We start from the raw sequence: 127,780 nt of genomic DNA, 5'->3' as shown, positions 1-127,780 counted from the left end.
AAATAAATAAATAAATAAATAAATAAATAAATAAATAAATAAATAAATAAATAAATAAATGGGGGGAAAAAAGATGGAGTTGTGGGGCACCTGGGTGGCTCAGTTGGTGAAGCTTCTGACTAGATTTCAGCTCGGGTCATGATCTCAGTGTTTGTGACATCAAGCCCTGCATTGGGCTCTGAGCTGAGCATGGAGCCAGCTTGAGATTCTCTCTCTCCACCTCCCTCTGCCCCTCCCCTAAACTTGATGATTTAGAATATTCCCAGTCCATCAGTGTTACAAAAATCGAGAAACATTTTTTGAGATAACACTAAGAGTATGGCTAAACACTCATTTGATAAAGAGATTACAAGTGTTTGTATCCCTCAAAATTCAAATGTTGAAACCTATTCCCCAATATGATGGTATTTAGAGGTAGGGCCTTTGAAGGTGATTAGGTCATGAGGATGGAGCCCTCATATGGGATTAGTGCCCTTCTAAAAATGAAACCCAAGAGTGCTACCTTTCTCCTTCCTCCATGTGAGGATACTGAAAGAAAACAAAACCAAACCATTAACCAGGAAGAGGGCCCTCACCAGACACCAAAACTGCTGGCACTTTGATTTGGGCGTAGTCTCTAGAACTGTGAGAAATAATGTGTTATTTATAAACCACCATATTTATAGTATTGTTACAGCAGCCCGAATGGACTAAGACAGGATGTTACTCATAGATCAATCAGCTGTCTCAGCAGTAGCTAGGAATAGAGAGATGGGGTTATACCAGCAGAACATTGCTAGCTTGGATTGAAGGGGACAGAGATGGGAAAATAGAAAGGCAGGCTATCAGACTTCCGGGATACTACAGAATTGGATCTCAGAACTATCCATCTGTGAACATGTTTTAGACTTCAAGAAAAGGGAAGAATGACCCTGAAGGTATTCCGAGATCAGTAAGACTGCCACTGCTACTCTGGGATCATAAGGCACAGGTCCACGGGTCAAGGCTTTGTTTCCTCTTGAAGCCTTTGTTAACTTTGATTCCAGAGGGCAGAACCATCTCACGGTTTTCAGTAGGCCAGATTGCTGCTCAGGGCTGTAAAGGAAAGACTGCCACCCAGGGCCTCAGGGGCCATACACTACCACCCTAGCAGGCTAAGAAGGTGGATTACTCCCCAGTGGCCTGGAAGACACAGCACTGAGCTAAAGAGGATTATTCTCCAGTCTTAAAATCTAGTGAAAGTTGCCTCCTAGGTTTTGAACTCATATGGGACCATGACTTCTCTCTTCATTCTGATTTCGCCGTTTTGAAATGGAAATGTTTAACCTATGTCTCTTCCATCATTGTATTTTGGAAGCAGATAACTTATATGGCTTTCATAGTTTCACAACTGGAGAATTTTGCCTAAGGATGAATCATACTTCAAGTCTTGCCCACATATGATTTAGATGATACTTAGATGAGATTTGGGAATTAGAGTTGATGAAATTGACCAAGACTTTTGGGGTGTTTTGATCGTCTTAATCCCTAGTTCCTCAGAATAAAACATTTTTGGGAGACAGGGCTTTAAAGAGGTAATTGAATTACAACAGAGCCATTAGGTTGGCCCCTAATCTAATCTGATTGGTGTCCTCACAAGAAAAGGAAATTTGGACACATTAAGAGAGAGACACATGTGCACGCACATGAGGACATGTATGAAGACACAGCAAGAAGGCAATTATATGGAAGCCAAGCAGGTGCCTCAAAGGAAACCAAACCTGCTGACATTTTGATCATGGACTACTAGCCTCCAGAACTGTAAAAAAAAATAAATTTCTATTGTTTAAGCCACTATTGGGTATGACATCTGCTTCTGGCACTTACTTCCATTATTCCATGTTGTGCATTCTTTCATGTGCATTTTGTCCATTCATGTATCTTCTCTTGTGAAGTATCTGTTCAAGTCCTTTGCACATCTGAAAAAATCTGGATGGTTCATTTTATTTTTTATTTGTTCATGTTCTTTATACATTCTGCAAACAAGTTCTTTGTAAAATGTACATACTATGAACATGTTCACCCAGTCTATGGTTTGCCTATTTAGATTCTTAGGTATCTCTTGATGAACAGAAATCTTAAATTTTGAAAAAGTCTCCTTGTATCATTTTATGTTTCTAGGAAAATTTTGCCTTCCTCAATGTCACAAATATATCCTCATAGGTTTTCATCTAGAAGCTTTACGGTTTGGGCTCTTTCCTCTAAGTCCATGAAACACCTCAAAATGTCTATTTAGGACTAGGTAAAGGTTGAGGTCACTGTTTTCCATTTGGATGGTCTGGTTTGTAAAAATATGAGTTGTTGAAGACTTTCCGTTTCTTGAATTTTCTTGACTCTGGTTGAAAATCAATTGACTATGTAATGTGTGGTCTATATTAGGACTCTTTAATGTTTCAAGGTGTATTTGTCTATCCATATGTCAACACTACACTGCTCTGTTTATTTTAATTAGAATACATCTTGAAGTTTGATAGTGTAAGTCCTCCAATTTTTTCAAGATTGGTTTTGCTATTCTAGATGTTGTAAATTTCCAAATTGTACAATCAGCTTGTCAATTTCCTCATAATATCCTGCTGGGGTTTTCTTAGGAGTTACAGTGAGTCCATAGATCAAGTAGAGATTGGCATCTTAACAATATTGAGTCTTCCAACATAGGAATGCGACATACCTTTCTATTTATTTAGGCATTTTTAAATTATTCACAGCAACTTTTGTACCTTTCAGTATAAAGTTCTCATACATATGTAATTAGATTTGTTCCTAGGTATATGACTATTTTATGCTATAGATCATATTATTTCAGTTTTCAAGTGTTCATTGTTAATATAGAATTGCAGTGTATCATTATTGAACTTCTATCCTGTAACTTTTCTAAATTCACTTATTCATCCAAAATTAGTAGTTTTGAAAATTTCATATAATTTTTGTAAATACACAATTACTTTCCCTTTTTTTTATTAATCTTTGTTTTTTATTTCTTTTTCTTACCTATTGTACTGGCCAGGGCTTCTATTGTGATGTTGAACAGAAGGAGCAAGCATAGATATTTTTGCCTCCTTTCCAATTCCAGGGGAAAAGGATTTAATATTAAACCATTAAACATTACATTAGCTGTTAGATTTCCATTGATGTCCTTATGGAATGGTAAAAATTCTCTTCTATTTTTGGTTTACTGGGAGTTTTTCATCTTGAGTGTTTAATTTTTTCAAATTGTTTTCATTACTGTCATTTCCCCTTTATGTTAATTTGGTGAATTATATTGCTGGAATAAACCCAACTTGGTCATGCTATATCATTTTTTTCATTGTTTTGTTTCCTACTATTTTAAGTATTTTTGCAGCTGGATTCATGAGGGATATTAATCTTTTTCTTTTCTCATATTTGTCAAGTTTTGTTACTAGAGTTATGCAGGCCTCATAAAACAAGGTGAAAAGTCCTCTTTATTTCTTGAAAGAGTTTATGTAGAAGTTTGGAAGTTTTCTTATTGGAAAGATATGTAATTACAAATTCAATACTTTAATAAATATGGAAATATTTTTAGATTTTTTTCTTCTTGTATTTTTGACAAGCTATGGGTTAAAAGACAATTTGTCCATTTCATCTGAGTAGTTGAACTTATTGGTATAAAGTTATCCATAACATGCTCTTATTATCTTTAATGTCCAACAAGCTATGTAGTGGTATCTTCCTTTTCATTCTTGATATTAGTAATTTGTGTTTTCTCTTTTTCACTTGATCAGGTTTTTTACTAGGCTGTCATAACAAATTACCATAAACTGAGTGGCTTGAAACTACAGAGATGTATTCTCTCACATTTCTGGAGGGCAGAAATCGAAAATCAAGGCTCCTTTTAAAGGCTGTAGGAGAGAGGCGCCTGGGTGGCTCAGTTGGTTAAGCGACTGCCTTCGGCTCAGGTCATGATCCTGGAGTCCCGGGATTGAGTCCCGCATCAGGCTCCCTGCTCGGCAGGGAGTCTGCTTCTCCCTCAGACCCTCCCCCCTCTCATGTGCTCTCTTTCTCATTCTCTCTCTCTCAAATAAATAAATAAAATCTTTTTAAAAAAATAATAAAGGCTGTAGGAGAGGATTACTCCTCACCTCTTAATAGTTTCTGGTTGCTGGCAACCTTTGACTTGAGGATGAATTACTCCAATCTCTGCCTTTGTCTTCACTAGGCCTTCTGTTTCTATGTCTGTCTATGGTCTTCTTATAAGGACACCAAGTCATTGGATTTAATATGATCTCATAACTAATTACATCTGCAAATACCCTATTTCCAAATAAGGTCAAATTCTAAAGTTCTGGATGGACATGACTATTATTCAAGCCTGTATATTATTCTTGATAAGTGTTTATCAATTTTTATCATTTTCAAAATCTCACTTTTGATTTTGATTTTGTGTTAATTTCTAACAATTGTGGATAAGTTCTCAGTCAACATGATCTCTTCAAACATTTCTTCTGTACCATTCTCTTTATCTTCGCCTTCAGAAACTCAATTACGAGATGCAAGGCCATTTGATTTTGCCTACAAAACTCAAATACTCTATACTTTTTATTTTCACTCCCTTTTTCTCTTTTTTTACTTTTGATTGTCCTGTCTTCCAAGTCTATCATTTCTTCTATGTGTAATCCTATCATATTCAATTCTAGAATTTTCTTTATTTCACATAATTTACATGTCTCTGCTGAAATTCCCCATCTCTTCATGCACGTTTTCCACCCTTTTTACTACTTCCTTCAGCATTTTAATCATAGTTAATCTACCTCTGATAACTGTAACATCTGGGCAATCTCTGAGTTTGCGTCTATTGACTCTTTGCTCTCTGGATCAAATTTTTTGCTCCTTTGCAGGTCTTATAATTTCTTGCTGTATGCTGGGTATTTTCCATAAAAGAACAGTAGAAAATAAAATGAAAATAAATAATTACCTCCACAAAAGGGCATGCCTGTTCCTTTGTCAGGCTCTTAGAGTGGGAAGGTGAGTTAATCTAATCTGTAGTTGAGGTGGAGATGAGCTTTGCTGCTGATTTAGTTTAACTTTTCTACTTGCTTCAAATATTTTAAATTAAAAGGGTTTCCTTTCAGCAGGGATTGGGATCTGAGCATTGGTGAGATCCTAGTGGAATCTTTGTGCTTTTCAGCTAAACTGCCTGGTTTCCAAACATGGGGCCTTCCTCTCTGCACTACATTCCAACAGCATATTTTAGAATTCCTGAAGTATTCTCTTTGTATTCTACTCAGGCTTCCTGAGTAGGTGAACTCTCTCTCAAATTACCACGCCTTTTGGAGGGTACAGTTGCTTATACTCACAATGCCTCAGATTTTTTTTTTTTATTTTAGTTCTGTTCTAGGTTATCTTCCTATAAATGAGTGATTTACTAAAATTAGCAATCTGGCTGGTTGAAAAGAAGACATACGTTGTGGATTTACAAAGATACTAATAAGCCAATGTTTACTGAACTTCATTTCACAGTGAGCCTATACAGGACATTGAAGAGATAAAGAAAAGTTCTCTTTCTTTTTCACAAATCCACTGAACACTTACGATATATGGCACTATTCTGGCAACATACAATATAATCTAAGTAACTGGGATGGATAAAAATGGAGTTCCTAAATTATAAAAGATCTCATTTGATTTTCTAAAATCTAAAAGTAGAAGTGGACTAGTTCAGGTTCATTTTATCATGTGATTCTGTCATCTCCTAAAATTTTGTCATCAATATCCATTTAGTGTAAGGAGAAAAAATTGGGTAAGAGCATTCCCATTTTTCAGGATCTTAATGAGAAAATAATGAACACCCATTTCATTTACATTTCACTGGCTAAAATTCAGTCTCATGCTCATACTTAATTGAAAGGGAAGCTGGAAAGGGAAGCTGGGAAATATAGTCTTGCTGGGTTTCCAGGACAAAAAAGAAATAGATACACTCAGTTCATAGAACCTGCTAATTTTGTCAGCTTAAGACCTTTTATTTTTAAAGATAAATATTCAATACAAAAATGCTGATTGAACTGAAAAGGAATGCCTTATCTGCTTATCCAAGCTACTGTACTGACAGTGGAGGCAAGGCATACTTTGAGGGAGGAGGTGGTTACCTTCCATTACTTTAGCCATAAGTGAAGAATAAACACATATTCAAAAATCTATTTATAATCCCCTTTAAACAATATTTTCAGCCTCTGTTATGCCTAAGAGTAAAGGTTAAATGATGGGATTAAAATACTATCAAAGTAACATTTTGTTTTAAAATAATTTCTTTAATGTGTTAGTGCACATTTCTAAGCCTAATATTCTAGTATGGACCTATAAATCCAAGTCTTTCCCTATGCCATCCTCCCCACATACAATTTATAAACTTCGATTCTATCAATTCCTCTCTCACCACACTGTGGTCCTTCACAACTTGAATTTCATCTTCCCTGATGTACAGGAGTCAGGACTGAATGCTGTTTCTCAGGTGTGGCTGCACCATAATTTTCAGAGGCATGACAAATTTTTTATGGTTTGTAACCATTTTTTTTCTAGTGATGCCAGATTTCAATGAATCAGTGTTTACTGAAATATCTTCCATGTTCACTGCTGCATGATAAACAGTATTTTATTCCACTTTGTCTTATTAGCCCAGAAGTCTTCAGAAATATTATTTACATAGTCCTATATCTAGCAACTTATTCCTAATTGAGATCTGTTTCCACCATATATCCATTTTCCTTTAAAAGTGCTCCTTCTTTGTACTTTAACCTTGTTCTCACCATTTTTTATTTTGGCTACAGAACCATTTCTTCTAAAATGATAAACCTTGTTAATCTTCTTCAAAGATTCTTCTGAGAACCAGTCACTGAGCACCTTCTGGATGAGTAATTTGAATTTGAATTTTATCTGGGATCTGTAAACCATCCTTTATCTGCACAGATAGGGATCCAAGTAGAAGCTATCTGATCATTTGCATGACAGAGAGAAAGAAAACCATTTTGGTGGATACCTATATCACAATTATTTTGTACCTTGTATTTTTTTTTGGACTGATTTTGTCCTTTAGAATTTGGGTTCTACAAAGTTCACACCCTGTTTAAAAGGCTTAATATCTGCCCATTCAAGACTACTTCTATAAATAATTATAATTTGCTATAAATGAAAATCTAAGCTCTTGACTGCAGTTTGTGGTAACTTACATTAATCATATCTGCTGTTATTCACAAACTTCTCAGCCTTATGTATGAACACAAACCCTTGTTTTATGTAAAACACAACTGAAGTAAATCTGCCTATAGCTACTTCTCTCATGCATTAGTGATTAAAATCTCATTTTAGAGACTAAGCTTCATGAAACTATTGCAAGTGTATGTGACAGACCACTTGGCATAGTATTTGGCTTTGTGGCAGGAATCAAGTCCATACCTAGAGAATCACCTGTGCAAAGCTTAAGCAATGAAAGCACTTACATGAATTCAGGTCTGCTCCCCTTAATAAGTGGATTCCAGAAGAAAAACATCTTATAAAGACTGTAAGAAATGTACTGATATGGTAAAACTATTATTTCAAAATCCAATTCTAAAGGAGCTGTTGAGCAATGCTGATTATCTGGGGTCCTGGAAAATATCTCTCATAAAAGTGCTCCAAACAAAACATGGTTTACAATGATTTAGAAAATATGAAAGGCTGGATTTTGTAGACTGCTTGGTGCACTTTTGTTGTTCCTCTTAAATAAAGTAGAAAAAAATCTACAGTGTTGTAGTCCTTTGGTTTTATTTTCTGGGATTAAAAAAAGTATAGGCATAAATGTTTTTACATGGTCTTCTTGAAGATATCCTTTAAAATAACTTGTGAAATGGCTTTATTTATGTCTCTTGATTATCAGTACTCATCAACATCACTGTCAGCCTTGATTAACTGGTTAAAAATTTCAGAGCAGAATAAGGAACTTTCATGAACATTTCCCCCAATCCCTGAGAATCATAATCATCACAGATATATTTTATCCCTTCATCATAAATCTCTGGAAAGTAGTCGTGTTCGTTCATTGTTCACAGGGCAAGGGGCAGTGTCATAGAGAGTTAATCCATGTAAATTGGCTTCCACTCGTAAAGAAATTTTCTGTAACAGAAAAGAAAATTATATATAGGCGTTTGTTCCTTAAAGACATCTTCAATGTCTTCAACATCACATCTTCAATACGTTCTGAAGAATATTTGTGGGACTGGAGATGTAAATCAATTCTAAGGAGTAACAAGATTGAGACAGATGTTGTACTGCCAAAGGTATCATCTGTAGTACCAACAGTTAGGTAAACCAAGCTTTCCTACTCAGAAGTTCTTCATTTTTCTTCGGTTACTAAAAGGAATCAGTGAAACTAAATGTTGAGGATGGCCTATGTAAACATAGGCAGAGTTGATGAAAATTCTGTGAAAAGTTTTCTGCTTACTTGTTTTACAATCCTATTTTCAAGGTTGAACCCCTTACTAACAACACACTACTTCCCCAAACACAGAAATGATTTACCTGAGAAGCTCTTCTGGCATCGCTGCTTATGAAGTTAATTTTCAGAAAGGTTGGAGACTTGACTATAGCAACTTCTTTTATTCCACCTGAGGGAAGTTTGCATAAATCTAATGCTGTGTTTTCTTACCTGAAAATCACGGATGTAAGTCAGGAAAAAACCAAAGAAGGAGAAAGACATAGACCATTCTGCTGCAGTGGTGACCATGTGAAGCACATAACCCTTGAGTGACAACGGAAAAAAAAAGTAATTCTGTGAAATTTCATCTGAATGATCCAGAATTTCTCTCAAATAAAAGACCCATAAAACCTGCAAACCAATCTGCCTTCTGAAATTCAAAGGACATCAGGTAAACATTAAGGACATATTAATACACTATGGCCTTTTGTTAAAAATGTATCCATGAGTTTATTAATTGTAACAAACATGCCATATTAATTAAAGATGTTACTAAAAGAGGCAGGTACAGAATATATTGATAACATAGAACCCTGTGCACTATTTTCACAATTTTCTGTAGATATAAAACTGCCTAAAATAAGGTTTGTTTAAAAACTTAATTCTATTTATCTTTTATAAATAATTCTATATCTGAACTCTCTGGAAAACAAAATGAAACAACCCTTAATTTATTGAACATATCTCAAGAATTAAAGAAAGACATTAGGAATGTCCTCCTAAATGATCTAGCTATCATAACCTCCTCTAGAGCAAATAAAATTTCCATTTGAAGAACTAAGACCAAGAGAACCTCTACTCTATAATTGGGAAGTTACTGCCTTTCCCACAGCCATAAGATTCATTAAATGCCACTAAAAATGTCAGTAAAAAATGCTCATGATAAACGTGTTATTTTTAGAGCATTAAATAATACATGGATTATAACTGAAGGAAACTAGTAAATTATTTCATCCTTTCATTCTCACAAACATATCCCATCCGGGGCTAATTCTTTAAAAACAATTCAAAATGAAATGCCACTGCAAGGTTTGTGAAAACAGATGAACTTATTTTATCATCTAGCTAGTATATATCCCTCCTCTTTTTTCCCTCCGGGTCAAAGATGTTATCTCCATTCAGATATCCACTATATTGAAACCCAAATGCAGAGTCCATAATAATAAATCTCTAGATGGTAATTCAGAAAACAAGTATTCTAATAATAAAAGATCTCAGTTGGGTATGTTGTACATTATATATGTATTTAGAGGAGTCAATTTCTGAGAAAACTCTTTGCCATCACAATTCTCTTTGTGTCTTGAAAATGTTCACTGTTGAAACGTGACAGAAGAATATAGGTGGTGCTACATAAACTCAATCATACATAGAAAATAATCCTAATTTAACAAAATGATTATTCTACTGAAAAAGTATGATTTTTTTAGTGATGACATGAAAAATACATCAAAATCAACCATAATAGTTATCCTTAATACAATTAAACTAAGTTTTATAGATTCCAAGTTCTTACTCTGTCCTCGGGGTTCCAATGGAGTTTCTGTACGATATCTGTGCCGAAATTCCCACTGTACAAAAGGGATGAGCAAGTCAGCACTATAAAAAAAGTAAGTCAAGGAGAATCTCAGAGAAAACCTGTAAGCTTAGATTCAAAATAAAAATCACTTTAAAGGTCCACAAGGATTACTCATACATTTGTTTCCAAGGTTCAAACCCATTTTCTTAAAGACTAGATGTTATACAGCAGTAGTGAAAATTAAAATGTACCCAGAGGATTACTATGAAATGGTTTGCATAGTCAATCCCTCTTTGCTCAGTAAATCAGCAGCACTAGCCTAAGATTCTGCTACATAATTGTTCTCGGGAGGGAATTAACTCATCCTTCCTATCTCTGAAATGAGTATGATCAGGCTAAATCTTATCTTTGTTCTCAACTCAATTACTGAGATCCTATGTAAAATTTGAATTTCATGTTTCAAGTCCTTTAATTTAGGGTTACTAACCCAAGAATCTCACTCACAAGATGCCTGCTCATAATATGCCAACAGTGTTCACTTAAATTCTGTTATTCAATTCCCTTCCAAGTATAGCCACATTTTACAGCAAAGGATACTGCTAAATGCACTTACTCCACACCAGATAACCACCAGTAGTCTGATCCAGAAGACTTGTTTGCCATGAATTTTGGGCTGCATTTGGTAGGAAAGGATGGTCTGAACGAACATGTATAACGAGCCCATACCAAAGGTGAGCACAGCTCCACATACATGCACAACAAAAAAGGCTGTTTTCTGAGAGGCAGAAAGAAGAAATAAGTAAATAAGGGAAACTCAAAACATTGCCAACACAATATTTGAAAGCACAAGCTAGTGATCTCAAAAGAACAGTCGCTGAATGGAAAAGCACTGTGAATTCTAGAGATTACTTCCTGAAGCAATTCTGTCAGAGTACTCCATAAAAGCCAGATTACAGTAAACCAAATTGTTCACATGTCACTACTGAAAATATGACAGTAATTATTCATTTACTCATTGAATAATAGGTTTATTTGGGTACCTTTTCTGTGTCAAGCACTGTTGTAAGTACTCAGATATATTAGTGAACAAAACAGACAAAAATCTGGCCCTCAGAGTTTACATTCAAGTGAAGAAGCACAAACAATAAGTAATAAACTTTAGAAATAAGTAAAGTCCATCGTACGCTAGATGGTAATAAGGGTTATAGAAAAAGAGTAGTGCATGGCAAAGGAGGATCAGGATGGTTGGGAAACTGGAGGGAGGGAGTTTCAACTTAAATCTAATTTAAATCTAAGTACAATTGAATGGTCAAAAAATTAAAGCATTCCCTCTTGGCTCTCACTGATTGGTTTTGATAAATTCCAATTCTTTTCTCCTTTATCTCACTCATCAGTATCCATTTACATTTTACTTATTATCACATGTACCCTCTGCTTAAAAGTGACAAAGTAGCTCTCCAAAAATTCTACAAACGTTTTTGGTTGAACCACTCTAGTTTCTGAAGGTGATGCGGTCTGTATTTCACTTGGTTGAGAAGGCACCGTAGAGCACCTGGCAGAGAGTGTATGATGGGGTAACAAGAGGGGAGAGGTTAAGGCTTGGGTTCCTTCTTTCACAATCGACTGTGCTAATTCACAAACACAGAGCCCAATTTTCTTGTTGAAGCTATAAGAAGTAAAAGATAGTAATGTTTTGCCAAAGCCATTGGTTTTCTTTTGGAGAGGAAGGGCTATTTTGATTCGGTTTGTGGTGTTATAACTGGCAATGTTATGAGTACTGGGAAGGGAAAAAAAATGCATTGCTATTACCACTTTGGGTAACAAAGAAAAAAAACTTCAGCACCCATAAAACATAATACAAAATGGTATTATCTTCTTATGGGAATTTATCTATACATATGAATAAAGGCTAGAAAAATATAGGCAAAAATGAAATTAACTATTTTAGGACTACGAGCAGGTGAATTTTTCCTTAAAAAAATTCTCATATGTATTGATGAAGATAAATACAGATATAGCCTGACTGATGCCCACCTGTGATCACTATACAGTCCCAACAACAAAATCCTGTGAATTAAAAAGTAAGAGTAAAGAATGGAGAGGGGCGCCTGGGTGGCTCAGTCGGTTAAGCGACTGCCTTCGGCTCAGGTCATGATCCTGGAGTCCCGGGATCGAGTCCCGCATCGGGCTCCCTGCTCGGCGGGGAGTCTGCTTCTCCCTCTGACCCTCCTCCCTCTCGTGCTCTCTGTCTCTCATTCTCTCTCTCGCAAATAAATAAAATCTTTAAAAAAAAAAAAAAAGAATGGAGAGTGATTACTGTTTTTTATGATTAAAAATAAAGGCATTTAAAACTGGTTTTAACTGGCAGTACTTCTGCTTGTACATTCAATTTTGTCATTTTAGAGACCAGGGAAACAGCAAAAGATCTTGAAATAGGCCAGAGAGTATTTTTCCAGTGGAATGTTAGAGCCTCTGGGGCTGGTTCTACACAAATGTGAGTTTTACTTGGCTCTGATTAGGCTATTTTTCACAGAAAACTTCCGTCATCTTAGAAGTTATGTGTAGAGACAGAAGTTAACTTACAGAAAACTGATAGCAAGGCAAATAATCCATATCTATACAAATGCAAGTTGTGTCTTTTTGAATGTTATTAATTGTCACTCTGTGAATATGACCAGTTTTACATCATAAATTTATTTTAGCATTCCCTATCTGACTACAAACGTGTGGTACCTTGACTTTTCTTTTGAGCTGATTTGTAATACCTAAAGTTCCCTCCTTAATTAATAAGTTAAATAAAATCTTTGGCACATGTGCAAAAGTCATTATTTTATCCTCTTTAAAAATATATCCTTTCACAAAACAAAGACAAAAACTTATCCTTTGACAAAGACAAGAAAAATTACAGAGATACGTGTGGTCAGGAGCAAATGTCTGATAAAGAACTTATAAATTATATATTCAATGGTCTGTAATCTTTACCTACAAGCAGTTAATGAAACTTAGGAACTAATCTCCTGCTTACTTATCCTTATCCTCTCTCCAAAGTCTCCTTGAGGATAAATTTTATAGGAAGAAAGAATGGCATGTGACAACAGAGGCACATATCATAGAATTACGTTGCCATGAGCCATGCAATACCAAGGATTACTGGTAACCACTGGAAACTAGAAAAGAGGCATGTGTCCCCAAAAGGAAACTATCCCTACTAACATCTTGGTTTTAGACTTCTGGCCTCCTGAACTTTGAGAGAATAAATTTCCATTATTATAAGCCACTCAATTTATGGCATTTTGTTATGGCAGCCCTATGAAATTAATATAGATTTCTGCTTACTTATCCCTTCCAAGTTTCCTTGAGGATAAATGTCCTAGGAAGGGAAAAATTCCTCTAAATAGGCACTGAGGACTCTTAGCATATGTTTGTTTTGCTGAATATTATTATACACAGTTGTTTTCAAAGAAATTAAATTTGTGTTTTTTCAGTCAGATTTTTTCAAATCCCATCGGGTCTCTTTAAGCATAGACAACCACAGTAATAGCAAAAGAATTTTTATCCATCATGCATAGTCCCTTTGGCCTCTTTAATAAGTCACTAAACAATGAGAACATCTTTGTTTGAAGTGCTATGTTAGGTGCTGAATATACAATGGTGAATAAAACCATTGTGCTTAGAATTAATGGAGAAAAATATCAACTAAAATTTTTAAAAACCATAGATATAAAATTAGACTATAGTAAGTGCTGTGAAGAATTTGTTTCCAGAGGCTTAGAGAGCACAAAGAATACAAATAAAGAAAACTAGAACTATATAGGAACCACAGAGAAGATCTCCCTGAGGAAGTAGTTTGCACAGAGATGTTGAAGACACCTAGATCTATTTAGGTTTGGGGTTGTGAAATGTCCAACAAAAGAAACATGTGAAATGGAGTGAAATAAACCTGTCTTATTTAAGGAACAAAGAAAGTCCAGTGTTATACACAAGGGAGGATATTAAAAAGGGGAATGATGTAGAACGAGGCTGGAGAAGTAGATCATGCAGCCAGATCATGCAAGACCTTTGAATTAATTAAGCAGCTTGGCAGTTCATCAAATTCCTTTTTCTCTCTAGATTACATCTCTTTTCATGGAACTTTGGCGCTGTTCAGCTTTAAGCAGGGGTACAAGGAAACAGAGTGGGATATATATATAATTCCAAAAGATTACACTGGCTGCAATATTAAATGAAAGGGATGTTAAGAGTGAAGGCAGAGGAAGTATTTAGGAGGCTATGGTAGCAGGCCAGGCTATGAGAGATAATGAAATCTGATCTGGTTGAGGAGATGGTAGGGAGAGCAAGTGGAGATGGAAATGGAGAGAAGCAGATGTTTTCAAGAAATGTTTAAGGGATAAAACCAACAAGCCCCTACTTTAAAACACAGTGCTAGAGTCTCTTCCAAGTCAAACTCTATAACTTGAGTTTGTTTCTGCAAGACAGAGTGGGAAGAGGCAGGGGCAATGCACTCACCACTTAAAATAAGCAGTAAAAGTTTACATGAGAAAGGAAGGAAGGATATCGGGGTACTGTTATAGAGTCTGCTTATAAATAGGGCCCAGCAATGAAGCCATCAGTGAAGGATGCAGAGGTCCAAAGTTGCATGAAAAGAGATGTGATCAAGAGAGAAAAAAAGGAAATTTGATTCAAAATTCAAAGGCCCAGGGACCCCTGTGGTGAAGATTAACTAGAATGAAAGCTAAAAGGAACACAGCAAAAAAAGTATATAAACCGTTTTTGTAGGCAAATGAGGAAAAGGTAGAAAGGCAGAGTGCACAGGTTACAATCAGGAACGGCATGCCATTGGAATTTACTGGATCACATAAACAAATATGGTTACTAACAGAGTTAGCATCTTAAGTGTGGAGGTCACTTTGGGATTCATTTTTACCATACAGAGATGAGAGATACTGTTAAATTGCTAAAGGGACAACTGGAAAAAAGAATCACTATCCATATACTAAAAATTCCCCAAAACATATTTTTAACACTGAGCTTTAGAAACTGATTAGTGAAGGCAGGATCCTCTTTGTGGCAAAGACAGCTAGCTAGCTATCCATCAAAAATTCTGTGTCCCTTCCATAGTATGGAGTTGTCCCAGGAACTGATGCTCAGAAAGACTTCATTTCCCAGCCCCTTTTGTGTCTAGCAAATAAATGTTAGTAGAATGATGTGAGTCACTGCCAGGTCAAGGTTGTTAAGAAGCAGGTGTGATTTCTCTATATTCTCTTTGACTGTTTCAATCGGCTGGATGCAGAGGGCAATAAGGACTTAGAGAATGGGAGAGCTCAAGGATGGATAGTGTCTGCGCCTTAAATCATTGTGGGAGGAAAGCCGTCTATCAGCCAAAAATACCCGGAGTGGATGCATGAATATGCCTCTATATGTGTATCTGTATGAGTGTGTACTAATAGCTATTAGATGTCTAAATAGGTTATCAGATGTCTAAACTGAAACTCTGAAGACTGCAGAGAGATTAATCAAAAAAAAAAAAAACACCTATACGCCCAGGATACAGCTGGTATTACCGAAGACTCATCTGAAAGAATGTCAATAGAAAGGAATGTGAAGAGTTTGCAAATATTTGTGAAGGTTAACCTGCTACTTTAAGAATTTCCTGAGAAGGGGCACCTGGGTGGCATAGTAGGTTAAGCGTCTGCCTTCGGCTCAGGTCACGATCCCAGGGTCCTGGGATCGAGTCCCACATTGGGCTCCCTGCTTCTCCCTCTTCCTCTGCCCTACCCCCTGCTCATGCTCTATCTCTCTCATTCTCGGTATCTCAAATAAATAAATAAAATCTTAAAAAAAAAAAAAAAAAAGAATTCCCTGAGAAAAAGCTGGAAAAAGCTCCATACCCTCCCTTTACTTCCTCATATGAGGGGCTGAGCACCTAGAAATAGAGGTGATCAATGGGAACATCTAAACAAGAATATAAAATAGGTAAATGAGTGTAACTTGTTAGGCATTTTTTTTTTTCAAAGATCTTTATTTTTAAGTAATCTCTACACCCAACACGGGGCTTGAACTCACAACCCCGAGATCAAGAGTTCTATGCTCTATCAAATGAGCCAGCCAGGTGCTCCTCTCATATATATATATATATTTTTTTAAATTTAAATCTATAATTGTGTCACTTATAATTTATATCAATTCTCTCTGGTCTTAGAGTAATCTCCAACTAAGTAGTAATGAAGAATCTAATAGAGTCCTGTGAATTCTTAAAAGGTCAGAATAATTTATAGGTGTTCAGGAGCTTACTGAGAATGAATTTTTCTAATTGTGTATGTAGTGATCCTGAAGAAGGTCAAATAATTTAAAGGCAGGGGATTCTACTCTGTTAAGGCAAAGAAACAATAACAGTGTGTAACTGAATGTTTCAGGTTTCCTTTTTAACATGTATTAATTTATGTACCTCAGGAAAATACCTATGCTGAGCTAAAACACAAACCTGGAAGTTTGCCACAACAGAAAGTCCAAAACAACTCAGTAACCCAAGTACAAGGCCAGCCTTGTTTAATTTGATGATACGACTCTCTTCAGGATTCAGGGCATGAACTTGCTTGTAACGAACATAAATGGTAGCAATGCCTGGGAAGAGATAATCCGAAAGACAACAAAGTAATAAGTAAGCAGGGAATAAAGTTGCCAACAAAGAGTTAACAAAGGTCACCTAACATGTATCTTCCTTTCAAATTTAATGAGAGAAGAGAAAAAACAAAAAGCAGAAACAGCTGTTGATTTTAAAGAACATTTAAGGCTGCATTATGAAACTAGTAATATCTCTGTGTGACTGAAAGGCACTGGCCTCCATGGGCCTCACATTTACAAATATTTAGCATAAAATTTAAGAGATAAGTCTGATGTTTTCTGACAATTTCTAATGATGTTTTATATAAAACAAAATATCCTATATGATAAGCATTAAAGTTTAAAGTAATTATTGCTAAAATATGGGTAAAATGGGTACTGGCAAAAAAAAAAAAAAAAAAAAAAAAAACACCAAAAGGTGATTTGCCTCACTCCCATTGCATTTTATTTCAAATTATTACAACTTGGTTCAATCAGATATAGCAGTCAATTACACAGAAAACAAAAACACCCACTTTACCATACTTGTTAGTCAAGAAAGGGTCAAATCAAATAAAATTTTCCATTGCAAAAATATTGTCAAAGAACTCAGAAGTGTAGAAAATGAAACAAAGATATGCTTTTGTAGAAATGTTTTTGAAAATTTTAGTCATAAGGTGAACTCCTATGCACTGAATCATTCATTTCCTTGACGTCAATTTCTGATCCAAGCAGGTAATAAATATCATATGGAAGAGTTCAAATATTTAAATCAATCACAATTGATGGAAAAAATATTTTAATCATTAATAAAAGCTTGATTCAAAAAATAAATAATGAACAGGAATGTAAAATACAGTAGAATTCCATTCCTTTGATGTTAGAACATTGTTCAAAAATCAAAACACGGTTCCACTGCTATACTCTTAAACTTCTAAATTGTTTTTCCTAAATGAATTTAGTTGGTGTTAGTTGTGGTCGGTGTGTTTATAGCTTTTTGTCCTCTACTGGTCACTTAAGAAATCCACTTAAGGTCTCAAGAAATATTTGGTTATACTTTACAACTTCTATTTGGATGAGTAGTCAAATAGCCTTATAGATATTTTTTAAGGATTTATTTCTATAATTTAGCATTTTTAGAAATTGCTTTTCTTTTAAAAGGAACATATCTGGGACCAATAATTTAGTGATAACATTCCCTCAGGTATAACCAGAAACTAAAACAAGTAACACAAGTGTTTAAAGAAGGAAAGGGCAATTTCACTATTAATTTTGATTTTTAAAACAATTCCCATTACTTACACAAAACTGCGGCAATATTTAACATTGCCCCAAACAAGCATTTTTCTGGAGCTACTGTACCAGTGTCACTGAAAGAAAAAAAAGAAGGTATGTAGATTTCTCACACTAAATATACATGTGTATTTTTTCTAAAGAATAAGAAATAATGGGCTACTTCAAATCCTGTATCTTTTTATACATTTGTAAGTTTAACTCATATAATTTTATGAGAACATGACAGTTTGAGCTCACAGTACTTATCTAGTTCACTTTTTTTTTTTTAAAGATTTTATTTGAGAGAGAGAGAGGGAGAACACAGAGAGAGTGAGAGGGGGAAGCAGACTCCCCGCTGAGCAGGGAGCCCGATGCGGGACTCGATCCCAGGACCGTGGGATCATGAGCTGAGCCAAGGCAGATGCTTAACCGACTGAGCTACCCAGGCACCCTAGTTCATTTTTTTCTCATATCACTTGAGATTATTTCTTTTTCAGATAACAGAAATCAATAGAAATTGATTTAAAAAAAAACCCAAACCTGGGCACCTGGTGGCTCAGTCAGTTAAGTGTCTGCCTTTGGCTCAGGTCATGATCCCGAGGTCCTGGGATCGAGTCTTACATCAGGGTCCCTGCTCAGTGGGGAGCCGGCTTCTCCCTCTCCCTCTCCTCCCCGCTTGTTTTTTCTCTCTCTCTCAAATAAATAAAAATCTTAAAAATATATACAAATAAAAAAATTTTAAAAACCAAAACTAGGGGCGCCTGGGTGGCTCAGTCGTTAAGCGTCTGCCTTCGGCTCAGGTCATGATCCCAGGGTCCTGGGATTGAGCCCCACATCGGGCTCTCTGCTCAGCAGCAAGCCTGCTTCTCCCTCTCCCACTCTCCCTGCTTGTGTTCCCTCTCTCGCTGTGTCTCTCTCTGTCAAATAAATAAATAAAATCTTTAAAAAAAACAAAACAAAACAAAACAAAAAAACCAAAACTATCCTGGGTATGTTAGGGCTGTGTTACTAACTTCTATCAATTGGGCAGGTATGTTCCTCTGTCCCACCTGAATGTTCCCTAAACACTATAGGTCCTTTCACAACTCTGCTTTTGTCAACTGTTTGTTGACCCTGTCTACAAATCAATTAATACCTAATCATTTCCTGTTAATTAAAAAAACATTTATCAAGCACCTACTATGTGCCTGACAGTATTTTAGGGACAGAAGTATAGTGGTTAGTAAAAGACACAAAGCCCTTCCCCTCTTGGAGCTTCCATTTTAGGAGACCAATTTTTCCCTACCCTCCAAAGCCTTGGCCAACTCCTCTAGCAGAATGAGGACTCGCAGAGCATTCTGTCCAGACTTCTGTTAAAATCACTGATCACAATGTATTGCGATGCATCGGCTTACATGCTTGTGTTTCAGGGCAGCAGGGAAAACACAGGTCCAGATAACAGCCCACCTACCATTTACTGTAGAACTTTGGGTATGCTCTTGTATCTCTCTATGACTGTTCCTTATCGGCAAAGTGGGGCCATTAATTCCCTCCCAGTCTCATCAGCTCAACATGAGGAAATGAAACTGACAATACATGTGAAGATTTAGCACAGCAGCAGACACGGGAGACACCCATTAAAATAGTTCCTTTCCCTTCCCTCAAAATACAGTAAAGATGAAAAAGACAAAGTCTTTGGCCACGAATTGAAGTACTAGAGGAAAGAGATAATAAGGATCTCAGCTAACACAATGTAATGGGAATAAAAAAGAGATGGAAAATCACGTCTGGTAAGGAATCAATAAGGTTTGGTGAACATTTGGGTTAGGTTTATGAAAAGTAAAGTAACACATATAAATTCTAAGGATTGCTCCTTCCGACTCTAAGATGTATCTTCAGAAACAAAAGATTTTGTTACTCTGATCATCTTCAGGGAGTGAGGATTATGGTTTTTTGTTTGTTTCTTCTACTTTTCAAATTTTCAATATATATATATATATATTTTCTTATAATCAGAAAAAAAATTTTCTGATTCCCTAAAATTTTAATAGTTGTATTTCAAGAGATGCTGCAGTTTCGAAATATCCTAGAAAGAAACAAAAGCATGCATTTCCAAAATGGCTGGCTGCCTCGGCTCTGGAACAGTTTGATACAAACTGGCCTACAAGTGAAAACAGCCCAGTCCATCACCTCATCAGCACAGCACTCCAACCCAGTGGTCATCAAACTATTTTGATCACATGTCATCAAAAAAAAAAAAAAAGGTGTGATTATATAACTTCAAAATATATGTATTTATTATATAAGCTCAAATATCAAGATTAAAAAGTATACATAGAAATTCTAATAATTTGTTCTCGTGCCCCAGTACTCTTCTCCTGTGTTCTACCTGGGCATCCACTACTTGAACCAACTAAGAGAACACCTGAAACATACTTGCAGTGGAATTGTCTTTGGAGTGAAATTTACATTTGGTTATTTCTTTTGGGACTATTGACAATTAAACCTTTTAGATGGGGGTCTATGAACTGAAAGGAACTTTGCAGAGCATCTAGTCTAACTTAAGCATTCTTCGAATGAAGGAAATGAGCCTGGGAAGTAAAATTAAGTAGTACTGAGTTTAAATGTATTAGAACATTGGAGAAAGATCCCAGGGTAATAATACTACATAATACAATAATAATACAGAAAAATAAAAGGGCAGAACAGGAATGGAAAAGGAAGTGTCTAGGGTACTATCAGAAAATCACATGCAGTACCATCGAGAACTGAAACTCTGAAAAAGAACCCAAAGGCCTCTTAAATGATTAAAAGCTCTTTAAAGTGAAAGCAGACAAGTTCCCGAAGGGGAAATAAAAATGCTGAAAGGCACTCAGGAATTACTGATGTATGTTCTCTAAAAAGTTACTAAAGAATGAACTGGCTCCTTAAGCTACATGTTCGTCTAGCAGAGTGGTGATCAGTGGTGATTAGTCATCAAATTATTCCTAGAGTTGGAACCTTAAATTCTAAAATATCTTTGGTTTTTGCACATCTTCCCAAAGTGTAGCCAATTTGTTGCTATCCTTTGCTCCATACCGTACCATTGTGGGAACAAATGTAGATAGTAACATTCTGATCTCTTCTTGATATTTTAAAAAGATAAATTTAGCTTCTGGTTTGTCATCCTTTAAAAATTCACTATTTACGGGGCGCCTGGGTGGCTCAGTTGGTTAAGCGACTGCCTTTGGCTCAGGTCATGATCCTGGAGTCCCGGGACTGAGTCCCGCATCAGGCTCCCTGCTCGGCAGGGAGTCTGCTTCTCCCTCTGACCCTCCTCCCTCTCATGCTCTCTGTCTCTCATTCTCTCTCTCTCAAATAAATAAATAAAATCTTTAAAAAAAAAAAAAAATTCACTATTTTCTATGTTAGAGAGGTTATTTTTCAGAATGTAAACAAATAAATAAATGAAAAACTATAACAACAAACTATGGAAGAAAATCAATCAAACCATTAATTAACCCTGGATAGGCAGGAGCTGGAGAGGGGTTGAAATAGACTTTCATTTTTTGCTTTTATAATCAGTCTACTATTATTTAAAATTTGTTAGGATAAGTATATATTGCCTTTATAACTGGAAAAAAAGAGTTATGAACATAGCACAAGCAACTGAGTGCCCATACTTATATCATTATTAGTTTTGAAATTTAAAAAATATTACTGGTAAGTTTTGATATTTAACGTGTCAGAAAGATCTAGACAGTATGTCATAAAGGTTAAAAGCAGGGTCTCTAGAGTCAGATTGCCCAAACTGCATTTTGGTTCCACCCCTTACTGAGTCATGTGGCCTTGAACAAATAACTTATTTCCTTCTCTCTTACATGGGGGTAAAAATTCTTCAAAGGGTAGTTGTAAGGATTCAGTTATCATCTGAAGAATGCTTAGAACATTACCTTGCACACAGTAAGTAGATGGATAAATAGTTGTCATTACCATTATCTTTTAATACTATTACTGTTGTTTGCAGCATTTTTGAATTTTAAGGGGAGATAATTCACTTCTATCTTCTGAGACAACCTCAAATATTTATTTGGAAGACAAGGCACTTAAAGTGTCCTAATTCACTAACTAATTCACTAAGTGAATCATACCCCTCTGTCTCCACCTTTCTCTATCACACGGAAAGAACCAAATACAACTTCCTTTTTATATTCTTTTTGTTGTTGTAATGTCGAATATAAAATCTGAATTTTAAAATGTTAATATGGAATGTTAGCTTCACTGTTAGAATGTGAATGATGCAGGGCGCCTGGGTGGCTCAGTTGGTTAGGCGACTGCCTTCGGCTCAGGTCATGATCCTGGAGTCCCGGGATCGAGTCCCGCATCGGGCTCCCTGCTCAGCGGGGAGTCTGCTTCTCCCTCTGACCCTCCCCCCCTCTCATGTGCTCTCTCTCTCTCTCTCAAATAAATAAATAAAATCTTAAAAAAAAAAAAAAAAGAATGTGAATGATGCATAAACAGTCTCCTATAAAAAAATATATTTCACTGACCTGATATAAGGCAGAGCAGGGTCAACATGGTGAAGTGTTATGGCCGTAATGTATGAAAATATGAAAGCAGCAGCTGTCCAAATTACTAGGGCAGAAGGGAGGAAACTGAGACCTTGCTGAAACCACCACATCTCAAACAGGTCTTCTGAAGTAGAAAAAAAAATTAGAGAAGATTATTCACAAGTATTTCATCTCTTCTACTTTAGCCACCCACTCCCACTATCTTGTACTTATCCCATGAGCTGTTCCACTTCTGAAATCATCCCCCACACCATCTACTACACCTGCTTGCTTTCAATTTCTCTGTAAATGGAACCAAGCTTCACCCACTTGCCATATCCAGAAACGTTCTTTCTACCCCAGCTTTCCACACATAATCAAGTAGTAAGCAGTTTATTCAACCTCCTAAATTTCCTTCAAATCTACCCTTTCTCTCCATCTTCACTGCCACTACTCTACCTAAAGCACCATCATTTCTTGGCCAGATTATTATTATAATCTCCCAAATGTTCCTTCTGTAGTGTGGACCATGACCAATCTAGACTCCACCCTAAAACCAGAGTGATCATTCTAATTCTGAAATACCAATCTGACTACCTATTCACCTACGAACAATATTTCAGGTTCCTCCCTGTGCCTTTATAAATTGTCTTTCCTCCTTAACTCAGTCTACAGGGTCTTTGCATTGTCTGATCTCTACTTACCTTTCGGTAATTCATCTCTGGCTACTTCTCTGTTCCCAATTCCTTGCTCTAGCTTTCATTGTCTTCATCATTGTTACAAATGCAAACAAGTGTCTACTCTGTGTCAGCATGTTACTAATCACCTTAAACACATGATCTCATTTACTTCTCACAACAGAATTACAGAGGTTAAGAGCACTGTCCAAGGTCACAGGGCTGGGACTCAGTAGAGACAGAATTCAAACTCAGGCAATTCTGTTCCAACATCAATTACTTACTATGCTATACGGCTACAGCAAACCTCTTTCAGATGTTCAAATGTGTCATGCTCTCTTGTACACTTGCAGACCTTCACATACACTGTTCTATCTGGGTAACAGACTACCATGCTATCACCCTCCAGCCTCACTACCACCTGTTAACTCCTATGTATTATCAAGTACCAACTCTTCCAGCTTGAGCTGAGTGTCCCTACTTTGTTTCCAAGAGCACCTTTTACTTCCCCGACCAGGGCATTCATCTCACTTAACTGTTGCTTGTTTGCTTGGTTTTATCTTCCTCACTAAACCTTAGGTTCTGACAGGGCAGCAACCAACCGTTTTGTTCACCATTCTATTTCCAGCTCCTACATGAGAGAGAAAAGAAAAAGAGCACCTAAATACACACATATCACACATCACCACTTTCTCTCTTAAATTCCAGACTGAGGATGTTGTTTCCGAATTCACTTATGATTACTTGACATTAATGTATCTGAATGCATTTAATTTTTAAAAATAAATACAGAAATACTTTCAAATTATAAGAAATTACTCCTATGCATGTAAAAATAATGTCATGTTTGGAGGAGTATCTTCTCATAGTTTGATGGACAGAAATTGAATATTTCCCATGAACTTTGTAACAACTCTTATCTGCATAATCCTCCAATGTGCTCAGCTTCTTCCAAATAATGAAATCTCAGCCATTTTTGACTTGTACTTGTCATTTACTCTGATCATCTGACTTGTTGCTAAATATGTACATTTAAATCTTGCTAAATAAGTTTCTTTTCCTTTATCCCTAAAGTCACCATTATAGACTTGATTTGAATAATTTCCTGCTTGAATTATCATAATCTCCTCCTTTTTGTTCTTTTTTTTCCTTTTTAGTCTTTAACATTCTATCAATTTTCTTCATCAATTTAGTTAAACATGACAATTCCTTGCCACATTCCTATAGTGCTTTTCCCCAGCATAAGTTTCTGAGACAATAATTCTCAATTTCTATAAATTATGAATTACTTCTTAAATCTTTCTTTCCTTTCTTCTCTTTGAAAAACATTTTATTTTGGATAATTCTAACAACATCCTTAGAGGCATCTAGTTTCATATTTGTTGGTTCCACCAACCCTTGCACCTGTTTTGTAGTTTTTGACTATGACCTTTAGTATTTGGATTTTAATTGGGAGTATTCTAAAAGGCTTAGGTTAAGGGTGAATCATTCCAGGGAGGGTCTATATCTGTTTTTGCCAAGCAGTCTGGCACATTACCAAGGGGCCAACTTTAATTTCCTGACTTTCAGGTTTTTTAGACCATGTAGATATGTAAATTTGAACCTTGAATCTGAGTGATGGCAGACCCTGCAGTTTCAAGTTCACAAGAGGTAGCTTTACTCACCCACCTGGACCTGGGTGAAAATGAACAGATTTCTTTGTGATCCCCCTTGGCCAGGAAGGAGGTATTTTCCTTAGCCCACCTTTCATGAAGTGTAGTTTTTGAGGATCCAGGCTGAATTTGGGGGAAGGTGGTTCTCCAAGGCCATGGGTTGTACAATTTCAAGTAGAAATATTTACATTTTAACTTTTATGAACAAAATCATCCCCTGAAACATGTTTATACAAACTACCATGTGGATGGTGCCTCTTGGAGTTGTATACCTGAGAGGTCAAAGGGCTATGAATTCTCTCTCTCTACCTTGGGTGGGGAGCAAGAGGAGCCTATTACCTGTCCCTAATTGTGCTTTATTTCTACTATCAGCCAAACCAAAAGACACACTGCTAGTTTACTACTCTGGTTTGTTTTCTCTTTGACCTTTTAGCACTGGGGATTTCCCTTTCTGTTCTACAGGCCTTCAGTGCATTTAAAAGGCTAATCCAGCATTTAGGAATTTTGGCAAAAGGAATTTCCAAAACATTGTGTCCATCTCATTGCTAGAAGCATAACCTCCTCTTCCTTTAATCATTTTTGTTGCTCACATCCTTCCTATTCTTTAAAATCGAGCTCAAATACGATCTTCCACACTCGACCTTTCCTAATCTCTTTGCATCCGGAAATAAGCACTCCTTCTTCTGCGAACACTTGATTTGCACATCTCTTAAGGCTATCGTCTTCTACAGTATGACAAACAAGGAAAGGCTCTTAAGTGGATAAAATCCTTGGTGAGAGACTCCACTAAGCATAGCAGAGGGCCTTGCCTATAGTAATCACTAAATATTTTCTGATTGAACAAACAGCCAAAAACAAATCTTCTTAAACCCCAAAAAGATTCATGATTTTTCTATTTCAGTAAACAGCATTGCCATTTTTCCAGGTTATCCAGATTCTAAGACCTGAGAGTAACGCTAGGTTCCAAAACAGCATCCTCTAGCCACATGTGGCTATTTAAATTAAAATTTCAATTGACTAAAATAAAACTTAAAAATTTACTCTTTCAGTCACACTAGCCACATGTCAAGTGCTCAAAAGCCCCATGTGTCTAGAGGCTACCATAAAGGATGGTGAACATAGAGAACATGGGAAAGTTCTACTGGATGCTGCTGAGTAGCTATTATAGGGATTGTACTGACATAGCACAAGTAAAGAAACACGTTACTGATACATAATAAGTGGTAGCTTTTAGTACTGTCAAATAGTCTAAAATAATACCCACTTCACAGAGGTTTATGCAAGAACTAAATGAGTTTATATATGTAAAATACTGTCACAGATGATCAATAAATGGCTGTTGTTCCTCTTTTAGACTGTAAAAGATGAATTACCTGTTTTACAAGCTCATAAGGTATTGGTCTTCAAATCTGCATACAAAGTATAAATCTTCAAATCTATATACAAAGAAAATAAGAAAATGTTTCAAACCACATTCTTTTAAACATACAATTTCAAGTCAATGCACCAGTATTTGTTCATGGGTAGGACACTATGTTATAGAATTATTAATAAGTTATTTTTCTTTGAAGAGTCAATACTTGTGTTTATTTTTTTATTTTAAAGTTAGTTTGGTGAACATACAGGGTTATATTAGTTTCAGGTGTATAATACAGTGATTCAACACTTCCATACAATACCTGGTGCTCAGCAGGTTAAGTGTACTAGTTTGTTTTACAATGATGTTGTACCATCTGAAATTAATATTTTAAATTTAGGATATCAATTTTCCTATCCTTTCTCACATTAGACACCTTTCACTGATGTCAAAAAAGATAAAATAAAAGGAAAAACACTGAATTTCCTCCTATGGAAGGAAAGACAAAAATGAGCAAAGAACAATAGTTTATTATTAAGCAAAATAAAACATTAACTAGTTTGTGTGATGCAACGGGAAGAACATAGTTGTGAGATCAGCTTTACCCAAGTGCAAATCCTAGCTTTATCAAGTCCCAGCTGTATGATTTTAGGAAAATTACTAAGTTTCTCTGAGTTACAGTATTCTGATTTGTAAAGTAGCTATCTCAAAGGGTTGTTCCTTAGAGTAGAACAGAGAAAGCATACAATATAACAATGATAGCTGATTTATCAATTCGGTACAACTGTAACTAGCCACAAGGATGGGGAACAACAACACTTAATTCTTTGCATGTGTGAATCATCTTGGATTCCTATCTCCTCAGCCTTTGAGGTTTCTGTTTAAACTGACAGTTTAGAAGACAAGCAGGGCTTGAAATGATTTACCAGTCTGCTAATGACAACTGAAAAATTTAAGGGCCCTGACTTGGTGAGGAAGACTACTTTTGCCCATGTATTTTCACAGTGGAAAGCTAGAAGTGTGGCTGGCTAATTGCCAAGTAAACAAAATTAAAATTTTAATAGTTAATGATTTAAGAAATCTTTGAAAATAGGCAAGAACAACCTCCATCTAGCAGTCAGAGTGCTTAATGAAATATTCTTGCATCTCTCACCTACCTTCTCTGCTTTCTTTGAAGATCCATGAATCAGAACAGCAGTTACAATTCTTAAATTTCACAAATGTTTGAATGCCACTGGTAATAAGATTAATTCCTTATACTGTCTCCTCTAAGTGGTGACTGCTAAGAAACAATAAGAAAGTAAATTCTGGATATTCCAAGTGAAGAGAGAAAGCCTTAAGCTCTTTTTAAAAGTCCACAGAACCACCAGGCCCAAAGCAAAGCATAAGAGAAAACGGTTATTTTTCTAAACTCTAACCTGGCCTTCTGACAAATGTGATATTGTTGTAATTGTTAAATCCTAAAGAGTCTAGAAGATAAGTAACTTTTTATATATGTTGGATCAAATGTTACAAGGGGAGAAATCGGGGGAGAATCTGATAATGCCACAAGAATTAGGGAACTGGGGTTTGGGTACTGATTTATAAATTAAAATTTGGGAGAACTGGAAAAATTATTTCCCCGGTGTGTTTACTGGTTTTCAAATGTATCCTAATGTAAAAAACGAACAGTGTGGGGATACAAAGGACCAGCCATTTACCTTTCTGCCCCTCAGGTCCGCCCCGCGACAGAACTGCGCGTGGCAGACGATCTTCGGATAAACACAAGGTCAGCACAGATCTCAATTTCAAACCTGCCCCCAACCCCCCTACCTTGGAATCTGAGCCCGGGAGTGAAAATTGGAACGCGTACCCAACCGCAGTTTTGGGGGCACTAGGGCGAAGGTTCTCGGTAGCCGCTTAAAACAAAACCCAAGGCATTATTTACACCGCTGCCTCCTTACAGAGGCGCATAGCCCTGGAACGCAGATCTCATCTGGGCTTTGCCTGCAGCCCGGAAACGATGCGGGAAGCGGACCCTGGCTCCGCCTGCTCGGGGTTAGCAAGGGAGAGGAGCTGGGAGAGACCAAGGATGGGGAGGCAGAGGTGAAGCGCCGAGGCCTGAGCCCAGCCCGCCCCCGCCCCCGCCCCCCAGGTCCCCAGGAGCCCGCCTGCGCTCCGGCCACCAGCGGGTCCCTCTCCCGCGCTTCGCACAGTGCAGTCCCGGGAGGCAGGGCCATCCGGCACGCGACTCGCGCGCGGGCCATGGGGGTAGGGGCTCCGGGCGACTCCACTTCCCAGACCCGCCTAATCCCCTTCTCTGACGCACACCCCTACAGGGGGCTGGGGCCCACCCTCAGGCCCTTTCGGCCTACCTTGTTTGCTTGGATGACCCCGCCGGGCTGGCCGCCGCGTCCGAAGCCGGCCCGCGGGACCGAGACAGGGCGGGACGCTAGGGCGCGCTCCCGAGCAGCCAGGACCGTCCTGGGGCGCGCTTACCTCCCCGAGGCGCGCGCCCGCGCCGCCGCTAGTTCCGACCCTGTATCCCTTTACGGCAACGCGAAAGTGTCGCGAACGGGCTGCCGCCGTTCAGAGTCACTCAGTCGTCTGGAGGCGGAGGTCTTATTTCTAACGGTGTGCTCTCGGGGGTCGGGGTAAGGCTGCGGGGCTCGGCCTTGGGAAGATGGCCGGGTGTGACGGACGTGTTGGGGGGCACGACTCTCGAGAGGCGTGGAGAGAGAGCTGTATGCTCTGGGGTGGGGCATTGGAATATAGGTGTGTATGGACTCAGCGAGGCGAACGCAGTGCTTCCTCGCGCCGGCTGGCCTCGCACGCGGGGTTGTGGGGAGGACGAGGGGCGCCTGCCTCTCTGGCCCCGGGTGGAGAGATTGAGGTGGCGAAGTGCTGGCACGGGAGGCCGGGGGCTGCTGAGTGGGGGAGCCGGGAGGTGTGGAGCGGAGAACCGCGGCCGGCCGGGGCTGGGCGGGCTCAGGGCTGGGGGCGCTGCCCGCGTGGAACCGACCTTGCCATGTCAGGTCCACACCCTCCTGCTCAGGTGCTGCCAGGTCCCCAAGCCGTGTTGCAGCCGGTGCCGGGGTGGCCGGCCTTTTGGAATGCGGTGCTGGTGTTTCGTGGCTGGGCCACGCTTCTTGATCAATAACTTTTCTAGAAATTTCAGCATATATTTCTAGTATATAAATAGCTAGGGCTTATTTCAGCAGTATTCTTGGAAGGAGAAAGGACAGGAGGGTTGCCAGTGTTTGCAAGTGTTCCCAGGGACATTGGATGAATAGGATCTTTGCAATTAGCTGTGTTTAACGTGTTTTCTCCAATTCGGTGCTTGGCGTTGTGTCATTTTGCTGTTTTGCATCATTGGTATCGAATATATAATTTTGCTTGAGGTTTCTTAGTTCATTAATGAATCCATATTATAATAGGCAAATTCATAGTTATCTTTCAGCAAATATTAGTGTCTTGTCTTGTATGTGGGCAGAGAATAAAGATTCAGTTTCTACGCTCGAACTAGTAGGATAGGAAGGTGTTCAATGTGTGTATTTAATTGACTTACGACAAGTTAGACTGTCGTAAGGATACTTAGCATTACTACTTTAGAACATTGGCGTTCGCATAAAGTTCCAGCGATTGAAGTTCTGAAAGCATTTATTTTGCGACATAGTTGTTTTGTGCTGAGAAAAACTAGTCAGAGCCCCTTGTACAACTTGTCTGTACAGTGCTTCCATTTGAGAAATAAGTTCGATAAATCTGCCTCTTGTATTAACCTGTTCCGCCAGAGGCATCTTTATTTTTTTGTCCAATTACTAGATTGTTCTGAATATTTACAACTATGGTTTCATAAATTTATTCTCCTTCCTTTCCCACACCCAGTCTCTCTTCAAATTTACATTATAAACACTTAAAATGTTTGAATACTATAACTCTAAACTTCGCTATAAGTCAACTTACATTTTATTGCATAGTCAATTTGTTTTCTAGGCAGCAGTAGAGTTATTCTTTAAACTGGCTAAAAGTGCTGGTGATGTTCTTTTGAGGGTCATGCTGTGTTGTCTTTTTTTAAGGGAATACGGAAATAATCTGTAAAATGCCAGGCTTTTGCTTTTCTTCTTTTTTTCTAGAGGAAGTTGTTTCCTTTTTTTTTTTAAGGAATGTAAGATTTCACTCCAGCAAAACATAGATCTGAATTGTATTACACAGTACTGTTTTTGCTTCCAAGTCTGCTGAAAAGGCTTTTGTTTTTGCTAACTTGTTCTATGTATCACTTGTTAAATAATGCTGAATGTAATCCTGTGATCCTATTAGTTCCCCCCCCTTTTTTTTTTACTTTTTATAATTTGCTCTACCTTCCAAATAGTGTTGGCCATTAGTATTTTTCTTTAGTAGTGCCATAAAGGTTGGAAAGAGCTGTGTAGTCACTAATTCCTGTGAAAGGACTGTAAAGATACTGCTGAATCAGTGGTGCAGCTCAAAACTTGGCACCCTTAGGCATGGGGGATGGGAATTCTGGAATTTCACACTACAGGTTCGATATTGTATAAGTTTACCTTATGCTCTGCTGAGCAGTTGGAGATGCCTTTTTTTAGTGGGATACTTTTCGGATGTTCCCCAAAGCTGAACACAGGAATAATGTAGGCAGCATGCCATTTTCCTCAGCTGCTATAAGCACAGATGTTCTATGTCATAGATTTAGCTTCACAATTTGTGTGTAATTTTAGTAAAGGTATTCATTAAATATCTCTGATTACATTTTTGTACCTTTGTTGGGCTTTTCATATAAATATTCATGCCTGCACAAAGAAAATTTTTTGTTAGACCATATGTGCCCCCCCTCCTCTGGACTACCACAACGGTTTGTTCACAGCACATTATAACTTAGTTGTTTATAAGACTCTCGTCCCCACCCCCCTTGAGTTTCTTGGAATCATGGATGGCATACTTCAGTCTGTCTGTTTCTTCAGGGTCTAGAACAACTAGGTGCTCATTAAATACTAGATGAACCATTTTTGTTCCTTGTTCCACAAATAAGTCCTAATTACCTACTTAATGTTGGGTATGATAGGAGAGTCTGAGAAAAGAATGTTAAGACAGGCATGGTCTCTGCATTCATGGAGCTAATAGACCAGTGTAGGGAAAAGACCAAAAACAATACAACAAACAGAAAAGTTCAAAATGTGATTAAGTGCTATGAAATGAGTATTGCACTAGAGCCAGGTTATAACAGAGAAGGGGAATTTGCTGATTACAAGTGGAAAGTTTACAATAGCTATAGGCCTGTGATCAGTATTATACCAAAATGAATTCCAGGTGATGGGAAGTTTTTCACCTGAAAATACTCACTTTTACTATTATGATTTATGAAAATATATCCTCAGTTAATAAATAGGTTGTGCTACAAAATTACAAAATTTTTTATAAGCTCATTGATGACTTTTCAAAACATCAATATAAAATCTCAGTTCTTTACCATGGTCTATAAACCTCTGCATTGTCTGGCTTTTCAGACTTTATTTTATGTCACTCTTCCATCTGATTTATTGCTATCCAGCCATAGTGATCTCAAAGGCACCTGAACAAGACAAGCTCTTTCTTGCCTCAGGGCCTGTTCCCTTTACTTGGACTGTTCTTCCTTCTGTTTTTGGAATGGCTAGCTCCTTTTCTTCCTCTGATTTTGATATAAATGCTACCTCTTCATAGATTTCAACCACCTTATCTAAAATGTGCACCCCTTACTATTTTCTAGCTCCACACTTTGTTTTCCTCATAGCACCCATCACAATGTGTAATGCTGTTTGCTTGTTTACCTGTTTTTAGTTATTTTCCAACTGGACATGGGAACCAGGACAATGTCTGTCTTGTTTACTGCACTCAATATTGGCTGAATCCATTTGGAACTTGGAATTCATTTTCTCATAAAAACTTATGACTGATGGTTTCTAGGCTAGCCAGTAATAAATTTTAACTCCTTACATTAATTGTTTTAGTTCCTTGTAGTGTGGTAGGAAAAGGACATTTTCTCTTCACCCTTTTGGGCATAGGCCTGTCTAGGTAAAAAATCTCAAGTGGCTAGAATAATATTTGTACTATTTGCTTCTCCATTCCATATTCCTATCCCACATCCTATTTCCCTTTTTCTCCATAAAGTTCGATCTTCCTATAATAGTCACCTACCCTGTTGCACTCCCTTGAGATATGTTTGTTTTTCCTTTGCTGAAGTTCAAAAGCACCTGTTTTCTCCTGAGATGGTTTGAATTGCAGTAGCCTCTGGGTCTCGATGTGATCAGATGAACGAAGAGTGGAGATGCACCTGTGGCAGTGACAACAACCTCTGTGTCTATGTCTATAGGCATGTATTGAAAGGCAAAGTAGATATCTGTAGGTTGGGCTACATGTATCTGAATTTATATTTGCAATCTTGTTGCTAATAGCTTCATAGAGACAATGTTGCCAAATTGAAATAGTTAAAAACTCATTGGCTTTTTTTTTTTTTAAGGATTTTATTTATTTATTTGACAGAGCGAGGCACAGCAAGAGAGGGAACACAAAAGGGGGGAGTGGGAGAGGGCGGAGCAGGGAACCAGATGCAGAGCTCAATCCCAGGACCCTGGGACCATGACCCGAGCCGAAGGCCGACGCTTAACCGACTGAGCCACCCAGGCGCCCCTCATTGGCTTTTTTTCATGTATGAATTATGTGATGGCTAGATCTAGGAAGGTTTTTCAAAATGTAGACTTTTCTAAAAGAGAGATAAAAGGTAAAAAAAAAAAAAAAAAAATCTAGGTTAGAGGGGGAAAGCACTCAGAAGGAAGGTATCAGTTTATCATATAATCCTGCCAAATGCTCAAACTTAAAACCATTAGGATCAGTTGCTTGTAGTTGTTTAGTGCCAAAAGCAGGACAGCACCCTCAATATGTCACTTGATTCTTACAGTAGGAAAATGGAATACTACAATAATAAAATATAAATTGAGGTGAATAAACTTTTTATTCCCATTTTAAGTTGAATTTTTAAAGCTGATTTATTATAGCTCATCAGATGTGAAGATGCATCATTTAATTTAACTATAGAAAAATTTGACTACTATAAAATTAAGTTTTGTGTGGTTATCAGTCTGTCACTTTCTCTAAAATGATCTTGTAACCAGTTGACATTAATCAATTATTTTGTGATACAATTGGGTGTGTGGAAGAATTCTTTGAAATAATAAGATATTAGCTTTGATTTGCCTTGGTTTGAAAATTATTTCAATATTTTTTATCTCAGAGCACTTTAGTTAAATTTCGGCACTGGTGATTTTTTTAAGATTTTTGAAAATTTAAGGCAGTTGATAATTACAAAACTACTTTCTGAACCAATTGAGACACATGATTGAAATTTTGGTTGTCACTCTAGATCCTTGGTGATATTGAAACTTTGGAACTCGATATGTATGGGAATAGAAAGGAGTAGTCTTGGGCATGTTTGATACTGGGTCCATTGTTGAAATGTCCTGCTTCCTGTATCACATTCTGTATTCCTCTAGTGGAACATTTCTGGGAATTTCATATTGCATTCTGGATAGCTTTCTACCAGAAGATCGAAGTACACCTCTCTTGGTTTGATGCCACTACCCTTTTAGTTCTATCGAGATTATCCCTCCCCCCGCCCTTTAATCTTTTTATGGCTTTCCTTTCTTCTGCTCTGTAACCCTGAGTTTCCTCCAAGTTCTTTATCATTTTCCTTTTTTCCTCATACTTAATCCCGTTGAGAACTTTTCTACTTTCAAAACAAAACAAAACAAAAAACTAGATTTTAGCATCCAGAGTTGATAACTTGAAATTTTCAAGTCTCAAACTCCAGGTATTTGATCTTGTCTAAAACATATCTACTTAAAAAGTTACTTTTATGTCTTTCTAACCTGTATCCCCAGATCCCCTTCCATCACCCTCCAACCCAAAGTAACTGGTTTTCTTTCCTAACTCCCCTTTTTTGTCTCTGTTGATTTGTGTTTTCTTCTGCTCCTTCACCTTTCATATCTAATTCCTAAGTGCTTTCCCTTGATTCTTCCTTCTAAATAGAAATTATAGATTTGACTGTCTTTCACATTTCCATTTTTACCACCCTCTTCTAGGTGCTCACCACTTCAAACGTTTGAAGTCACCATACTAATTTTTGAGTGTTCTCACTACATTCTGCAGTCTGATGAATATATATAACTACTCTTTAATCTTGAAAATATTCTTGTCATTTTCTCATGTTGCTTAGTAATTTATAATAATTATGTTATCTTTAATCTTTTCTAAGTCAAGTGCAAGTACTTCAGGGATTAAACTCAAGGTCCTTTATGAATAGTCGTCACTTAATACACTTACACTTTTTTCTTACTACTTTAGTTTTATTAGGTATTATTAGGTCACTCTGCTAATATGTATATTCTGTCTTCCTAGGGTAAGGTTTTGGTTTTTTTTTTTTTTTTTTTTTTGCTCTTCACCCCTGCCTGAAATGCTGAAATGTCATCAGTATCCCTTTCCACTAAGTTTTATCTTTCAATTTAGCTTAGACAGAAACCCTATGTTTGTGTGAACCTCACTTACCAGCTGTATGAGCTTGGACAAGTTAGCCCCTGTGCCTTAGTTTCATTTTCTGTAATGGGATAATTAATAATCTTTACCTTCTAGAGTTGTTGTGAGGATTAAATGAGTTAAAATGTGAAACATGCTTGAAGTGTTAGTGTTAGTAAGTGCCCAATGTTAGCTATTAACATTAAATTAAAATCTGATTTAAGACCCATACTATTCAAGTCATTCCTCTGATATTAATACTAATTTGCTGTCGTCTTTGGGTATGCCTTTGGACCTCAGTGTCCATGTATGTGAAATGATTAGGTCATTTGTAAGATTTGTTCCATTGTATTACTGAAATCAGTGTGAGATAGGAAAAAAGGGCAAGAGCTTTGAAGTCACACAAGCTGTAAGGTATCAAGAAGCATATTACTATTAAAATCCCTTAATATTTTTCACCTGAGGGTGAGGTTATATGACTTCTTTTGGCTCACACCATCAGTAAGAACAAGAACTAAAAACAGATCCCTGGTGTTCTGATCTGTTTGATATGCATTACTGTTACTAGTTTGTTTTTAAAATTTACTGACATTGATATAAATAGTGGCTGACAGATGTGTCTTTTTCTCTCTTTTTCAGGTAAAGACCAGCCACAAAAAGCCGTGAAACAAGATAAATTATTCTCTTCAAATAAAAGACAGCCAAGATCCATGAGTGGGCATCGGTCAACGAGGAAACGATGTGGAGATTCTCACCCGGAGTCCCCTGTGGGCTTTGGGCATATGAGTACTCCAGGGTGTGTATTAAATAAATTGTTTCAGTTACCTACACCACCATTGTCAAGACATCAACTAAAGCGGCTAGAAGAACACAGATATCAGAGTGCTGGACGGTCCTTGCTTGAGCCCTTAATGCAGGGGTATTGGGAATGGCTAGTTGGAAGAGTTCCCTCCTGGATTGCCCCAAATCTCATCACCATCATTGGATTGTCAATAAATATCTGTACAACTGTTTTATTAGTCTTCTACTGTCCCACAGCTACAGAGCAGGTAAGATGAATTTCTTAACAGATTTTGAGCATTTGTTATGTACCCAAAACTGTAATTGGGATTTTTAGGTCACTTTAGCTAAAGATAAGATGATTTGACAGCTGTTTATCAGCTGTTTTAAAATACCATATCACACATACTATTAATAAAGATTATAACTGCAATCTATTTTATACCCTCTGTTTATGAAACCCAGAAGCAAAAGGTGGAATCTGATTCTAGTAGGTAAATTAATGTTATCGGGGATTAACACGTAAAGATACTCCTTTTAAAATCAGTAAATCTCAATATAAAAAAAGTTTTTAAAAATGAGTGAATTTTTTTTAATTTTTTAATAGCTGAATGAAATCTTAGCAAAGTTTAAAATGATCAGAGAGAAAAAGTCTCTAGTAATGAGATGGCACAGCTGTAAATCAGTTTTATCAAAAGTGGTTTCCTCTCCATTCCTGTGAGAATTGTTTGAATATCCCTTTTCTCTTCCTGTAAATATATGTGACTGATAGGCCTCAGGTATATCTCTCTTATACTAACAAAGCAAAAGACATGTAAGAAAAAGTCAATATAATGCATTTCCTGTTCTGTATTCTGCAATGGCTGCTGTTAAGAAGGGGAGCAGTTATTGTTGACGAAGACTTTCTTCCTGGGCTTTCTTAAGCACAAGTCTCTATTGCTGGTCCCTCTTTTACCCTCTGTACCCATTACTTAAAACCAAAACTGAAACTAGAGCTCTTCATCAGAATAAGTAAATCGATATTTATCTCTTTGGTTTTAAAATTTCCTTGATAAAAAGGGAACTAAAATAGGTAAATGGAAGAGAATCAGAAACATTTATTGTGCCTATGTTAATCCAAGGGATCAGTCGCGGGTAATCAAGAAAATAGAAGGTGATCCTCAACTGAAGGTGTCAGAGGTGACTCTGAACCATATGAAATCATCATGGTCACAATAGTCCTTACCTTGTTTTAAACTTGAAGTAATCATTTAAGTAGTCTTTTCAGATGATTTGTTCTTTGCAGTAAAATCACCATACAACCCTCCGTCTGTCCTTTTTGGTTATCATCAATTTATTTGTTTCCACATATAGCTCTTAAAGTAAATGGCTGTTGAACTTCACAGTTACCTATAAAACACGTTTACTTGTTTTTTTTGTGTTCTTCCAGATGTTCATTTTTTCCTCACCCTTGAATACTTTTATTTTAATTCCTCTTTTACTATACAAATCCCGTCCATACAGATTGTATATTCATACAGATTGTATGAATATATTTCTGGTTTTTATCACTTTCTTAACTATCTTCCTTTATATCAATCAGGAAACTTAAAAAACAAAAACCAGTATGACTGTTTAAATGTGTTCTGGGATTCTTTATCACATGTCCTTTGAACTATTTTACCTGTGGCTTATTTGAGGACCTCATAGCCACTTCCAGAGGAACTTGGTCCAGGTCTCACATATCCTTAGAGATACAGCAGAACAACAGGGAGGTGTGTTGATTCTAAAGGAAGCTCTCCAACAATCCTAAGCTAGTTCCATGATGGGGATCAGGGACTGAGCGAAGTTCAAAGGTAGCTCAACCACTAATAGTCATTTATTGAATACATTTATTGAGGAAACTTCCAGAATGGGAACTATTCTAATCACAGAGAACTTTTCAGAATTGCTGCTAGGAGGAATCAAGGTAGAACATGACTGGAGCTACTGTTTGGTGCTCTGCTAGGGAAGATAGTGTCCACAAAGGCTATGCCTGGATGCATTTATAGCTGCACAGTAGAAATCCTAGTTAGGCTTTAGATCACAGTGCATTAAAATAGGTCATGGCTGTCTTCCATGTCTTCTTATATCTCTGTGATCTTCAGTAAATTATGTAAATTCTCTAAGTCACAGTTTATCCTTTGAAATTTTATTTTGTGGTATTAAGAGAAATAAAAATTATCCATTTAGAGTGCCTAACATATAATGCTCAATAACTGGTTATTATTTCATTGGTCAAAAACATTAAGTATGTAACATTTTCTTTCCCACAACCTTCCTCTTATTCTGATTTCCCCTAATAGTACATATATATGGTATCACAAATTATTTAAGTCCTTAATTGAATTTATTTATTTATTTTTTAATCACTGTTTTGGAGTCAAAGTGTTCCATAAATTTATTACCCAGGGACATTCTCATTCATTTTAGCCCTAATTCCTTTAGGCCTTGTCCCAGTGGGTGAACATTAAATTTCATGTCACCAGGTGTTGTGAACTTTCCATATATTTTTTATGTTACTGATTTTCTTTTAATACATTAGAGTTTCAGATAATCTTTCTAGTAGAAAAGAATGTCACTATTGTGATGGTTTTGGTGGAGTTTGCCATTCTTGTTAAAAAATAACTTTCCAGTAGATAAGAAAGGAAAATCAGCCCTTATTTTTCACGGTTCTAAGGTAGAAATGTAGACTTAGCCCTTTTTATATGGATACCATAATATCCTCATGATCTATTTCTGAGCCTAAGTATTTAAATCTTATCAGCTAGTAGCTTTGGTTTTAGTTTCCTAAGTTAATTTGGAATTTATCTTGCAGCTTGATAGATGTTACACATGCTTGAGTTACCTTTGCTGCATAAGATAGATAAATTGGTATTAGCTATTTTATACACAGGAAAACCAGAATTGAGCTATGTGCTGTTATCAGTGAGAGCTCCCATCAGGTTTAAATATAACTTTTTGGAATATGATCATAAGAGTTTTTTGTTTTAACGTTCATTTGTTTTTGTTTTATATTGCCAAATTTAATGTTTTTGATCTGATTAGCTAAGAAATTTCTTAGATTTTTTTTTTTAATATAGAAGATTGGAAAGAAAATTAAAGTGGCACATTGCCCATAATCTTACTGCCCAGACTCCTACTGACATTGAAAAGGAAAGGGGAAACTACATAGTTGGAAAAATTCAAACAGAAAGGAATAAAACAAAAGTAAAATCTTTTTTACCTGACTTCCCTTTCCATTCTTACCTCTAATTCCTCTTCTTGTACATAATATAAATAAGTTTTTGATATATTCTCCCAGAAAAAGAAAAAAATAAACACTATTGCATCAGCCTATGTACATATTTGTATGTATGTAAACCCCACAGTTCTGTTTCAAAAGCTCCATAAAACCATGTTTCTTAGAATTTTTTCACATGAGTTGACTTGTATAAGAACATCTCTGCAAGATTTTGCAAGTCAGTTCATTGCCTGATTGTGATAAGATTATTTTCCTATGCAGATTCTTCTCCACCCACCTATCAGGGTGTGATGCTTTCCTGAGTGATAAATGTGTTCCTTTATTGATTCAGTGTATCTCTCAGGCTCTTAAACCAGCTGAGACCAGGCTTATTCCTGAATGAGAAAGTTTTCCTCCTTTTATTTTTTTTTTAAAGGTTTTATTAATTTGAGAGAGAGAGAGTACAAGTAGGCAGAGGGGGATGCAGAGGGAGAGGGAGAAGCAGGCTCCCCGCTGAGCAGAGAACCCAGTGGGGGTTCAATCCCAGGACCCTGGGATCATGACCTGAGCTGAAGGCAGACGCTTAACCAACTGAGCCACCCAGGCGCCCCGAGAAAGCTTTCTTCCTAAAACACTTATGACTTGTGAAAGAATGGGAACAAGGAAGAAATACGTAAATATTAGTTTAGTATTCTACAGATTCACAGGAAGAAAGAACGATCCGAAGACTACAGGACTTTGCTTTCTCTTATATATATATGTAATTACTATTTTGCCATTTTCTAGGACTTTGTGTATACTGATAGTTGAAGCTGTCTCTGTTTCAGACTAACACTTTGCCCCCATTTAAATCCAAAGTTTGGACCCCAAGAAGTCCCCAGCTTTCTAGTCCTGTAAAGCAGTACTGTCCAATAGAAATTTCTGTGGTGATAGTTATGTTCTGTGTCTGTGTGGTCCAGTATGGTAGCCATAGCCACATCTGACTATTGAGCACTTGAAATGTGCCTAGTGTAGCTGAGGAACTGAGTTTTTAGTTTTATTATTTTAGTGAATCTAAACTAAAATAGCTAATCCAAATAATCTAATAATCTAAACTGAAACTAAAGTAATCTAAAATATATCTAATAATCTAAACTAAAATGGCTAATGTAGGACAGAGCAGCTCTAGAGAGTTACTAGATTCCTTTAGGAGCAAGGAGCAGTAGACTCAAAGTCTGGAAGGTGGGGTTCTTAGTCACTCAGGACTAATCAGTCCAGTGAGCTTGCACATAAAGTATGATTACACAATTACAGTGATTGCTTTCAGGGTTTGTAACTCTGGTTTATGCTATGGTCCTTTTGACAGCTTCAGTGTTCTAAAATATGAGACTCTAAGAAAATGTTTAAGAGAAGATCCTTACCTTTAATACTGAGAACTAAATAGCACTTTGAGAGAAACCTCTTTGCAGTGCAGAATATAAATATTATTTGCAGCTCTGAGTAGTTTTAATTTGCTGCTGTGAGCATTTAACACTTGGTTTAACTTGATAACCAATATCTGAGAAAATACCTTGTGATTAAAGAAATTTTTTCATGGTTTGGGCATGGGAAAATAGTGAAAAGTCATAAAAAACACTCTTCTACATTCTTAAAGAGAACATGTCAAATAGAAGCTTCCCTTTTTTAACACAACGTTTAAATCCTGTATTAGTGGTTCAGTTTCTGTCTGGGAAAAGAAATTGTTCCTTGAAAATGTGGCCATAAATATTTGAAAAATAATGTTCTAAGCACTCTGTACTAGATCATCATTTCCCTAGTGTAATTCCATGGAACGTTGAAGAAGTGTGTTGAAAAATAGGTTACATGCTCAAATAAATTTGGAAAATGGCAGCATATTGTGTCCCCCTTCTTGAATATTCACAGTGTGTATTAGCAAGATTAATGGCTGGCAGAAGTCCTGCAGTAGAGAAGTCTGTTTAACATTGTTTAATCCAGTATTTCCCACGTGAGTTTAGCGTGGAATTCATTTTCTTCACATAAGACCTGTAAACATCTTGAAAGATACAATTTGGGAAGAACTGTACTAGATTATTTTTTAATTGACTCTTAGAGTCTAAATGTTAGGAGGAATGTTATGGAAGTTACCTAGTCTGATCTCTTATATAACCTTATGAAGTAGTTATCCTGCATCTGCTTAAGCACCCCTACAAAGCAAAGAATTTTGATTCTTTTACAATTCCAGTTGTCTCAAAAAGTTTTTCATCACATTGTTCTTGGATTCTCTCCCATAGCTTCCAACCAGTAGTACTTCTCTGGAGAATAAAGATAAAATATCTGTGAGTAAAAATATATCAGCAAAACATAGTAATGAATGTCTTTATAACACTTATGTTTCTTATTTGTTTCACAGGCTCCTCTGTGGGCATATATTGCTTGTGCATGTGGCCTTTTCATTTACCAATCTTTGGATGCTATAGATGGGAAACAGGCAAGAAGAACCAATAGCAGTTCTCCTTTGGGAGAACTTTTTGATCATGGTTGTGATTCACTATCAACAGGTATTGTTGATTTTTTAATGTTAATGATTAATAGTGAAAAAATTAATGTGAGAAAAGTGTTGGAATAAATAAGAGGTTTATGGTGTTATGATAGTTATCCAAATAAGTGATTTATATCAAGTTTTAATGTTTTCAAAAGACTATAAATACAGTTAATGTTTGTTCACTATTGCCTGTATGGGGAAATTTAGAAATTAATTTAGAAATTATTTCTACTGAAGTTATTTTTAAACCTAAATATTATTCTTTTGGCACCTACCGTTTTTAAAATCTTTTTAAAAGATTTTATTGTCATCATCAAAAATCTCAGAAATTATAGATGGTACAATAGTGGGAGACTAGGAAATTCATGGTCTTTATATTTAAATGGATATTCTGTGGATGTTTAAGATTATGTTGTAGACTTGGAGTATAACTGGTAATGGGCTTGGATAAAAAGACTAGAAAGGGGGCGTCTGGGTGGCTTAGTTGTTTAAGCATCCACCTTCGGCTCAGGTCATGATCCCAGGATCCTGGGATCTAGGCCAACATCAGACTCCCTGCTGGGGGAGGGAGCCTCTCCCTCTCCTTTCTGTTCATGCTCTCTCTCACTATCTCTGTCGCTATCTCTGTTTCTCTCAAATAAATGAATAAAATCTTTAAAAAAAAGAAAGACTAGAAAGAAATATACTAAAGTGCTAGCAGTAGATGAGTTACTATATATTAGATTATAGTTGATATATCTTTATTTGTACTGTTTTAAAAAGAATATTTTAGTACTTTAAGAATATTTTAGTACTTTTTGAAAGGGAAAAAAGAGACTTAGAAACTAAATGACAGTTTCTGTCTAGCCTTCCTGATAGGAATGTCCCCACCCCCTTACACACACACACACACACACACACATTTTTACTTAGTTTTTCTGTTGATTTCTTGTCATTTGGCATAGCATTTTAAATATTTTTAAAATAAACAAAAACCCATGATAATTTTAGCTCCTGAACTCAGATTTGCAGATGTAGGTCCATGTGAAAATCATTGTTTTGGTGTATCCTAACAATAGCCTGCTTAGTAGAGGAGAGTGAATAGCTAAGCACTTATAACTTATAGGACTCAAGAAAAACTTAAGACTTTCACTGAATATAAAGGCTTGTTGGGCGTCTTGAAAGGATATTATAATTAGGTGACTATGGAATGATAGGTATCCTATTTTTTATTTTAAGTGATAGTCATTTTTGTGCTGTAGTTTGAGTTCCAAACTTTTATAGGAAGTATTTTTCTATATAAGTCACCCGTAATTATATCTGCTACCTAAGAAAAGATAGCTATGAATCTAAAAAGTGAGTCCTTTTTTGAATTATGTAGGCCTTTAGTTTTTCTTTTTTTTTTCAACAATCACATAGTGTTTAATATGTTCGAGGCACTGTTTGAAATCCTTTACAATACTGATATATTTTATCTGGTTTTTTGTTTTGTTTTAAGATTTTATTTATTTGACAGAGGGAGACACAGCGAGAGAGGGAACACAAGCAGAGGAGCGGGAGAGGGAGAAGCAGGCCTCCCGCGGAGCAGGGAGCCCGATGTGGGGCTCGATCCCAGGACCCTGGGATCATGACCTGAGCCGAAGGCAGACGCTTAACGACTGAGCCACCCAGGCGCCCTATTTTATCTGGTTTTGATCGTCATGTTACAAATGAGGAAGCGGAGGCACAGGGGGTGTTTTTTTGTTTTGTTTTGTTTTTAACTCTGGTCTATAATTTTTTACTGTTCATTAGTATCACTGAGTTGGGAGTATACTCCAAAAAATGCTCAGTATTTTAGTTGCTTTTGAGACCTTTGGTTCCACTATGTGGTGTATTGAAAGAAGAAATTGAAAGTATGGGGTAAAAGATTACATCCTGCTTTTCTGGTACCTTGGATAACAGAGAGAAGATTGTACATTCATAGCATGTCTTCTTTTTGCCTCGTCTAAAATCATTCCCAGCTCAGTTAATGTTGATTTTTCAGATTATTCAGTTTTAATTGTGATCTTTCTCTTGCAGTTTTCGTGGTTCTTGGAACTTGTATCGCAGTGCAGCTGGGGACAAACCCTGACTGGATGTTTTTTTGTTGTTTTGCTGGGACATTCATGTTCTATTGTGCACACTGGCAGACATATGTTTCTGGAACATTGCGATTTGGAATGTAAGTAACACTTAATGGTGATTTTGTTGTTGTTGTTGTTTCCTCTTTAAGATATGGAGAATGTTGCTTTTAAGTATTTCAATATTAGGAATGGATCAAAGCATTAAATTAGTTTAACAAATAAAAGAAATTTAAAACTCATTATTATAGCTGCCTAATGGAACTATTAGAACCTCCCAACCAATATTTTTTAAATAATATGAAAAGCAGTTGTCCCTCCTCTCTCATACCCACTTGTTTTTCCCTCAGATAAATTCACTGTATTTTTCCTATTGTTATTCACCGTAATTCCATGTTTTATTTTGGCATACGAAATGCATTTTCAGGAAAAATAAGATAGTTTATGAGAACAAAGAGCAACTCTCCTCTCTAAATATCATAGTTTAATTAGATTTTGTTCTTTTCATATTCTTTATGAATCTATAAAAATCTAAGCTCTTGATAATTCAGCTGACATGACATACCATGTAGATTACTACCACCACCAAAATGCCCAAGAATTTAAAAAATGAAATACATACTGCTTTCAAACTCCAAAATGAATGGTTTCTACCTGATGATCAGTACTTTTCTGTAAATACTAATGAGTAAACTAGTCTTAGAATGAGGTAAAGGATGGAATTCATCAACCAGTGTTTAATTAAGTATCACAGATCCTGTTTACACTGCTCAAGTTAGTATTTTTTTCGTGGTGTAGGATTAAAAGACAAAGAACTTGAGAAAAGACTGAATACTTCATGAAATAGCCAAATAAAAATCTGTGATTGCAAATGATAGAACATCTTAACCTAGTCCCTTTAAGGTGAATCATTAGTGGATATTTACATTTTTAGATCCCGAATTAACTTAGTTTTCTAGGTCTTGTAAGAACTAGGCTGCACAGAAATTCAGCTGTTCCTTACAAGTTTAGTTCAAATGATTTTTGTTAAACTTATTTAAATAGAACTTAAGATGTTCTTAACTTATGACAGTAACAGTAACTATTAAAATTTTGGATGTTAACTAAAAGACATGTCCTAGAAGTTTAGAAAACATATTTAAAGCCCATCTTAATGCCCTTAGTGACAATAGTGGACATGTGTGTCCAATTGAAAATCCTATGCCTCTACGTTCTTCAGCAATTTATAAAATGATCAGTGCTCAGAAAATATTATGGATTTCTGATAGAAAAAAAGCAGTAATTGAAAATATTACGTGCAGATGTGTTTTTTCTCAATGTTGTTTTTATAGCCTTTATCTCAATAATGTTTTCATAGTATTTCTCTGCATTGGTGAAACCACAAAATATATTAGACTTCTAAGATCACTTGGTTCGCCCTAATTCACTTTTAGTTTTTAGTGATGTTACTGTTTTCAAAAATAGCAGAATTTGTAATATCTGAATTTGACATAGTTTGTTTCAGTGGGGGTTATCTCATAGTTAACTTTCAAGCCCTTATTTTGAAAGCTTATGTATCATCAGCTCTAATTAATTATCTTTCCCTTTCAAGTAAAGCAGCACCAACCATGTGGTATGGGAACTGAAGGAAGGAGAGCGAAGGAACCATGGAAGGAGGGGAAGAATAAATAGTGTTTTTAGGAGCGATTTGATATCACAGCTTTCTATTTGCCAGTCTTGGAATGTCCCTTGTGGTGTATTCTTTTAATGAAATATGTACTTGGAGAACTATGAGCAGTTCTATACCGTTAAATCATAAGATGCTTGTAGGGAGTGGCAGGAGATAAGGCTGGAGGAGATCCAGAGAATCAGGGACTTCTGTGTCCTGCCAAAAAATAGGGGCTTTTGTCCTGAATCTGTGGGGAGCCTTTGCAGGACCTAAACCAGGGAAATGACAAAAGGACAGTTTGGAAAAAGCAGGCTGGCATATTCGGAGGGTGAATTAGAATGGGCTGTGACAGAGGTAAGGAGACCCTTAGAAGTCATCAGCATCATCAGCGTGAGGAATGCTGATGCCCAAGCTAGTGTGATGACAGTGCAATCAGAGAGAAAGTCATACGTTGGAGGGAGGTTAAGAGGTAGAAACTGTAGGACTTCGTCTCTGTCTGCATATGGGGAATGAATGAGTGAGCAGGGACTTAACTCCCAGTTCCCCTCCATGGGTGGTTGGATGGAAAGTGGAGAAAGGCACTACAGGCAGAGGAACCTCTGTGAAAGGGAGAGTTCTACTAGAACGTGTATGTGAGGGATTTTAGACATCCAAATGGAATGAAAATAGCTTAGAAAACTTAGAAAGCAAGCCTAGAAAGAAGCCCGTGAAAATGATTGAACAGCCAGAGGAGGCATACCAGAATGAAAAGCCAGAAATTTCAAAAGAGAACAACGATAAATGCTGCCAAGACTCAAAATGAGGACAGAAAATTGTACACTGAATGTGGCAGTGTGAGGCCATCCAGAGTCGTTTCTCTGTAGCAGTAGGGTAAAAGCCAGATTGTAGGGGATGACAAGTGAAGGGAATAAATAAGCACACATTTAGTACAGGTGACTTAGAAGATGGGTGGCTGTGATGATGGGAAGGAGCAAGGCATCTGTTAGAAGAAAACATAGGTTCAAAGGAAGGAGGGTTTTGTATTTACACAGAAGAAATTGACTAGAGAAGAGATTGACGATATTTGGGGAAAAAAGAGAGAGATGGGTATATGGAGCTAGATTGTTGAAAATGCAAGACCAGAGTTGGGGCTACATGGGAGGACACTCTCCCCCTGAGACTCTAGTGCTTTCTTATGATGAGACTATCTATATAGAAATATTGGGGCCAGTTTGAATATAATATCTCAATTTAAATCACATATTAGTATTACAAGAAATTGGTTTTGATTTTGAAAATTTGAATACAATTTTCTGAAATCCTGCATTCATATTAAGGCTGCACTATTTCTTTTTTAAAGTCAAAGCAGTTCTCAGCACTCATAGAAATGTGCTGTGAGTGCTTACATTTAAGGAGGTATTTATCAAAATACCAATGTAATGGCATATGGAATAATAGCAATATTCCTAAAGAATTTTAAAAAATGCTATTTTAGATTTCACATTCTTTTCAAGAGCAGGGAGAATAGGCAGGTGTATAATACGCTAATATAGAACTAAAGTTTATGTATGGAGGAGAAAGTCCAAATTTTATTTTGTTTAATTAGAAAATAATAAGATAAACTCTGAAATGGAATTTGACTAATGAAATTTTTTTAAATCCCTTGCTTTTTCTTATTCCCTTTTTTGGAAAAAAAGTGAAAGCAGCTTCAGGTACCTTGGAAATTTTATTTTAAAATATTTTTATTTTAATTGTTTTATTTTGATGTTTACACACAAGTGAAAAAAGTCACAAGGATTTCTTTTTTATATATAACCAATTTAGGCTGTTGTGTGTTTAATAACCACATACCGTATTTGCCAAATAAGAGATTTTTATTTGTTTTTCTTAGTCTCCTAATGTCATAATTTTTAGTTGCTATTAAGTTTGCTCATAGTATCTCGATCAAAAATAGGCTCCGTAATTTAATTCATCTATAAGTAATTTCCTTTCAAAGTCTGATATTATGAGAAAGCCAATGTGATTTGGATACATTATCCCTGAAATTATGAGCTAAATCTTTCAGCACTTTGCTCTGACCACAGCTGAAAGCTTCCTTATACAGAGAATATTAGTACCTTTCACATCTAGACAGACCCCTGTCCTCACAGTCCTTCTGGACCAAGCTAGTATGGAGATCTGACAAAGATGAGTACTGCTCATTGGGACCCTTCTTGGTCTAGCTTAGCCTGTTAGGATTTTTACTAGCTTGGATTTGAAAGACAGGAGGGACATGGGCTCAGAGGCTAGACCTTCACAGAAGGAACAGGCCGGTGGAAGAGGATAAGAATTATGAGTTGAAGCTCATTTGTAAATATTTGTAAAATATTCTTTAAAATGTTTATGGATTATATTAAATGGAAGTGGTCGTTTCCTCTCTTAAGGCTTAAACCCTGTATATCTAGATATTTTAAAATCGGTAATTTCTACATATATATGGAATCATTTTTATGAATTAAATGCTTAGAAACTCTAAACAATCTCTAATAAAACTGTTTATGCAAAATACTGGCCTTAAAAAAACCCTCCATGCTGTGAAAAGTAGAATTCTTTCTCAAATTATCATTTGCAGGGCGTGGCGGGGGGGCGGGAGGACACTCTTTTCACAAGACAAAAAAATTATAATGAATTGAACCAGATCAGTATATCTTACCTCAGGTGTTATCTCCAAATTATTGTCTGTTTATCAGCTTGGGCAAGGCCTACAACTTTCATTTCCTAATTTGTAAATCAGTTTTGGATTTGATGGTGTCTAAGTTTCCTTCTGAAAGTCTATTAATTTCACAGATGTTGTTTCCAATGTACTTAATTATTTATAATTATAGCAGGCAGAGTATTTATCTTTATTACATTTTTGAATTCATGCCTCTCATGTTTCACATTTACATTAGCTAATAACTGCTACCACATTTATTTCTATGTAAGTAGATAACTTCTGACTTTTTCTTTTCTAGTTAAATGAGAAAAGTCAATAGGTTATGTGTTCTACTTGTAGTCTAACAAATCCGATTCAGTTCTTACCCAAGAAACCTCTAAAGAATAAATATTTGAAGAGACCCTAGTAATTAAAAACCGTTAATGTTATAATCTAAACTCTCTGTTAATGTATAATCCACTTTTTGTGGATTAAGAATTAGGAAACTTCCTATTGAATGCCTGTATAGGATATTTGCCTCTTTAAAAGTTTAAGATTGATCACATAAGCAAATATCAGAGATTTTCCTTTCAGTTTCTAGTTTCCCTATGTATTTTTTATTGTTGGTAATGATTCAGTCATTAGGACTGTGCTCATTTTAATTTTGTTAAATTGTTATAGAACATATCTTAAAACACCTATTTATATTAACATAAAGCCTAGATTGCAGTTTGGACTCTTGGATCATCAGGTAAAATCGTAGACTAGTTTCTATCTTCTTTAGCATTCCTCAGCTCTTAATTTTGATTACATGGTTTTGATTTGAAGCCTGTTCTATACCACAAGTCTTTTTCTGTCACCATCTGTGTTCCAAAACTTCATTAGTGATTGAATTGGACATTTTACTAATTTTTACCACTAATAAACTAATCCGATATAGTAGAGAGTTATAATGCTGGTATGGAATTAAGGGAAGAAAAAGAGGAAAGAGGATAAGATTCTGGACTAGAGATTATTAGGAAACAGGACAAGGAGTTGACCAGTTGATTTGGTTCTAACCGTATCCAAAGGAGTCACAGTTTCCCCATGTCCTTTCCACATGCATGTGCTAATTCTACTGAGATAGCAGAGGTAGGAGTATGATGAGATGTGGGGCAGTGAAGAGGTGCGGGATAGATTCGTGGTTCTTCAAACACATAGATGACTGTGCCCTAGGGTTTCTGAAAACATTCCTCTCCAGAGAAGTCTGGGTAGGTTCTGGCACTGACAGGACCTATGTTAAAGATAATGTGATTATTTGGCAAGTAGTATTCACTAAGATAATTAAGAGTTGACTGTGTTTTTAGTTCTAGTGTTACCAGCTCCCTATTTACAAGTCATTTATTCAGTGTGTTACACTTAATGTTTTGGTTTGGGTAAGAAATATACATGTTTGCATAAGGATAACAGTAGTACTGTATAAATTGTATCATTGAATCTTTAGATGTCTTTATAAGGAGAATGCTACCTTCTAAATCTGTTTTTGCTACCTGTAAGGCTCTTTGGCAAAAGCTCTGAGTAAAGTTATTTTGAAATGTTTGTTTCCTTATGCATAGATTCGATGTTACAGAGTCCCAGATCATAATTATAATATGCCAGCTTCTCACAGGAACCCTGGGACCTTGGTTCTGGAACTTCACGGTAACTGCTAGAATATTGATGCTGTCCAATGAACAGTGGCGTGAACTCAATAAAGACAGCACCTTTGTCATGCACAGAGTAATTAAAATGTAAAAAATAAAACGTCTTCTGGTGGTATTTCACAGACAAACAGGTTAATAGAAAATAATTTTAATATATATAGGGCAATAAAAATCCACCCTATTAAAATTTTTTGAAGATAATATTTCTGGTGATTTGATGCTAAAAATATCTATCTCACTTACCTACTATACCTAATATGATTTTTGCTCTATGTAATATTTTTAAAACAAATACCTTTCCACCATTAACTAGATTTTTTTTTTGATATTTATATTTTGAAAATAGAATAAAGCAGGGTTGCCCTTTAGATAAGTAAATTGAGAGGACTCTTAATAGTAATAGGAAAGATTCTGTGTATTCTCTTAACTCTTTTAGAATACATTATTTAAGCAATCTAGTACCACTTCTTCTGTTTTCGATGAACTTGATTTTTTAAAAAATTAATGCTTGAAACTATTCTCATTCCTATTTGTATTGTTTATTGTTTTCTTCTCTTAGTTGTGCTTTTAAAACTAAGTATCCTTTGCTTTTCATGTTACTATAGCTATCTTTTGAATACCCTCCTTTTTCAGGTTTGGTTTGTTTTTAGTAAATCCGTATTTCCTTAATTAATGCTGAGTGAATAATATCTCCTTTTCCTCTCATATTAGAATTATAATTTTGACCTTATGACTTTTAAAAGTTCAAAAAGATTCATTAGAAAATGGTTTCCCAGTAGAATAGCCAAGAATCCTTCACACTTTAGTATGAAAGGTTTATTCACAAGAAAAATAGAACTTAAATTCCATTTATCTTGCTTTCAGGGAGTATTGGGGAACTGTTCATATGGACACCTAACAGATCATTCTAGCAATACAAGGCTGCATTAGGTTTCCTATATTGAATCCCCATGCCCAAAAATGTTTCAATAATGTGATAGAAATAGTAAGTCTGGTAGCAGAGTTCTTTCTGAAAGGTATCTTGCAGCATTGTAAATCCTTTTATTCAGTGGCAATAGTGACGTCTTTGGTGACAGATTAATAGAGAGGGATAGTGTACATCTTTTTTTCAAAATAAGTTTAGAATTTGGAAAATACTGAGAGGTACTATAGGCATGATTTAGCAGCAAAACAAAAGCCATTTTCATTTGAATTTACAATGTATTTGCATAATTATTTGTGGGAGTCCTTCGTAGGGTAAAATAATGTGCATAGTTAAGAATGTGTCATTTTTTAGCACCCCTCTACCCATAACCTGTCTTCTGGCACTTTCTTCAAAGACCTGAAAATTTATGCTCACTGCAGTTGTCTACATTTATAATTTTTGATGGCTCATTTATGATTATTAATTACTTACACTTACCAAAGGTCTTTTTTCCCAGTGTTCTGAGTGAAAATAGAATACTGACTAAATGACTTTCACCTTGTTTATGATAACAAAGTACCTGTATTTATAGAGCCTTTCCTATTAAAATGTTTCTAGAAACTAATGCATTTTAATTTTAACGTCCTGAAAAATCTTTCGGAAATGCATTCTTTTATCAGTTGCTAACTTGCAGAGATTTGCTTTTAATATTTGTTGCTTTAACTGATTTGATCATTGAAATGAGACTGTCATATTTTTCTTTGTGGGTTTTTCTTTTCTTTCTTTTTTTACAAAGTTCAGGGGGAAAATAAGCTTAAGAAAGAGTTGTTCATTATATTTTGTTTCGAGTTAATTTAATTTATTAGCGTCTAAACTTCCTATTCTATTGCCTGTTGTTTTCTACCAATTTAAGTTGTGTTAGTATATAAGAAACATCATCCTGTGTGGGCTCCTTAGTGATAAAAAGTTAAAAACTTAGGACAAATTTTACCCCAGTTGATCAGTAAACTAAAGAGTTTTTAGCATTGTGTAGGTACAACACTTGCAGATTCTTTCAAGGCTCTGCCATGTATTATCTCTCTAACCTTGAAAAGTCAGTTAACCTATCTGACTGAATTTCCTCATCTATAAAATGGTGGCAGTAGTTCCTACCTCCTAGGATAGCTGTGAAGATTAAAAAAGTCAAAATGTAATGTGCTAACTATAGTAGCACCTGGTCTGTAGTGTTTGTTACCACTATCATTATATTAATTTTAAGACCTGTGTTAGTAATTCCCAACAGTTTCCAGATTTCTTCCAGAATTGATTGTGCTAGTTTGAGAGGAAGAATAGGTCCATGATCCCTTCATTTAACTCCATCAACATTATTACTAAATGAGGTGAGAGGACTCTCCTAATTCTTCTGTTTCCAAGGGCGTAAGAGTCTGCTGTCCCCTTAAATGTGAGACCTGAACTTGAGTTCTTCTTAGAGGACTTACTATGTTTTAGCCTTTGGCTGTTTTTGTCTTCCTACTCAAAAATCCCTGGATGGGTTGCTGTTGTTCGTATTTTTTAGTCTTCTCAGATAATCGAAAAGATCCATGTAGTCATTCATGTGGTAGATAATACGGTTTTAAATAATTCAGCTTATCTCAAAAATAGATGCTTAGAATTTCTCTGTATGTACCACTTGATTTTAAAATATCATAGTTATAATTCACTTGTCTGGTTAATGTTACTTAACATTTAGCTTGCCATGCCCAGTTTGTCCCTTATCAAGAGTAGAAAGTAAAATATTGGAAGGCAGTGTGATCAATTTCTAGGCCAGTCTTCATTGCAGTCTACCAAGATTTCACCCCACCCATGGTATTTCTGGTATAATAAGTGTTCTGGTTACGTATAAGCTCCCTAGAACTACAGATCCATTTATAGATAATTGCAAATCTGTAGGTAATAACAATCAAATTCTTTTTTTTTTTTTTTTAAAGATTTCATTTATTTGAGAGAGAGAATGAGATCGAGAGAGCATGAGACAGGGGAGGGTCAGAGGGAGAAGCAGACTCCCCACCGAGCAGGGAGCCCGACGCGGGACTCGATCCCGGGACTCCAGGACCATGACCTGAGCCGAAGGCAGCCGCCCAACCAACTGAGCCACCCAGGCGCCCAACAATCAAATTCTTGAATAGGATTCCAGACACCCTCAGTGGATGTCTTTTTTTTTTTTTTTTTAAGATTTTACTTATTTATTTGAGAGAGAGAGAATGAGACAGAGAGCATGAGAGGGAGGAGGGTCAGAGGGAGAAGCAGACTCCCTGCTGAGCAGGGAGCCCGATGCGGGACTCGATCCCGGGACTCCAGGATCATGACCTGAGCCGAAGGCAGTCGCCTAACCAACTGAGCCACCCAGGCGCCCCCAGTGGATGTCTTTTCAAACAAAATTCTTCTTTTTAAATAATAAATAGCTCACAAGTCAAGTTGTACGAATTTGGGGGTTTTTGACGTTGTGAATTTAGCCCTAGAGCATATTCTGTGTTAACCAAGCTAATAGGCAACCCAGATTATAACACCATTACATTTACTATGTGTGGTATAACAAATTATGTTTGCCAATTAGCTGCAAATATATCTTTGAATGCATATGTTACACGTACAAGAAAAATAGATTAACTTGTCTTATTTCTGATATTAAAGTGGAAAGACATAAAACATTCTGGGAAAAGATGATTAACATGCTTACCAACTTTCACAGAATGTCATTTAAGTCCTTTCACATCCCTGTTATTCCTGAGTCTTGGAATTCAAGCCAAATGCATTTGTTAGGTATCTCTCTAAACACTAAAAAATAAAAATGAAATTCAAAACAGAAATTTTCTTCATAATTAGTTAACTTAGATAGTTTGGGGTTGTTACACCCCTGAGTCATATTGTAAACCTGTAATTTTGATGTAATAACTGATCTAGGCTGCCTTTCTGTTTTGATGAAGGCCCCATGAGTTCTCTCCAACTAGAGAGAGTTTCTGTCCCCTGTTTAGAAGTTAAAATTACTCATATTCATTTAAGGTACCTTGATCTCTTTACCTCTTTGTCAATAGACCGTTGAGATGTTGTTAGGAGTGATGGGCCCAGGGGATTTATTATGACTATTCAAAGTTACTTTGAGTGCCACATTAGAGCCTCCCCATCAGAAGAATGAGGGAGCTTAGTCTCCACAACTGGTTTGCTTCTTTCCATTTGTCTTCTGTGGTAGCCATCAGAATGTTGTTTATTGGTGGCTTGCAGTAGTGATTTAACACAGCGTTGGGGAAGTTCCTTTTGTACTTTGACAACCTATACTAAAATAAAGTAGAAATAGGAAATTATTTAAAGCAGTACCATTCAGGATATTCAAATACGTTCATGGTTATAGAAAATTAAGTGTATTATCATTGAGTTTTCCCCCTCTGAAACTTTTAGGCTGTGGAAATCTAATGCTGTGGAGAAGAGATTTGTTTTCCCATATGTCTTAAAAAAAAAAAAATCACTCGTGTTTTGGATGCTCTTTTACCATATATTCTTTATATCTTGAAGGGCTTATTTTTGATGTAGTTATGGAGGATGATTTGTTTGTTTGTTTGTTTTGAGAATTCCCAACATTTGGGAATTTTATCACCCATGTTATTATTTTGAAAATAATAATAAGGAGGTGACTACAGAAGTGCCAGATTCCTACCTTTCTATAACATTCTTCCTTCTGGATGACTGCCTTTCCTCCCCAGCCAAAAGAAGTGAAATGAGCCCTGTCCTAATACATGTTACAATAAGTTCAGCCCATACTAAGAGACTTCTTAGTGGAAAGGTGGGAAGATGAACTGCCACATAACCCCTCTTTCCTCAATAGAATTGTTGACTTTTTTGTTCATTGTTAATAGCTTCTGCCTCCTGTCCTCTTAACTTGCTTAGTTCCTGTCTCTGGGGATGGCCTCTTACTGCACCCTTTTTCATTGACAGTCAAGATTAGAGCCACACCTCCAGGAGTGGTGATAGGCAGTTCTCATGATTCAGAGCAGGAGGGGCTCATTCAGGAGTACTGAGTACTCCTCTAAATCAGATGAGCAAACAGTAAAAAATATTCGTAACTACCTACAACTGGTAAGTAAGCTTTCCTGGGCTCTCCCTCCTAACATTAAGGCATTATTGATCTAAATACAATGACAGTATCAGAATGGTTTAGAAAATTCTGTCTTCCAAAATTTCCAAACAAGCTAATCCATAAAATTTAACCTAGGAATCCCATTTGGGGGCTTTGTAAAGATCTTTCATGTTTCCTATTCTCTTTTACATTCATCCAAGGTACAAAGATTAATTGCATGAGGTTCCCTCCATTTTTATTTTGTAATTCTATACTTCTGGCCCTTCCCCTCCCAAAAGGCTACTTCATATATCCAGAAAAATGTTGTAAGATGTCTACCCTCCTCCACCCAAGACAGAGTCGATCATCTTTGACACCTGCTTAGTCTCCTGAATCTGCTACTGAGTGTAATTCCCCTTATTGGCAACACCACTCATCAGGTCAGCTCTACAGATTCTTTTTAGCCTAATTCAGTCCATTTTCCCCCCAATAAATGTGTATTTAAAGATAACTACATCACTATATGTTTGCAATTTAATAAGCTTCTGTTCAAAAAACATTCTTGAGCAAACAAAGCTCAGTTTTTTTAGTTATGAGAGACTGGTTTCAACTTATTTATTATGGGCATGAAAGCTTACTTATCTAGCTCACATTATATGTTTTAAGTGTCAGTTTTAGAAATGGGGGCTCCATTCTACTCTGGGAATTGAATCCCCTTACTGTTGATATCTATTTTTCTTGGACTAATTTTTTTTAAAATTTACCTTCTTAATAAATTATTCACTTTGTTTAAAACTAACATAAAAAAGGTATGCAGTATATGGTCTCCTTCCCATCCTCATCTCCCAGCTGTCTATTCCCACACTGTCCTCTCCAATAGGTAACCACTGTTCTTAGTTTGTAATGTATACATCCTTCCAGAAATTTGTTATGTAATTACTGGCAAAAATAAAGATAGAATATTATTTTTCCTCTTTTTTACACAAAAAAATACCATTTATACACTCTGCAACATTCCTTTTCACCTAGTATGTCTTTGATATTTTTCAATATCACTATGTAGGGAGCTGCCCACTCTTTTTTTTTAAAACTACCAAATATTTCATTGTATGGAAGTACCAGAATTTCTATAACTACTCCCGCACTGACGGCTATTTTAGAAATCTTCCTATTATAAATGATGCTGTAATAAATAACCTTGTGCAAACATTTTGTGCTACCATATCTCTAGGATAAATTCTGAAAATTTTAATTTTGGATCCAATAATCTGAGAATGATAATCTCAAGATTATACAAAGTGCTAGTCTATAGAAGGAAAGGAATACCAGTTTGTGCTTTGCTCCTCAGTCTTTTTGTCCATATTCTTTTTTTCCAGGCTTTCAGACTTCTAATTTCTACTGCCCTGTTTTTGTACCAGGTTTGTCTTTTCTTGACTATAAGATCATTTTCAGCAACCTCAAAACTAATTCTTGGCTGCTTTTAGTTCTTCTTTCCAGAGATCTTAGGGTAGTTGACCTAATAAGCATAAGAATTTGATTGAGAATTGAGTGAAATTTTTTTTTTCAAACCCCCTACTATGGAAGGCATTAAATGACTATAACTAAAGGGCAGTAAGTTTTGTAAGATCTCAGTGATTTATGTTGCTTTAGTAAAAACTCACCATTTCCTCCACTTGGTATTACAAAGCACTTGTTTCAAGATTTCATATTATATAGCAGTACAATGCAGTCCTCTCTGCTTGAGACTCAAAATTTAATACACACATACCCTGCCCCAGCCTCTTTCTTTTTTTTTTGTTTTTGTTTTTGTTTTTGTTTTTTTGGTGGGAAAGGTTAAGCTATAGTTTCAGCCCAACTTCAATGAGTCAGAAATTTCCTATGGAAAGGAGGGGTTTTTATTGCTCTGTGAAATTCATCAAATTAAATTAAAAGCCTCTGGATTTTATTTGATTTTGCTCATAACAAATTTTTGACACCTCCTTTTCCCCTCTCCTCAATATTTGAGATTTTTTTCTATTGTGCATGATAGAGGAATGCTGCTAAGCTTGCAAGTATTAACTTGAAATTGTTTTGAGTAATTCTGCTTTTTTGGCTTTTTGTACCTAATCAGAATTGATGTGACTGAAGTGCAAATCTTCATAATAATCATGCATTTGCTGGCAGTGATTGGAGGACCACCTTTTTGGCAATCTATGGTAACTTTGTTCACATTGTGTATCCCATGTAATGCATGTTGTCTTTTGCTTGTGTTTTCTAATATAGGATAATCCAGTTAAAGGGTGATATGTAAAATCATTTTATTTTTTATGAAAATGAAAAACCACAGCAGTGGTAGGACACAAACTTCTTTTTAGGGAATGGTGAATTTTACTACTTGGAGTTAGGTGGTACATTAGGTCCATTCCAGGGCTATTGTTTTTGAAGGCTATTTGAATTATTATTTGTCATCCCATTTTACATCTGAGGAAACAGCAGGTAGTATACCAAGTTAACCAATGACAAGATGAGACTTTTTTTCTCTTTCTGAGCTATATGAGTCTACTAGTTTTTCTATCATATGCTTAAAGCTGAATTAACAAATTTGGGGTAGTAAATAAACTAGCCCCAAAATAGAACAAATGCTTATTGAAATCGGTGACATAGAATTGTTTTAACAAGCCAGGACTTTGACTTTCAACCTGACCTATAAACACAAATATGTTTTCCACAAATTTCTGAAAGAGGGGACATAATATATATAATATGTCGGCCAAGACTTAGGAACCAGACTGCCTGAGTTTGATCCAGGCTCCGCTGCCTATGATGTGAACACCATCTGTTACTCAACTCACTGTGGCTGAGTTTCCTCCTCTGTAAAATGAGGGCAATCACAGTACTTATTTCATAGGGTTATTCTTTTTTGTTAAATGAATAATACATGTAAAGCCTTTAGAACAGTGTGTATCAATTACAGTATCAGTGAAAGCCGCTCTTATAGTTGGAATTACTCCTTCCAGATTTGAGCCACAGTAGTTTGTAAGCCCTGGTCCAGGTAACTGCTGATCACTACCACCACTGCTTCAGAATTTACAGTTTGTTTGGTGTGATCTAACCAAAAGATGTACTACTCCCAAACAAACGATTCTTAAAAATTCAGATGAATTTTAAGGTATAAGGGAAATTGAACAAGATCTTTCCCATACTTAATTCACTTTATGATGGTAAATTAGATACTTGAGGAGGTGTAATTGACATACTTCCCTGAGTATTCATCACCAGAAATTGTTTAATGCCTTTTGTTGGGAGGGATAGGGTTGTGAGGAGGGAGGAGATAAAAGAATAAAAATAATCCATAGTCAACCAGGAAAATTCTGAAACTACCCAGTTATGTATATAATATCATGCAAATTCATATCTTTCCTACATATTAGTCTCAAAAGCCAATGGGTCTTTAGTGAAATCTAAGATATATTCTAGTGAAATCTGAGCTCTATGGATAGATATATGGATATAGATACATACATATATAGAGAAAATTTTATTTTACTTTCCAGTAGGTTAAAAATATTGTTATTTTTATATATACAGTTGACCCCTGAACAACACAGATTTGAACTGTGAGAGTCCACTTATATGCAAAAGATTTTTCATACAGCCCAGTAAATGTATTTTCCTTATGATTTTTTTAATATCATTTTCTTTTCTCTCATATCCTTTCCTCTAAGAATACAGTATATAATATATATACACAAGATATGTGTTAATTGACTGTGTTATCAGTAAGGCTTCTGGTTGGTAGTATGCTATTAGTAGTTCAGTTTTGGGGGGGAGTCAAAAGTTATACGCAGATTTTCAACTGCATGGAGCTGGGGGCGGGTGGGTACTCCTAATCCTCATGTTGTTCGAGGGTCAATTGTATGTTGACTTAAATTTTTTGTATCTCTTGACTATGTTGATTATTATGTTCATAGACTTTGTGTTTTATACCAAAATCCCCCCTCTTCCAAAATTTTTTAAGTATATTATCTTAAACATATATAAATTACCAATAAAGTTTTGTCATACCAGTAACCAAAAACTGATTTCTGGCTTGATCATTGTAAAACAAGTCAGCGTTGGTTATATATACCTGATTATCCTTATCAGTATGGAAATACATAAAGCATTATTGCAAATGAAGTTATAGACTATACATATATCCTTTTTTTCTTTTTGAGAGAGTGCAAGAACGAGGGGGGAGGGGCAGAGGGCGAGAGAGGATCTTTTTTTTTAGAGTGTGTGTGGGAGAGAGAGAGCACGCATGTGAAAGCGCACAGTGGGGTGGGGGCAGGGACAGATGGAGAGAGAGACTCCCAAGCAGGCTCTATGCCTAGCACAGAGCTCAACTCAGGGCTGTATATCGTGACCCTGAGATCATGACCTGAGCCAAAATCAAGAATCAGACACTTAACGGACTGAGCCCGTATATATCCTTATTTTTTTTAGTTGGTCCCTGGCAGTGAATTTGCTTCAGGTACACTTGTTACCTTTTTTACTAGGATTTATATACATGTACTTAACAGAAGTGATTTTTTTTTTCTTTTAAAAGGATCAAATATTTTGTTCAGTCTTTATCGATAATTAATATAATCATCCTTTTTTATTATATATTTTAAAAAGTGACCTTAGGAAGTCTCAGATCGAAGACTGAAAATCCCCAGGCCCAGCAATCCAGTTCCAGTAGTAATGAGGTTAGGTTGCAATAGGGAAACAGATTCCCAGGCCTTTGTCTTAGTGTTACTGGCCATACTGTTACCATCATTAAACTGATAGGGAAGGGCCTGACTTCTCTGGTGATATTTGGAGGCTCAGAGAAATACTGTGTATTCTTTGAGCAGTTCCCAGTACAGATTCCCGTAATTGACCTCAGACCACCATATTTTTTTCTTTTTACTTGGCCCATATTCATCAGTGAATATGGTGTTTCTTTTTTTTTTTTTTCTATCTATTTGACAGAGACACAGCGAGAGAGAAACACAAGCAGGGGGAGTGGGAGAGGGAGAAGCAAGCAGGCTTTCCGCAGAGCAGGGAGCCCGATGTGGGGCTCGATCCCAGGACCCTGGGATCATGACCTGAGCTGAAGGCAGACGCTTAACGACTGAGCCACCCAGGCGCCCCATGAATATGGTGTTTCAAATTGCATTATGTTAGTTTAGGAAAGATTACATGTAATATTCTCACTTATTCGTGTGCCAAAATGGAGCAAAGATACCTGTTTAGGGCCCAGATGTGAAATTTTCATCTCTTTTGAAGTCGAGGGCATAAAATTGACATTGCTTTCCAAATCCTCATAAAAGGCTTTTACTGATAGTTAGGAAACAAATTTATGGTAACAAACAAAAACAGTACAAATGTCTTCATAAAGCTGATTCCAGAAGATCAGCTGTTTTGCAAAGATAAGTGATTTATATCTGCTGCTTATAGATTACCCATTTCTTGCTGCTGCTTTTTTTTTTTCTTCAGAGAAGATGGGTTTTTACCAAAGTCTGTAATTAGTTCTTTTGGTTTTGGTTGGTGGTTTTTTATGGAGTGTTTTTTTTTTTTTTAAGGAAAGAAATTATTTTCATGCACAAAAGTCAGTGCACAGGTTTACACATTGCAAGATATAAAACAACAATCCGTATTGTTGATTTCTGTATTGCTTCCCCAAAAGAGTATATTCTTTTGGAATGTCTTGAAACTATCATTTGTCATATCACTCTTCTTTTTTTTTTAAGGAGAATATCATCACTTTGAAAGGGACTCACCTGTAATCCCCTCATGGTCACTTTCACTGATGTTTGATTATTTTAAATGTAGTAGTTGATTAAATGTGTACTATATCATGAGATATCTTCTGGAATCCAGTTAAGGCAAGTCATGAGAGACTTCAGGTGAAGTTTCAGAATTCCCTAGGTAGAACTAAAGACTTACTCTGTAGTGTAATTTATTTGTGTCTCATTCTTAAACTAAAAGACTGAAGAAGTACCCTTACACTTAAATAATTAAGACATGGTGATTTTCCTTAAACACTTGGTAGACACTGTAATCATTGTTATATTAAATTTAGATGGAAATCACTTATATTAAAAGTATTTATAAACAATCATTGCCATGTTGTTTGGAAGACAGTTAATAGTATCTAATCTCAAAGTGATACATTATATTTCTGCTGAAATTTGCAAAGCCTATAAGAACATTTTATGCTCCTAAGTCTTAACAAATTAATAATTGATATTCTATATTGATCCAAACTGTTGAACCAAAACATGTCCATTGTAATCTGGTAAATCTGAGAATTTAATAATGCTTTTCTATCTCTAACTTTATTTAAAATGAATTACATTGGATTGGTACTATTTAAATGCATAATGTGGTAGCATGAATCCAGAGGGTTTTACCCTGGCTGTAGAGCAAAAACCATGACCCAAGGGAGTTCTTACTCTCCCTAGTCCAAAAGACCCAGAGCTCTGATGAAGGTGTTTTCAATATCAGTCCTTGCTATTTCTGTAGAGTGTATACATGTTGGTTGCTTTAGACAAGTTCCAAGAGAAGGAGGACAGAAAGGGAAAAATTGAGGAAGATAGAATGTGCCCACCCTCCTTGATCTTGGGTGGGAGGTGAAAATGGCAACAACAATTTTAGTGCTTTTTATAAGTGGTTCAGTTGGTGCTGAGTTTTAAGGGATTGCATGGTGAGCCTTGGGATTCCTCTCATTCTAGCTTTTCCTTCACTTTGCCTCAGATTTTCTTGTAGCTAGCATCCTTTTTCCTTAGCTAACATCCTTTTTCCTTCTTAATATAGGGGCAAGATGTGTCTTCATATTCTCCCATACAATAATTCTGTATAGAGAGTAAGAGAAAGGGAGATCTTAATCTTCATTCCACAAGTGTATATTTAGCACTTATGCACGGCTCTACAGAGAATATAAAAATCAGTGCAAACAAAATCCTACACTCAGGAGCTTACGGTTTGGTGTATATAGCTATCCTATATGATGGAAGTGGAGAGGGTCTTAAGAATGTTTATGATACCTTTCTCCTAAGTCTGTAGCTTACTTGCTTACTTTGTGGTCCAAGCCATTTACTAATTTGCCTGGCTTCTTCAATATTTCTGTTTATTCTTTCTTCTTTCAACAGGCAACAGTTTCCATTTACCTAAGAGCATTTTCACCAAATTTTAATTATAATTGTAGTAGTATTGTGGCACAGATTATTGCTGCTCTAGGGTTGGCACTCATTTGATACCCTGGCCCTAATACAGGCATGCCCCTGTAATGGCTTAATGCTTTGCTTCTTTTGAAATCTGAGGGACTATAGTATTTCCCCCTTTGCCATACAGGTCCTTTGTATCTGGAGGGAAAAGGAAACTAGCAAGGGTATTAAATTTAAGCCAGGTGCATCAGATTAAGATTGCAATATCCCTAGTTTTCTGAACTAGAGCAGAAAAATCTCTTGGAGCTCAAAGCATCCATGGTGTTGATTTTCTCCTTTACTGTAAACAAGTTTTGATTTGGGCTGTAGGGTTTAGAAATGAATTAGGGAAGGAAGAGGACTATTTAGGATGCTCCGTAAAGTTCTGGGCTTAATTGTTAAGTTGACTTACTTCATTTTAGAAAACTAAACACTGCCATAGTACAACTTGAAATTTGAACAGTTGATTACAATTTTTTTTTTTTTGAGCTGCAGTTTTGCAAGAGGTCATAGAGTTGTGTAAATAAACTGAGTTCTTCAGAGTTTTGAAGAAATAGAGTATCTAAACATTAAGATTTATGTCTTTACCAATTTTACTTGGGTTTTATATGTACAGAAAAAAAGTGGGAAATGTGACATTTCCTATTTGGTTTTGAAATGGTATCCCTAAAAAGTATAAACAGCCCTAATTAAAATGTTTTCATTATAAGAACTCATTGCCTATTAAACTCTGTGGGCTTCTGAAATTTTGTACCTATACTCATTTGTTTCTATTAATAGAATATATCGCTTTATGTTGCTTTAATTTCAACCCATATTGGACACAATGTGAGCCTTCTTAAAAGCTGGAATGAGAGGTGCAAAAAGGAAGAAAATCTTAAATGATTTTTAAAAGTTAGTACAAGTGTATTTCATTTGAAATGGTGGATATTATGCTTGCAAGATTGAATACGTGATCCCAATGCCCTCAGCCCCCCTTACTTTTAGGTAAATCAATCCATATTTCAGTACACTATAAAAGTACATTATTTGCTTATTCTGAAAAGGAAACTAAACATGTTAAAATTTTGGATACAAAATTGTACCTGCTTTGATGTGCTTGATGTCTTTTTTGTCCTGTATATGAATGTCTTCTTGGCTGCCCTCTGCTTTTTCAAGTTGCTTGTATCCTAACAGTTGGGAGTTGGGAACTCTTCTGAGTACAACCTTCGTCTTCCATTCCCTAGTTTGCAGAATTTTTAAATCTAGTTGCAAATATTTCTAGTCTTTTATGCTCTGCACTTTCTCTCCCATAACAATTAGTAACAAACTACAGATTTAAGGGCAGAGTTCCAAAAATGTACAGAGAAAAAGGCAAAGTACACTTCATTTATACAAAGTCCAGAAGACAGCCTGTACCACGGTTGCCAGACTTCTGGGATGCATTAGGTGAACTCTACTTAGCGAGTGGCACAAATTAATAAAGTTGGATCAGTAATTTTTTTAAAGGTTGGTGTCAGAAGTGAGATTAATTTCTATATAGCCTCTTATGGTGGTTATATTGTTTATAATAGAAAGAGGGAAATGTTCATTAATTTAAGTATTTGCTAAACTGGAAGGAATGGAGGATATATGTCAATATGAATCAAATGTTTGTTGTATTTTCTTATTTTAATTTGTATATATTTTAATTGTTCTCTCTCTCTACCCATTAAAGATTCCAGTGCTGAATATTCAAATGAAAATTTTTCCTGCACTTTGTACTGTAGCAGGGACCATATTTTCCTGTACAAATTACTTCCGTGTAATCTTCACAGGTGGTGTTGGAAAAAACGGATCAACGATAGCAGTGAGTACATGTTAAGATTTCCAGCAATTGTTTATACCAGGACTTGGTTTTGTAGTTGCTTTTTTTATTTGAATTGTATAAAATACTGTTAATTTAGAGTTTCTGCTTAGTCTTAAACAAACGTGATATCCAAACCTTCTCAGTTCTATCTATACGTGCATACGTTTATATGCTTACATGCATTTTTTTTTGTGCATGCACACACAGACACATGCACATTTATGCACATATATATTTTTAAAAGTATGATCGGGGGCACCTGGGTGGCTCAGTCGGTTGAGCCACTGGCTCTTAGTTTCAGCTCAGGTCATGTTCTGGGAGTCCTGGGGTCAAACCCCGCATCGGGCTCCACACTTGGTGTGGAGTCTGCTTGGGACTTCTCCCTCCCTCTCCCTTTGCCCTTTCCCCACTTGTGCTCTCTCAAATAAATAAATAAAAATTTTAAAGTAAATAGAAGTATGATCTGCTTTGTAAAATGAACCTGGCCATGTAAGTAAAATCCTCAGTTTGGGCCTAACCAGCCCATGCTACTGCTTTCTTCCTTAGCTGTTCTGGTATTCAGTTACAGAAACTGCTGGCTGGCAGGCACCATGAGGCTCTCAGAAGTTTGAGCTGATCTGCCTTACAGCAGATCCAAGTGGTATCTGACAGTATTGAGTGCCGTTAACCCCTCCCCTCTCTTTACTCCGCACAGGGAACAAGCGTCCTCTCTCCTTTTCTCCATATTGGATCGGTGATTGCCCTAGCTGCAATGATCTATAAGAAATCGGCAGTTCAGCTTTTTGAAAAGCATCCCTGTCTTTATATACTGACATTTGGTTTTGTATCTGCTAAAATCACTAATAAGCTTGTGGTAAGCACCAGAGTTTTTATTTATTTATTTATTTTTAACATTCATCTTGTTTTGGTTTTATGGCCCTAGTTTTCATTCCACAGCTTCCCGAGCAGTTCTAGAGTTTGCTGTCCTCCATCAACATGGGAGCTCTTTTTCTCTTCTGAGAAGCTACAACTTGACATTACCAGAAGCTCCGTGGACCTGCGCAACACTTCTTTCTACTGCAGCTTAATTTGGTGCTTTAGTTTATCTGCCTTCTCCAGTCTCAGTCTGTACATTCAAATTAAGGCTCTTTATGAAAAGCATCTTTTGGGGGGCTTCGCTACATGGGCTGTCCCTTTGGTGTATAGCTCTCACACATACTTCTTGTCAATTTTTTAGTTTTGGAAATTCGACTTTTTATTCAGTATTGCTAAATAATTCTTGAAACTTGTGATTTGAGCACAAAACTGATTTACTGTGTAGCTCACAGTTGCTCTAGTATGAAAATGCCTACATCACGGTTTCTCTTTTATTTGCAGGTGGCACACATGACTAAAAGTGAAATGCATTTGCTCGACACAGCATTCATAGGCCCAGCACTTTTGTTTCTGGACCAGTATTTTAACAGCTTTATTGATGAATATATTGTACTTTGGATTGCCCTGGTAAGTATTGTACTGCGTCCTATTTCATGATTTGGAAGCCACTTCTTTTCTTGTTTCTGTGGGCCAGTCCCAAAAGATAAGATCATATAATTGTAATGATTTGGCATGCCAGAAAACCACAATTATGGGACTTTGCAAGTTCCTTGTGGCTTTGTCTTTGAGCCATTTTTTGCATTATTCTTACTAGTCCTGCCTTTGTCAGGGCTTAAAAATTCCAGATTTCTGACTGTAAAGCAGGAGCTGATAAACTACATCCTGTGGGCCAGTGACCTGTTTTTTGTAAATAAAGTTTTATTGGAACACAGCCATGGCCATTCATTTCTGTATTGTCTGTGGCTGCCTTCATGCTACGGTGGCAAAGTTGAGCAGTTGAGATGCAGACAAAGCCTAAAATATTTACTGTCTCTCAGAGTTTGTTGATCTTTAGTGTAAAGGAAGAGTCTGTGAGGAAATTAAGTTATTAAATCGTATGGAATTGAAGACGAATCTGAAAAGAAGGGAAGAAAGTCAGAGAAGCTCCTCCTCTTTACTTTCAGGAAGCTCAGGGATGGCCTAAGCAGGTCCTGAGAATCTAACGGTCTCTCTTCTTTCCAGGTCTTCTCTTTCTTTGATTTGATCCGCTATTGTGTCAGTGTTTGCAATCAGATTGCGTCACACCTGCACATACATGTCTTCAGAATCAAGGTCTCTACAGCTCATTCTAATCATCATTAATGACGTAAACTCGGTGTTATATAGGAAACTCCTGTTTTCTGCAGGAAAGAATCTGAACATATTAAGGAGAATGGGGTGGATAAGAACAAATATAATTTATAATAATCAATGTTGTATAACTTTTCTTTGTTATTGGTAACACTCCTTAACTATCCTGTGTGAGAGTGGGAATTTCAGGTCCCATCTTGTAATTGTACATGTTGTCATACAGGGTTTGGCCCGAGGAAGCATGCAGGAAAAATTGCCACGTGTTTGTAATTATCCTGGATTCAGAATAAAATTGTCCTGGGGAGCAGATCCCCAGTGGTGGAGATGTCTAATGTAAAATATTTGCAGGCCAAAAGATGGTTGCTTTATAATTTTAACAAATCATCATCTTTTAGTGACATCCTTGTTTAGTGTCTTCTCAGGCTTTCTTTAACTAAAGAGCTCAGCTTGTGGCACAGACATATCCCACTAGCTTATGAGATGGAATTAGTGATAAAGACCTTGAATTTGGATTGAAAGGTTTCCTATCTTTACATTGGTGAGGAAGTCATTTTTTTTATTGTTCAAGAAATGGTATCTCTCATGGGCTTGGGAAATCTGATTAGCATGCAGAATAATGTGGTAACTTTGTTGATCCATTTTATTTTTTTAAATAAATATATGACCTGAAAGCCAGCCTTTTTCTCAGTTTTATTCAGTGGAAAGATAACTAAGTTTTAATGTCATTTTTAAAAATTCAAGCAAAATTTATTTCTCTTCTTTAATAAATAAGGAAATTCGGTCAGCTGCTTTGTCATTATGTGTCCTGCGATCTTTCTATTTTGTATAAGCTATTTAATTTAAAACCTAGGAGAACTAAAAAACAGGAAACAAAAAAATGAAACATAGGAGAACTGTGTTCATTTTCCCTCTCAATAGGTTTTTCTTTTTTTTCTTTTTGTTGCAGTTGTCTTTTTTTTAAAGGCAGCATCATTTATTTTTAAAGATTTATTTATTTATGTGTTTAAGAGTGAGAGCACGAGCAGGGGGAGGGGCAGAGGGAGAAGCAGGCTCCCCACTGAGCAGGGAGCTCAATGCGGGGCTCGATCCCAGGACCCTGGTATCATGACCTGAGCCGAACGCAGAGGCTTAGCTGACTGAGTCACCCAGGTGCCCTGAGATTATGTCTTAGGAATCTCAAACCTTTCCCCCAAATTATCAAGAAGAGAGGCTTAGGCCTCTCTGGGCAGTTATTAAAAAGTCATACTCCTATTCTGGCTCCGCAGTATACTACAGTTTGAAATGAGAACCAGGTTTCTTCACTAACTATAATCCAGATCTGTTTCCATTGTGTGTAGATAGTACAGTTGCTTGAATGGAGGGGGACAGCAGAAAAGAAACTATTGGCTAAAACAAGGTATCTTCTTACTGGTTTTTATTTATACCCTGTTTCCGTAACCGTGGGTGAACAGTAGCTGCACTGCCTCAGCTGGCAGGCGGAACTCTGCTTTCTTGCACTCTTAACGCTTCCATTAATCCCATGTAATCTTGAGTAGCAGTGGCCGTGAAACCTTCCATTTCTTTGCTAGACTTTAACAGTAAAGAGAAATCTCTGTTTTTGCTTGCTAGCAACTTCTCCAGCATCTGGGGTAGAGAAGTGCATGCAGGAAAATGCCAGGGCACATACACACATTAAAAAGGTGAAAGTTTTGAAAGACCAGAGGCTTCTAAAAGTTTCCCACCCCTTGCAGTGTTGGAACAGAAGCTGCCATTAGAAGTATAGAGGGAAGGGGCACCTGCGTGGCTCAGTGAAGCCATCGACTCTTGATTTCAGCTCAGGTCATGATCTTCAGGATTGTGGGATCGAGCCCCACATCAGGCTCTGTGCTCAGTACCAAGTCTGCTTGTCCCACTCCCTGCCATGCTTGCTCGCTCGCTCTCAAATAAATAAATCTTAAAAAAAAAAAAAAGTATGGCGGGAAGATGGTTGAGGTGACCACTAAACTCCTTTGGACGCTTAAGATTATAATACTCTTTTCTGAAAGGGAAAAAAATGGCATTGAAGCAAACCCTCTACCTGTAGCTAAAGAGTTGAACTGGGCTTCTCAAAATCACCAAGCAGGAAGTTGGATGTCTACAACTGAAGGCTCCAAACCAGAAGTGATGGGCAGACAGACCTGTCCATGGAGGCAGCGTAGAGCTCTTTCCCAGCTTCTGGGAACTGAAATTTCTTACCCTCAAGTTGCCCTAGACCGCAGAAGCTTCCCTGGCCAGCAGCCTTTCCTCCCAGGTTCTGGAAGGCACACGTGACTGGAACCAAGAACTGTTGCCCTGTCCCAGTGCTGTTGCTTCAACCAGTGTCCCCCGCCTTCTGTTAGAAGCAGAGCTGCTGACCGCATAGCTGTCCCAATGCAGCAGACACAGCCCCAGAGTTCGGGGCCACTGTGCCCACGTCCCCCCTCCCAGTCCGTTTACTCTCATCTGTGGCCTTGTGCTCCTGGTTCTCCCCCCGCCCCCAGAGTGGAAGCCAAAGATAACACATAGACAACAAGGAGATGTTCATCTTTATTCTTAGCTTCACATGTCCACAGACTTCTTTTTATGTGGAGAGACGGAGCCTTTGGGCCACAAGTGCTTTCCGTGTTGAGGATTTTGTAATAGTGGCTCCTGGAAGAGGGCAGTCACGGCGGCTTCTGAAGCTCCTCAGCACTTGTGCTAACTGCGGCCTGCCGCCCTGCGCTGCCCATGCAGAACATGCCGCTTGGAGCCCAGCTCTGAGCACACAGGCCGGAGCCTTCCCAGAGTCCAGAGAAAGCTGATTCCAGGGGTCCCAAACCCAAGACCTGGCTACCAGGACCTGGAAGAAGGCTGTGGATTCTGGAGGCGGTGGCGTGCTTTGCCGATCCACCATGCTGGCAGGGGCCAAAGTCCAAAACGGGCCTGTGAGTCCAGTCCCTCCTGTTGACCACAGCTCTTACTTCACAGTCTTTTCCCTTGATTTCTTCTGTTTCTTCTGTTCCTCATATTCAAGTATCTTCTGTTGGAAGTAGCCTGTGGGTTATACAGGTGTTAGAGGCATGTCATCTGGCCAGGCGGACGATGATGAGTTTAGCAATGGGGATCAGAAGTAACCTCTCTGCTCCCCGTGCTCCCCCGCCACACCCACATTCCTGTTAGGATTCCCATGTCCTCATGGGCCTCTCGAGAGCCAGGTACTCAGTTTGGCCCCAAACCGGGGCTACAAATAGAATAATTAATAGAAATTAGCTCCAGACTAAAACAACAACTTGGACAAAATGGCAGCCCAGAGGCATTTTCTGAGGCTTCAGCTTATTTCGGTCCAACCCCACCGACAAGACTCCCGTCTATTTTGCGGGCTTCCAGAGCCAATGCTCTTCATCCTAGTGCCACACCTGACTTGGAGGCAGTGACCCTCTCTGGCCTTGGAATGATAGGAGGCTGTCACCGTATACCTGCAGGGGGGTTCCTGCTCTTCTCCGCTTCCTGGATGAAAAGAGAGAAGAGCTGTGTCTTCACAAACTTCTTCACAAATCGGCGGTTGGCCTTGGAGGTCAGAGCCTTATAGAAGGCCCGTTCTTGGAAGTGGCCTTGCCCATTTGCCTCCCGCTTGATATAGGAAGCATAGTGGCCCACCGTCTTGACAAAGAACTGCACAAATGGGCCCGAAACATGCTCGTTGAGCTGTTCTGAAGCTGCAGGAGACACACACAGGCCATCTCAGAAGAACCACCCACTCCTGCCTCCATGTGGCTTCTGAGGCAGGCTGAAAGCTCCTGGGGAAGCAGCTAGGGTCGGGCTCATGATTACTGATTAAAATGGGAGACTGGGTACAGGTTCTTCACCATTGCTTGGGAAGACTAAAATCTCACACTCAGACTTGCCCTAGAATCTAGGCCCCTGAGACTGGCCCAGGACTGCTGAGTGAGTGCATTTGGGTTCTGGCTGGGATGCTTGGGAATCCTAACCTCAGGTTCTGTAGAGAAACCCAAAATAAGGGGGACCCAGGACTTACTCTGTGGCTCATTGGTCCCCTGACCAAGGGAGTCTAAGATGTCATCCTGAAGCTTGGGTGGAAGGATATCTTTTTCGTCACCAACCTAGGAGAGGAGAGCTCGGAAGTCAAGCAGTCCGGGAGGAGGTGTGCAGTGTTGGTAGAAAGCCTGAGGAGGGCATGAATTCTACACCCGACTCCACCCCAAGTTGGTCACGTAGGAGAGAAGCAACAGAAGCCACTTCTTGGCCTTCCATCTGACTGTAAACATTAGCAACTCTCCCCTGTATCCCTGTGGCACGGGGTTTACATCCCTGCTCTAGAGGCACCAAAACCGATTGCCTGGTAGTGAAGCCGTTTGCGTCTTTGCCACGGGCTCCTAGAGAGAGATCTTATTAGCATGGGTTCTCACCCAAGAAAAGCACTTCAAGTTTGTGCGAGGAGGTGGCGCATGGGAGACACTAGAGTGATGGAGTTGGTGGTGGGCCTGCAGGGTGCCGGAGCCCAGACACTTACCGACATTAAGAAGGTTCCTTCGCAAAGATTCACCAACAGGACCTGAAATAAACAGAACGAATGGCTTTCTCTCTTCCCATCAGAGACCTCAGGAGCACAGCACCTGCATTTCTGCCTGTGGCTGCACCTGTCGGCCCAAGTGGGCAACAAGATCAGCACCGGCAACTCTCCCTTCTGCCTGACACCCTCCTTTCTCACCATCCTTGGAAACCCCAGCTCCCTTCCTGGGGAAAGGTAGGAGGGTGTAGGAAGGGGGAAGAGGAGCGCTGAGGTAGGAGAGACTACAACTGGGGAAGCCACAGCCGGTCACTCTCCTAATGAAACACTGATCGTAGGAATGGCTTCTATATATGGAACATTGAGCACACGGCACACATGATCAGGCTTTGCACATTTTCTCTCCCTCAATCCTCCCCACGCTCCTGTAGAAGGAGGCACTATCCCCATTTTGCAGATGAGGAACCAGAGAAGTCGCCTGAGGTCCTACAAATAGTAGAACCGGTTTCCAAGCCTAGATCGAGCTGTCCTAGGTACTGCATCCCTCTCCTCCCCACGCCTTCAGCTCCCTGCCCTCTGATCAGATTTAGGCCAGCAGTGTACACCTTTTGATCTTCTAGTGCTTGCAACAACTTTATGTACGATTGCCCGGGAGTCCTACTTGAAAAACTCCCTGGGATCGTTGGGCCTTCCCGGAGGAAACAGGAAGAAAAGGAAATGAGCCCAGGGCAACAGGAACAGGGAAGGAAAGGCAGTGAGGAGACCGTGTGTCTGCAGGCGGCGGGGAAGGCGAGCACAAGGCTGGCACTTGAGTTCATCACTGCCGGAGCGGCCCTCCGTCTAGACCTGACATTACAAATTGGCATCCTGCCGGTTAGAGTCCAGCCTGCCGATCTGTTTCTTTGAGCCTCAGAGTATTTTTAAACAATTGAGTTGGTTTCCAATATTTAAATTGGAAAATTTCACATCAAATTTGCTTTGGGGGCTTCTGAAAAGTCAGTAGCTCTAACACTGGTTGGTCCACGTTTCTAAAGGACCATGTTCGGATGGAACGGAGTGCAGCTGCCTCCTTTAGGCAGGACCTGTGCTTCGCAGTTTACCAGGATCCCCCAGAGTCTGGGTTGGTCATTTAAATGCCTGTTGGGCCCATCTTTTCAGTTTAGACTCTCCGTATTTCAGTACGGTGAATGATCCTTCTATGCGCCCTTCTTCCAAATAAAGGGAAAGAGGAACAGGCAAGTGTGCCAAAAGACAGAACAGGCAGTGTAATCATTCATCCTCAGGGGAGAAAAGCTGAACTAGCCCAGGCCTGAGACCTCTTGAAGACACAGGCTCAGATGCCTTTCTTTATTCAGGGAAGGCTGTTCATTTCAGGGAGCTAAGAATGTGCATGAAGAATTTTTTTGTGAAGTTCCCCCAAATCTTTCCAGTATTTGCTATATTACTGCCTGTCGAGGAATCCCTTCCAGAGCTTCTGTGGGCAGAGAATCCCCCCACAGCCACAGTTGGCCCCTGGCCCTCCCCCTTCCTCATCCCCTGCCCATTTCACAGAGCAGCTGCTGAGGACTAAAGTGGGCCAAGGCTCTTGGATAGCAGGAGCTGCAGTCTGGCTGGCCTTGGGGTATCTTCCTGCCTGGCTGTTGCGGGGGGGGGGGGGGGCTGGAACTGCAGCATCAGCAGGTTTCATAACTCCTAGGGGTGGGACATTTTAAGTCATTGCCAAACACGGGGCTGCTACTCTGACCCAGTTAGTCACATGGAAAGGCTGCTTCAAAGGGCCCATCTACTCAGCACTTCTGAGGTCTGCGAAGGCCAAGGAAGCGAGGAAGGGAAACAGCCTGTTTCTTTACTTCCCGGCAACACTTTGTATAAGAAGGGCTTTGGTTGCATCTGTGGTGCTAGGTTCCATCATTGCCTGTGTGGCCTCAAGTGAGTCAGCTGAGTTCTCTGGACCTCCGTTATTTCTTACACAAGTGGAAGAAGTCCTCCCACCAGGGCTGGTTCCTGCCTCTTTAGTAGCTTACGAGACCCTGCCTCTTCCCTTGGTCAGCCCTTTGCACAGGGGAGTCCATGGTTAGCCAGTGCAGACGCAACTAAGTAGCTCTGGTGGCTTGAGATTACAGTAAGGTGATCTTTGGAAAGTGGCTACCGACAACTCAAAGCAGAGTGCACGTTTTGAGTTGTTTTTCCAACACTGGAGATAGCTTTATGCTACCAATGCCCATTTTCACCACTGAGCCCTCTGGTGTGTCTGGGGCATTGCTAAGAAATAAGATGACAAAATCAAGGGGGATCTGGACCTATCTCCTCATTAGCCAAGTGCGCTCTGAGGTAATCAGAAAGATAACTTGGGGCGCCTGGGTGGCTCAGTTATATATCTGACTCTTGATTTCAGCTCAGGTCATGCTCAGGTTTGTGAGATTGAGCCCCACATCGGGCTACGCACTCAGCTTAAGATTCTCTCCCTCTCCCTCTGAGCACCCAACCCCCCCCTGCACCGCCACTTGCATGCACACACACCCCCTAAAATAAATAAATTAATTAAAATTATAAAAAAGTTAACTCCTGCTACAAAAATCTGCATTTTTCAAGACTCATAGTTTGTAGGAGGGCTACGTTAGCTCACTTGCAAGGAATGCGAATGAATTCTAGTGGGCTGTGTGTTATATAGACCAGCTGTGCTTGTCCATTCAGATGAGAGATAGGACAGCCCAAAGCCTGCCCTTTGGAACTAACTGACCTAGGACAGCTGAATGACCCCTGAATAAGCTGCCCTTTACATCCAAAAGGAAATCGTTCAGGAGGAGGAAGCAGCCACTTACTGAGCATCAGTTATGTTAGGCACCAGGCTATGAGCTTTTTGCAGGTTATTTCCCCTCAAATCCCTAGCACTTGAACACCGATATCCCCATTTTACAGATAAGAAGCTCAGGCTTAAAGAGGTGAAGCAACTTGCTCCAGGTCACACAGCTGTTGGCAGCAGAGCCCAGGTCTGACTCCAGCTGTGCCTGGCTCCGAGTCATGCCCTCTTCTAGCACCATACCTCTTCCATGGGGCTATCCATGACCTGCTGCTGAAAGCGCATTTGGACTCCGACCATGAAGGGAGTGGGGCAGCAGACAGTGTCCAGAAGTCTCTCGGGGACAACGGGGATGTAGGTGTGTGCCCAGCTGAAGGGGTAGAGCAGCGCGGCAGCAGCATGGATGCACTGAGACAGGGTGCTGGGGACAGGGCACAGAGAACACGAGTCAGACAGGCCTCCCTGTGCCTCCACCCCTGTGCAGCCCCCATGGCCCCTCCCCCGCCAACAGCAGAAGCAAGTCTGGGAGCTGTGCTGGTCGCAGAGCTTGTGAGGATGGGTAGCTGGGAGCGGAGTGACGGAAACCAGGAGAGGCTGAGCCTCCTCTCATCAAGGACAGGGCCTCTCTCTGATCCTTCTTTTCCCAGTTAGTTTTCTCTCTCACCTCTGCACAAAAACACTAGTGGCCCCAAAGAGGAGGGGAGAGGAAATGCCTTCACTCCAGCGAATCATGGGGTGAGCCTTCTATAGGCTTGCCACTGCACTAAGGATGTGGAGACCAGGAAGTCCAAGGCACTGACCCTGCTTAACAAACTTACAGCGTAGTTAAGGAGACAAACATGTAAACAGAGGAACACAGCAGAGAGGCCAAGACCTATTTCCTCCTTGTGGCTATCCACCCTCATCCAGCTCCCTCTGGCCCCTCAAGATTATTTAAAGTTAACAGGTTGGTGCCTGAGTTAGCTTGGGAAATTCCTAGATTCCAGGAACCTTTGCCCAGCGATTGCTAGCCGGAAAGTCCCAGAGAGGTGGCTCCTCCACCCTTCCAGTGAAGCATTCCCTGCGTGATCACTGCTTTGGTCACGGCTCAGGCAGACTCCTCACCCCACCCACCCTCCAACACACACATGCAGCCCTGCTCTCTGTCCTCTCCACGGCCTCTTCATGGCTCTCCATTTCTCCAAACAACCCTCCTGCCAAGGCCAATAAAAACACGCATGCAGGAACCCTGTTCCAGTTCTTGGTATGGAGCTCGCAATTCCTGAGTTAGAAAGACTGAGTCTCTGAGGGTCCAGCCAAGGCTGAGGCTGACTGGAAGTCCCCTCCCTGCCTGGGCTTTGGGAGCCTGGCAAACTCCGTGTGGGAAGGAAATGGGGAGTGGTGGGATCCCCCTGGAGAAACTGAGCACCTGAGTGGCGAATCCTACCAACCTGGGCCTGTATCCAGGTCAGCAGGCACCTGGAGTCACCCTCACTTCCTTAACACTGATCTCAGGGGAAAGGCAGGAACCCCAGCCCTAGCCACAACAGAACCTTCTCTTCTACAGGATTGAAAGTGGAAGTGCTATTTCCAGAGCGAAAGATTACACCACTTCCCTTAAGGATTTGGCTCACAATTAGTGCCTTTTTGGTTATCACTGATTTTGTAGAAGGTTCAACCCACAGCCTTTACTCCCTGCCCAAACTTCCTTTCCTCTAAAACCCATGATATCCACCTGACCCTCTGGCCTAACATTTGAGTCCCTAACGTCCTTTTCTTCTTCTTCCCTAAAAGACAGAACCAGGGTTGTCAACCCAATCTCATTGGCTTTCTCCCTCCCCAGACAGCAATAGACGGTCAGCCTCCCACTGTTTCATATTTTTCTCCTCCATTCTGTCACATGTCTCCCCATGTTTTTCTCAGACTTGAGGCCCCTAAGAGGCAGAGACCAAGACATGACAGTACCCTTCTTTGACTGTGCCCAGAGATATCTTCAACTGTTAACTTATTATTAAGGATAGCAGCTAGCTTTTGCACAGCAAAGGAAGCCATCAATAAAATGAAAAGGTAACCTACAGAACTCTGATAAAGAGTTCATATCTACAATATATGAATTCCTACAACTCAGCACCAAAAATTATCATCCTCAAGTGACTAAAAAATGGGCAGAGGACCTGAATAGACATTTTTCTAAAGAAGACATACAGATGGCCTAACAGACACACGAAAAGATGCTCAACATCACCAATCGTCAGGGAAACGCAAATTAAAACCACCATGAGATATCACCTCACACCAGTCAGAATGGGTACTATCAAAAAGACAAGAGATGACAAGTGCTGGAGAGGATGTGGAGAAAAGGAACCCTCGTGCGCTGTTGGTGGGAATGCAAGCTGGTGCAGCCACTGTGGAAAGCAGTGTGGAGGTTCCACAAAAAATTAAAAATTGAAATACCATACAACCCAGTAATTCTGCTGCGTGTTTACCCAAAGAAAACAAAAACACTAATTTGAAAAGCTATGTGCACCCTTATGTTCACTGCAGCACTATTCACAATAGCCAAGATATGAAAACAACCCAAGTGTCCATCAATTGATGAATGGATAAAGAAGATGTATATACAATGGAATATTACTCAGCCATGTGAAATAATGAAATCTTGCCATTCATACCAACATGGATGGACCTAGAGAATATTATGCTAAGTGAAATAAGTAAGACAGAGAAAGACAAGTACCATGTGATTTCCCTTCTATGTGGAATCTTAAAAGCAAAACAAAACAAAAGCAGAAACCAACTCATACATACAGAGAACAAACTGGTGGTAGCCAGAGAGGAAGTGTGAGGAAGGATGGGCAAAATAAGCAAAGGGGGTTAAGAGGTACAGACTTCTAGTTATAAAATAAATAAGTCGTGGAGATGAAAAGTACAGCATAGGGAATATAGTCAATAATATTGTAATAATATTGTATGGTGACAGGCATTGACTACATTTATCCGGGTAAGCACTGCATAATGTATAGAATTATTGAATCAATATGCTATACACCTGAAACTAACATAACACTCTATGTCAACTATACTTAATAAAAAGTAATATTCAAAAGAATAAAAATAAATAAAATAAGTAAAATTAAAAGACCCCCCCCCCCAAAAAAAATCCCAGCTAGCTCTTACCAATATGTATGCACTTGGGAAAGGTGGTAGGTACCTGATGTGCACTGTTTCATTTAACCCTCAACACAACCTTATAAGGTAGGTACAATTGCTATCTTGATTTTACACATAAGGAGATCATGACTTCAAGAAGTTAAGAAACTGACCTAAGGGGAAGCATACAGCTAAAGGTGGAAGAATATATTGGATTTGAACCTTGTTCTGCTGATTTCAACATCTCTGCTTTCAACCACTAGAGAATTCTACATATCCTAAGGTCAATGACCATGTCTAGTTTGTCTCTATCTTCCTGATGTTGACACACAATAAATATTTGTTGGATGAGTGAATAAATGGATAGATGAGATGTGTTTGCCCTTAAGGATGACGGGCTTGGCCTCCATACCAGCATACGCCTTCTCACCCTGTCCTGTGCCCTGCCTCCCTCCCTAAGCCATCAGGAGTAGAATCACATCTGCACCCACCCTGACTGGTCTCCGCCTGAGCTGTCCCAGGAACACTTCAAGCCCTGCTCAGAGCTAAATCTGGAAATTTCTTTAGGCTTAGGAAGCAATCAAGTTTGGAGGCAGAAGCAGGGGAATTGCAACAGCTGTTTCTCTACGAGGCTTAGTACAAAATCAGACCTGGAGGCACGCAGGTCCTACAGCCAGATTCCCTCAGAGAGCCCTCCAGCCTGTCTTCTGAACCCGGGGGTGCCTGTCAGCCCAGGAGAGCTGCTCAGCGGCTGGACCCACCTGAGACCTTCTGCCAGAAAGATGATTCTTCTCTCGAGCACCGCAGAGGCAAAGATCTGAAGGATCTGCTCAAAACGGAGACAGCGCAGCAGAGAACTGAAATCCACGTGTTCGAGGTGGGAGTCCAGGGGCCGCGTCAGGGAGATGAACTGCAGGGGAATCAGAGAGAGGAGGGATCGCCACACTGAAAAATCACAGGGCCTCGAATGTTGGGCCTCCACCGGCCTCCGCTCCATTCGCCCCTCCGACGTACATCGGACCCCGCCCCTCCCCTCCTTTCCCTCGCGCTCAGGACCCTGCACACCGGTCCGGAGCCAGGTCCACAAGCCGGCCTGCGCCCGCCCCTCCATGCACTCTTCCTGCCCAAGGGCCTTCGCGGCTCAGGCCCCCTGGTCTCCGCCTCCCTCCGTCTCAGAGGCCCCCCCTCCAATTCGATGTGTGTTTCCCATCATGTTCTCAGGAAGCATCCTGTGCCTTCCCATTCATCACTGTCACGCCATTTTAAATAATATACTTTCCTCGTGCGTTTACTTATTGAACATCTGTCTCCTCCGCTAGACTTTAAGCTCCAGGAGGTCAGGAATCGCATTCATTGTATTCACCACTTCATATCCAGAAAATAGTACAGCTTGGCGCATGGCAAGCGTTCCGTACTTATTTTGGGAGAAAGGGGAAAAGCCTAGCCCCTCCCCTTGTCTTTAGGTGGGGAAGCCAAGGTTCAGAGAGACACACGGATCCTCCGCAGTCCCCAGGGTCAGGACTGGGATTCTTAAAACAATGTCCTACTTGGTGCCTCGGTCTGCTTAGTGCCTGCAACTAGTTGTAGCATCCCCGTGAGGCATGGGTGGGGATGGATGATAAGTAGACTGACGGAGGCCATCAGGTAGAGATCCTGGACACACACGGGAAGACGAGGGGGGGGGGTTGTGGGGGTTGTGGGGGTTGTGGAATGGAGACAAGTGGCAGTTTGGGGGCTGTGGGCATCGTCCACTCTAGCACCAGGAACCTCAGCTTACATGGTTTATTATAAATACAAGTCTCGGTGGCTTGAACAGTAACGAGGTGCTTGTGAGCTTCAGGTTGGGAGGATCAGAAACCGTGGGTTTGACTCTCAGCTCTGTCGGTAATTCCAGTCGGGCCCCCATCCCTGCCTGGCTCAGTCTGTCTGTGCTAACCTGGTGGATGGCAGGACTGAGAGAGCGGTGCCCCCCACCCCCCCACCCCCCGCCAAGCCTGCCCTCTCCAGCCAGGGAGGGGCTCATGTACTCAGTAACCCACCTCCGTGCCTGAGTCGGGGATGAAGCTCTTGAGGGTGACGGTCTTCCCGGGAGCAGGGAAGGCTGCCTCTCGGAGGCCCTGCATGAACGGGTAAATTACCGCCATGGAGATCTGGTGCCTCTTCTCCACCTCATCCAGGATCTGCAAGGCAAGATATGGATTGTGGGAGGCAAGGCTCAAAGGGAGCCACTGGGAGGCGGCAGAGGCCCCACGTGTGAGCCTCCCCTGCCCTGGTCCAGCCAATCCTTGAGGACCTTCCAGGCCCCTCCACCAACTGCTTCCCTCTCCTCTCTGGCAGAGCCCCGTCTGCTGTTTATCTCCTGCGCAAGACGAGACCTGCTGCCTTCTTCCTCTTACCTTCTTTACCAGGCCCCATTCCTCCTAGCTGCCTTTCCCCCAGGAGTCCTCCCAGAGTAAGTCATCATCCACGATGGTACCATGTCCAGTCATGCTGGATGCAGTGGGAGCTCGAAGCGTGGGCCTCTTGGGTGACACTCGGCCCTCCTACTTCCACTGGAGACTCCCCAGAGCCAGGGCCAGACTCCATCCCTCAGAACACTCCGCCAAGCAAAGGTGACAGTGTCCCCTCCTCATCCTCCCAAAGGCCTGCTAGGGGCAGAGCACACTGAAGCTCTTGCGTGGCCACCAAGACACACCCCGTTCATTCTGGGAACCAACTCAGGTGTACTGACGCTCCAGTTACTCCAGCAGGAGAAGCCCGAGAGACCTCCACCCTCCGAGGAGTCGGAGGGAGTCTCGGAATAGTATACTATGACTCTGTATAGTAACTATCTTCATTATTTGTTCAGTGTTCCGTGTTTCTCACGTCACTTCATTGGAGCCTCGCGCCAGACCGTGAGTCGGGAGGTGAGGGATCATTGCACAGCTTTGCCAGATGAGGAACGGGAAAATCCCGCCTCCTAACCTGGGGCTCTCCCTGCTTTCCTGCTCCAAGTGCTTTCTTCCCTGACCAGAAGGGGAGCCTGGGCTCTCTGCAGGGGAGACAGGCCCCTGGGTTCAGCGCCCACTTTTCTCTAAAATCAAGTTGAGCCCAAGCTCCTCTCTGCCTCAGTTTGCCCAAATGTGCCTTGGTTTTCCCCCGGCTGTGAGGGAAGAGCTCCACTCAGGGCCCCGGGAGCACAGATGGGTCAGGTGGCCAGGCAGACCTGGGAGCTGAACGGGCCCAACAGGCCCCGAGGAATCCCGCTCCACCTCTACCTTGGAGAACAGGCCGAAGCAGCCGATGCAGCTGATGATGCAGTACACCTTGGGAAGGCGAGGGCCACGACCGGCAGGCTGGGGAGGGACAGAGAGGCTCCTTCAGTGCTGCAGCCTCCCTAGGGCTTCTCCCAACTGGGGCTGATGGGGCACGAGGCTGGGGCTGGGGGGCTCACGGGGGAAGGGGGTGGGCAGAGGTTCTGTTTGTGGCACGGACAGCAGGAAGGCCGGAGCAGCCACCCAAGTCAAAAGCAGATGGCCTGGAAGGGGCCAAGCCCTGCCACCACCAGCACCAGCACCACCTGGGGTCTGCAGAGTAAGGGAACAAGAGTGCTGTGGAGACGAGGGAATGGCTAGAGACGACAACACTGTAAAAGTGACTTGGAGAATCCTCTCAAGACCCAAGAATCATTGTCTGAATCCCGGTCTACGCTCTGGGAGGCTCCAGGGCCCGAGGCAGCTAGTTCTGGGTACAGAAGCTGGAGGGAAGATTAAGTAGGAGCCTCCCACAGGGCGAGCTGTTGAAAGCCTGGGGGAGAGCAGAGACCACAGCATGGCCAGTGAAGGTCCCCGGGTGGGGAGAGCGGGGCCTGCGTCCCCATTCCTGCAGGGGTGCAGAGGGCACTAACATGGCAGCAGGTGCTGGGCTGGGCTCTCCCGGCAACCACCACTGCCAGGGAGCCTTGGCTTTTGCAGCTGAAGCTTGAACAAGCCCAGCTGTGGAGCGGAGCAGGCCACAGAGAGGAGGGGGCAGTTCTGAGCGGCACAGACCAAGAGGCGCCTGCAGTATCCGATCTTCCTGCTCCCATCCACGTTGGTCAGGACGAAGGAGAAGGTCTCCCTGAGGAAGAGCAGACACATGGTTTGCATTTACTCACCGGATCTAAAAGAGGAAGGCAGTCAGCCTCAGACAGATGCTGAGGGGGGGTCAGGAGGGCAGAGGGGAGCAGCTGATTGATTAATCATGAGAGTAATAATAACATCAGTAATTTATTATGTGCTTATCGGCACCCAGCTCTAAATACACCCCCTCATTGAATTCTCAAAACAACCCTTTGAGGGGGGTTCAATTACCATCCCCACTTTAAGAACAAAGGCACTAAGACTGAGGAGGTCATTCTTATCCAAAGTCATTTGACTCAAAAGTGGTAAAGCCAAAATCTGAACTCAGGCAGCCAAATTCCAGGAGTGATGCCGAAAGGGACTTTGCCACTTTGCCTTCTTAGAAGCCAAAGGCCTTCCATAAAGTCCAGCTTCTGCCAGAAGCAGTCAACACATGGCAACCGTCATTCCCAGGATAGGTGAGAGATTCTTGCCCTTCTCTGGACACAGGTGACTGACTGGTCAACCTGGTTAGTCAAGACCGTTGGCCTTGGGGGACTCCAGGCAAGATGCTTATAAGTGAGTCAACTCCAGTCCCTCTGCGTCAGGAGGTAAGCTGGTGAGAAACTGGCATGCACAGCAAGCCACAGGGCCCACAGAGCTCACACTTGTCCCTTCTCCCCTATTCACAGATTCCTCTGTCCCAGGCCCGAGCAATTACCTGGGATACTCAGTGAGCGGTGCCCACTCATTCCCATCTGGGAAGCAGAACAAGGGGATGGCTCCGAGCAGCCGCTCCTCCTCCTCCTGTTGGCCCCGAAGCAGGTTCTCCCGCTAGAAGGAACGGGAAAAGAAGCCAGTGAATTGTGGAGGCCGCGGCAGGCGGAGAGGGCCTGAGCGTTGGCAGGCTTCTTTTTGAGGCTCTAGATCAGTGTGAGAATAAGCCTTCCTGCTGGCATGGGGGCTCAAGTGTACCTCAAAGTCACTCAGCACAGGGACTGCAGTCTGGGGCTGGACCCACCCCGGGGCTGGAACAGCCCCTCCTAGGCCAAATCTACACGAGCCTGAGTTAGACATCAGGATCCTAAGGACCCACATAGGCAGGAAGGGGGCCAGGGCCTCACTGAATACAAAAAGGCCCAGAGGCTGCCTGGCCTCCTGGGAGGGCCACGTGAGAGAGCTACCATATCAGAGAAGAGAAGTGGCCAGCTCAGCTGTCGAACCGTTGGGGTTAACAAGAAGGATGCCCTATCCCCACCCCTTACCCTAGCCCAGGCGCAGACAAGAAGGAGCCTGGTGTCTGGGCTGTGGCCATAGGCTGAGCCTGCCCACCAGCGGTAAGCCGGCCCCACCCTCTCCTTCCCACCCACCCCAGGGAGGGGAGGCCTGCAAGGAGGTCTGGCAGAAGGCAAGCCTCTCTACAGAGAAGGGTGACTGAGGAAAGAATTTGGAAGAATGAGGAGGCCCCAAAAGGGGCAGAAGAACCCGCCTCGTTTCCCGGCTAGGGAGCCCAGGTCAGTTCCTCACAAAGAAGCCAGACCTAGATCCTGTGGGTGATAACAGGAAACCGGGGTGGGCCTGAAGAAAGGAGCACTGAGCACAGGGCAGCTCTAGACTCAAGCCCCGGCAGGGTGGAGTGGGAGAGAGGCTCCTCTCCCTACCCCCACTGCCTCTCAAACACCCAAATCCTGTCTCCCGCTGCCCCCTCCTTCCAACCTTACCTTGGGAAACTGGTAGGTGATGGTGGGCTCATAGTCAGCCCCCGAACCCTTTTTTTTGAGGGAAACCACGAGGAGGTATTCAAAGAAGTGTTGCCCTCCAGCAAAGGGGGGCAGACAGTGCTCCTGGGCCCTTTCTGGCTCCTTTACAGCGTCCCTCAGATTGTCCTGGAGAGATCCTGAAACCAAGACACCAAGGCCCACTTGGTATCTCAGTGGCCCGTGCCCCAAGGGGTCTGTGTGGTCCCAGGCAACCTCTCCCCTCGGGGCTGCCATGCCAACGCCAAGGTCCCCGGAGCCTACCCAGCAACCCAGGGCCTGGCACAGGCTGAGAGCCACCCGGGCAGTTTTCGTGCCTGCCCTGGGAGATTTCTGAAAGCGCAGGGAGCCAAGAGGAGGACAGAAACCGCTGGTGTGGAAACCAAGGACATGTACTGGGGAGCCACTCGGGAGGCCCTCTGCCCCAGAGGCAGAGACTGTGCCCACCCAGAGGCGCCCAGGGCAGGACCTGAAGCAGTAAGCCCTGAGCGGACACGGACCTGAATCAGAACAAGTCCCAGGGCCATGTGTCTGTGGCCACACCAACCCCGTGGACAGCACGACCAGCTCTGAAATCTGATAGGGGAAGCATCCCGGCCTCCTCACATGGGGGACCAGGTGGAGGTCAGGCTATAGAGACTCTACAGGAAGAGAAGGAAGAAGCAAACAGCCCATCGGAGGGGTCACCCTAGAAAACAGGAATTGGGCAATCCAGTCCAGACCTGCTCGGAGTCGAGGCAGCCGGTTGCGGAAGAGCCTGAGCATCCGGCCTACCACTTGTCCTTCCATCTTCTCCAGCCTGGGGTGAGGGTGGGGGGGGCAGGTGCATGGAGCGCTTCCCCTTCCTCCAGCACAAGCTGGCTACAGAAAGCCTGGGAGAGAGGCTGCCGCTTCGGTCTCCAGACACAACTCCATGCAGCCACTCCGTGTGCTGCCTTCCAGATAGGGGAGAGCAGCTTCCATGCTGAGCACCCAATGATTGAGCAAGAAGGATGTGACAGGACCCAGGAAGGCGGTCGAACACCCGCGTTGATAGAGGCAGCATCCTGGCACTGCAGCTCTGACCTCAGCTCCTCCCAAGAGCCCCAAGGTGTGGCAAGAAAAAAGGTCATGAGCAAACACCTCTAAGGCCCAGCTGCTTCTGGGCTAAGGGCTGTGAATCCTGTGCTGCAGTCTGCGCAGTGGGTTTATTTACAACCTCGGGACAGTGAAGAATGCCCAGCAGCAGCAGACTGTGGGCACTGGAACCTCACCAGCCCCAGGACAGGGATCTGATATCCCCGTAACTCTGACTCCTGACCTTTCACATCTCAACTTGATTCACTACGGCCAAAAAGCCCTGCAAGGCCCCCCTGCTGCACGCTGAAGCTTCCAGAACTGCAGGACTGCAAGCAAGCGCAGGGGACCAAACCTTCCCCACAGCCCTTGATTAAGATAAAAAGACTCGGCCCATTAATTCTCTACATGGAAAATTTTCTCTAGCAGGAGAGTTCTGGAAATAGATCCGAACCTAAAACCCTCCTCTCCTGGAGGTAAAAGAAAGAGCAAACCCATCTCTGAGCTGAAGAGTTCCTGATATGTCAGGATGATCTACAGTGGTGCATCTCTCACCACCCACAATATATCCTTTTTTTTTTTTTTAAGATTTTATTTATTTGACAGAGAGTACAAGCAGGGGAATGGCAGAGGGAGAAGGAGAAGCAGGCTCCCTGCTGAGCAGGGAGCCCTACGTGGGCTCAATTCCAGGACCCTGGGACCATGACCTGAGCCAAAGGCAGACACTTAATCAACTGAGCCACCCAGGCGCCCCCCTGCAATATATCCTAAGACTGACTTCTCTCAAGGGACCGGCTCCAGAGTTCCCGCAAAGAATCCCTCTTCCCACATAGGAAGCACTGACTCAGGACATTCTCCCTGGCCCCCAGTAGGGGACTAATTGCATCAGCAGCCTGAGGCTCACTCAGTGGAAAGCAACTGGGGTGATCCCTGCCCCACCCCCACTCCTGCTCAGTCTTTTTCGCCTGTTGGGTCAGGTCAATAGTTCTGCCCAAGCTAAGAGCAGAGCAGCTGGCCCCCTGGGCGCTAGTGGTGTCTCCAGGCTGTGTCTGGAGGCTGGGGAAAAGAGAAAAATAGCAATAAGTCACCTGGGATTTTCACGTAAATTTCTGAGTGAGTAAATGCATGGGGTAAGAGCCAGGAGGCAAAAGCGTTTGGTGTCCGTTGTCTGCCACTCCAGCAAAGAATTTGCAGCCTTCTGGCAGAAAGTGGGTTGCTGGAATAGGGGGAGACAGCTGCCTTGTTCCTAAGAGCTCCAGACCAGGCTTCTTTGGGACTAGCAAGAGCCAGTACTCAGGGGCCCAGACATGACTCCTGGGGAGAACCCCAATCACAGTAAATAAGGATGTCACAAATGCTGTAATGATGAGGACAATGACCCAGAACACTCAGAACTGTCACCACGCCTTACAACCTACACAGACTTGTTGCATAATCCTCACCACCTGTCTGAGGAACAAGTATCTTCCTGATACAGATGGGGAAACTGAGGCACAGAATAACTCAGGGACTATTTAGGGACTATTAACAGAGTCTGTTTGGAGTAGGAGTTATGACAGTTCCATGTCTACGCTCCCGGCTTCTGGATGCAGTACACACCAAACATCCCACCAATGTGGGGTGCCTCCTGTTTGCAAGGGTCTTTGAGAACCCAAATCTTTTCACTGGTCATTCCAGAATCTCAGGAAATTATTCCTTTCCCTAAACCCTTTGGGTTGCATTTTCAGCCCATTTCCTCCTGCTTTATCAGGAGAGCCAGGAGAACAGCAAAACTCATAAAATCAAACAAAAGAAGTTACTAGACTTTTGGGCTGAAGCCCAAGAAATCCAGAAAAAGATTGCTTTCTTCTTCCTTTCAAAGAGGTTTATCAACAGAAGAGAAAAGCAGAAGAGAAAACACTCCATCCTATTAATGTAGGTCATCTCATTTAATCCCCAGGGCCCTGGAATGAAATTCCTGTCCTGAGTTTTTTAGCTGAGGAGGGAGTCACCCTTTCTAGGGAAGTCAGGAGTCTGGTTACACTTGTTCCTCCACCAGGAAGCCCCTCCCACAGGCACCCGAGTAAAGTTATAGAACCAGCTAGAATATAGGTGAGGGGACTCTCTGGAACTTTGATTTGGAAAGCTGGCCCTTCCTTTTCTAGTTCAGCTGCTCCCAACTCAGGACCACCACCACTGCCACGTCTTCCCACCAGGATGACTTACACACACATATACACCCACACACACACACACCCTCTTATCACACAATTGCCCTGAGGCCAAAAGGGCAAAAGAAGATGGGGAATTCCCCAGAAAGGTGGAGGGTGTTATGGAAGATGAGGAGGGCACACTCTCCTGGCCTGACAGGTGGCTGACCTCGGGACAGGTAATCCAGGCGGCTCATCTCACAGCTACTCCGTGCCCAGGAAGCAGCTCCAGGCACAATCATCAGCCCAGTTTGGGGGCTGGGGTGGGTGAAACAACTGGAATGTCTCCTCTGGGCTGCAAAAGGCAGAACTCTTCCATTCACACGGATTTCTGAGGGTTAAGGGAGCCCAGGAAAGACCAGGCCAGTACTCTCCGGAGAAAAGAGGACAGACACCAGGCGCGCCAGAGTAGCTGAACTCTTTTCCAGCCATTGCAGTTCCAGGCCCTGCCCCCACTCTGGTCTCTGACCTCTCTGCCTTGAAATGACCAGATACTGTAAGCCTTGGGTTTAGGGTTCAGAACAGCAAGGACTGGGAGTTGGGGGGGGGGGTAGGAGTGATGGTAGAAGGGGCGCTGATCTCGGGCGCCTGGGTGACTCAGTCGTTAAGCGTCTGCCTTCGGCTCAGGTCATGATCCCAGGGTCCTGGGATCGAGTCCCACATGGGGCTCCCTGCTCCGCAGGAAGCCTGCTTCTCCCTCTCCCACTCCCCCTGCTTGTGTTCCTGCTCTCGCTATCTCTCTCTCTGTCAAATAAATAAAATAAAATAAAATAAAAATCTTAAAAAAAAAAAAAAAAGAAGGGGCGCTGATCTCATTTCCAGATCTCCCCAGTTCGGCGGCCTGGAGTAGGAAGGGGTCTCGCTAAACTTTTTGACTGCCAACGTTAGAAAGCTGGGAACAGCCCCGATTTACTTTCCAATCGGCTCCTTTCTCCTCGGTAGGTTGGGAACTCTGGGCCAAGTATCTAAGGGTTACTGCTGCCCAGCCACAGGACTGGCTACTGGCAAGCCGAAATAAATGTTTGTTGAATGAATGAAAACATGAAGGAACTCCTAATCGCGTTCTTGCAAACCCCAGTGCCCCTGCTAAGAAGAAAGGGAACGAAGGAACAGTGACTTCTAACCGAATCCCCACCGAATTATTCTCCCCTCACCTGGCGGGGGGGGGGGGGGGGGGGGGGGGGGGGGGGGGGGGGGGGGGGGGGGGGGGGGGGGGGGGGGGGGGCGGGTGTCAGGAGCCCGGGGAGGCGTGCCCTGTCTGGTCCGCACACTCTAAGGCAGCAGCCGAGCAGGCTCTGTCCCAGGTCTGCTGGGGGCCACGCTCTCCCCGGCCCCGCCGCCCGCAGGTGTGAGTGGTCACGTCGGGGAGCTGAGCGGCGGGGCGGGGCTGAGGCTCCCGGAGGGCGCCTCAAGAACACTGCGGTCGCACCACAAACTTCCTGCTTGGAAGGACACGTGGCCCCGGGGCCCCACAACTGCTTCCTTTGGCCCGCCGCCTCCCCCCTCGCCCCCAGGGGCCTGGCCGCTCCTCTGACCTCCGACCCCCGCCGCCGCCACCCGGCCCCGTCCCCTGCACCTGCGCCATCCGCCACTCCGGCTCACCTGGCGCCGGGCCTGCGCTCCTAGTGGCCCTCGGACTCCCCCGGAGCCGCCCCCGCGCCACGCTCCCCCAGCCCCCGCCCCGCCAGCCTCGTGGCCCCGACCTCGGGCGTCCGTGCCGCCCCCGCGCCCCGGCCCCGCACTGACCCCCGCGGCCGCGCTTCAGTCTCAGGCTGGCTCGGAGGCGGCGGCCGAGCCGGTCCATGGCCCGGCGAGTGCCCGGCGCCCGTCCCGGGTCCGCACCGGCCCCGCCCCCAAAGCTCGCCCTTCGCGGGCCCGGCACTTTCGCTTTCACGCGGGGGGAGGCCGAGGGCACAGGCCCGGGACGAGGCGGCGCACCTTCCGGACTGCGGGCCAACCCCCGGCGCACCTGGGCGGGCCGGCTCTGCCCTCGGCCCCCCGGCGGGGTGGCGTGGGGTGACAGAGGGCGCTCGACGCGCGTCCGGGAGGGGGCGGCGCCACCGCGCTCCCACCCTCCGTGGGGCGCCCCGGGAAGTTTGACTTGCCGAAGCCCGCAGTCCCCAAATGCGCGGGTGCGACGCGGTCACGCCCTACCTCCGCGGCGGGGGCTGGGAGTGCCCTCTGGGCATCGGTGCCTCTTCCAGGTGGCTCCGGACTTACCTCAGCAGGCAAAGAATTCTCAGAGTCAGCACACCCTTCCACCTTTCATCTCTCTCCACCCCGCAACCGCTTTAGCCTCTGACCATTTCCAGATCTTTTGCCTTCTGTGTCCTTGCACCCGCAGGGCACGTGTCCCTCGCTCTTTTCCCTGTTTCACTTCCCTAAGAACGACAGCAAGCCAAGGGCTGCCCTTTGGGTTCCCAAGGAGGGACAGGAGAGGCGCTTAGAGTTCTGACCCTGCCTTCCCTCCAGAGTGTTCTTGGGCAAATCAGCGAAGTGGGGGGGTAATTCCTGCCCTGCCACCCCACAGAGATGTGAAAGCTAAGGAACAGAAAGCTCTTTGTAGACTCTTACGTGATACAAATGTAAGGGATGATGATGATGATGATGATGTCAGTTGTAGCTGTCCACACTCGTGGTCTAATCCAAAATCCCCAAACAACCTTTCAGCTCCTCCTCCACCCTTCTTATATTCATTGGCTTCCAAACACACAGAGACTTCAAGCTTTAGTGGTCAGACATGAAAATTTGCATCTGATAAGCCCCACTTGCTTCTGGGCCATCTGCAGGACTCCCCTCTCCCTTCCAGACCTGCATCTGTAGGGTGGGAAGGGTGGAGGGTGTGCAAAGTCCATCTGATGTGTCTCCATTCACAGAGGTTTTAGCCTCAGTTTCAGTGTGGGAGGCAGAGGGCAGAAGACACAGCCAGAGATATGTCTGGGATCTATAGAAATGACCCTCAGACCTACCACTCCTTTCCCTCTCCCATGAATGGCCTCCAGGTACCTCTTGTGTCACAGACAGGGTGGGTGAGCAGGAGTGGAGAATCCAGCCCTAGTATTAAACTGTCTAGTCTTTGCCAGGAGGTTCTAAAAGTTGTCTGTACTCTGGGCCTATGCAATTTTGTACTTAATTACATGGTCTGTTTCTGTTCCCTATTCTCTGTGTGTTACACCCACACACAAGGACACATTTCTTCCCCAAGTGTCTTCTCTTGGCTGCCCTGGTGTCCTATGCTTCTCTGTGTAAGTATAGTGGTTGTTCATGATCAACTTGTCCGGTTGGTTGAATATTATTGTGCCTTAATTTTCCCAACCTATTTTATGGTGGTGCCAACCAAATTATTTCCTTCCCTTAAGAACAGAAGAAATACGTGCACATGCACACTAAAAAGACATGCACGAATGTGCATGGAAATCCTATTTGAAATAGCCTCAAACTGGAAATAATCTCAAATGTCCCTAAACAGTGAAATAGATGGATTGTGGCACATTCTTACAATGGAATACTATACAGCAGTGAAAATGTAAATAAACCCCCGTTGCCGGCATCACACAAATGTGATGTTGAGCCAGAGACCCAGATACAAAAGAGCACATAATGTAAGTTTCCATCTACACAAAGTTAAAAAACAAGCAAAACGAATACATGGTATGAGAAGCCAGGATGATGGTAGATTTATGAAGGAAGGAGGAAGTAATGATTGGAAGAATACCATAGGGCTTCTGGGGTGCTGGGAATGTCCTAATTCTTTACCTAGTGGCAGATACATAGATGTGTTCACTGTGTGAACATTCTTTGCATTGTATACTTCCATGCATTTTTCTCTCTATATATGAGTTTAATTTAATTTTATTCATTTTAAAAAAAGATTTTACTTATTTATTTGAGAGAGAGAGAGAGAGAGAGTGTGTGTGTGTGTGTGTGGTGAGAGAGAGAGAGAGAGAGAGCTGGAGGGAGATGGAGAGGGAGATAGAATCTGAAGCAGACTCTGTGCTGAGCAAAGAGCTGGATGCGGGGCCGGATCCCACAACCTCAAGATCATGACCTGAGCCGAAACCAAAAGTTGGCTGCTCAACCGACTGAGCCACCCAGGTGCCCCTATATGAGTTTAATTTTAAAAGATTTTTTAAAATACTCATTAGGACCTTAGGGTGACATAAATGGAGATATAAGGCAGTTGAGAATGAGGAAGTACAGATAACATTAGGAAAGTTAATTGTTGCTTGGTTAGAGGGACATATGGGTTTGAAATGGTGGGTTAAAATGGGACAGATTAGAAGGTATTTATAAGCCTAGGGATGGGAACAGCAGGGACGAGATGTAAAGTATGAGAGTGGCAGGTGGATCAAGGTCTGAGAGGAGGGGAGAAGGCGTAGGTACAAGATTGGCTTCAAAAGGGAAAAGAGAACTTTATTTGAAGGGGAAAACAGGAGATGAGAATGGGTATGGATGCTGATTGATTTGTAGGTCAGAAAGTGGGAAGTTACAGGATAGAAAAAGACACCTCAGTTTCTGCTAAGAGAAAAGGTTACTTTCCTCTTTTCTTCCTGTAACTGCCATTCCCCACATTATTCCACAGGTTATTCTCCCAGAGTTTGGAGGGGAAGCAGAAGAAAATGACATGAGCCTTTCTTTCTTGACGGTCTTGAAAGGAAGCTCCCAAGTGAGTTTTATTTGGGGAGGTAACGTGGCAGAATGGACTGACATTGGACTCAGCCCTACCTGCCGCTTACTTGCCCTGTAGCCTGAGGTTGGCATTCCCCTGAGCCTCACTCTCCTCTAAGATAATAAAATCACCTTGCAGGGGGGTTGTGAGCACTAGAAAGAATACACTGTAATCTGAATGTCCAAACCTCACACATCACTTTAATGCCCCAAATCACCGTAGTCTCCACTCTGTCTCTTTTCATTGCAGAAGTACTGTCTTTTACCAGGGTCCTGTTTCCAGGTATTCCTGAGAAACCCTTAAGAAGTGTTTACATGCTCTACAGACCAATTCTGGTAGCTGCTTGTCATCATCATAGGGATCCAAACTACTACCCTCTCCTTCCACAGTTATGCCCATTTGCCTCAAGACAGACTGCTGCTCTCCCCATGCCATTTTGCCCAACCTAGAGATTGATCCTATCTCCAGTTCCATACAGTGATTGCTAAGATCAGGAAAGAAGGTTTGTTAAGACTTTGCTGAAGGCTTAGTGATACGAGATGGATATTGCCAACGAGGGAAGTTAAAAGTGAAGTATCACTGCTTTTGGGGTCTGCAGCGGGGTCCTCTCCTGGATACTTCTCTGCCTGCCCTCACACCCACCCCCATGCTCCAGGGGCCAGCTGACCTAACTGCAGTGGAAATGCTCTGGAGTCCAGCCCTGCCTCCATATTCACATGTTCTAGAATTATCGACGATGACAATGTTTATTACCTTCAGGGGAGAATGCGGACCCATATACAGGATGTGATCTTGCCCTTTGGCACAAAGACACCAGAACAACAGCAAAATCAAAAACCACTCCAAAGGAGGGCTCTCTGGTACAGAATAACATTATCAATAGTCCCGTGCAATTCCTCTTCATAGCTTGAGGTGAACAGAAGCTCAACTATCTAGCCTTCAAACCATCTTGAAGCTTTGGCCTCTGATCTCCTGTGATAAATGACTTGGACAATAACCCATACATTCACCAGGAAAAAGCAATGGTGGCCAGGATTTGTAAAGGATGTCTGAATAATGGAAATAAAGATGACCTTTTATGTTACACAAAGAGCTTCTGGAGCCAAAGTTCTCAAATCTCTCTCTTTTAGACAAGAGTCTGTGCTCTCTCTTTGCATAACCTTGACCAAACCTTGACCCTCCCCCATGTAAATCAGATCTTCCTGTTACAGCCTCAATTCACACAATTTCCCTTGTTTCTGTAAAAGCACTTATAACAATTTATAGTTACACATATATTTCTGAGATTATTCAACCACTCTCTCCTTTTCCAGAATTTTCCCAAAGAGGCATTAGTCGTGTCTCTTTTGCCTAACTCTGTGTCCCAGGTGCACACGAGGTAATCAGTAAATATTTGAGTGAATAAATGAATGGATGAATCAAAGGATAGTCTGCCCTAAACTTCCATCTCTAAGGAGACAGGAAATTACTTGAAACGTTTTTATTCTTCTGGGTTCTACTCAGGGCAAACACTTAGGTTGCTTAACACCCATTCTGCCTTTTATCTTTGCTGACAGTCTTTGGCCAGAGTTGTATCACGTGGGCGGAATCTGATCATAGAAGTCCCAGTCTCCTTTCTTGACCTTCATTTATAGTGGGCATGAGACTCAGCTCTGACTAGTAAGGGGATATCTATTCTAGTCAAGGGGCAATCTGCTGGGGATGTCTGGTACAGGTTTCTCTAGAAGGGATGGTGTTTTTCTACCTCTGGACATCACTGCGTTTGGACATGACAGAAGCTGCTGAGACGAAGCCAGCACATGCGCAGAACGAGGCTAACATGCTCTCAGAGCAAGGGGGCAGGTACCAGGTGTGGCTGGCAGGAGCCTGCCGCCGCCTCAGCTCTGCACTTCTTGTGACCCGAGCTAATAGTTCTCCTTACAGATTAAGGCAATGAGCTTTCTAAATACATCTTACATGGCATCCAACACAAATACACATGCATGTAATATACAAAAACCAAAACTTTCGCAGGACAATACCACTCCTACTCTGTGCAAGGTGTTTCTCCTTTTTTTCTTCCATTCTATTATTGCATTTTTAAAAAGACATAATTGAGTGGGGCGCCTGGGTGGCTCAGTCGGTTAAGTGTCCAGCTCTTGATTTCAGTTCAGGTCATGATCTCAGGGTCATGGGATCATCGAGCCCCATGTCAGTCTCCTCACTCAGTGGCAAGTCTGCTTCAGATTTTCTCTCTCCCTCTACCCGCCCCATGTTCTCTCTCTCTAGAATAAGTAAATAAGTTTCTAAAAAATGAAAAGACATAATTGAGTCTCCCTCTAATGATTACACCACCCAAAAAATGTGTGTGACCTACTCCTTAAAAAAATTGGGGGGTTTTCTGGTACTTTTCTGCAAATTCTGGAATCAGACTACCTAGGTTGGTATCTCAGCTCTGCCAGTTACTAGGTTTATTAAATTGGACATGTTTCTTAACCTCTCTGTGATTAAGTTTTCTCCTATCTGGTGGGAATAAGAATGGAACCTAATTCCTAGGGTTGTTTTAAAGATTTAATGAGTTAACACATGGAAAGCACTTGGGATTGGGAGACATTAGGAGCTCTGACCAGAAAACTGACATGATCTCACGAAGATGAATAAGGCATAGTCCCTGCCCTTACGGAGTTCCCATTCCTATGGGAAAGATATTTTAATGAGGAGGTACTGGGATTAAGAAAAACACGCAGCAATTTAGGGACATGAAGGAGAAATGCGCATTCCAGCCCAAGAAATAAAGTCTAATCTCCAGGAGGTAAGACTGGGAGATAAAATAAAATCAGAAATTTCTATTTACTTAAAAAATATAATACACAGGGTGCCTGGGTGGCTCAGTCGTTAAGCGTCTGCCTTCGGCTCAGGTCATGATCTCAGGGTCCTGGGATCGAGCCCCACATCGGGCTCCCTATTCGCGGGAAGCCTGCTTCTCCCTCTCCCACTACCCCTGCTTGTGTTCCCTCTCTCGCTGTGCCTCTCTCTGTCAAATAAATAAATAAAATCTTAAAAATATATATATAATACACAAATTTTTAGAGTAATTTCAGGTATATGAAAATCGAAAGGAAAGTACAGTGCAGAGAATTCCTGTATATTCCCTCATCTTCACCCTCACACAGTTTTCCCTATTATTAATATATTGCCTTTGTGTGTTACATTTGTTACAATTGATAAGCCAATATCGATAAACTATTATAAGCGAAGTCCATAGTTTACTTTGGAGTTCACTGTTTGTCCCATACATTCTGTGGATTTGGCAAATGTATAGTAACATGTATTCATCATTACAGTATCAGATGGAATGGTTTCACTGCCCTAAAAATCCCCTGTGCTCTACCTACTCATTCTTCCTTCCCTCCCTTGAAATCCCTGGCCACCACTGATCTTTTATTGTCTCCATAGTTTTGCCTTTTCCAGAATTTCATAGAATTGGAATCATACAGTATGTAGGCTTTTCAGATTGGCTTCTTTCACTTAGCAATGTCTACTTACTTTTTTAAAAAACCTTCCTAAATACAGAATACGTTCAGAAGAAAAAGAACGGATAGAATTGGAAAGTATCTTTTGGGCACTATTCAGGGCTCTGAGTAACCGATAGGCAGAACCAATTTTCTTACAAGCAGCTGCTTAATAGTATTTGTTGAACAAATGTGAATAAATTCCCAGCAGTATGACTACAATATTAACACATGCACAACACGTATTTGTTGAACTGAGCTATAATCCTAACCCCTTGATTACACTTAGGAATTTCCCAGTTCTCCCTGGCCATTCATTTAATAGGAACAGACAACTCTCATGAATTGAACTCTTTCTATATGCAGACACTACGCCAAGCATTTTATAAACATTACTTCAAATCAGCTTTACCAATAATCCTCTGAGCTAGGTATTACTATCCCTGCTTTATAGATGAAGAAACAGGCTTAAAGATGTTAAGAAACTTGCCCAAAGTCACAAAGCAGGGAGAGTGCTCCTTTCATTCACACTCAGATGAGAACCTTATCTCCAGGTTCTTGGTGGTGGAGAAGGGGTGAGAGGGCACTGCTGATGAGTACATCAGCAGTTGCTGTGGAATCTTCTGTGAAAGTCCAGTACTCAAAGTCTCCTATGATGCCCTCAAGCAGATATCCTGTGTGATTATAGTCAGGCCAGTCTGCTCACTGCTCCCAAAGTGCCCTACCTTCCACACTGAGGAATTCCCCAAACTATATATGAGGGTTTTTTATTTTTTATTTTTTTTGTCATTGTTGTTTCCTACATGGGACAGAGGCTCATCATTATAGGTGTCACAGCTGCTGGAAGTCCCGAGACATACATGACACCTCCAGAGATAAGGCAGACATATAGTTCTGTAATCCTGGGGAAATGAGCCCACCATTCACCATTCATTGTAGGAGGAAAGAAGGGGACTCAAAGATCAGGGAGGGCTTGTAATTCATCAAAGATCATTAGACATTTCCACCTACAATTAGAAATGACAAATACCTGATTTTCTCCAATGCTTCCAAACTTCTGATCCAATAAACACAATCTTTCCAAGGAGGTGGACAAGTCTTATAAATCAAACATATCAGCCTGCTAAATGTGGTGAGCGGACAGAGCGTAACCGAAGCAGCTCCGCAAAGACAGATTACTTTCCCTGAATGAACTGAATTTATGAAGGTCCTGATTCTGTATTCATTTCTTTATTGTCTCCCTGCTTCTTTGTACAACTACATATTTTTCTCATATTTTCTCAACTTAAAAACCACCTCAGTGTCATGACAGCAGTAACTGACATTTCAGAGTCAGGGTTTGGTCTGAGACTCTGGATGGGGAAACAAGGCTTGCACAATAATTCCAAGATCATTCTAGATGAGCCCTACCCTAATAAGCTGAACCCTTCTTAGAGCCATAAAGACTTCTCAATCCTATGCCTTTCTCAGAATATAGTGCATCTTCTATCACTATTTTGGTTTTTTGAGTGGGAACCCTTTATAACACTTTTACCAAGATGTCTTCCACATGAATTTCAATTGACTAATTTAAATCCAAACTCTTGGGTGCCTGGGTGGCTCAGTTGGTTAAGCGACTGCCTTCGGCTCAGGTCAGGGTCCCGGAGTCCTGGGATCGAGTCCCACATCGGGCTCCCGGCTCGGCAGGGAGCCTGCTTCTCCCTCTGACCCTCTCCCCTTTCATGCTCTCTCTCTCTCTCAAATAAATAAATAAATAAAATCTTAAAAATAAATAAATAAATAAATCCATTCTCCTTGTCTGAATAGCAGTGAAATATTTCTACCGCCTGCCTGAATTCCACACCCTCTTTGTCCGCTTCCATCTCACTTGTCTCATTAACCACCATATTCTGGTCATTTATTGACAGAAGCAGCCTAGAACTATAGAATGTCCAGTCGGAAGGGACTGTATCTGAGGCATTCCTATGCTCCAGGCTGTCCCTGTCACATGCTGGCACCTCAGCGGGCACGGTCTCGGCGATAGGAAAATCCCCACCTTGAGAAAATGAGAGTCTGCCAGTCGCTGGCCTTCCTGGCAGGGGTAGGGGCTGGGCTGGAGGGGTGTGGGGCGGGGGGATGGTGGGGAAGTCTTGTCACCATACAACTAGTTAGTGGCTGTCAGGAGATCAGAACCCGAGATGACTTTGTCCAAGCCCGTCTTCAGCCCAGTGAAGGGATCTGATGGATAATCTTCTATTTTTTCCCTTTTATTCACTTAATAAGCAAAGACAACAGAGAGAGCAGTGAGCACTTAGCACAGCCCTAGGACATGGAAATCAGTAAATATTTGTTCATTGACTGATTAATGACATCAACACCCAGCTGTCCACGTTCACCCTAATAACAAAGCCCAGGAAGGTATGATCTCCATGCCCCCACAATTCCCCTCCTCCACCCCTGCCCAGCCCAGGAAGGAGCTGTGCTGAACAACTGTGACCATGGCCATTGTGGAGGAAGCTAAGGAAATGATGAAAGGCTTTGAAAGATAAGCATGTGAAGAAAGGGGGAAGGGAGAGGAGAAGTCACAGTGGGTGGGACTTGGAGGGAAGAGAGAAAGGTGGTTGGGTAGAGAGGCTGGGGGCAGGACTGGCATCACCCTCAAAACCATGGCCCCCCACCTGGGTCTCAGAGCCTGCTCTCTTCTCTTCCCTTTTGCTCCTGCAGGGAATATCATTCCATCTTATGTCTAGGTCATACTTTCTTTTTTAAGATTTTATTTATTTATTTGACAGAGAGACACAGCAAGAGAAGGAACACAAGCAGGGGGAGTGGGAGAGGGAGAAGCAGGCTTCCCGCGAATAGGGAGCCCGATGTGGGGCTCGACCCCAGGACCCTGGGATCATGACCTGAGCCGAAGGCAGACGCTTAACGACTGAGCCACCCAGGCGCCCTGTCTTGGTCATACTTAAAGAGATGATGCACATAGATGTGTGTACGGACTGATACACACACTCATATAGATGCTATTTAACTATAGGTACCAAATTGATGAGTGTTCCAAAACTGGACTCTACTGAGTACAGCCACTCAAACTCGGGGCCCTTCGGAGCTTGCACTCTTGAAATCAGACGCCGATTCAAGGGTGAGTGTCAGCCTCAGCCTCAGCGGGTGCCCTTACCAGACCTGACTGAGAGCTGAGAAGGGCCAGGCCCACTTCATCATTTCTCCTCTTCTCAGTTCCCCTTCACCTGTCACTCCAACACCTCTCCCTGCAAATGTCCTTTGCTGAGCATCCCCTGTGTCCCAGGCATGCTGCCCGGTGCATGCTGCCCGGTGCTACAGACCTGAACTTGGCTCTGAGGAGGCACCATCTCAGCTCTCAGAGTTTTCACACCCAACATAACCTGTGGGCTTCTTGCAAAGCCCAGGGGAGACTTTAGTTGTGAAAATGTTTTGAATAAGTGGAGTATCTGAGCTAATATTACGCCGTGTACTTCAGTGGGGTATATAATGGAGCTCACTAGTGAGCTTGCTGCCGAGAGGAAGAGGAACGGAGCAGTACTTGGTACCTGCTGGTGGGAAATCTGAGCAGCAATCAAGGTGTGAATATGTGGGAGACCATGAGCATCAGGTTCCCAGGGTGAATGGAACTATGAAATTGAAACTGTTTTGCTTTTGCTTTATCATTTTTTTTTTCTTTTTGTGATATACAGAAAAAAAAAAAAAAAAAAACAAAGGAAACCAAATTCAGATTGGTACTTATTCTGTGGGGGCCCAGATGCCAGTCCCCTGCTTATCAGGAAATTGAAAGTATCAGTTGCCCTAGCAACAGAGGCCTGGCTGCTGGAGACCTGCGGGTGGAAGGTGGGGCGAAGGTTGTTTGCCAGTTTGTTCTGAGGAAGGAGGTGGAACCATCACCCACAGCGCTACCAGAGGAAACTGCCTGTGCCCCAAGGTTGTTGTAGAGCTTCCTGCCAGAGCATCTGACGCCAGAGTTCACGACTGAGGTGGGCCTTCACCACAAAGCCTTTCCATAGATGGAGACACCAGAGGGTTTGTGAACGACCAACCAACTGCCTCCTGCTCAGACCCGAGCTCCTTCGTGCTGACTGGGGCGGGGCTGCAGGTAGAGACAGCACCAGGCTTTTGTTTGGTTCTGGGTTTGGGTTTTTTTTTTTTTTTCAGGCTTTCAAATTTCTGTGTTTAAACCCTGGCTCTACCATGTGAAAGCTACAGGACTCCTTCCCTGTAAAAAGGGGACAGGGTATAATGCCTGCTGGCTCAGAGTCATGGAACTTTCTCTCCCATCCGTCTCAATTTTCCCCTTCCCTCTTCTATTCCCAGGATCCCTTTACCCCTCCTCTAGTGTGGCCAGCCAAAACTCAAAACTCTTCTTTATTTGGCAAAGCAATTTTGCTTTCTTTGTGTCATGTGTTGCTCTCTAAACTAGATCCTGGGACCTAACTTTTCAGCAAGTGCTTTGCTGACAACAACAAAAGTTCTCTAGAAGGGATTCTGCCACCAGCTTTAATAGAACATGCATTTCCTTCCCTCATCACGTCTGTACTGGTTCTTCACTCTGCACTTCCCTTGTTTCTCAAGATAACCTACAATGAATGAGATGGACAAACCGACAGCCAAAGTGGCCTACCCTTTTCTACACACTTCACAAATCTGCAGTGCATTGCTTCTCTTACTGACCAGTTCTTTTTTAACAATCTGAGACCAACCACGCCCACCCTTTCCCCCTTCACGTCTCTCCTGTCTTTCTCTCAAGCAGCTTATTTATGAAGTCTTTCCAAATCACTATGCCGTCATGCCAACATGGTAGCAGTGCGTGTTTATTATATACACCTGCCAAACAAGGGAAGGGGGGGGAAATTTGTTTTGTAACAAAATTGCAAAAGCAATCAATCAATGGTAGAAATTGTCAATCACTAATCTAACATTCTTCATGAAGTATGCCCCTTTGATTCTGCTAACAGAACCTCATGCGTTTAGCTACCAGCAGAAATCTTTTGACTCTAGGGAGAGAAGACCTCCTACTCTGGCCATAAAGAATGAATTGCAATTTGCCTAGACCACACATAGAATCTCATTCTCCAAAGGTTGGCTACATGACCCAATGAAATATAAGGGGAAGTTTGCTGGATGTGGCTTCCAGGAAAGCTTTTGCTTTCTTGGGTAAGAAAGGGACAAACTCCACTGGCAGGGTCCCTTTTGTCCCTTTGTCATTTCTTCTTTCCTGGAATACTGATACCATACAGAGCCACCTTGGGACCATGAAGCACAAAAACAAGGGCAAAGATACAATCTGTTGAAGTATGGAGTCATGGAACTCCATAGCAAGAGCCTGAGATGTCGATGGTAACCTTGAGTAGTGGACCAATATTGGTCTAACCAGTCATGTGAAATGACTAATTGCTGAAGAATTGGTCTAACCAGTCATGTGAAATGAACACTCATTTGTTTATGTCATTGGGATTTTTGTTATACATACCTAAATGCAGTCCTAACTGATACATAGTTCTTGCTCTTACGAAATGGTCAGTGGCTCAGTGTATACAACTTGACATCACTCTTCATTCTAAATCCAGGGCATGAAAAAATCCTGTCTGCTCTACTATCAAAATATATCCCCGGGGGTGCCTGGCTGGGTCAGTCAGTAGAGCATGGGATGCTTGATCTTGGGGTCATGAGTTTGAGCTCCACAATGGGTGTACAGCTTACTTAAAAAAAAAAAAAAAAACCTACAAATATATCCCAGATTTCAACCATTTCTCATTGCCCTGTTGTTAACCTGGATTAAGCCGCCATCATTTCTCACTCAGAATATTACTAGCATTCACTTAACAGGCCACCTGTGTCTAGCCTTCGCCTCTGCACTCTGTTCTCCACAGAGCAGCCAGAGTGATTCCATTCAAAGGCAAATGAGATGGTATCACTTCCATCATCAAAACTCTCCAGTGGTGTCCAGGTTACCCAGAGTAGAAGCCAAAATCCTTAAAGTGACCTACGGAGCACTGTGTGATTTAGCTCCTGGTGTTTTGTCGTTTTGTTTAGTTTCCACTATTCAGCTTTGAAGTTCTACTGCTATCTTTTTCTTCAGAATCTCATCTACTTCTATGCCCATCAGTGAATTTTTCGTTTTGAGTATTTCATTTTTCAGCTCTTGAGCTACCTTTTTTATTGGGTTTCTCTCTTCATTGTACTTGCGTTTCCCTTTACATTCTTGAACGTACTTACAATAGCTGGTGTTAATCTCTGTCACTTCTAGGCCTGTTTCTAGACAGATTTTTCCCCCTTGTTCTGAGTCACATTACCTGTTTTTTGGCATATCTAATAATCATCATTGGATGCCGAACATTCTTACGTTGTCGAATGTTTAGTGTGTGTGGACAATCAGTTCATATACTCACAGATTGACTCGAGCACTTTGCAGCTCGTGTTAAGCTTTGTCAGGGAAGGGCTAGAGCCGTCTTTAAGGGCCAGCATGTCCTTTACTAAGCATTGAATCTTCCGAGATCCCAATTTAATTTCCTAGCTGCTCAACCAACACTTTCCACCTGGACTCGCTCAGAGTTCACAGTCCTGCACGATGGGTTGCCTAACATCTGAAAACATGGTTTCACAGATTTAATCTAGATTTCTAGTTTATGGCATGAGGGTTACCGAGTTGTATCTGGAAGTGGCCACAAACACTTCTTTTTTTTTAACGAATTCTGCATTTTTTATTTCATTTTGCCATTTTTGCCATCAGGCGAAATGATTAATAATGATGCTGAAGATGGAGGTGAAGGTGGCCATAGCTCTTTGGAATATGGATGGAGCTCAAGCGGATTTAAAAGTTATGAAGAGCAGAGTGACTCAGAGTACCACAATGGGGTCCCCAGGTCCTTCCTGTGCAGTAACCACCAAAAGCAAGTATGTGTTCAGTCTGTGTAAGAGACAGAATATCTCATGTTTTGTTTTTTCAAGTTTTTATTTAAATTCTAGTTAGTTAACATATATGGTAACATTGGTTTCAGGTCTAGAATTTAGTGATTCATCACTTACATAGAACACACCCAATGTTCATCACAAGTGCCCTCTTTAATATCCATCACCCATTTAGTCTAGCTCCCACCCACCTCCCTCCATCAACCCTCAGTTTGTTCTCTGTAGTTAAGAGTCTCTTATGGTTTGCTTCCCTTTCTCTCTTTTTTTTTTCCTTCCCCTATGTTCATCTGGTTTGTTTCTTAAATTCCACATACACGTGGGGTGCCTGGGTGGCTCAGTCGTTAAGCCTTTGGCTCAGGTCATGATCCCAGGGTCCTGGGATTGAGCCCCGAATCGGAGTCCCTGCCCCACGGGGAGCCTGCTTCTCCTTCTCCCACTCCCCCTGCTTGTGTTCCCTCTCTCGCTGTATCTCTCTCTGTCAAATAAGTAAATAAAATCTTTAAAAAAAAAAAAACTCCACATATACGTGAAATCATATGGTATTTGTCTTTCTCTGGCAGACTTATTTCCCTTAGCATAATACTCTCTAGCTCCATCTACATCATTGCTAATGACAAGATTTTGTTCTTTCTGATGACTAATATTTCATCATATATATATATATATATATATATATATATATATATATATATATATATACATCTTCTTTACCCATTCATCAGTGATGGACATTTGGGCTCTTTCCATAGTTTGGCTATTGTTGATTATGCTGCTATAAATATAAACATCAGGGTGCATGCACCCCTTTGAATCTGTATTTTTGTATCCTTTGGGTAAATACCTAGTAGGGCAATTGCTGGGTTGTAGGGTAGTTCTATTTTTAACTCTTTGAGGAACTTCCATATGACCACAAACACTTATTAAATGTGCATTAAACTAGCATTTCAGCCTCCATGCTAGTGTCTAAGATACCAAGTTGAGTGTGAGTCCATTGGCATGTGGTAGAGGAAGTGAAACTCAGAATGGGGAAATAATTTGCCTAAAGACAAGCTGTTGCTGGAGCTAGGAGTAGTGCCCAGGTGTTTTGTGCTCTTAGGCTGACCTTTATGCTCAAACTATATCACCTTTTCCTGGCTTAGCTCCTCTGAGCGCTCCCTCCCCCTCAGTTCCTGTCTTCTAACATTTGCAATACTGACTCCCCTCCAACACCTCCCCCTACCTTCTTTCAGACTATCTGGGAAAGGTCTTTCAGGCCCAGTGCATCAGACCGTTTAGAAGGACCGAGACCCACTCCATCACAAGCCAGTGGGATGAGATTTCTGATTCTCCCCACTTTGACATCTGCCTCAGATTTCCCCCAAAGGCCCCTCTTACCAGCTCGCAACAAGAGGAGACCACATCTGTGAAATTGTGTTGTGACCAGCAATACTTAAGCAAATGGGATTCATCAAAAAACAATTAGAGTAGAAAACATCTGCTTCTGTGTGTCAGGTGATGAGGGGCTAAGGGTCACAAAAGGCCTCTTTTCTCCAGAAGGACTCATTCCAGGGACTTGCTGCCCAGCTGCAGGGGTGCCTCGGCTGCTGGTTTTCTCAGGGTCTGCTCTGATGCAGAGATCCTTTTTTCCCAAGGTCATGCCCTTACTAGGTGACTGAATGAGATGGATGTATAAAGGCTTGGGCATGTTAGTCTGAAACAGGGCAACTCTGTTGGACAGCACTTGTTCTGAAGCTCCCCATCAGGTGGACCAAAGCTTTGTAAGGGTTGCCACCGTGACTTGGCTTCTCCCCCTGCCCACTCCTGCCTCCTCCCCAGCCTCTCCCAGGTGACAATTCCTGGTGAATGATCTGTGCCCAAGTTCTGGCTCCACATTTGTTTCCAGAGAACCCAATCTGTGACTCCAGGAACCATCACTGGGCCATATAGTCCAAGTTTCCTGCAGCCATGGTCTCGAGGTTAGGCAATGGGTGATAACCCCATAGGACCCTCCCCCTGATAAAACAGGTGTGGGCCCCTCATAACTTTCCACCTCCCTTCTTTACCGATGTGATGGAAAATTGAAGTGAACATCCAGAATGTATTGGAAAATAGTATCAGATATTTACTGAGTGTGCATTCTGAGCCAAGGCACTGGGCTGCACCAACATGATCACCTTTAATCTCCACAAACGATCCCACAGGAAAGGTAACCCTAACATCCCCACTCTGTAAAGACCTTCCCTAGCCTCTGTCTGCGAAGAGTCGTGGCAGGTGCATGGGTAGGTGATGAATGACCATCTCAGGCTCCTTCCAGGGGCCTGGCCCCCTCTACTACAGCGTGAGCTCCCGACAATGGTTTCCTTCTCATCTCTGGCTGGAGCTTATATCCTCCCTTTGCTCCTTCCTCCCCCAACCCTCAGTTCTGCAGATCTGGCAGGCCCTGCGCTGGGCCCCACTAGCGAAGCAGAGGCACTTTCAGTACCCAACACCCACCCTTGAAAGTAGGAACATGAGAAGCTCTCAGCCCACATCCTGTATCTGAGCGAAGTTCTCACAGGTGGTTCAACCCAGACAAGCCTTTACGCAATATTGTTCAGCTCACCGCCAGTCTGACAACCACCAAATCTGGGTTCCCAGGAGGCCACTCATTCATTCATCCATCCATTTATCAACAACGAACTACCAGTGATGGCCCTACTGGTTACAGGGGCTGCCTGGAAGTACACAGACGAACCACCTATTCATTTATTCATACGCTTGTTTATTTAACAATGACTTACGGAGATCCTATTTTGTCTGAAGCACACGTCCTGACAAAATGGTGGGAGCAAGAAGCGGTCTTGACCTTGCATTCCTCAGGAAGAGAGGAAGGTTAGAGTCCATTATTCAACTACTTTACTATATAGTCCAGTCTCACACACAAGGACCAGATGTACTTTGGACGTACAAGAGGTTTTTAGTTCAGGTGGGATAGTGACTTCTCACGCAGAAGGGGCTCTCAGACAAGGTGGGTGTTTGGGCATCTCCTCTAGTTGGTTCCTCTCTAGTTCTTTTTGGGCTGGGTCTTTTCAGTTAGGCTCTCTGGGTGCCTCGCAGGGGCACTCTTCTCACCAAGGAACAAATACCTCTTTCAGAAGCTGCTCTCTCCTCTTTCCTCCCAGTGCTCTGCGTTGTAGACCAGCCTTTCTTAGCATGCTTCCCATGTGTTCCCAAGGCTGACATTTGCTGAAAAAGCCCATCCCTTCCTCTGCCTAGAGGCACATAAACAAAATGCCCCTTTCTGTTATGCCAAGTTTAGGCCTGAACCAGGTCCCAGAAAGCAAGGTGGGGAGGTGCCACGCATTAGTAATGCATGCATGTTGGGGCAAGCAAGAAAACCCATCTCGCCATATTTAGAACAGAGTGTTTCTTCCTCCTTTTTCTGCATTTTCCCCTTCGACTTTCCCTGCTGTTCTTCCTCTGCTTCCTCCTTCTTTTGGGTCATTACCTATTTCCTCAATGAGCCAGACTCATTGAGCTAGACTCATTTCTCACTCCCTACTCATCCTCCCAACTTTTCTGAGATAATCCCTATCCCAAGAGAAGACTGAGAGGCTGGGGGAGACAGTACCTTCCCAGGAGCCTATCAAGTGTCGAGCCCCCTGCCAACCACCACCAGAGGGCGCTGCTTCCCCTGGCCTCCTGAGCGGGAGGCTGTCTCTCCCAGTCCAGGCACGGGGTGGTGCAGAGGCCCGGCAGGGGCCTCCACCCAGGTTTCTGTCTGGACAGTGGCAGTGCCTCTGTTGCCTCGCTAATAAAGCGCTATCTTCCATTTTTATTCGCTCTTTGGCAGAACAGGCTTCTGGATTTCCTCCTCAAGCAAATCACTAAAGCATATGGTTTCTGACCAAACCTTGGGTTAATTGGTTTTCCCCACTTTTAGGGATTCAAGTCTTCCCTGGGGTTTCAGAGCTAGGTCTTGCCTTCTTAGACCCCTGTAAATCAAGGTGACCCAGAACTGGCATGTAAATCTGACCTTATTAACCAAAAACGGATGTCCTCACATCTCCGGCCATCTGGCAATTCTCAATTGCTGCGATGCCCCCAAAGGCTCATCGGTCACTCTTGCTCCCCATGTCTGCCCAGGGAGACCATTCCCGTCCCCAAGACTTCACTGATGGCCGAGTGCTGCGTATGTTTTAACTTTTCTTCTGCACCCTGGTTGGCAATGCCCAGACCCTCTTTCCAATCCTATCCCAAAACTCACTTTCTTTTTAAGTTTTAATTAAAATTCCAGTTAGTTAACATACAGTGTAAGATTAATTTCAGGGGAACAATATAGTGATTCAACACTTCCATACAGCTGGTGCTCATCACAAGCGCACTCCTTAATCCCCATCACCTATTTCACCCATCCCCCCACCCACCTCCCCTCTGGGAACCATCAGTTTGTTCTCTATAGTTAAGACTCTATTTCTTGGTTTGCCTCTCTCTCTCTTTCTTCTCCCCTTTGCTCTTTTGTTTTGTTTCTTAAATTCCACATATGAGTGAAATTATATGGGATTTGTCTTTTTCCTACTGACTTATTTCTCTTATCAAAGCTCACTTTCTAGGGGAAGCCAGTCTGATCCCTGCCAGAGTGCCCTCTCATTCCAGTCACCAGTCTCTGTCCCATTGGTACTGCTACGCTGCCCGGACTCAATCCTCTCCTCCTTCCTTCTGTATCTTGCCTCACTCCTGCCCATGTCCTCCTTCCCGGGTTCCATCAGAAACCATACATGAAGACTGACAGACTGGACTTCATAAAAACATTGTTGTAATTGCACAAATATAAACAAAATATGAAGGAAAAAACATGGGAAAAATCGAAATAAATATGAGAGAGAAAAGATCAATACATGTAATACAGAGAGAACTCCTAAAAAGCAATACAAGAAAGATGGACAATCTGATAGGAATGGACAGGCAACTCAGAGTAGCAATAGTATTGGCCAATAAATACAACCTTTAATTTTAATATAAGTTAAAATAAGAAGGCATCATTGTTTAATATAAAAGGTATAAAAGACTGATAATACCCATTATTTGTTAGAATGGGGGTAATAGGCATACTCCATACACTGGTGGAGGGAATATAAACTGAACCACGTTTTGAAGAGTAGTATAGAAATAGTAAGTGCATGTTCTTTTATACGAACTCATTGCAGTATTGTCTGTTATTGTGGAATTTAGAAACAACTAAAATTAGTGAGAAGTTGTAGCCACTAAAAGGAGATTAAATTGATATATCTAAATTGATGACATGTAAGGATGCTTTATCTTAAATTGTTGAATGTGTGTGTATAGAGACAGAGACAGAGACAGAGAAAGAAGAAAGTTAGGAATGATATATACTAAACCATTAACAGTGGGGTTTTTTTTAGAGCATGAGTAGTTACTTTCATTTTCTGCCTTATATACTTCCGTATTCTTTAGGGTTTGTTGCAATGCACACTTGCTACAATTATAAATTTTTTTCAAATTTCCAGTCTGGGGGAAAAAAGGAACAATTTGTTTACGTATTTGTCTCTCCCCCTAAGGACGTAAGTTGTTAGAAAGCTGGAACCAAATCATATTTATATGTATAAAGTTGCTGGCATAAATACTCCATTCATATGTATATATATATATATATGAAATACTCCATATGAATATATATTCATATATATATGAACTATATGTATATATATATATATGTGTATATTGTTTTTTTAGAGAGAGAACACGTGTGTGCGCGCAAGCCGGCGAGGGGATTGAGGGGGGAGGGAGGGAAGGGCAAAGGGAGAGGGAGACAGAGAATCTCAAGCAGGCTCCATGTTCAGCACAGAGCCCCCTGAGAAAATGACCTGAGCTGAAATCAAGAGTCGGACACTTAACCAACTGAACCACCCAGGTGCCCATCCCCATCCATTAATATATTTTGAATTGATTTTCTTTTACACATTTTAAAGGTTGATACTCTATTTAGCATATCCTTCATTCTCTATAGTATTATATTTAGTTGTATTTAGATATTTGCCTCCCTAAGTAGAGTCAATTTCCTTGACGCAGATCAGATGCATCCCTTATAAGCTCCTAGCAGCTCATTGCTAAGTGTAGACTTCCCATAATGTTTGCTGTACTTGTTGGATACTGAGTGATTAAAAGTCTTACTCCCTTTCTAGACTCCAACCCCTCCAGCCATGTTCTCTTCCTCTTCCGAGGTGGAGCTTTGACTTCAGAACAGACTACGGTCTGTGTGACTGGGAAAGAGCAGAAGTCTGGGAAGGAATGTCTCCAGTTTAGTCTTTGAGTCAGGATAGGCAATGTAACAATAGAGCAGAAGACCTTACTTGGGACAGAATCCACAACTTAGACCTGGAAGGAGATTTGTTTCAGAAGGTCTGCAAACAATTGTCATGATCTTGAAGGTAACACAATCCCAGCCAGGGTGGGAAACAGGCTGAGTGCTGGGCAGAGTGGGACAAAAGAGCCTGGGCGAGACCATTTTCACATATTTGGGCTGATCCATTCTTCTGTTCCTTTGCAACGGTCTGTCTTGTTTTCTTATTGATTACGCTGGTTCTGTCCTTTTGGTGGGTTTCCCATAGACTTTTAAAGTAAGTAATAACTGTAATAATTTTGACTACCATTTATTGAGCACAGTCTGAGTTAAGGGCTTTTTTTCACATGTGTAGTAGGGTAAACACTGACTCTACCACAATCCTTCATTACAAAAGCATCAGTTTTAATTTTCTAAATCAGAATAAACCTGATCCTATGCCCTTAACTCACTGGACTGATATCTGATCTCAATCATTAGTAAAGCTCGTTCTCCCCCACCAATAGTTGATCTGACTCTAGTCCAGATATTCAGGAGTTCCCACGGTCATTGTTGCTATGCTCCTGCCCAAGCCTACCTATTGCCTAAAGGCAGGTGGTTTGGCTGCCTCTGTCATCCCTGGGTTACAGGTAACCTATGGGTTCTTGGGCAGGTAGGGGCTGTTGCTGACCCACCAGCCAAGCCAAGATGGTCAGAGTGGAGGAGCAGAGGGCTGGGGCTCTTGCAGACAGACATCTGGAGAAGACTGGCCATGCTGTCCAGGAATAGGGCCCAGAGCAGTTTGAAAGCTCCTAGACTAGATGGCTGGGCAGCAGCCTTCCATCACTGAATGATGTAGTTTTGGAATGTAAGTGAGGCTCAGTGGGGTGGAGTCCAGAGCCAACGACCAAGAAAGAACTCTTGAGGCATTTTTGCTGCAAAATGGTGGTTTATTAAAGCACGGGGACAGGACCCGTGGGCAGAAGACCTGCTGCCCTGTGGTCTTGAGGAGTGGCTGATTATATACTCACGAGTTGGGGAGGTGAGGACAAAGGGGGTGTCCAGAAGGACTGTCATATGCTAAAGACTCTCAGGATACTGGAGGCCTGGTTATTGTCAAGCCAAGGTTGTTTTTCCCTCTAATGAGGCACTAACATGAAGACAGTTGGGAGTTTCCTGGAGGAATGTTACATTCCCCCCATCACACATCCTTGTCAATGGGCTTCAGGTTCAAAAGAAATTCAATTTTCTTTACATTTCCTTCTACCTCAGCCTCCCTCAATTTCATGTAGGGGAGGGTGATGTTAGGGCTTCAGGAAACTGAGCTATGTCTCTCTGGAAGTTAGGCTATTGATAAGAAAGCTTCTTCCTTGTAAATCACTAGGACATTTGTAAACTGAGGGAGACTCCTGTCCTGCAGGACTGTGATCTCTATCACTTAACCATTTATTTTTCCTTTAGGGCAGCCAGGAGTGCCTGAGGAATGTCACAAATATCACATGGGGGGGGGGTGTAGTGTGCCAGCTTCTTTCTGCTTTGTCCTCAGCTAGCCTTCTGCTCCCTCATCGTGAGCATCTATGTTTTAGTGACTCAGTTCAGGCCTCAGGTTACTAACTTGGGCTTTGAAATATGTTTTTGTTTGTTTCCAAGCTTAACTTATATAAGAGTAGGCAAGGTGACCTCAGTGCCTGCTTCCTCTCCAGGAATTTTGTGTGGGATTCTTCGAGGCTAGATGAGGCCCTCCAAATCTCCCCCTCTGGGCCTTCCCTTGACTTCCTTTCAGACCTTGGACTTGGCTTTGTTCTCCTGCCACGGCTGACTTGTTCCCTGAGGCGCGCACACACACACACACACACACACACACCATTTTGCTCCAGCAAGTGTGGCCTCGTTTGTGCAATCTTGACCCTGTGGTGTAAGACTGTCCTGTTCTTACTATTTGTGGGGCCCAGGGCTAGGGTACAAGTGCAGATCTGCATTTCATATGTTTAAATATTTAAAGGAGCTAACTGTTAAAATATGATTTATACTCCCATGTTAGCAAATGGGATTTCACAACAACCTAGAAGATCAGGATTGAATTTAGCATTCTCAGACTCCTAGGAATTCTGTATGAGCATGTGTTCGGCACTCAGCCCATGGGGCAGCCCCCCTCTTCTCCCTTTCAGCTTCTCACAGAGCAGGGGCTTCACACACACACACATAAATACACACAAACACACACAAGATCCTCTGGGCCATGCATGTGCACACCAGCCTCGAGGTCCACATTCAGGATGACGGGAGCAAGGCAAATGCCTATGCAGGCCCTGACAGTGAGCACCAGGCTATTTGGACAAGAATCCTGAGTCATGGTTTAGAAGAGGAGAGATGTGAGTTCCAGGTGGATGTGCCTTTAGTCCTGGAGTCTTGTCTCATGGCGAGGGATGCAGCTGGTGGAGGACCAGAGCAGAACCACCAAAAGCAGGGGGCAGCCTACTATGGCCCATAGGTCAAATCCAGCCCACTGCCTGTTTTTGTAATTAAATTTTTTTGGAAGAGCTATGTCCAGTTTGTTGACACATTGCCTATAGCTGCTTTCTCTATATAGTGGCAGGCTTGGGACAGACACAACATGGCCTGCAAAGCCTGCAATATTCCTCTCCGGCCCTTTATAGAAAAGTTTGCAATTCTTCCTCTATAGGATGGTGCCCAAAGCAGGCCCTAAAGCTGTTAGGATATAAGGCTGTTTCCGGGTCCAGACACCTTCATTTCACCATAAATTTCCCCTGATTCTCCCACTTCTCTTCCCTTCCTTTCCTTCTAGAAAAATGATTTTTTTTAAAGATTTTATTTATTTATTTGAGAGAGAGAGAATGAGAGACAGAGAGCATTAGAGGGAGTGAGAGGGAGGAGGGTCAGAGGGAGAAGCAGACCCCCTGCTGAACAGGGAGCCTGATGCGGGACTCGATCCCAGGACTCCAGGATCATGACCTGAGCTGAAGGCAGTCGCTTAACCAACTGAGCCACCCAGGCGCCCTAGAAAAATGATTTTTAATCTAAACTTTGAACCCCACTTTAATCCTCACAGCTTATGAAGGAGGTCATACAGGCCTGATTTGCAGATGGCAATGAGATCCGAAAGACAGTGAGAGCCAGACGCTCGGGGATTTATTTCTGAGGGGTTTTAAATATTTCCTTATGGCTGAGAAGACACCCAATGTACGTACCACAGAACAGGGGTGGCAGGCAGTGCCAGAGTAGGGGAACTCAGTCCCCCAAGCCCCCTAAACACTACCCCAGTGCTCAGATTTTCTTACGGTAAGGTGGGCATTCCCTGGGACACCTCTCTGATCTTCTAACCAGTTTAGTGGTTTCCTCGGGTCATTGTGTTCTCAAAGAAGCAGAAAAGCAGAATAATCAACAGCACAAGATGGAGTCAGACTGCCTGGGTTCACATATTGGCTTTGTCGCTAACTTACTGGCTGTATAGCCTTGGGCAAGTTATTTACCTTCTCTGTGCTCCAGTTTTCTCATCAGCAAAATGGGAATAATAGGAGTACTTATCTCCCAGAGCAACCGAGCTCTCAGCATCACTCTTCCCAGGACAGGTGAGTTGCTGTCGTTTTTCTGGATTATTTTCTCCCCAGATCCTCAGCACGTATTCTACATGTCCCAGGAGGTGCCACCCACAAGGGACTCATTGTGGATACTCATTGTGGATACTGTCACCTGGAGTCTGCCACATGCAATGCAGGCTCACAGCCACCTGAGAGCTAGCTAGCTACCGATTTACTGCCCCAAGAATATTAAAGTTTTAAAAAACATTTTAAAGTTGAGGAAACAGGGACGCCTAGGTGGCTCAGTCAGTTAAGCATCTGCCTTCGGCTCAGGTCATGATCCCAGGATCCTGGGATCGAGCCCTGCGTCGGCTCCCAGCTGAGCAGGGAGCCTGCTTTTCCCTCTCCTCCTGGCTCCTGCTCTCTCTCCCTATCTCTGTTTCTCTCTCCAATAAATAAATCTTATAAAAAAATAAAGTTGAGGAGACTGAACCACAGAGAGGTTAAAAGCTTTCCCTAGCCCACAGACTAGTGAGGGGCAGAACCCAGGAATGCCTGATCAGATAGGTTAATTGACACTTTGGTCCAGTTGGGAATCCAATGGGCAGGTTGTAAGATCAAGCTCTCAGGACCTGGGTGCATGCTGGAAGACATCACAGAAAAGAGAAATTCGGTCTGAATCTTGGCTCTGCCACCTTACTTTTTAGGTGATCTTAGACAAATGGCTTAACTTCTCTGAATATCACTTAAAGGTCAAAGAGATTGTGGTTTCCTGCCAGTGACCTCTTCACTGTGTGCTGGACTGGAAGCAAAGCAGGGGAGCTGGGGTGAAAATGGAACCATGAACTCTTATTTCCAGCAAGGAGCAGTGGGGTGCGGAGAAAAGAAAGGGAGGGACAAGTGAAAGGTGGCCCAAGCAGAGCCGGGCACATCTGAGTCGGACAGTTGCTCCTGCACCTGCCCCAGGTCTGTTCCTTCCTCCTGAAAGGAGCCACCAGGGTGTGAAACAACCCCTAGGAGGCGCCCTATGCCTAGAAGGGGGACCAAAGGATTGTGTTTGTCAACCTTAAGAGCTTCACCCTCAAGGTAAGGCCCTCCATGCTCCTCCTTCTGCTCAGTTGGGAGAGAGAGCGCCTCCCAGTGCATTTGATGAATTACAATCCCAGGTGAGGCAAGACCAGGGAGGCCCTAAGGTTTCAAGGTGAGCTAATGACCCAGCTGCAGAGTCCGGCAGTTAGAGGAGCCCTTCTGCTCCCATGCAGCCACAGCTGGCTTCCTTCCTTCCCTTAGCTCCTGTACCTTCCCGTCGTCCCCCCAACTCCTGAAGACTCCCTTTTGGTCTCTTCCCCTGCTCTGCTCTGGTCCTGATCCAGTTCAAGGACCAAAGTGTAGATCAGAGTTTCTTTCCCTCCTTTGTTCCCCTTCTGCTTATGGAAAATATATATAGGAGGTGAGAGATCTTTCAGGCCATTAGGCTTCTGCCCCCGGTCTTTGCATGCTCAGGTGTGGGAGGTAACTGCTGACCAACCCCGGGGCCCTTCACTCCGTACCTCCCCATCTGGAGCCCTCTATCTTTGCCCAGACACCTGCTGTCAAAGGGCCTTATGTCTCTTATGACACTACAGCCCACCCAAGCTCCAACTCAGACAAGCCTTCTCAGAAGGTGGTTGGTAGTAACAGAGGGCAGGGGGGAGAGGGATGCTTGGAGTCCAAGACTCATTCTCCCTGACTTGGCAGTCCTAAAATCTTTCCTTGGAAACAAATATGTCCATGAGTCCGTCAAAGTCCCTGTGAGTAAGTCACTCTCCCATTCCCTCCTCCCCATGATTGGATCATCCCCCTCCCACCATCCTCCTGGATTAACATTCATAATAATAATTCTAAGAGATAGTACTTTTTTTTTTTTTTTAAAGATTTTATTTATTTATCTGACAGAGAGAGAGAGAGGGAACACAAGCAGGGGGAGTGGCAGAGGGAGAAGCAGGCTTTCCGCTGAGCAGGGAGCCTGACGTGGGGCTCGATTCCAGGACCCTGGGATCATGACCCGAGCCGAAGGCAGATGCTTAACGACTGAGCCACCCAGGCGCCCAGTACTTTTTTTTTAAGATTTAATTTATTTGTTTGACAGAGAGAGACACAGCGAGAGAGGGAACACAAGCAGGGGGAGTGGGAGAGGGAGAAGCAGGCAGGGAGCCCGATGCAGGGCTTGATCCCAGAATCCTGGGATCATGACCTGAGCCGAAGGCAGACGCTTAACAACTGAGCTACCCAGGTGCCCCTAAGAGATAGTACTATTATCCCATCATTAAATGGAGGAAACTGAGGCACAGTGAAGTTAGTGATTTGTTCATGGCCACACAGCTTGTGGCAGAGCTGGGCTGTGAACTTGGATAGCACAGATTCAGGCCCAGAGCTCTTAATCTCTGGTTCGGGTAGGATGTTGGCTGAGAGGAGCCCCCAGTGACCCTCCAGACACATTTGTCCTGGGAAAGGAGTCCATTCCAGAACCCACAGGGGCCCTTTTCTTACTCTCTTCAGGTTGCAGAGCACCCACCTTTACCAGAGTACCAGCTCAGCCCCCATCACCACTGTGGCTCCTGGGGTGGGAGTGCGGGTGATAGTGGATTCTGTGCCAGGAGGTCCGAGGGTCTCTATCCCGCCCCCCCCCCCCCACCAAGGGCGCCTTCTACATCTATGTGGATGGGCACACCTGTGAGGAGGCTTGGCAGACGGGTCTGGTGTTTGAGCCGACTGCTGTTGCTGTAACTTGTCATAAGCCATCCACCTGTGGGGTCCATTGGGGACCATAGGACGGGAGGATAATTAGGTGGAGGTTTTGCTTCAGAATGCCGGCTGTCTCTTTGGATTTATAAATCTGCATGCTTCTGCCCTGCATGTAAAGGAGAAGCCCACCTTCCTGCTCTCCAGAGGCTGGAGCTGGAAGGAAGGCAGAGCAGTGGTTGGGACCTCTCTGAGCATCTCTGTGGGAAGTTCTGGTCTTTTGGCCCCATCCTGAGGACAAATGGAAAGGAAATGGGAGGCTCTGGGGGGCAAGAGAGATCATAGTCCTTGTTCCTTCCCACAAATAGACTTCCAAAGGGTCTTACAGAAGGACTGAGAAGAGTAGCTGGACTCAGGACACTTAATTTACTGCCTCACCTCCTTCAGGAGCTCTTCCTTCCCCAAGTTTACATCTCCCAACTCCAGGGCTCAAACCCCACGCAGCCATCCTGGTTGATGGAGGACAGAGCATGATGTCGGGACAGTCTCAGCACTCCATTTCCACACCTGCAAGATTAGGAACAAAGACCGTCAGCACTGATTCCAAAATTACCTTTTAAAAAAATTACCTCCTTATCATCTTTATTGCCACACCACACCCAAACATACCTTTCAGTTCCCTCAGGGAAGGCACCAAGAAAATGAAAAGAAAAGGCACATTACAGCAGGGGAGGGAGGTCTCGTTCCTACCATCTTCAGGACAGCATGGCCTCTGCCCATCCCCAGGCCAGTGCCCAAGCTGAAGAAGCCAAGGAAGAATGCAGCTCACCAAGCGAAGAGGTGTTTCTACACTAACCAGTTCCCCAGGCTTGGAGCTGGAGGGTTCTGCGGATTATGCTCTTTTGACAAAAGCTGTACAAACAGTCAGGGGAGTTTTTCTCCCTCCCTCCCCTCTCCTCAGCTGGAGTACAAGTGGGATGTGTAGCCATCTTGGTTTACTGAAGATGGTCCTGGCTGGTAACTGTGGTTCCAGCCTCCCATTCACTCAGTGATTTGGCCCGGTTTTCAATTTCATTATAAGAATGTTTTTGTAACTAGTTGGATCAAAATGATCTGGAATGGATTCAATAGACTTCCACTTAATGCTTTCACTTTCTGCTGTGCTCTGTACACAGAGTTCTTCCTTTAACCCAGGGTTGCATCTAAATGTTCACGAGGGATAACCAATTTTCCCTTTCCTGGCCCTTTTGGACAAAGCTTAAATTATAGTGTTTTGCAATGACCACTGGCAGGGTGCTTGCTGATCAACTGACATTTGCTCGGGTGGAAGTCACTGGGGACAGCTTTCTGTCTGCTCTCCAGGACTGGCTGGAGAGGTCTCGGTGACCTGTCCCACAGAGTCCTCAGGCCACCTCATCGATATGTCCAAAACCAACGGCGACATTTTATCATGCAAAATAAAAATTGTCAGATTTTCAAATATTTTTAGATACATAGAGTAACTGATCCATAGCTTTAAAGAGGTAATTGGTAAAATGAGGTGGGATCAGTGGGAAATGTGGGAAATTACAGGTTGGGGGTATAGGGACTACGAATAGGGAAACAGAAGCCGAGCAGTTCTACCACTGAGCTTCTAGAGTAGTCCAAATGCTCTTGCTACAGGCTTTACCATTTATGGCGTGGCATAAATTTACAGCCACTTCTTTATTTTATTGTTTGAAAACACTTTTTATTTTGCAAGGAAGTGCTTTTTGTCAGCAATGAGCTAAGAAAAATAAACTTAAGATGCCCATCTAATGAAAAACTCAGTACTCCATTTCCATTTTCTGAGAAAGTGGAGATGAATGTATAACTTGCATGTTAGTTGGCATTTACTCTCCACCACGGGGCTGTCTGACGCTGCATGGAAACCAGAAGACAGGAATCTGCTGAACAAGCATCAGCATCTACATCAAAAGTACTAATTATTTTAAGGGGATTTTACCTCAAGATCATGATTTAATTAAAGGTAGTTGCCAAAGGTAGTTTTCATACCACCCTGTAAAGCATACATTTACTTTTAGGTAGATCTAGTGACAGGTGGGCCAAATTAATGTTTCCTTTTTTTCTATTCTTGTTGTGTGTGTATGTGTTTGTACAGGTATAAAGGTGAAGCTCTATTTACAGAACAAATTCACAAGGTTTTAAGTAATATCGATTTTATATCCAAGTCATAGATGCTTCAAATAGAAAAGCAGGTAAGTTCGTTGTAATAATGGGTGAATTTTTTTCACCCAGGTCATGAAATAAAAGTAAGGCTTTAGGTGGTTCATTTTGCCAAAGATAAAACATCTGACGTTATTGTAAATGCTATTGTAAATTCAGAGAAAAAACTCAACATTGAAAATATCTTTTGGTGATAATAATAAAGTCAAATATTAGTGGAGTACAACATTATGTGAAAACAATATTTTTTTCTAAATTAAAAAAAAAAAAACAACCAAAACACACAAAGCAGAAATGCCCTGGGGATTGGGCGGAGGCCACAAATCACTGATTGATGTGTCCAAAACCAACTGCGACAATTTGTGCAAAATAAAAATTGTCAGATTTTCAAATATTTTTAGATACATAGAGTAACTGATCAATAGCTTTAAAGAGGTAATTGGTAAAATGAGGTCATTAGGGTGGGCCCTAGTCCAGGCTGACTGGCGTCCTTACCAGAAGAGGAGATTAGAACCGAGACACACACACAGGGGGCCATGTGAAGACACAGGGAGAAGGAGGCCATCTACAAGCCAAGGAGCGAGGCCTCAGAAGAAACCAATCCAGCAGACACCTTGATCTCGGACTTCTAGCCTCCAGAACCGTGAGACAATAAAATTCTGTTGTTTAAGCTGCCCAGTCTGTGGTATTTTGTTACGGCAGCCCTAGCAAACTAACAAAGAAGGTATCGGCATTCTCAAAATAATTAACTATGAAGAGTGACTTTGAAGAAGATTTCAGGAAATATTATGAAAAAAATTAAAAATAGTAAAACCATATTGAAAAATTCTTCAGAAAATATCAGTGATACTGAACTAGAAATATGGATAAGAACTGATGGAATTTTGTCAGTATATAGCAAGAATAATTACTCAGATTTTTGTTGTTGTTTTAATTATTTTATTTTATTTTATTTTCATCATGATAAGTGTACTTTTTAATCCCCATCCCCTATTTCACCCATCCCCCTACCCACCTCCCCCCTGGTAACCTTCAGTTTGTTCTCTATAGTTAAGAGTCCATTTCTTGGTTTCTCTCTCTCTTTTCCTTTGCTCATTTGTTTTGTTTCTTAAATTCTACATATGAATAAAATCATATGGTATTTGTCTTTCTCTGTTTGACTTATTTCATTTAGCATAATACTGTCTAGCTCCATCCACGTCACTGCAAATGGCAAGATTTCATTCTTTTTTACAGCTGAATAATATTCTATTGTATATATACATCACATTTTCTTTATCCATTCATCAATTGATGGACACTGAGCTGCTTCCATAATTGGGTTATTGAAAATAATGTTGCTATAAACATAGGGATGCATATATCCCTTATCCCTTTGAATTAGTGTTTTTGTATTTTGGGGGGTAAAAGCCCAGTAGTGTGATTACTGGTTCATGGGGTAGTTCTAGTTTTAATTTTTTGAGGAACCTCCATACTGTTTTCCACAGTGACTGCAATGTGTAACAAGAATAATTATTCAGGGACGCCTGGGTGGCTCAGTCGGTTAAGCGTCTGCCTTCGGCTCAGGTCATGATCCCAGGGTCCTGGGATCGAGTCCCGCATCGGGCTCCCTGCTCTGCGGGGAGCCTGCTTCTCCCTCTGCCTCTGTCTCTCTCTCTCTCTCTGTCTCTCATGAATAAATAAATAAAATCTTTAAAAAAAAAAAAAAAAAGAATAATTATTCAGATTTTTAAATTTTAATTTACTATGCAGATATGTATTATTGTTTAGAAAAATATACTTTTGAAAATTGTTTATTTGTTAAGTTTATTTGTATAACAACACAATAAAAATACTATTTCAGAAATGACATAATTCTAATGTCCCTTTCACTCTCTAACCTGTCTGGGTTTGGATGATGAATTATGTGAAGGGATTCAGACATTCCATTATACACTGAATGTTCTCTTACTTCAGCAGAATAGAAGACACCAGATTTGCACCAAGTGCTGACCCAGCCGTTTTGTAAGTAAATAACAAAAAGAAAACTTGAACATACTGCACAGCCCAGGGTCTCTGGCCCAGGGTTTCCCCAGATGTTCCCGTGATCGTGTGATCGCTGTGGCTTGCACTTTCGCCATCTGTACATGTGTGTCTGGATTGCTGTCCTCATCCGGAGAGTGCACGCACCCTGATGGCTCCTTATCTCATTGCCCTGGCTAGGCGGGAAGGAAGTCACCCTCGGTATTCCCCAGTCCTAGGCTCCAAGTCCCTTCCTGCTGCTTTATTTATTTAACCAACACTTACATAGCGCCCTATAAGCAGGCCCTGTGCTCCGCACTCAATAAACATCAACTCCCTGAATCTTCATAAGGACCCCCTGAGGTAGTCATGGTGATTATTCCCACTTTAGAGAGGAAATTTAGCCCAGAAAGTCTGAGAGCCTTGCCTAAAGTCATACAGAGGGAAAATGCGTGTCAAAGCCCGCTGTGTGGCTCAGGTGTGCATGGCCTTGCCCCACACTGTGCCTTCCTTTGGCCCAACTACACCCCGAGACCACCCCTCACTCCCAGCCAGGGCTCCAGTCTCTGGATCTTACTCCAGAACTGAGGGGAAAGCAGAGTGGAGTAGGTCCGGGGGCGCCGTTCAGTATTTTAGGAGCCCCCCCTCCTCTGACTGCAGTATACCCCACCCAGATCCTGGAGCCATAATGCTGACCCCCTGTCTGGTGGCCCTCCTCGTGGGGTATGGACCCCGCCGGCGGCGCGGGGACAATCGAGCATCGCCCGCGGGCGACGACCCCCTCTCGGTGCCATCCCGCTCGGAGCCAGCCCTCCGCACCCGCCCCGCGCGCGCTGAATGATCCGCCCAGAGCTGGGCGGCGGCAGCGATCGTCGCCCACCCCAAGGTTTTTTCCTCTCGGGGCCGGGCCCAGCCAGAGCGACCCCTAGCGACGCGCCGGGAGAGTGCGCTTGCTGGCACTCTGCGCTCCCTCCTCTCCCCTTCCGGCCGCTTCCACCCCTTCCCTCCCGCAGGTGTCAGGGTCCCGCCACTCCACACCCCCCTCGAGGGATGGCCGGGGGGAGGAGCGCTGACCTGAGGGCATGGTCGCGGCGCCGAAATCTCCGCTTACAGAAATGAAGCGGCCGCAGGAAGGGCAGACCCTCGCTGGCACCCACTGCCTGCCGTCTGTGGTTCTAAGGACTCCTCAGGCCACTGGGCGCGCCTCCTGGGGCTCCCTTCCCGCCAGCCCACGTGGGCCACCACGGTGTGGCCAGGGCCAGTCACCACCATCCCCAGCAACACTGGGGCAAGGGGGCGATGCCCTGGGTTTTTAAAACCTCCTGGTCAAAAGTTCCAAGTGCCCAGATCGGAGGCAGGTAAGTCTGTGGGACCCTGTGCCCAGACTTTGCCCCACTTTTCCACCTCACTGACACTTGCCCCACTCTTATTCCGCTGTCTCTAGTTCCTCACTCTTTCACGCCATTCTTTTTTTTTTTACAGTTATCATTTGGATCTGACAGGTGGCTGCTCCATCAGCTGAGGCATTTCACAAAACGGGTTCTAAATAACACTAGCGTTCTGCAAGCTAGTAATAGAGTAAACACATTTGGGGAAATGCTATCCTATGTTCATGCTTTGTGTGGGCCACAAATTTGATTCTGTATTTCTGGTAGTTAATGAAAGATAGGAAATGAGTTACACAATTTATAATGTCCAGAAAATCAGAAAAAAAGAAAAAAAAAACCAACAAGACAATTAAAAAAAAAAAAAAAAACTATTTTAGATTCTAGGAGCAGAAATATACTTCCCCCAGGGTTATTTATAAAGAGAACACTATAATGTAGGTATGGACACTCTTACAATAAACATAAGGCCTATTTTATATATGGATGCTCCCCATAGCCTCCCTCAGAAGAAAGGGAAGGCCTAAGTCCAAACTGCAACCAATTAAAGCAAACCTGTGGGAAGCCTGTAACAGAAAAGCCATATCCCAGCTCTTTGCTGGGCTTTCTAGAGCAGGGCGGTCCATTCCAGTTGGCACTAGTCACAGATGGTTACGGAACACTTGAAATCTGGCTAGACCAAATTGAGATGTGTATCTAAGTATGAAATACACCCCAAATTTTGAAGACTCACTAAGGGGAAAAAAGAAAGTAAAACATCTCAATAACTTACATATAAATTATATAAATGAGTAGAGCAGTCCCAAGATGAAATGATAATAGTATAGATAAATTAGATTAAATAAAACATATTAAATTAATTTTACCAGCTTCTTTTTACTTTTCTAAAGGTGGCTATTAAAAAATTTAGAGTTGCATATGTGGCTCCCACTATATTTCTATGAAACAGAGCTGCAATGTTTCTTAAACTATATACTCTAAGCTATCAATAACTATGCATGACAAAAGGATGCCATAGTTTGACAATTTGGGAAACACTGTCTATAGTTAGCCCCTTCTTGGTGTGTTCTGTAGGACGGTAATGTAACAAACTTGGAAAAAAATTCCATAAATTAACACATTTGGGAAATGCCAGAATAAGCCTAGAGGGCTTCTCGGGACTCTTTATAATGATAATAGGGATTTTCCAAGAGCAGTTTCTCCTATGTAGCATTTCTTCAACATAATCAATCAAAGAACCCTTTTCATCGTGGACACAACACCCATTGATGGCATTCTGAAGGGCCCCACTCTTGTGGCTTGTGGTTTGGCTCTGAAGTCTTTCCCCTTGCTTTTTATTCCAACTAACATCTAAACCGGTATTTTCACCTGATTTCAAGTCCTTACCCCAGACCTAATGAATCCGATTTATCGAGACCACCCTTTTTATGTTAACTTTGGCGGCATAGTAAACGACCCCAAAATACAGTGCCTTAAAACAGTCACAATTACACATGCTACAACATGGGTGAACTTTGAGGACATTATGCTGAGTGAAATAAGCCAGTTGTAATAATACAAATACTTTATGATTCCACTTATATGAGTTATCTTGAGTAGTCAAAAACATGGGTGCAGAAAGTAGAATGGTTGTTGCCAAGGGCTGTGGGCAGAGGGGTTGGGAAGTCGTTCAATGGGTAATACAGAGTTTCAGTTTGGCAAGATGAAAAAGTTCTAGAGATCTGTGACACGACAATGTGATTATAGTAAACACTACTGAACAGTACACTTAAAAATGGTTAAGAGGGTGAATTTTGTATGTTTTTTACCACAGTTTAAAAAAATAAAATTTAAATTAAAAAAAGCCAGCAGCAATTAATTTCGTTCACAATTCTGTGGGTCAGCAGTTTGGGCTGGGTTGAGCTGGGTACTTTTTCTACCAGTCTTGGCTGGGCTCACTCACCCATCTCTGGTCAGCTGGCAGTCAGGGAGTTGGGCTTCTGGGAGTTGCCCAGCTGTCAGCTAGGGCCCTGAGCAGGACTGGCCACATGTTTCTCATCTTCCCTCGGGCTAGCCCCGCTCATGTGGCAGTTTCAGTATTCTAAGACAGTGAGAACCAAAGCTTCAGGGACTGTTCAGGACTCGGCCCAGAACTCACCAGTGTCACACCAGCTGCATTCAATTAATTGAAGCAAATCACAAGGCCAGCTCAGATTCAAAGGGTGGGGTGAGCATCTCTAACGCTTGGTGCAAAGAGCTCAAAAGCCCTGTGGCCATTTTTACAATGCTCCATGCTTGTCCCATTATCTGTCTTTTGTGTTTCCTATGTACAGAAGCATCCCCTCTTGTACCTTACTTTCCTTCACTTTCTCATACACCCCTCCATCTGGTCAGCATCACAGAGCTACTTTATTCTTTTCAGGGGTGAATTTTTGCATTATCACTTTGCTGGGCTTCCGTTGCCCCCCTGCCTCTCCATGTCTTTACTATATCTCTATATCAAACACTGGATATTCTAAAAACAGTATTCTCCAAAAATGTTTTCCTGATTCTCTCCACCTATCTCTCACCTGTTTTGTTTTGTTTTGCTTTGTTTTGTTTTTTGAATCTTTAAATCCAGATGCATAGTTGCCCATTCCTCAAGCTGGACTCCTTTTTATTTGGCTCTAATAGTTACTCTGTTCTCACTTGTCCTGTAGCACTTAATTCACCAGGTCATAATTCTCCACTTATGTATCTGTCTGCACTGATAACAGTGAGACCTGTGTCTTGTTTGCTCATATAGCTCAGCACCCACGTGGTACCTGACACAAGGCAGGCATCAATTAAATCATTACCAAATACATGAATGAACATTATGGAATGAATAGTGTGATACAGGAGCATTCCTATGGTATTTACTGTAAGTACAGTATGTAACCAGAAGGTTATAGAAGATGGGAACTGCTCCTTCTCCATTTCCTCCTTCCAATTTTTGACTCACATTGTATTGGAAGAAGGCCTTCTTTTAATACCTCCTACCTGGTTTCCCATATGTGAATTTCTATGGTAATGCTCTTAGCATTCTATGTACACACCTATGAGTCCCACCTGCCAGAATGTGTCTCTTCATTAGACTATTTCTTCTTCGTATGTGCTTTCAGTGACGAGAGCTCTCTGGAAACAAGGGCCCCTGATCCCCTTCACTCCTTCATGTGCACTTGAAAGGAATGTGATTGTGCAACTGTGGATACAGTGTTTTATGGATGTCAGTTAAAATTAATCATGTGCTCAGATCTAGACACTTACCTTTTTCTTTGTTCTGTTACTGTGAGAGTTTCTTTAAAATCTCCTACAAGATAGTGAACTTTCAGTTCTGTCAATTTATATATTATAAAGATTATAAATTTCTATATCTTCTTGTTAGATCAACTTATTATTATCAAATGTCCTTCTTTATTTCTAGGGGTGCTTCTTGTCTTAAAGTCTGCTTTGTCTAATATCAGTATGCTATACCAACTTTCTTTGGTTAATGTTTGCATGGTATACTTTTTCCATCCTTCTACTTGGACCTTGCTGTATCTTTGTGGTATGTCTCTTAAAAGCATTACTTAAGCATTTTTTAAATGAGAAAACAGATTGGCAATCTTTGATTTGTACCTAGAGTATTTAGCCTATTTACATTTAATGCAATTACTGGTATATTTAGGTTTAAATCTATAATCCTTTTTTTTAAGACCCCAGGGCCATGGAGCTTGTGTAGGAGGCCACCCTTGGTTGGTCAACATACAGGTTGTTGGTATGGCTTATAACATTTGACAGTGTGGGGGTACAGGCAAGGAAAACACTTGGGACAGACCATCTTGTCCAAGTGTATTTCTGGGCAGGCTCAATAATGCTACCTGATAGGCGAAACACTAAGTTCAGGGTGGATTTTTCTGGATATTGTGGACTGGGTGTGGCTATTCTCCAGCGGTTTAGTCACAAAAATCAGATGCCACTGGCCCAGTGGGATGCCCTCCCTGTCTTGAATTTTGGCTTTGACATTCTCAATGATGTCACTGGGCTCAACCTCAAAGGTGTCTTGCCTATCAGGGTCTCACAAAGATCTACATCTCTACATCTGCTGATTGATTGCCTCACTGAAGAGAAAGAGCTAAATCTACAATGTTTTTGACCCACATGTTTTACATTCTGTTTTCTCTCCTCTTTGGAGGGAATAACAATTGTGAAAAGGAAAGCAAGGAAGGAAAATCTTCAGATTACAGACTAATTTTCAGGCAAATAAATTCTAGCAAAAAGTACATAGGGAATTTGAGAATCTGGGCATTTATGCTATTCAAAAGGGTTAGGTATTCTAGCATCAGGTAAAGGCAAAGGGAAAGAGAGATACAGAGTGAGACTATGTTAATCTGTTTCTGGAAGGGACCAATGAAATCATTTGCTACAAATACAGGACATAGGAAGCCAGAGAGATTATGTGACTTCGAAGCCCCAAGGCCCTCAGCATGTTAATGGCAGAGATCGCATGAGACATCTCCCCACTGCCAAGTCTAGGACACTTTTTCAACAATTACACGTTGGACTTGGGTTGAAAGTTGTATCTGACTCTTGCCCTCCTCCCTCACCCTGCTCCTATTACTGCTGTGATCCTTGTTCTTAGAGTTCTTTGAAGAATATGAACAGCACTGCCCTGGAATTATAGGCTGGGTCCTGCTCTTACCATTGATAAAGAGGCCAGACAAAAGAATATTAATAGCCCTCTAGGGCTTTCCAGGAGCCCACAACAGGATGGGAAGATTTTCAAAGAAAGCAGCTCCACTAATGAACTAGCACAAATGATTGTGAACTTTCTTGAACTCACCTGAGAGCCATAAGATCTTAGAGGGTCAGGACCTCAGTGCCATTAAACAGATTGAGAACACCAAATAAATCAGAGGTAGGACTAAATCCAGACTCACGGCAAAGCTCTCCATATGCTATACTATTAGTGCTCCCTAGCTCACCCATTTTACTTTTAAGTGAGAGGAACATTTTGAACATTCTGCAACACAGCTAGAGAAACACAGGACAGAACAATGGTGAGCTAGGAGAGCTGGAGTACAATATGAGAGAAACCACACTTACCTTTCCTCCAGGTGTACCTGATGTACACACTACCTCAGTGCCTCACTTTTATGGCTACATGTTTTATGGCAGCCCTTCTCAGACTGTAAGACTCAACTGAAATTCATCTTGTAATTCCTAGTGCTTGCACTAAGGTAGACAGTGTATCCAGACAGTTTTCTACAAGGTGTGACTTGAAAGAGATCAGAATATCCCTGCCCAAAAAGATGCCCTTGTACTAGCCTGTTTCTTGTATATAAAATACTCACAATAGTTACTCCTATTAAAATTAATTCATTTACTGTTCAATGTTTATTTGGGAGCATATTTTGCACAGGAAATAGAATTTAGGTGTAATATGAGAATCAACATTGGTTTGATTAGTGTTCTTAAGCAGAGGGGGGATAAGGCACATATGCAGTATCTATAATTAAAATTATCATTTTGTGGAGTGCTTATAATGCCCTTGATTTTTTACATATATTTTGTTTAATGCTTAGAACTGCCTTGCAAAGTAGGCATTTGCATACTACTTTTACAAATTAAGAAACTGAAATTAAGAAACTTTCCCAATTTCCCATACCTATGAAGTAGCAGAAAGGATTTGAACCTCAATCAGCATGGCCCTTCCACTAATTACACACTTCTTCCCTACAAATGGTCTATAAAAATAAGCAATGAGTTATCTGAGTGGTAGAACAAAATGCCAGAAATGCAGAGATGAAGAAGGTAATCACCTCCAGGGATGATGATCGGGGAAGGTGTCATGGTAGAAAGCATTTGGGAGATGGTAGTGGGAGTTGGGTACAGGAGGAATTTATTCTATATTCTAGACAGAGGGAATGGCTTCAGCAAAAACATGAAGATGAGACTGGTTTGGGTCATATAGAATGGTATTATTTAATATGCAAGATTTATACTGAGGACATAGCAGGAGGCAAGGCTAGAAAGGTAAGTTGAGGCTAGATTGTGGAGAGTCTTGATGATTGATGAAGGAGAAAGGACTGTTTCTATGTGACAATGGGGAGTCATTAAAGTCCCTACCACCACCACCACCACCACCAGGGACTTGGGGTTATATATTGACTAGATTTAAAAGGAAATGAGGACATAAGAGACTCTTAATCTCAGGAAACAGACTGAGGGTTGCTGGAGGGGTGGGGGTGGGAGGGATGGGGTGGCTGGGTGATGGACATTAGGGAGGGTATGTGCTATGGGGAGTGCTGTGAATTGTGTAAGACTGATGAATCACAGACCTATACCCCTGAAACAAATAATACATTATATGTTAACAAAAAAAAAAAAAAAAAGGAAATGAGGAAATATGAGGCCACAGTACACTGTCACAGATGATAAGCTCTGAGAGCAGTGGTGGTGGAAAGTGGAATGGAGGGTCCTGAGAAGAGGAGGCACTCTGGCACCAAAGGGAAGAGCACTATATCTCAGTGAACAATGGGTTGTGGAGAGTAGAGGAAAGGGATGAGTCAAAAAGATTATTGTGGTGAGAGCCTCAGTGACCAGGAGAAATTTGGAACCACTTACAGAAATGTGAATGATGGGAAGACTGCTGGCCTAGGGGAAATAACCACCTGGGAAGTGTCATCTGTTAGATTCAGGGTCTCGTGGCCAGGTATGCTCTGCTGGGGGCAGCCAAGACTGTGGGATGGAGTGTGAGCAGAGAGGAACCAAGCTAGGACCACTTCAGTGATAGAAGTCTCAGACAAAAAAAAAAAAAAAAGTCTCAGACAAAGTGGGAAGAACAGGAACAGGCAAATAAATAGGAGGAAAGTAGGTAATGAATTTCGGGGCAAACAGACAGAGTAGGTTACACCCCTCTATGCCTTAGCTTAAGGAGGGACCTTTCTTCTTACAATGAAAGAATGCAAATGATGACAGCAAACAATGAATGAATACAAATTTAGTCAATGCTTCTGCCTGTCAAAGAAAGTGTGAAATAGTCCATTAGTTGCTTCACTATCCAAACAGAGTATAGCTCACTACATAAACCATTTTGAATTATGTAAGCTACTCAGTAATGGAGCTTAAAGGTGTGGTTCCTGGGCTCAGGCCCAATCTTGATGGTATGGTTTCCCAGCCAATAATGGGTTCTTAAATGGGTTTGAGCTTTGTAAGCACTACCAAGATCAATTTACTTTAGAGGCAATCACAATAAAGAAGAATCTGATAATCATAAGAGAGGAGAAGGAGAGTCTAAAAGGCAGGTTGGATGAATGAGGTAGTCTCTACCCCTGAGGCAAGATGTCCAACCTCACCCTCCTCACTGGGAAGAACTACCACAATTCTGTGCCTGTGAGCCACTCTCTCCCTCTTGTTTTTTTTTTTTCCCCCCTCTTTAAAACTTTCAAACAAAATGCCCAAGATGATCACCTTTGGCAAAAGTACAGGGACATAGTCCCTTACCCAGTGATAGGGGACAACCCTGCAGTCTCCCTCCCTTCACAAGCCTCAAGGTTATGGCACCTTAATGGTCTTGTGAGTGGGAGCAAAAGGGAGTGGGCTTCCAGGAGAAACCCTGAAGTTTATCATCCTCAGTAGGTTGGGAGTCTAAAGAGAGTATTAAAAAGACTCAAAGAGTAAAACAGGAAAAGTTTCTTACTACAAGTGAAGCACGAGTTTACAAAGGATGCTCTTCCTCTAGCTCATTATTGTCTCTGTCGCTTTAAGATTTGCTTCATGTGCTTGCAGCTGGCATAGGTACTCATTTTTGGGATGGGTCACCATATTGTTTGTTTTTGTCTTCATAATTTGGAAATGAGGCATGGCCCTTTGTCCTTCTACTTCAAACACAGAACATTAATTTTTTTAGACAGATTGAAATTCCCTAACCAAATTTACAGGATTGGGATCATGGACCTAAAAATCCCAAAGCTGAAACCAACTGACAGTGGTCTTAAAAATGAATGTTAACAATAAAAAATAATATGGAGAAGTCATGCACATGGTATCTTTGGCTCTGTTAAAGCATTTTCAAATCTTCATCTTACTGGATCTTTGAAACAACTCTTCTCTGAGAGGTGGACAGGAAAAGCATTAATACCCCATCTCACAGACCAATTAGCTAAGGCAGAGATGAGTTATATGACTTGTCCTAGGAAATATTGAGAGTTCATAGCGGAATCCAACCCAGAAGCCAGGACTCTTGACTGCTAGTGGGTCGTTTATCTCCCCTGGGTGAAATTATTACTCAGGGAGAAATGTTTAAGTGCTAAATAGACTTCTACCATTACCCTTTCTGTGTTTTAGTTTCCAAATGAATAAAATGGAAGTAATAATAGGATTTACATCATAGGGTATTGGTGAGTATTAATGAGTGAATTTAAGTAAATTACTCAGAACAGTGCTTGGTGTATAACAAGTGCTGGGTAAGCATTAGTAATTGCTATTATTAGCATGTAGAAGAGGTTAGAATACATTTAAATCCAAGTTTACTAGCTATAAGATTTCATTTCAGGCTTAAGGCACTGATTTCTAAGGTTCTTTAATTCTTTCTTGGAGGGACAGAGATACCTCTAAGAGATATCTTCCTGAACTGCCTGCTAATTATGGATTTGCTGCAATACACGAGGTTCTCATGCAGATCCTCACCCTCCCTTTGAGACTTAAACAGTAAAGCTCCCTGGGAATCTGTGGTTTCTGAAGCTACCTATGACTCTCCAGGGAGCTTTTTATGCAATAGTTTCTCACCCTTTGGATAATAGGTTCTGCCTACCAGCTGACACTATTTCACCAACGAGGCCCAGTACTGGCCAGGCCTGAGGCATTTCAAGACTGTGGGTATCGACCCCTGCCTCTGTACTCACCTGATCTAAGCCTTTGCTGAGATGGGGGATGAGATCACTATCTGTGAATACATTGCGCAACTCCACCAAGCTTTCAATGACCTGAAAACTAGTAAATAATAAAAGACCAAGGATCAAAATCTTTTAACCTTCAAGAGCAATTTGAGCAAAACTTTCCAGAGCAGTCTCTAGGCTGCAATTCCAAATAGGTCAACAAGCAGCACACAGTTAAGTTCCAAGCTTTCTTATTTCCAGTGCAGTGGTGACTCTAACATTAAGAGGAATGGCTGGCTCACAAGAGGTGGTTCACAGTTAAAGTCCAGCTCAGTTGTCAAGGAAATTTAGTGAAGTCCAAGTATTGTGGACTCAGAGGAAAACAATCTTCCACTTGGAAGCCACCTAAAGCTGGCACAGATGAAACACTCAGTGTCCTTAGTCAGGGGCTTCACTCCAAGGGGAGTAATTAGAACTGAAGAGACACTGAAACATACCAGCCTCAGGCCACCTACTCCATCCACTTTTACAATTTAGGAATAATGATGAGAATGAAGAAAACCAGTATGAGAGGCTGCATCAGACTTCTCCTGGCTTCTCAATCCTGGTAACAGCTAATGTTGAAATGAATGATCTTTCCATTTGTTCTAACCAACAAATCTTTGCTTTTTTCCCTCAGAAACAGTCAACTGAAAACTCTTCTGGCTTTTGGTGGCTAGAACTTTAGAACTGTTTTTTGAGATGACTTCCTACGCTGACTTTACTACAAGGTGTTGGGACCACCAAGAA

General features: G+C 41.6%; 3 protein-coding genes across 18 annotated transcripts; 1 reads left to right on the top strand and 2 right to left on the bottom strand.

Moving 5' to 3' along the window:
• Nucleotides 1-7,050: 7,050 nt before the first annotated feature.
• On the bottom strand, nucleotides 7,051-28,522 carry DRAM2 (DNA damage regulated autophagy modulator 2). 4 transcript variants are annotated; one of them, XM_035017792.1, is made up of 11 exons: nucleotides 28,419-28,522; nucleotides 27,222-27,346; nucleotides 26,081-26,143; nucleotides 23,592-23,686; nucleotides 22,379-22,523; nucleotides 17,898-17,965; nucleotides 16,477-16,616; nucleotides 10,593-10,770; nucleotides 9,993-10,075; nucleotides 8,651-8,743; nucleotides 7,842-8,118 (listed from the first exon to the last, which is right to left on the bottom strand). In XM_035017792.1, exons 5-11 carry the CDS (start codon nucleotides 22,507-22,509, stop codon nucleotides 8,011-8,013), a joined length of 801 nt encoding a protein of 266 aa, XP_034873683.1. In that variant the 5' UTR covers nucleotides 22,510-22,523; nucleotides 23,592-23,686; nucleotides 26,081-26,143; nucleotides 27,222-27,346; nucleotides 28,419-28,522; the 3' UTR covers nucleotides 7,842-8,010. The 4 variants fall into 4 exon arrangements, with proteins under 4 accessions (XP_034873682.1, XP_034873686.1, XP_034873683.1 ...); XM_035017791.1 differs by lacking the exons at nucleotides 23,592-23,686; nucleotides 26,081-26,143; nucleotides 27,222-27,346; nucleotides 28,419-28,522 and adding an exon at nucleotides 23,554-23,572 and having other exon boundaries at nucleotides 7,051-8,118; XM_035017793.1 differs by lacking the exons at nucleotides 8,651-8,743; nucleotides 23,592-23,686; nucleotides 26,081-26,143; nucleotides 27,222-27,346; nucleotides 28,419-28,522 and adding exons at nucleotides 8,524-8,650; nucleotides 23,554-23,572.
• A 73-nt stretch (nucleotides 28,523-28,595) lies between these two features.
• CEPT1 (choline/ethanolamine phosphotransferase 1) lies at nucleotides 28,596-66,067 on the top strand. Of its 4 annotated transcripts, none has more exons than XM_035017787.1 (9): nucleotides 28,596-28,697; nucleotides 35,236-35,645; nucleotides 41,007-41,154; nucleotides 43,176-43,317; nucleotides 56,301-56,385; nucleotides 63,077-63,208; nucleotides 63,903-64,061; nucleotides 64,565-64,690; nucleotides 65,285-66,067. In XM_035017787.1, exons 2-9 carry the CDS (start codon nucleotides 35,307-35,309, stop codon nucleotides 65,402-65,404), a joined length of 1,251 nt encoding a protein of 416 aa, XP_034873678.1. In that variant the 5' UTR covers nucleotides 28,596-28,697; nucleotides 35,236-35,306; the 3' UTR covers nucleotides 65,405-66,067. The 4 variants fall into 4 exon arrangements, with proteins under 4 accessions (XP_034873678.1, XP_034873681.1, XP_034873679.1 ...); XM_035017790.1 differs by lacking the exon at nucleotides 56,301-56,385 and adding an exon at nucleotides 49,113-49,197; XM_035017788.1 differs by having other exon boundaries at nucleotides 28,612-28,677.
• A 1,851-nt stretch (nucleotides 66,068-67,918) lies between these two features.
• On the bottom strand, nucleotides 67,919-87,046 carry DENND2D (DENN domain containing 2D). 10 transcript variants are annotated; one of them, XM_035017783.1, is made up of 13 exons: nucleotides 86,653-87,046; nucleotides 82,384-82,460; nucleotides 81,626-81,801; nucleotides 80,626-80,738; nucleotides 79,854-79,923; nucleotides 79,083-79,160; nucleotides 77,865-78,005; nucleotides 76,587-76,735; nucleotides 72,940-73,117; nucleotides 69,900-69,941; nucleotides 69,405-69,489; nucleotides 68,845-69,084; nucleotides 67,919-68,422 (listed from the first exon to the last, which is right to left on the bottom strand). In XM_035017783.1, the coding sequence occupies exons 2-13, from the start codon at nucleotides 82,448-82,450 to the stop codon at nucleotides 68,346-68,348; spliced, it is 1,416 nt and encodes a 471-aa protein (XP_034873674.1). In that variant the 5' UTR covers nucleotides 82,451-82,460; nucleotides 86,653-87,046; the 3' UTR covers nucleotides 67,919-68,345. The 10 variants fall into 10 exon arrangements, with proteins under 10 accessions (XP_034873674.1, XP_034873670.1, XP_034873668.1 ...); XM_035017779.1 differs by lacking the exon at nucleotides 82,384-82,460 and having other exon boundaries at nucleotides 86,653-86,788; XM_035017777.1 differs by having other exon boundaries at nucleotides 81,626-82,533; nucleotides 86,653-86,731.
• Between the last annotated feature and the right edge of the window lie 40,734 nt (nucleotides 87,047-127,780).

The sequence above is a fragment of the Mirounga leonina genome, unplaced genomic scaffold (assembly GCF_011800145.1).
Source record: "Mirounga leonina isolate KUSES-001 unplaced genomic scaffold, KU_Mleo_1.0 Mir_173, whole genome shotgun sequence".
Classification (NCBI taxonomy): Eukaryota; Metazoa; Chordata; class Mammalia; order Carnivora; family Phocidae; genus Mirounga; species Mirounga leonina.
This window is presented reverse-complemented; position numbering and strand designations above follow the sequence as displayed.

Coding starts and splice junctions, on each gene's coding strand:
- DRAM2 (XM_035017792.1), bottom strand. CDS start 22,509: ATGTGGTGGTTTCAGCAAGGTCTCAGTTTCCTCCCTTCTGCCCTAGTA. Junction 17,966..22,378: donor CCTGCTCTGCCTTATATCAG/GTCAGTGAAATA, acceptor TTTTTCTTTCAG/TGACACTGGTACAGTAGCTC. Junction 10,076..10,592: donor TGGAGTAAGTGCATTTAGCA/GTATCCTTTGCT, acceptor CTTTTTTTATAG/TGCTGACTTGCTCATCCCTT.
- CEPT1 (XM_035017787.1), top strand. CDS start 35,307: ATGAGTGGGCATCGGTCAACGAGGAAACGATGTGGAGATTCTCACCCG. Junction 35,646..41,006: donor GTCCCACAGCTACAGAGCAG/GTAAGATGAATT, acceptor TTTGTTTCACAG/GCTCCTCTGTGGGCATATAT. Junction 41,155..43,175: donor TTGTGATTCACTATCAACAG/GTATTGTTGATT, acceptor TTTCTCTTGCAG/TTTTCGTGGTTCTTGGAACT.
- DENND2D (XM_035017777.1), bottom strand. CDS start 81,898: ATGGCAGCCCCGAGGGGAGAGGTTGCCTGGGACCACACAGACCCCTTG. Junction 76,736..77,864: donor TCCCCGACTCAGGCACGGAG/GTGGGTTACTGA, acceptor ATTCCCCTGCAG/TTCATCTCCCTGACGCGGCC. Junction 69,490..69,899: donor AAGGAACCTTCTTAATGTCG/GTAAGTGTCTGG, acceptor CTCCTCTCCTAG/GTTGGTGACGAAAAAGATAT.